Source organism: Lutjanus erythropterus, chromosome 7 (genome assembly GCF_056507025.1).
Source record: "Lutjanus erythropterus isolate fLutEry1 chromosome 7, fLutEry1.hap2, whole genome shotgun sequence".
In the NCBI taxonomy this organism is placed as follows: Eukaryota; Metazoa; Chordata; class Actinopteri; order Lutjaniformes; family Lutjanidae; genus Lutjanus; species Lutjanus erythropterus.
This window is the reverse complement of record NC_139323.1, coordinates 5,941,776-6,085,954: the sequence shown is the minus strand read 5'-3', so window position 1 is coordinate 6,085,954 and position 144,179 is coordinate 5,941,776. Positions and strand designations below refer to the sequence as shown.

At 39.3% G+C, this 144,179-nt stretch overlaps 1 protein-coding gene and 2 pseudogenes across 1 annotated transcript; 2 read left to right on the top strand and 1 right to left on the bottom strand.

Annotated features, from left to right (window-relative positions):
• Nucleotides 1–39,797: 39,797 nt before the first annotated feature.
• LOC146323479 (uncharacterized) lies at nucleotides 39,798–57,454 on the bottom strand (annotated as a pseudogene).
• A 10,102-nt stretch (nucleotides 57,455–67,556) lies between these two features.
• Nucleotides 67,557–105,767, top strand: LOC146323478 (uncharacterized; annotated as a pseudogene).
• A 433-nt stretch (nucleotides 105,768–106,200) lies between these two features.
• On the top strand, nucleotides 106,201–134,987 carry LOC146323477 (SUN domain-containing protein 2-like). The gene is made up of 9 exons (XM_084723119.1): nucleotides 106,201–106,215; nucleotides 109,785–109,864; nucleotides 133,088–133,278; nucleotides 133,391–133,467; nucleotides 133,782–133,917; nucleotides 134,107–134,222; nucleotides 134,335–134,508; nucleotides 134,614–134,703; nucleotides 134,874–134,987. The coding sequence occupies exons 1-9, from the start codon at nucleotides 106,201–106,203 to the stop codon at nucleotides 134,985–134,987; spliced, it is 993 nt and encodes a 330-aa protein (XP_084579245.1).
• The last annotated feature ends 9,192 nt before the right edge of the window (nucleotides 134,988–144,179 follow it).

The window sequence follows — 144,179 nt, the reverse complement described above, 5'->3', positions numbered from 1 at the left end:
GAGTTGTGTTGTACTGACTCCACATGTGCTCCCTTAGATTTTTTTTTTTTTTTTTTCTTACCAGAATCTGCATTTATTCAGTCAGTATTTAGAGTTTTTCATAATTCTTCATCAGTACTATATTAAGATTCAACATTTCCTTGTACAAATTCATTATATTTTGTATTATCTTTCTAAACCATTGTACAAAGTAAGACATTGATCCTCTATATTTTAATATATTTTAGATGAATTCTAACAACCATGTACAGTTATTACATTATTGCACAGCCTGTTTATATGTGTTAAACCGGTGTACCACAGTATTATCTATATTTTTTTAATTTAATTTTATGTCACTCTTATTTTAGCTTCTGCACTTTCATTTTTATGTATTCCATATTAGGATAATGATTGTTGGAAGGAGCCTGAGAGCTATAAATTTCATTGCAAACGTTTGCCTCACGTCACCGTTGTGCATACGACAATGAAGAAGGTGGATTGTTGGGCTTGCATTATCCCACTGAGCTCTCTTCAACTGGATCTCAGCGAACCGGGATAATCCTGTGAATTATGTACCAGGCGATGTGAAATTTAGAGCGTGTGTGTGTATGTGTGTGTGTGTGTGTGTGTGTGTGCACGAAGATGAAAGAAGCCAGGAATCCAGCACTCGGTGACATTAAGGCTGCGCAATGATGCAGCTGTTGCATGCAAATTGTACGATGTTGTCTAAAGCAATCAGGCGTCCTATCAGGTGGCGAGGCAGCGTCCTGGAGGCAGCAGAATACTGATGAGCTGTCTGAGGGAAGAGAAGCCACTGATAACTCCGGCTCAAGTGATGAGGATGGGGGAGTGTGTAAGTGCATTGGCAGTCATTACATATTTACTTGTAAAGGGAACTTGCTAGGAGATGGCAGGCTAAACACACACACACGCACACACACACACAGTCACACTTCCTATCACAGTGACACTGGCTGTGCACTGTTTCCTTCCAGCTGTCAAGTAATTTTATGCTGAGTTATTAAATGTCACAAAAATTAAACACTTCTGACATTCACATGTACTGACTAATGATAGATGGGGGCTGTTAAATGTGGATGAAAAGGCAACGCAATCAACACGGGGTGAAGGCAATTTTTTTTGTTGTTTGTGTTCTTTAAAGCATTAAAAATTATATTAATAGTTTTGACTATAATTTCTATGGGGGATGATAATATTTTAGTCACCAGGGCAGGTGCTGCGGTCCAGGGATAAAATAATTCATCTAGTATTTTGTTGATTATAAAGAACAGTCATAATCAAGGTTTCTACACCCTTTCAAGCACCTGTCAAGCATTTTCAAGGTTTTCCAGCACCTTACAGCTGTGGTAAATAATATATTTATATAAATACACATGCTCAAAATGTTTAAAGCAGATGTTTTTGTGCCATTAACAATCAAAATTATGACAGAATTCTTTAGAGGAGAAACAAATTGAAAGAAAACAAAACAGTTTCATGTTTCAAAATGTGGCACCTGCCTGTAAGTAGACTTGGCATCATATTAGAGCGGTAACAATCAATTAATCCATTATCAGTTGATTATTAAATTATTCTTCAACTATTCTGATAATCGATTACTCGCTCTGACTTATTTTTTATTGAAAAAAGGTCAAAATTCTTTGATTTCAGATTCTTTAATGCAAATATTTTCTGGTTTCTTTACTCCTCTCTGACAGTAAACTGAACAACTTTGAGCTGAGGACAAATCAAGACATTTCAGGGCGTCACCTTGGACTTTATGAAACACTGATCAACATTTTTCACTATTTTATAGACCAAACAGCCAGTCAATGAATGAAGAAAATAATCAACATTGATAATGAAAGTAATCATTACAAGAACGACTTGAAAAATATTTTTAAGTGGAAAGATTGTGACAGGATTAATTGACTGATTCATCTTTGTGAGTCATTCTTTAATAATAAAAAAGTCCAAATTCTCTGATTGCAGCTTCTTAAATGTGAACATCTTCTGGTTTCTTTACTCCTCTAACTAATTGACAGATTAATCATCAATGAAAATAATTATTAGTTGCAGCCTTACATGCTGAGCCAGTATAAAACAATCACACAAACAATTACTGGACAAGTAACTTCAATTTTTGTTGAAACACCCTTTTTTTTAAAAAAAAAAAAGTATTATTATTTCTCAAGCCAACACTCATTAAAACAGCAACCTCCCGGCAGGTTGTGACTGTTGAGATGCAGACGAGGCTGTGTGTCTTCTTTTTGTGCAAAGAGCAAAAGAAATCCATCTCTCCGACTTATTTGATATCTTTATCTAAAGTGCGAACTATTCAGTCAACAGTGATTTGTTGTTAAAGTAATGTGATTACAATTTCAAGCAGTTTCAAGTACCACTTTTCAAAGCTTGAAAACTCTACATTAAAATTCAAGTGTTTTCAAGGTTTTCCAGCACCTGTAAGAAGACAGCATAATCACCAAGTCACTAGTTGTGGGCCAAGCTGTGTACCTGTGCCCATGTGCAGTTTGAAACGCAGGCTTTTTAGTTAAAAATGAGTTTTCTGTGTCCTCGCCAACAAGCTACTCAAGTAACAGCCTTCTTGCTGGAAACACATGGTGATGGGGAACAACTTTGTGTTTCTTACATACAGCTTAATAAAAAGTAAAAAGACAAAAGGGTGTGTTCTGAGTTTGTCACACCACAGAAACATGTTATTAATCACCCAGCCATATTTGAATGATCCAAAAAAAAAAAAAAAAAAAAAATCAAACATGAAAACGACCTGAAACATGGCGGCTACGACATGTTCACAGACCTACAGACCTGTCACTTGTGTGTCGGTTTAGTGTTGGGGGGCCATGGCTGCTTTTCATTACGTTGAATCTTGCCTCCTCGTCTCCTCTCTCCTTTGTCGACCCGGAAATTGTTTCCCCTCCGCCATGATGAAGGATTTTCCAATTGCTTAAATGCAGCTGGAGGAGACGAGGAGAGAGGAGAGAGGAGGCTTCTGGAGGAGGATACACCAGTGTATCCTACGCAGAAATCTTTTATCAGTTAAGGGGCGTGCCTTATAAATGACGCACTGCACGTTATCCTGAACAAAGAAATCATTTTAATCATTTACTCAATAAGCCCCCAAAACACTACAATGTTGTCAAAATCAGCCAAACGGGTTGAAATATTGTCTATATATACATATATGTCATGCTAATTATTGCTGTGCAAACATATGCAAGTTAGCATCTGGCAGTTTCATAGTGCTGGGGACCAATACTTTACATTTCTGGGATCACATTGCTGACAAGTAGACTATTCTGCAGACCATACCTCTGAGCCAGTTTCAGTCACTGATTATGTAATGAGCTGCTGCCTTGGTAAATTATGTGCTAATTACACCCAGATTGCAAATTCATTTATTGAGAGCTTTCCTGTATGTCAATCCTGCCCTGAAGGCATCCCTGATTGGCACGACAAAGGAAAGAAAGAAGCTGTCAAGTTTCCAAAGTGTTTGTGTCGGTGTGTAGTTTTGGTTGTTTGTTGTGTTGCAACACAAAGCAGTTTAATGCTGTTCATCACAAAGGTGGGAGAAGAAAAGTTTACCTGTTTATCTTTGTTAACTTGATTTCTTACTGTAAATGACCTAATTTCATCATAGTTAAAATAGTTGGAATCTTATTTTGAAGTGTATTGTTGTACTCATGTTGCCACTTCCGGTGAAAGGGGAAGTTTTTATTTTGAAGGGTCGCTGAAGGCGCGTAGCATTACGACAGTAAAAAAGACGGTAAATAGTGACAGACAAACAAGCATGGAAGGAAAAGGTTTTAAACTTGAAACGAGAGTAAGCTGTTAAAAGGAGATTAGCTCCAGTCGAGAGTGGCAACAAGGTAAGCTTAGTACTTTTATTTGTGTTTAAGTTATGAATTCATTACTTCATATTTTTAAAAGAGTATTGTATTATCTGTTAAGCAAGCTAATGTGCTTTTGTCTTGTGCTTAACTTCTGTTCAGCTCTTACGTTGGTCTATGAAGACAATTATTATTAAAAGACACTAGACCATCAGTCCTGGCTACAACTCATTTCGACTGGTACGCTACAGTAAGAGCTTGACCATCCCCCGCCGCCATGCTACACAACATGGTTCAACGGTCTCAAGGTGCATACTCACAACGGACAGCAGGTGGCAGAAGCTGGTCAGGAAACTGAAACGGTAAAGGAAAAGGGAAAGCTACACTCAAAATGGAGGGAGCAACGGCCTCTTCTGTGAACCCAGAGGACATTAATGAACAAATTGCTTGTTTGCTAAAGGAAATTAAGGATTATAAAGGCTTGCTCCAAAATGCAAGTGAAAATACACGGCAAGAAATAAAGGACACAATCAAATGCAAAGAAAAAATGTTGGCTGACTTACAGTGCAAAGTCCAGAGCACTATGGATGAACCTCGCCGCTCTGAACGTACCAAAACACCAACAGAAAAAATGCTTGCTTATCAAAAGGAAGAAGTAAGTAAAAAAGAAAAGGCACTTATCAGATTATATGAACAATGGAAAATCCAAGTGCGCGATGCAAGACAAAAACTAAAGTCAGATATAAGTGACGCACACCTGTCATCTCTTGTAGACATTTTAGAGAAAGGAAGAGATGACATCATGAAACTCTACATTGAAATAAGAGCTCATGTAGCACCAACAGCTGATTTAAGGCGAAAAATTGATGCATGTGAAGCAGTAACTCATGACATTATCAAAATCATATATGAAAGACTCTCAAGTGTTGATGGAGAATTTGACGCAGAACATGAAAAATGTCGTCTGCGTGAGTTACTAGATCATGATTATGCACCATCCATTTATGGTTCCACTGCTGTGCAGTCAAGTGTCACCCTCTCTTCATACATCGCATCAAAACGAGCCGATGCAGCGGCAGAGTTGGCTGCAAAAGAGGCAGAATACAAGATAGTACAAGAAGAAAGGAAGCAAAAGGAAAGGATTAAAGCTCTAGAGGAGCAACACAAGAAGCAACTGGAAATTGAAAAATCAGCGCTGGAGCGTTTGCAGGCTGAAAGGGATGTGGAAGCAGCTCGAGCCAGACTTGAAGCCTATGACAGAGAAATACAAATGAATGACGTTCAGTCAGTAAAGAGTGAGCAGGTGAGCCCAAATTCTGTGTCTCAGCCCCCTGCACCACACCCATCTAACACAGCCATGTTGCCCCCTGGTGTTGCTCAGCTAGCACAAGCTGTGCAAGACAGCATAACAATGAACAGACTTCCCATACCAGAGCCAACAGTGTTCAGTGGTGAGCCAATTCACTTCATTGAATGGAAAGCCTCCTTCATGTCACTGATAGACCAAAAGGGCATCTCTGCTGCAGATAAACTGTATTACTTAAAGAAATATGTCAGTGGTCCAGCTCGCAAATGTCTAGAAGGCACCTTTTTCAGAAATGATGAAGCAGCCTACCAAGACGCCTGGAAAAAACTCAATCAGCGATACGGCCAGGCATTTGTTATCCAAAGAGCCTTTAGAGAAAAGCTATCAAGCTGGCCAAAAATACAGTCTAAAGATGCAGAAGGACTAAGAAACTTTGCCGACTTCACAAATGCTTGTTTACTAGCTATGCCTCATGTAAAGGGCCTGGAAATATTGAATGACTGTGAAGAAAATCAAAGACTGACACAGAAACTGCCAGACTGGGCAGCCGCCAGATGGAATCGTCAGGTGACAAAGGCCCTGATGGAAGGTAAAGATTTTCCCAGTTTTGAGGACTTTGCTGCATTTCTGCTGCTAGAAGCAGAAGTTGCCTGCAACCCAGTCACCTCCATCCATGCTCTTCGCTCTTCTGAGGTATGCAGCGACAAAAGAAACCTAAAGGACATTAAAAGAAACAAGGCAAGTGTCTTCAGTACAAAGACAGTGGAACAGTGTGACCAGCAAACTCCTGTTAGAGCACATGTAGGATCTTCATGCACGCTTTGCCAAAACACACATCAGCTCCACAAGTGTCCAAGCCTCATGAAAATGTCCCTGGAAGAAAGAAGGACATTCATCAAAGACAATAAACTATGTTATGGGTGTTTAAAACAAGGGCATAATGCAAAGGACTGTAGACACCGCCTCACCTGTGGCATTTGCATGAAAAGGCACCCTACCTGTCTTCACGATGAGAACTACAGTAAAGATGTTAAAGGAGAAAGACATGTGAGTATGGAAAATGCAACACAAAACAGCACAACAGAGGCAGCAGCTGTTATGTCACTTAATGTTGCCAGAGAAGGACATACTGCCAGCACTTCAATGATTGTTCCAGTTTGGGTGTCATCTGCTGCAAACCCACACAAAGAAAGGCTTGTCTATGCTTTATTAGACACTCAAAGTGACACCACATTCATTAACCAAGATGTGTGTCATGAACTGCAAGTCAACGCTTGTCCAGTGAAACTAAAACTAACCACCATGATAGGGGAGAATACAGTTGTAAATAGTGAAAAGGTGTCAGGCCTCCATGTGAGGGGTTACAGCTCTGCAACACACATCCTCCTCCCTCCTACATACACAAAGGACTATATTCCTGCAAACCCTGAACACATACCAACCTGTGAAACAGCCAAACGCTGGAGTCACCTACTATCAATCAAAGATGAAGTCCCACCACTCCTGGGTTGTGAAGTAGGTCTCTTGATCGGTTACAACTGTTCCAGAGCCTTAGCACCTAAACAAGTGATACTAGGCAAAAACGATGAGCCTTATGCTGTTCAGACAGAGTTAGGGTGGAGCATAATTGGCAGTTCAGCACCTTGCCTTGAAACAGGTAGGATGGACAGCCTTTGTCATCGTGTTTCTGTAAAAGAGGTCCCCCCAGTAACTCCCATTGATGCAATTCGTGCACTAGAAAGTGACTTCAAAGAAGTGAGTGGAAATGACAAAACAGTGTCTCAAGAAGATCTCATCTTCCTTGACAAACTTAAAGCAGACATAAGGAAAAACGAACAAGGACATTATGAAATGCCATTGCCCTTTAAGGAAAGGCCATACATGCCTGATAACAGACAGCTTGCAGAGGTCAGACTTAACCACCTGAAAAGGAAGTTCTCCAAAGATGAGAGATACAAGGAAGACTATGATAAGTACATGAGTGACATCATCAAAAGAGGTGATGTAGAGGAAGTCCAGGATGATGGAGTCCCTGGTGAGAAATGGTACTTACCACATCATGGCATCTATCACCCAAAGAAACCAGAGAAACTACGTGTTGTCTACGACTGCTCAGCCAAGCATAAAGGAACCAGCCTTAATGAACACCTTCTGTCTGGACCAGACATGATGAACAATCTTACTGGTGTCCTTGTACGTTTCCGACAGCATCCAATAGCTCTGATGTGTGACATAGAAAAAATGTTTCATCAGTTTAAAGTTGCAAAGGGTGATCGTGACTACCTCCGCTTCTTATGGTGGAAAAATGGAGATTTAAGTGCACAACTACAAGAGTACAGGATGACAGTACATCTCTTTGGTGCTGTGTCCTCCCCCGGATGTGCAAACTACGGATTAAATCATCTGGCCAAAGAGAACAGCCTTGCATATCCATTAGGTGCACAGTTCATCGCCAGAGACTTTTATGTGGATGATGGTGTTGTGAGCACAGAGACAGTGGAGAAAGGCATACAGCTGGCACGAGAAGCACGAGAACTATGTGCTAAAGGTGGTCTGCGTCTCCATAAGTTTGTGTCAAACAACAGTGATGTTCTAAACAGTATACCAGCATCTGAACATGCAACAGACGTCACAACAAAGAGCCTTGCTCTCTGTGATAAGCAAATAGAGAGAGCATTAGGTATTCATTGGAACACCGAAAGAGACTGTTTCACATTCAACATCACACTGAAAGACCAACCTCTAACACGGCGTGGAATATTGTCCACAGTTGCATCTATATATGACCCCCTTGGCTTTGTTGCCCCCTACCTTCTCAGTGGGAAAAGAATCCTGCAAGAAATGTGTCATCATGGTACTGGTTGGGATGACCCACTGCCTGAACACCTTAGGCCAAGGTGGGAGCGATGGAGAAGAGATCTCATCAACCTTGAGAAAATACAGATCACCAGATGTTATTTGCCTGTCAACTTTGGAGAGGTGGTAAAAAGAGAACTGCATCATTTCTCAGATGCGAGCACCACTGGGTATGGACAGTGTACTTATCTAAGACTCATGAACAGAAATGGAGATGTTCACTGCGCTTTCATCATGGGAAAGTCCCGCGTGTCCCCTATAAAGGTAACCACTATCCCCAGGCTAGAACTGACGGCAGCAACAGTCTCAGTAACAGTGAGCAATATGCTCAGAGAAGAGCTAGTCTATGGTGATCTGAAAGAGTTCTTTTGGACAGACTCCAAAGTTGTCCTGGGATACCTAAATAATGAAGCAAGACGTTTTCACACATTCGTTGCAAACAGGGTGCAAAGGATTCGCAACAGCACAACACCCCAGCAATGGTTTTATGTCTCCACCAACAACAACCCTGCAGACAAGGCGTCGAGGGGAACAACAGTGGATGAGCTGCTGTCATCCAGTTGGCTGGAGGGTCCAAAGTTCCTGTGGGAAAAGGAAATACATCCCCCAGCAAATGAGTTTCTGGAGCTGCCAGTCGGAGATCCAGAAGTGAAAAGGGCTCAAACATTGCAAACAATGACAAGTCAAGTGAGTCTTTCTGACCGCCTGGTGAAGTTTTCGTCCTGGTCTCAGACTGTCAGTGCTGTAGCACGCCTTAGACGGCGAGTCCTAAAAGATAAATCAAACGCACACTCTACTGTGAGTGAACGACAAAACACAGAGCTTGTGATCATCAAAGACCTGCAGAGACAAGCATATCAGGAAGAAATCAAAACATTAAACAAAGGAAATCAGCTGCCAAGGAACAACAAGTTGTATCATCTTGATGTCTTTCTAGACAAAGATGGTGTGCTCAAAGTGGGAGGAAGACTACGTTGTTCAAGCCTTCCTAGTGCATTCAAACACCCGACAGTCATCCCCAGAGAGCATCATATCACAAAACTGATAATTGCACACTGCCATGAAAGGGTTAAACACCAAGGAAAGGGCTTTACCATTAATGAAATCCGATCCAGTGGCTATTGGATCCCAGGTTTAAGTCGGTGTGTTATATCTTACATTCGCCAATGTGTGATCTGTCGGAGACTAAGGAGACCAGTGGAAGGACAAAAAATGAGTGATCTCCCTAGAGAACGAATGGAACCCTCTCCACCTTTCACATACTGTGGCATGGATTGCTTTGGCCCCTTCCTGACTAAACAAGGACGAAAGGAACACAAAAGATACGGACTGCTCTTCACATGTTTTTATTCTCGTGCCATCCATGTTGAGATGCTAGAGGATCTGTCAACTGATACCTTCATAAATGGCCTGCGCTGCTTTATTGCATTAAGAGGCTCTGTCAGACAAATTAAATGTGACCAGGGCACCAATTTTGTAGGTGCCAAAAATGAACTGAACGCAGCATTACAGGAAGTTGATGCAGAGAGACTGGCAACCTTCCTTGCAGAAAAACAGTGTGATTTTGTCTTTAATGCACCTCATGCAAGTCACGCTGGTGGAGTGTGGGAGCGACAGATAAGGACTGTAAGAAATGTTCTGAACTCTACACTCTCACTCGCTCCTGGTAGAATCAATGACGTCTCCCTACGGACTCTATTATATGAGGTTGCAGCAATTGTGAACAGCCGCCCTCTTACAACAGACAACCTGAATGATCCAAATAGTTTGGAACCACTCACTCCTAATCACCTCATCACCATGAAGCCCACCACTGCACTACCTCCCCCAGGCAGGTTTGAGAGAGAGGACTTATATGGACAAAAAAGATGGCGCCAAGTGCAGTATTTGGCAGAACAGTTCTGGAGCCGTTGGAGAAAGGAGTACCTCCATAACATCACAGCCAGACAAAGATGGCATACGCCTAAGAGAAACATTCAAGTGGGTGACATAGTGATGGACATAGATGAAACGCAACCAAGATCTGTGTGGAGACTTGGAAGAGTCTCAGAGACTGTACAGGACGAAGATGGACTCGTTAGGAGAGTCAAGTTATTTCTTGGAGATAAGAATCTGAACAAAAGGGGAGAACGCATAGGCAAAGCATCTGTTGTAGAACGTCCAGTTCATAAGTTAGTTCTCCTATTAGAGGCTTCTTAAGCAGAGGTGGAATGTAAAGCTAAGGACTGAAATGTACATGTGTTTATGAAGGGTCATTTCATGTTCAGAAATTATTTGTGTTTTAAGTTGTAGTGTATGTAAAACACATCATAATTTGGTGGGAGTGTAAATGACCTAATTTCATCATAGTTAAAATAGTTGGAATCTTATTTTGAAGTGTATTGTTGTACTCATGTTGCCACTTCCGGTGAAAGGGGAAGTTTTTATTTTGAAGGGTCGCTGAAGGCGCGTAGCATTACGACAGTAAAAAAGACGGTAAATAGTGACAGACAAACAAGCATGGAAGGAAAAGCTTTTAAACTTGAAACGAGAGTAAGCTGTTAAAAGGAGATTAGCTCCAGTCGAGAGTGGCAACAAGGTAAGCTTAGTACTTTTATTTGTGTTTAAGTTATGAATTCATTACTTCATATTTTTAAAAGAGTATTGTATTATCTGTTAAGCAAGCTAATGTGCTTTTGTCTTGTGCTTAACTTCTGTTCAGCTCTTACGTTGGTCTATGAAGACAATTATTATTAAAAGACACTAGACCATCAGTCCTGGCTACAACTCATTTCGACTGGTACGCTACACTTACATTGCCTTTCCAGAAACTGAATGAGTGGATGAGTCGCAGGTGTAAATACACATTAAAATGTTCTGCATAATTAAATGGACAGCTGCACTACATGTGGTGAAATGGGTTTTGTAATTATCCAAAAAAAAGAAAAAACAAACAACCAAATAATAAATGATGAGATGAAACATGTAAACTTCAGACCTGCAACGCATGAGAGGTGAAAAAGATGACACGTTCATAAACCAGTCCTCTGTAGGGGTCTGGGGTCGTCTTCATCATCATGAGAAACATTTTGTGACTTTAGCCTGTGAACAAAACATTCTGGTGCATCTTCTGTTTGTCTTTTCTGTTGATTTAACTACTTTTACTTTTACCTTAGTACTTAAGTACTAATGTAAAAATAAAGTAAAAGTACTAAGTAAGGTACCACACTAAAAGTAAAGTTACTTTTACTTCTGAGTACTTTTTCCATCACTGCAGGTCACAGAATCTGATGGGTCACCAAATACGGTGTGACACCATCACTAGTACCACAGCTTATTTTGCCGAGTCACCACTGATGGTGACTCATTAAACCAGAACACAGGTGGGTCTTATTTCATTACGTCTGTTTTTTAAAATAGGATAAGGATACAGAAAATGATTCTGAACTGTAACATTTAGGTTGTAATTTAAAACAATTCACTTTAGTTAACGTTAGCTGATGTGCTAACAAGCTGGTATACTTTCGATTATTAACAGGTTGGGAAAGATTTGATATGCTATGTTAGGACGCCCTTCAACTTTATTTGGCAGGTTAATGTTACTTTAGCAACTGCCTAGCTAACATAACATTAGTTAAACAGCATGTTGTGCTGTCGGCAGCAAATTACACACTACTCTCTTCTGTGGCTCTGCTTAAAACTAGCATCCATCATACACGTCCATGTTGAAGAGGGAAAAGAAGATGATGCAGTTATCTTGATTGCAACTGGCCAAAAGACTGGTGATGTCTCACTGAAGATTGTGGAGAAGAAACAGTTCCTGTTCTCACTCCAGTTTGTGGGAAATTGTCCTGCCCGCCCCCAAACACCTGAAGAAAATGAGCTGTTAAGCTCTGTTGTTTTTCTTGACCAGAAAGCAAGATTCTGGCAAAGGCCTTGATCATTTCCATGTAGATTTATTCACAAAGCGAGAGATGAGGTTTCAAGGCCTGGATCTGGGGTTCACGGCGGAGCAGGGCAGGTAGAATGAGCGGGTCTGATGGCTGGAAAACAGACCGGGGAGGCGGCGGATGAGACACGCAGACAGAGATCACAAAAGGGTAATGAACCTCTGGCGGAGGTAAACACAGGTTTAGACTGGATTGAGCAAAACATGAGAAAATACTGAACTGAGCCGTGAACTTGGCTGTAGTGTTAGTGTAACTTTTGGGAGTGAAGAGTCGGGGTGTTTATCCTGCAGACGCTTGATGATGAGTGGATGAGTCGCAGGTGTGCAGGTTAATTGGCAGCAGGAGTGAGACGGCGCTCCATGACACACACACACACATACACACACACACACACACACACACACACAGAGGACAAACAGGGGAACAACAAGAGAGCATGATGGGTGCTTTTCATTCGGTCAATTTGTCTCCTCATCTCCTCCACTTGCTTCCTCTCCTTGCGTCTTAGCCCCACCCAGCTGGGACATGAGAGAGAGATGTGAGGAAGGGACGTGAGGACGGAGGAGACGAAGCTGTGAAGTGAAAAATCCTCTGTTCCTTTTAGCGCCGGTCTGAAGCGACAACGGTTACTGATGACAAGCTGATAACAGCTGTATCAGCTGTCAGACTGACTGGTACAGTACAAATGTCCACACAAACACACATTCAAGAACAATTTTAACACCTGACAGTATTCATTTAGATCTGTAAACTGTTTAAAATCAACATCAGCAAGAATATTACTATAATCTTCAAATTTGCATAGGCTACAGTGCTATTCGTTTTACTGAGGCTATTAATTAACTTTATTATTGTTTGTTATTGTTTATTATTGTCTGCACAATAACACACCACTAAGCTTTGTAAGAACGTGCATCGATTTTATCGTGAACTAAAAAAAAGACAAACTGCTGCTCTGTGTGATGCCACAACTCTCTGGAATGAAATTAAGTTATTATAGTGTTAGACGCCGACACATGACGACACATTATATCCCATCTCATCATGTAACTGTGTTTTATTTTATTATCTGTAGATCCCTGTACAACACTACGTAGTAAGGATGCCACAGCAGGTATTTTCCCTGATTAGTTCATTAAAAAGTGAGTGACAGTGATTCCAAAGTAATAATCTCTGACTCATCACTGTACCAGACGCCTTTTTTCATCCTGTTTGTGTCATTTTTCAGAACATGCAGCAGTTTTCAGTCTAATAATACTAATAATGCTTATGATCAGTTATTTCTTCAAGAGCTCTTTGTGACACTGAAGGAAATAAATATTCAATCAGAATTATTAAAGTGCTGCAGAAACGTCTGTCAGTCAGAATTTGATTTCCCTGCATCAGTCCTGATGATGCGGGATGAAAGTTGCCGAACTGTCTTGATAAAAGACTTCCGTGTAGGGATACACCAGTGTGTCCTCGCTCTGAGCTCCTCCAGAAGCCTCCTCTCTCCTCGTCTCCTCCAGGTGCATTCAAGAAATTGGAAGATCCTTTATCATGGCAGAGGGGAAACGACTTCCAGATTGACGGAGGGGAGAGGAGACGAGGAGGCAAAACTGCAACGTAATGAAAAGCACCCACTGACAATAAGGGAGAGGCATGTTTTGATCAAGAGAAATTGATAATATGATAACCAATAATCTGGCAAATAGCTTGTTCATAGCAAACATGCTTGAAGTCCAAAACCTCACTAGGGCAGCTAACTTTATCTTCAGTGAACTGTGTATTAACTTACAAGGTTAATGTTACAGTTTAGAATCATTTTTTGGCATTTTGGAGGATGTCTGACTCTCCTGTATCTGTTTTGTTTTTCTACCCTATTCTAGCAGTCAGTATCCACACATCATTTGATTCAAGAGAAGCTCAAGTTTCACTCTGGCTCATTTAAGTTACCTTTGCTTTGTCTGGATTTACCAGAATATTTTAAAAAATGGCAGATTTTTTTTTTTTTTTTTGGACTGATAACTCAAACAGATCCTCAGGAAGGTATTTTTTTTTAATTATGCACTTAGGTCTTTTAGACTTCCAAATGTATTTTTGTTCAGATCTAAACTTTCTTACGCTAGTTACAGCCATTTATTATAATATTATCCTAGGCATTTTCAGTGAGAAAACTGGCGTCTATAAGTATATTATATTTACTGACAGAGAAAAATTTGATAGTGCAAATGATTTGCACAAACTTACATTTTATTACAATCAGACTGGGTTCAGTCAGTCAGGACAGTCATGGGTTTTGTTTTGTTGCAACCTTGTGACCCTGGCTGAAGCAGTTTCTGTGGGCCACAAGACAATGAGGAACTTCCCTTATCCCTCCTCTTCCTCCTCATCCACCACAGGCCAGTGACTCAGGTAAGCACTGTGCCCCTGTGGGTGGCACGACGCTGCCTTCTGGGACTTGGCACAGCTCTGCAGACAACCCCTCCATGAACTGTCGGTGAGACATGGGCACTGATCCTGATGACAGGCACATGGTTGCAGCTATGTTGATGAAGTGGTAAAGCAGTGTTCTGGTGTTCTGTACCACCTGTTGGACCTTTCATGCACAGAGTAATACTGAAGGAGCTGGTCAGGAAGTCCTCCTTTGCTCTTCTTTCAATGAATAATCTACACTAACCTCTTCAGGAGCCGCTGTTGTTTGTTCGAGACACGTCATTTCTATGGATGACTCTCACTGTCAGCACACCTCAAACCACACCCATCGCTGCCAGTAGTTAATTTGAGGATGGTGATTGGTGCACACCACCTCTGGTGCAGACATAAACACATAGCTCGCAGCCTGGCAAGGTAAAATTCCTGGTGACGGTGTTTCCATGAAAGGCTTGGTGTATGGTAGAGCACACTGACACATTTCTTGTGTCCATCCTCTTCATGAACAACAGTTCTTGCTCTCTGATCTATTGGATTGAGCCCCTTGGATTGTCTATGTCAGCACATTTGTTCATGTTTTATGTACATGACTGCGTGATCACGAAACGTACCACATGCCACAAACCCCTGAGCATACAAGTCACCGAAAAGCTTTGGGCTGGTGTAGAAACTGTCAATAATGGATCCATGAGGCTGCAGAAAACATCATGTGAGAGACCCTGGCCTGAAATGAAAATGCTCTTTCCAATTTCCAACAGGAAAATCAAGTCTGCAAGCACAAGAAGCTTCATATCCCACTTAGTTGGCTTGTCCTTCACGTACTGTCTCAGTCCAATTTTGGCTTTGTAGCCACCGTTCTTTTATTAATGGCAATTTGCTTCCCAGGCTGCCACAGTTCCTTGCATACACGCTTCATGGTGGTGTAAAGGGGCTGGACGTGGTTGAGAGGATCATAGTCTGGGGTGCCCTTTTTCCTGTCATTGCCAATGTCATGATCCGGGTTGCTCAGGTGTATGGTTCTGCTAATTGCCATGAAGCAGTTTCTAGTCATGACAGAAACAGGAAAGTGTACACTCCAGTAGTCTCTTGGCAGTTTAAGCAGTGCCGTATAAATCATAAGGCCCACATACATCAGGAATTTGACAGACTTCAGCTCTTCCCAAACAAACTTCTTCCCCGTAGCATGCATTGATCTGCATTTATGCTGATGTTGTCACTGATTGTTTTGTCAGTTAATTAGATTTTATTTTGCACAAAAAATATACACACATAAAAAAGCAAAGATGACAAACAGTATACAGTGCAGGGGGAGAGGCAGATAGCCCAGTGGAAAGTTTAAAATTGACCTCTACAAGTGAGAAATTTAGGAGGTTGAAGATCTGATGAATAACAAGTTGAATATGAATGTACCTGTGAATTAGCTTTAAAATAAGTCTTGAACGGCTCAGGAATATTCCCTTTACCTGAAAGTATTTTCTAAGTAAAATCACATATTTGAATAATATTAATGTCATAACTAAGAATCTGAAGTCTCTGAAATAGAAATGTGTGACTGATCTGGTTGCAATCCTAACATTTCTGAGGAGGACCACAATTTCGTGAAGAGTAGTCAGAAAACTACTTGCCCAAACTGTATTACAATATGAAGTGTAGAGATAAATCAGACCTTAATAAAGAGTTAGATCACAGTTTATAGTAAGAAGAAGACCAACCCTTCTTATTATACCAATGGATTTATGAATTTTTCTACTCACCCAGTCAGTTTGTTCTCTCAAATTCAAACTCTCATGAACAAAAACATGCCAAAACTTTGTACTGGACACTTGAGGCATCTCAGCACACTCAATTACAATTTTGGATAATCTTTAGAGTATGTTTTTTGCCACTGAGAATAATATGGTTAGATTGTTTTATATTCAAAGATAATTTATTTGATCTGAACCACATAGCTTGGTGAAATTTGAACAAGAGAGAATTAGGGTTGTGTCATCTGCACACATTATTGGAGAAAGGATATTTGTGACATTAGACAAATTATTTATATAGATAAAGAAAAACAATTGTCCAAGAATGGACCCCTGAGGGACCCTGCAGAGTGATCAAGCTTTGTTGGAACAGCAGCCCTTAACACAAACTGACTTATACTCACTAAACAACATGGATCATCTGCTTTAAACAGAGGTATAAAACAGCTTTGTTACTTGACAGCTTTATCGCCAAAAACTGCCTGAAGATGTGTGCAGAGTGTTGGTCACAACTGTTTAAACCCTGTGATCCAGGGAGGTCTTTTGGGGAAAAAGTGTGGAAGATGATGGACAGCGTCAGTTACCTTCATTCCACCCAGACCCTGGCTCCTCTGGGACCTGCGGTGTCTCCCGGCCCCCTTTCTGCTCCGCAGCCTCCTCCCCTCAGTCTCCTTCTCCTGGTCAGGGGAGCTGATATGGAGGGGGTGTGTGGTGTGTAGCCTTATGTCTCCTTGGCCGGTGGTCCCGACTTTCCTGAACACACCCCTCAGCCTCAGTGTCTGCAGGAGACATGCTGATGGGGACGTACGCCACTGCATCTCCTCTCTCATTCTCTGGACTAAAATGAAAAGGGAAGAAAATATAGAGATAAATGTGTCCAATTTTCTTTTCATTTCTTTGTTGCTTTTATTCCTCCAGTGGGTTTGTCATCCTACCTCATATTCACACAGGCAGAATTCTAAACTTTTGAATCAGATTAGATAAGATTCAACCTTGTCACTGCACAGAGTACAAGTACTGAGACAATAAAACATGTTACACATCTAACCAGAAGTGCAAAAAAGCAGTAAAGTGCAGAGGATCTGACACACTATATAATCTGATAATGAATGGAAAATAAACAAACTTATAACTAACTACGAAAAGGGCAAGCCTGATGAAGCAATAAGCATTGCTTGCCTTGTTTTTTATTGAAAATAGATATGCATTGATCGAGTGCGTCTTGAGCTTCGTGTGCAGCAAGACTACAACACTCCAAGGACAAATTATGTCCATGTTGAACAGAAATAGTAAGCAATAAATGATACACTAACTGCACACACAAAAAAGAAACATTAATCACTTATCATCTTAAAACATCGATCCCCTGGCTGTACTCTTCCTCACTGCACCAGTATTGGCATCAGTCCACCGTGATGTCACCAGGCAACTCATTGGCTTCTTCATTTGTGTACCTTCATTTAGCCATCTAGTGTTGTTTTTTTATGCTCGTTTTCATGTAACATGTTGCACACCTCCGTCTCATCTTCCTTTCACTTCTGTCTGTTGTGGGTTAGGGTTATTCAAAGTTCCAAAACCAATGTTGATTGGTCGAGTAGATGATATCCTGGACACATGTTTAAATGGTCAGTGAATTAAGTCACAGGGGGTGGGATTAAGGGTCTACAACCATTGCCAGCTGACTCGGAGGGAGGAAGTACGTGCGCTTCATTGACGAATCAAGGCTGCAGAATGCAATGATGTACACACATTTACTACAGAGCGAATGTGATACCGTTGAAAAGCTAAGAATCTCAAAGCATATGACCAGTAATTCAAAAATTAACATTTTTATTAACACTTTAGAGCAATAACTATTTTTGCCTGCCTATCTTGTTCTTTCAGGGTTAAAGTCTTAGATAAAGTGCAAAGTACGTACCACAAATTACAACTTTCTTGACTTATTAATTTATCTTTTAAATTGACAAACATCATGTATGTAATTCATGGCACAATTCAAATGGGATAAAAACATTATTTGTCTCTTGCCGTAGCCTATGGTTCATATTTTTCCTTGAGTTAGGTCCACCTGAAGGGGCTGACTTTGCCTCTATATTTTAACTTTATGATCTGCCATGTGGGTTAGGTTTCTCAGTTTTTTATTTATTTTGTTATATTCAAGTCTTCAGTGTTGAAGGTTTATTTATCTGATCTTTATCTATTCACTGGTTTGACAGAAGGCAGACCAGAAGAACTTCCAGTTCAAGCGAGAAAAATAAAATAAGTCCAATTGATTATGGATCTGCACCCCGCAGAAGTAAGAACAGACCTTGGCCTATGCACTGCTCCCTTTTTAAAAGGTTAAAATCATGATCTTTCTACGCAGATTGAAGAGACCCGGTTGCTAAAGCACATGCATGCACACCGCAGTGCAAGTTGTAGTCCTGTTATGCTGCACAAGAAAAATGGTTTGTATCCAGACGCAGAACATCTCTAAACGGTTTGTCCTCATTGACGTCTGTGTTACAGCAGAAATAATAGACGTGTTACATCCTTATAAATGGTTTCTTGCTTCTCTGCTGTGCACACATACAGTATTTCTGGATCTGTTTGTGAATGCTAAGTAAGTGTGTGTGTGTGTCCTCCACTGACAATATAAAGTTTTCCCTGGGATGTAATTAATTAGTAGCGGGTATTGTAATAATGTCAACATCTAAGTGCTTTATTCCATGCATTATAATCAGCTTTATTATCCAAGCTCTATTCCCAATTCAATTTTACTCCTGGCTTCCCCCATCAGCAGCTCAGGGCCCCACACAACGGCAGGATAAACGATTCTGCTTTGTGTGCCGCCACTTCCTCATCAGGCGATAAGATTGCGCTGATTAAAGAGATTACTTCTGCCTGACATGTCAATAAATCAGCTTTATGGTTTGTGTTGAGACTGCGGCGCAGAGCAGAGATCTCTGAGTGATGCTATTGTTCGGTTGTTGCTGTTTTCGGGGCCTCGTGCAAACTTTATGAGGCAGGGAACTACCACCGTGTGAGGACGACTATGTTGGTGTCGGACCTGAGGAGTAGTGCTTACTCACTCTCGCCGTCTGTTTGCCTCCACCTACACTCAACGCCCTCTTTCTTCTAACTGTCTCTATGTGCTTTTACTCTTTTTGTGTGTGGGCCATAGACTTAAGAATTAGGGGGGGTCTGTGGGGGCTGCAGCCCTCCCAGGCCTGCTAGTCAGAATTTATCATAGTGGAAATACCCTCTTAAATAATTCAAACACTTTCTGTTCAAGTGCTTTTGGATGCATTATTCTGTTGTGGTTTAAGTATGAAAAATATGGTAAGTTTGAAAGATAAACATGGTGCCCTACTTCATTATCCTGCCTTCATCATACTCCTGCCGAATTTTCACCTTTCCTGCCATGATCAGGATTGTCCAGTTTATATTTTACACCGGTGTCCTCAGGAACAAAACAGTGGTTTTGAAAAATGTATTTCTGGATCATTACCAGGATCTTGTTTATGTGGCAATATGAAGACTAAAAAGTCAACAACTTCAATTTCGATTGCAATCAAACTTTTCCTATTTTACTTTCTTTTAACTGCAGATAGTTATTGTTTGGATAACTGTGATGAGAAATAAAACAGCACTATCACGCACCGAAACAATGGGGGGGAGAAATGGTAAATATGAGATTTTCAACATGTCCTGAAAAAAATTATTCAATTTAAAAGATAGCTTGGGAGGATAGCTGAGCTGCTGTTTTAATATTCAAACCTCTGCATGCAACAGACGATACATTTTACTGGGGAAAACTCTACAGGATTCCCAAACTGTCAGCGCGTCATGATGGAGAGCCCTGTGTTTATAGAGGGTGAAAGTCATGCATATGATTTGCAGTATGCGTCACAGCCTAACCCACCCACCTATACTTTTTTAATTTCCACACAGGTTTCAGACTTAACTGTATGTGACCAGACATCTTTTGGTTGTTTATTCAGTAATACATGCAATCAGTCATCTGTTATGTGGTCATAAAACTTCATCCGAGGTGTTTTAGTCTCAAACATGTTGTTATCTGAAGATAGGTGCGCTCTCTGCAGCAATAAACAAGCAACAAACCAGGAAGTTACATTGGTAAGGCTGAAGAAGGTCCTCAAAAACAATAGAAGTTGAATTAACAGTGTTACAGTTTGAGTCTGTTTAAATTGGCATGTACCAGAATGAAGTACATTTACTTGAGTACTGTATTTAAGTACATTTTATTTTAATGGATTATAATGATGCTGAATTGACAAGAATACAGTTGACATGCAGTATGACGCCTTTTAGCTTATGTTTCTAGAGTTCTGTGTTTTTACAGACAGTTAATGTCATATTTCTTCAAGGGAGTGTGGCATTTGGTTAGTATTTCAAACTACTGAGTATGTTTTTTAATGTTTTGTCATGACCACAGAAAGATTTTGTAACTGCTAAAGTAAGATAAGATTGTCTGATGTTGACTGCTGTTAGTAACAGGATCTGACAGATCACTTCCAAAATACCAATGCTTCTGATGTCTGGCGTCTATAGGACTGATACCAAAAAGGGATCTGTTTCAGTTTCCTTTCACTAAGTTATGTCATTGTATTTCATCAAGGAGAAGAACTGTCTGTGCAAACAACCTTCAGTTGTTTAGCGTGTGTGGTCTTTGCTTCTCCGCCGCTGTTATCTTTTGTGTGCACTCAAACAACATGCGTCACACACACCGCACCGCGCTGCTCACCCTGACTAGTTTAATCTGACACATAGTGATGGCTGAATGAAAGAGGAGCTTTGTTTGGAAGTGTTTCACGGCTGTGAAAGAAACCATGTGTAGTAGGAAGGCTGTTCACTACAAATTTGTTCAAACACGTAACAAAACACCGCGAGAAAGAGAACCTGGAGCTGCAAACAGAAAGGGAAGAGAGGAGGAGGAGGCCTCAGCATCCAGAACCTGACACAGACATGAAGCTCAGCGTAAGTTCAATCAGGAAGACCTTCTATTACACTGCCTTCATTCATAACTTTCCTTTACTCCATCTCTCTCCTCCTATTCCCTCTAATCAGCTGTTTGTGGGCGTTCACCTTCCTCTTTACTATCCAATCAGATTTTGCCACGGTCGCGATAGCCAGTAAATTTGCTGCTGCCAAAACTTTAGTCTCTGTCTTCGCTCCATCAGTTGTCATTCAGTCAGTCGTGTGACCCTCCTCCATCCCTCTCTCTCCTCCAGTCATTGGACCCAGGCAGCAGAAGATGTTCACCTCGATCCTCCCCGACGTCCTCTCCTCCAGTCTTCAGGTCCAGGCAGCAGAAGATGTTCACCTCGATCCTCCCTGACGTCCTCTCCTCCAGTCTTCAGGTCCAGGCAGCAGGAGTCCAGAGCCACAAGATGTTCACCTCGATCCTCCCTGACGTCCTCTCCTCCAGTCTTCAGGTCCAGGTAGCAGAAGATGTTCACCTCGATCCTCCCTGATGTCCTCTCCTCCAGTCTTCAGGTCCAGGCAGCAGAAGATGTTCACCTCGATCCTCCCTGACGTCCTCTCCTCCAGTCTTCAGGTCCAGGCAGCAGGAGTCCAGAGCCACTTCACCTCACCAGTCTCTGCTTTGCACCTCTTCACCACCACCACCAGTGTCTAGACCCCAGGGGGTTTCTCTTCACTACAGCTTCATCACCCCCATTTATATATGTGCATATTGTTTCACCACAATGGGGTCTAACCGCCAAAGACTTTTCATGTTTCATATCTCATGCACGTGTCAATAAACCATTTCTCGTTTACTCTTAGTCTCTCCTGATTGAAACAGAGTTGACTGTTTCAGGCAGGAATATCTGCTCTCCCTGACATAGAAGTACAAAAGTTTTTAATAATAAAAAGTACTAGTATTGGTGCTGAAATTCTGGCCCTGAATTACTTGGTATTTGATCAAAATCAAACCTATGGCATCACCCACCCCTAGTTTTTTTTTTGTTTGTTTTTTTTTTATTAATAGTTTAATAGTATTAATTAGTGATGGTGGCTGATTAAGCTAATTATCAGCTAACTGGACTCTAATGGCAGTATGTAGTCAATGGCTTTGTGCGTCTTTATCTGTCAATCACTGCTAAAAGTATAGAACACGATGGAAAATGTAATATTTTTATAACATGCAATATAAACTGAGCTTTATAGTTAAAGAGCAGCTTTACTGCTCATGACTGAAGACTCCTCATTGCAGGAAATGTCACTTTCAGGTATTAATTAAATGGAACATTTTCTGCCAAACCAATATGACTGCAGAGACTAATGCCACTACATTCAGAAGCTATAAAGGTGCTGCAGACTACAGTAGCCCCAGTGCTCTCTGTGGTGAAGCCATGCGTGCATGTTTCACTACTCAGCAGGTCTGAGATCGGACTTTTTCCAGGATGAACAAGTGAACAATGGTCCTCATCACGGTATGACAACCAGGACAGGACAACAGCACAGCATGTCAATATGACGACCACAGGGCCCACGAGATATGCAGTTGTTCATGTCCAGGATATCGCCCCAAGATCCTACATGTTCATCACGCCAGCCATCGAAAAAAATCATCCTGGGCATGACAAATTAGGAGGGTTTCTGTAAATATGGAGACAGCTGGATGGATGGAGATTAACATAGGGTAGCTAATCTTAGCAGGTTTTTACACTCCCGAGGTGAGGCTACTTCTAGCGTAGGATGCAGAGAGTGGAAGGGCGATTTTCTGTGCCAAGATACCACTGAAAGTCTTTCAAACTTTCTCAAGAATGCTAGGAGACAACTACATTACTAAAATATTACTCAATTACAAGTAAAAGTACTAGTGCTAGAAAAAGTAAAAGTACAACGTATTCTTCTAAAAGACTTATTTTATCAATAGCTGCATTCGATCAAAGGGTGTACCTCCTATGAATTTGGTATTCATAAGATTCTTATGAACTTTCTGAAGAGGAAGATCATCAGCATGGTTAGGACAGTTAGAAAGCAAGCCTGAGCTCCACCCCACACTCCTTACAACAAGACATTAAAGTTTGCCTTCACCCACACCACCACTCTAGTTTCTTACCTCCCAAAAAGAGCACACTGTACACACCAGCTGAGATCAGCGATCATGAGGACAGGAAGCTGGCCATCGTCCTGGACTACAACCACAATGAAAGACACGTGGATAATGTAAATGCTTACACTGCAGTTTTCTTGGCTGATCTCGATTTTAGCCAAATCCAGTACAGAACAGGATATGTGACAGTGACCGGCTGGTCTCCGGTCAGTGCTGGTCATGCTGAAACCCTCTGCGGTCTGGCCAGTCGATCAGTACATCCCTAGTGGATAACATGGACGAGGTGATCAGAACTTCAAGCTGCAGGAGGATGTCTGCCTGCTGGCCCCTGGTCATCAGACAATGCCTTTCTGATATGGAAAAAGATCAACCCTACCTGGAATCCTGATGAGCAGAACAAGAGAACATTGTTCCTGTAGCAGCTGAGAAGGGCACTGGTCCCCTGCACAGCAGCCTCTGCAGCGCTTGTAAAAGCTGTTCAGAGGGGTTGGATCTTGTCCTGATCCATCTGAGGCTGCAGCTTTTTTTTGTATTGTATATATACATTTTTATGTTTATTGTTGTTGTCCGTACACTTTGTGCATGGGAGCATTGTATTTTGTGGTTCCCAATTGTTCACCAATATATATCACTGTTGCCAGAAAAATTCCAGAGTTCAAATTCAAGTTTGCGAGTGCCTTCAAAAAATGTATTCAAAATGAATTTCTGAACATTTTTGCAAATTGCTTAGACTATACAAGTACTATCTCTTGCTAAAAAAAATAAAAAAATAAAAAAATAAATATAAAATAAATATAAAATAATAATAATAATAATAATAATAATAAAAATAATAATAATAAACCTCTACTTTTGTAAATAAATCATTTGTGACAGGTTCGTTGTCATAAAAATGAGTACATTTTTAAGTCTGTACTTTTATTCGTACTTAAGCATGCATTACACTGTGTAACATAATTTTAAAATCATAAATGAGTACTGAGTACTTAATCTGCATTTTTGCAGATCATTAATCAATTAATCACCATTAAGAATTTAACCAATTAAAAATGTAATCACGGATATTTAATCAATAGTCTAGAAATTGTGGTCTGGTGGAGCCATTTGTTTACTAAGGAAATTAAAAAGAAAAAAAGAGAAAAACCCAGAAAGAAATGAAATAGAGAAAAAAGAAGTGCTTTGTACCTTATAATTACTATTGTTAGCATGTTCAGTTATTGTTAAGGAAAAGTAACTAAGACTGAGTATTTTCTGAGACAAAAACTTTGTTCTTTTTTTCCACCGTGAAGAGGAAAAACTCAGATAGTCACAAAGTTTTTGATGGATGACAAGTTGTTTCTTCATGCTAAATAGATCTGGGGTTGAAATGATGAATAATCTAGAACATGCAGCTAAATAATAATTAAATCATGCTTAAATTCATTAACACTGACCTGTCATATATACATATATATATATATATATATATATATATATATATATATATATATATATATATATATAAACTATCCAATAAATATGCTACCAAAAAAAAAAAGAAAAAATGTCTTACTAAGGTATTCCACTAAACAAACAAACTTCTCCTTAGGCCAGTTGGGTACAGAACAGAACCAGTGAAACTCTGAATAAACACACACAACATGGTGTGCACCTTTGTGTGTGTGCATGTGTGTGTGTACACTTGCTTATCTGTGAGTCAACACTAAATACAAAATGTGACTCAACTGTAAACATGAGCTGTCTTGGTCTATAGAAATTGTATTACAGCTACACTGAATCATCACCTCAAATACTGTGGTGGCTCCATTCTTGAGGCTCAGGAATACACACACACACACACACACACACACACGCACAAACACCTAACCCCCTCAATATTTTGCAGTTCTTACACACCCTGCTGCTAAACCCAATCTCCAGTCACTAACAGCAGACAGCCAAAGAACATTAGTGCATATCAGAATACATCACGCGCAGACAGGGTTTAAACCACTAAATAAAAAATATCAGCAGCTTTCACCAATAAAGGTGTCTCATCTAGGCAGAAAAACTTTGGTACGTTGTGGATATTTGGGTGATTTGGGATACACTGAGCCGAGTCACGCATAGCTTGAAAGGCTGCTGATTTATGAGGCGTTCACAGGTCTAATCTGGTCACTGATAAGAGCTGCGGGGAAATATTTATATCAGACAAGTTGGTGAAAGACATAAAAAACATCTTCAATACAGACCGTTATAGCCTGCATGGATTTTCATACCAAATATTAAAAGTAAATACAGGGAGGTTCCAATAAAGATGGTGTTGGTGCTTTTTAGACTTTAAAACGGGTCAAGTGGCCGGCATGATTTCCCATAGACTGGAGTGAGACCAGAGACCATCCTTTTTGCAATAAAACATGTTTGGTGAGAGTCTTTTGGCCAATCACAATCTAGATAACTGCACTGTCTTCTTTTCCCATGGATGCTAGTTTTGAGCAGAACCATAGAAAAGTGGTAAGTCTTGTTTACTGTAGATTTCATAATTTGCTGTTTAACTAACTTAACGTTAGCTAACTAGTTGCTAAAGTAATGTTAACCTGCTAAATCAAGTTGATGGGTGTCCTTGTGGCGTGTTCCTGGTCTGCAGTGATCAGTATCTATCAAAAGTGGTCCAAGGAAGGAACAGTGGTGAACTGATGACAGGGTCATGGGCGGCTAAGGCTCACTGATGTACATGGGGAGTGAAGGCTGGTCCGTGTGGTCCGATCCAACACATGAGCTACTGTTGCTCAAACTGCTGAAGAAGTTAATGCTGGTTCAGATAGAAAGGTGTCAGAATGCACAGCTGCAGACCAGTCAGGGTGTCCATGCTGACCCCTGTGCACCGCCAACAATGGACACGTGAGCATCAGAACTGGACCACGGAGCAATGGAAGAAGGTGGCCTGGTCTGATGAATCACATTTTCTTTTACATCACATGGATGGCCGGGTGCGTGAGCATCACTTGGGGAACACATGGCACCAGGATGCACTATGGTGAAGAAGGCAAGCTGGCAGAGGCAGTGTGATGCTTTGGGCAATGTTCTGCTGGGAAACCTTGGGACCTGCCATCCACATGGATGTTACTTTGATACGTACCACCTACCTAAGCATTGCTGCAGACCATGTACACCCTTTCATGGAAACGGTTTTCCCTGATGGCTGTGGCCTCTTTCAGCAGGATAATGCACCGTGCCACAAAGCAAAAATGGTTCAGGAATGATTTGAGGAGCACAACAACGAGTTTGAGGTGTTGACTTGGGGCCCAAATTCCCCAGATTTCAATCCAATCAAGCATCTGTGGGATGTGCTGGACAAACAAGTCTGATCCATGGAAGCCCCACCTCACAACTTACAGAACTTAAAGGATCTGCTGCTAACACTTTGGTGCCAGATACCACAGCACACCTTCAGGGGTCTAGTGGAGTCCTGCGAATCCTTGGAGGGAATGACTTTGAATATGGCAAAGGACTGTTTTTACCACCAGTGAAATTAGAGGAGCTACTTTCACCTAAAGCAGTGGGGGCATGGATGCAAGGGTCATTTTTTGTGTTCCATTTTTTGGAATCATTGTTGTTTTTGATTGTGTATTTTAAAAAAGGCGATTGGTCACTGAGCACTGTGCCGGCTGACTGATGTGCTGACTGAAAGAGTGTGTTACTGGCAGGCTGACTGATTGACAGGTTGCTTTTAGCCGTCTTCAGCTAGCCAGGCTGAATATTTTTTTACATTAAATGTTTTAGTCTACACACACACACACACACACACACACACACACACACACACACACACACACACTTTTTTCCTTTCTCTATTGAGTGAGATTGATGTGCAGGTTGTCTTTGTCTGACATGTTGGCTCCAGTCAGACGCTGGCTGACTGACTCCGGGAATGTGTGTGTGTTTTTCAAGTTTATTTATACTTCTGAGGACCTAATCTTGACAGCCACTGTTGTTTGAAGGATATTTTTGCCGTTTTGGGTTTAGAATTGGCACAGTTAATGTGAGGATCAGGGTAAGGTTCAGTGTATAGCGAGCAGTGACGTACACAGACATTTTGGGGGCAGGTGCTTGAGTGAAAAAAAGGCCCCTCTCATCATTAAAAATAAAAGAAAAAAGTTACATACAGTAACACATCATTTACTTAATTAGACATTTACGTATCCTTAAGGGCTTCAAGTAATGATTATTTTCAGTGTCAATTATTCGATTACTCGATTAATAAATCCTGGCACAATCAAAAAGTTTGAAAATCAGGTCCAAAAAAACTGACATTTATGATATATAAGTAATTCCTGTAATTATTATTTTCATTATTGATCTGTTGATCATTTTCTTCACTAATCAATAGTTGTTTGGTTCATAAAATGGTGAAAAATATTGAATAGTGATTACCCAAATACATCATTCATTATTTATACATTTATCACAAGAGCAGTCAACAACAAATACAACGATGCCACATTGTGCCTTGTGGTCAACAAAATAACTGTTCAAAAGTCAACAACTTTTTAAAAGGCTGTTCTCCGAATAAAAAAAATATTCTCCAGATGGCCTGTGTTCAGCTGCAATAATTAGGCTAAATGACCTCTCCTCGCCTTATTGTATTCTCCTTCCCTTTGCTCTTCTCTCCTCAACTCTCTACTGCTTCTCTTCTCCCCTCCTCAGTTTGTATGTCAGATAAAAGTAAAACAGTCACAGGAGACATTTTTCTGCACTGAGTACTTTTAACAGAGTATTTTTTTACAGTGTGGCATTAATACTTTAATACTAATTACTTCAGCACAAGAACTGAATACTCCCCCCACCACCACTGTTCAAATCTGACCTGATCGCAGCTGCTGCTCTCGCTCCTATCTTTCATATATAAACATGCAAATACCTGCCTCAAATGTGACAGACACAGTCAAACACTACCTTCAGTGGACACACGCTACAGTTGCTCTCTGTCCAGGTGAAGTTTTCAAATGTCCAAATATGACTGCAAATGCTACTGACCACGTTCCTGAACCTCTGCCTCTGGTGGTTCAACCATGTCCAATAAAGCTGCTAGACAGAGCGTCCATGTTTCAGGACGTGCTGGTGTGTGGTGTTGAGACGGTGGAGTGGACGCGCCCCCTGGCGTTTCAGAGCAGAGAAAACTGCTAATTATTTCATTTTGATCTGGAGACCTAATTTCAATATATTTGACAATATTTTTTAATCATTTAGCTGGTTGGGTAATAAACGTTTCTGTGGTGTGACAGAACATACATTTATTGTTTTACAACATCTTGGAGGGAAGTCCAAGATGGAGGGGCAGGTAGAAGTTTGTGCTGCCTCCTGGAATTAACTCAAATGCAGCTGTGGTCATTTTAATTAAGAATTGACGCCATGGGCTGAATTTAAAAACTAAAATATAAAACTTTAAAAAAAAAGTCGCACAAAAAGGGCACTTATTTCATCAGAAGCCAAAAAGGCAGGTGTAAGTGCACCACCTTGGGTCAATCTGAGCATGTGGACTGCTATATGAAGGTAGTGGGTGTGAATTCGAATCGATACATTGTCCTCACAACTATATAAATGGAGTGTGTGTGATAGTGTGGCCATTACTCATGATGTTCATGCCTCAGTGGGAATAAGTGCAGCACAAGCAGAGCTGAGGAAGAGTGCTCGGCTCTGTGTCCACCACTGACTGATGGTTGGCCTTAAACAGACTCTCTCCCCCTCATTATCTCCCGCTCTTTCTTTCCCTCTCTCTTTCTCTTAATAAGGCAATAGTTGTGTTCTTGAAGCAGGAAAGTTTGGCGAAGGGACTTTTAGGCAGCGGTGTCGTGGCTGTGCCTGCTACACATGTAATTGTGTCAAATGTTCCTCTGTTTATTAAGGATGAGGTTTCGGCAGGCTCTCATTTTGTTTTTGAGTGGCTTTAAGCCGACCTCTCTGAGGTGTGGGAGCCTGGATCTGAAGCATGATTAGCCTCTTAGGAGATGGGTGTCGATGTATCTCAAAACTCCCGAGCAGACAATGTGAGTTTCTGTGTGTGAAACGTAGTGAAAGGACCTTCAGAGAGCTGGTGGTGCTTTGAGTGGTGAGGCTCGTTAGAAACGGAAGGCCAGCCCAAGGAGGAGACTTTACAGCCACCAAAGATAGTTAGACTGCAGGTCGGGTTTCTAACAGATCTGGAGAGACCTGTAATAGTTTGTAATGGCTGAAAATCTGGGTTGTCTGGTGGAGTAAGTGAAGACTCTAGGGGAAGATGGGTGAACTGTGTGGTAGGTAGCTGAGTATTTGTACCATCATTTTAACAGCAAGCAGCTTGTAGAGCAGTGACCCAGTCTGGGGCTTTTATTTTGATGGGTAAGAACATACTTCCATATAAAGCCATGTAAAGATGACTGTGCCTCCCTGTTATATGGTGCACATGGCATAGTTTTGCTATTTGGTGTAATACTGTGGCCCCTTCATAGGTTGTTTCTGTATGTACAATATTTTTTGTTAAAATACGATCATTTTAAAGTGTCATTACAGTATTGCTGGATTTTTGCATTTGGCAACACTGGCAGGAGTGTAAAAGCCTGGATATACTTGAAATGGGCATGTAAAATCACTGCTGTCCCATCTCGCTCCCACAAATATACTCCTGTCCCGATCTGTCATATCCGGATCCTGGAAGAATAATTCCCATCTCACCCTGTTCCCATCGGTCCACAGCAGGGCTGCAACCAATGATTATTTTCATAACTTTAATGTTAATCTGTTGAATATTTTCTTGATTAATCGATTAATTAATTCTGTCACAATCTTAACATCCTGTATGTGCCTAGTGTCACAACAATTTTCATTATCAATTAGTCTGTCAATCTTTTTTTTTTTTTTTTTTTTGATTAATTGATAGGTTGTTTGGTCCAAAAAAATTTCAAAAACAACAATGCCATAGACAAGCCAGGGACAAGTCTGACTACACTAGAGCTGCAACTAATGATTTTTTTTCATTATCCATCAATATGATGATTATTTTCCATCTCAGATTAATTATCTAGCTTATCATCTAAAATGTCAAACAAAGCTACTATTTTTTGTCATTGTTGGGCCAGATACAGCCAGATTGGTGACTCATGAGAACTTTAAATTACTATATGTTGGTGTTACTTGAAGCAGTAGTTGTATATTACTTATTATCCTCCTGGTAGAACCTATATTCAAGATACTGGTGTATTACATTGCCATCTAAGCCTCTCCATTTTAACTAGTGCTGTATGCTTAACATAAAACATGCAAGTGGAAGCTGTTATCATGGATTTGTGAGTAGCAGGGATATGCTGTTGGCAATGTGTGGCACCATAAGTGTTGCACTCATTCTCTCTGAACATGTGCGCAGATATTTCTTTTTTTGTCATCTCCGTAGAACATTACACCTTTTAAACATTTTAATTGGAGCTCAGAAGATGTTTTCATGATAACACTTTCTAACGCGCCCATGAAGCATTTTTCTGAAGTGTATAAACAACAGCGGCGGTGTCAGCAGAATGTTTAATCAGTCTGACAGGCAGTGGTTACGAGTGACAGCCTGCACCTCATATTTCTTCATGTCATGGAAAATGAGCACAGAGGGGGCTCATACTGCAGCTCGGAGTTTTATAAGACACAGGGAACAGGTGTTCATTACCACTGTGTCCCATCAGCAGGGCACTCAGTGATTGTGCCACTGAAAAGGGAATTACTTTGTGTTGCACTGATTCAGGGTGTGTAATGACCACTTCATCGACTCCAGGCTTTAGAGCCAAGATAGAAATCAAAGTGCAGTCAAACTCATATCCTGACGCCACATGCTGGGCCATCTGTCTTCCATTTTTCATGGTTCATTTTTTGGAACGCCGATTCACCAGAGACGAAGATGAGCAGCACTAGATGCAAACAGAATGTGTTGGGGAGTGGTGCGCACGTAATAACACCTTATTATCCTTTCAGTGTCCCAACTCCTCAAGTTTTACAACAGCTTGTACTCTCCTAACACCTCTGAGCAGCTGCTTAGCTCCCCAACTTGCTGCTAACCCTCGTCCTGACCTTCACTGTGCACTCACGCTGACTGCTGCTAATGATACATCGCTTTTCCTGTGACACCACAACAACATCTTGGCTGTGGTTCTGTAACAAGCCACACCCTCTGCTCTGCCACGCCGCTCCTCTCACACCCTCCTCGTACCAAATCTCTGTTTGCACGCTTACGTGAAGGGTCCACTGCATCCGGTGTCATCAATTTGGCGAATTTGTCATCAGATTTAGTGATTTTTCATACCCTCTTACAGACTTCACTTCCAGAGGGTCTCTGTCAGGTATAGATCTGCAACTATTAATCAATTAATTGATTATTAAATTAACCGGAAACTATTTTAATAATTGGTCAATCGTTTTGAGTTATTTTTTAACAAAAATGTCCAAATTCTCTGGATTTCCACTTCTCAAATGAATATTTTTTGGTTTCTTTCCTCTTCTTATAAAAGTAAACTGAATATGTTTAAGTTTTGGATATAAGAATTATTTGAGGACGTCAACTTGGTTTGGACTTGATCAGCCTTTTTCATCACCTGACATTTTACAGACCAAACCACTAATCAATTGATAATCAGTTAATGGGGAAAATAGTCATTGGATTAATTGATGATGAAACTAATCATTAGTTGCCCTCATCAGGTATAAAGACATCTGCTATTGTAAAACATCACTCAGGCAAGGAGTTATGCTGAAAAAAATTAGCAGTCTCTAAAAAAACAAAAACACTTAATACACTTTATCTCATTATTCAGCTTAGAACAAATCTCTCTCAGTGCTCTCACATATACAGCATGAGAGCCCGCCTTGCCAGTTCAAACTGGCCTATCAGGTCAGCTCTACAGGAAGGAGGGTTGACAAGATTAACCACAAATATACATTGTTCTTCTTAGCTTGCTCATACCAACAACGCCTCATTTCATTCTTCAATGTGTTATCATAAATACCACAAATCCAAAATAAGCAAATCATTAGAGTATCACACAGTATTTGTCTTAATTGCCTGTCATTTCATCACTCATCCTTTGGTCAATCAAATCAAAGGATCCGCTTACTCCTGCAGCACATAAAAAGGATATTGTTCAGGCAACACCAGCACAAGATGGCCTCCACAAGGACTCAAAGTCTGACAGGTTATGGCTTTGATTACAGCATGATTTCAATATGAAAGAATCTGTCCACCTTGCTTAAGAAAACAAAAACAAAAAAAACAACGGTTCAGAAAATACTGAGGGAGTTTAGGCTTCCTCACAGTTGCTATAACCAATATTTTAACAATGCTTGAAATGACAATGTGAAGAGACACTGGCAATGCAGAAAGTGATGAACCTACAGAGGATTATCAGCTGAATCTGCAGCCGCCCCCCCTCTACCTTTATGGAGATTCATAGTGAGTCATAGGTTACTGTTTATATGGGATGTTCAGGGGGGAATTCATTTTCACAATTCAAAAACAATAAAAGTCTATGTCTTTATCGTTTTTTGGATCGTTGTTAAGGTACTGTCAGTGAAACTCAAGACCTCCTGCACAAGAAAAGTCTTCCTTCCCTTTTGTGGTATGCTTTTAATGTGAAAAATCTGCTGGGAATTGCATTGGCTGTAACTTTAATTAAAAATGGCCATGGCTCCACCTTGCTATTCAGACTGGTGTACTCATTTTTGCTCCACAACGAGTCACATTCCTTGGGTCAAGCAGTGAACTTCAGCTCAAATCACACTCCTGGACCACGAGGGAAGCTCACCTCATACTGTGGTCAAACAGCAGCGGGACGGGGTGACACAAGGATGTAGTTCGACCACCTCTATTGCTATGGATTCACACACACACACTCTGCCTGGGCGACCACCTGTATGGTTGGAGACTCACGCACTCTCTGCCTGGCTGATTCAGGCTGTCACTGTGACAACAGGATTACCTGTGACAGAGGCCACCTGAGTGGAACTCCGATGGGTCAGCCACCTGGAGTAGTTTTTGTGTGTGTGTGTGTGTGTGTGTGTGTGTGTGCGCTTGCATGTCTAGATTCTTTGTAGCATGAAAGCTACCATTTCAAGCTAGATTTTCCATCAAGGAAGAGCGTAGTCAAGATGTCTGAGGAGAGGAGGAGCTCTTCCTTCTGCTGTTTAGAAACAGACTCATTCTCCTTTTGTACTTGTTGACTTATTTAAGGTATGATTCTTGGGCTCTTGGAAGATTATCTAATGAGATTAGAGAGATCTGAATAAATCAAATCAAGGTTTGAATGAGTGCTGGGTTTTTTAGGCTTTTCTGGTCTGCATCCTGGGGGCTACAGTCATTTGACAGGCTGTGGGAGGGGAGACATTAAGTCGGTGAACTTTCTAGAGCACCTAAGGTCACACCCCTTCCTGTGTGCTCCATGGGATCTAAATAGACTTGAAAAATTATCTTTTCAACTGACAAACATCATATGTGTAATTATAATTTGGTTGTCAATTTCCCGACATTAAAATACAAATAATGAATTAATTTGACTCAATTAACAATATAGTAGGGGAGACCAGGGATGGCTGTAACACTTTGTCTCAGCAACTTTAACTTGCTAAATTTTTGTGTTAAAGCTCTGGAAACAAAGCATGTTACTCATTACACACAGCAATATTTCCAGCTGTTTCTGTTTTTATTTTGCTACTCGTGTCCAGTCTTTTTCCATAGGCTATGATTATATTTTGTGATGGTTCTAGGTGGAAATTTGTTATTATTAATGTTAAAATAACATGTTTATAAGCTTATAAATACACTGAACTGTTTCTCGCTCTGCAGTCATTACTATTTACTATACGTGATGACATGCATGCTGATAAATATATAAATAAATGTTACAAATTGTACATCTTGGTGCTATTTCATTTTTTAAAAGATAAATTACTGGAATAAATACATTAATCTCTTAATCATGAAAGACTGACCACTTAAGGCCTTTCTAGTAGCCATGGTAATCTGGCTCTTCAAGTATTAACAGATATTGTAATTTTAGTCATTTTGTCAACATGCTGCAAAATAAAATCTATTTCTCTCAGCTCAGCTAGTGGGCAGACTTACCTGAAGTCTCCGTATGATTCCAACTCCTCTCTGAATGGCGGCGGCATTAGGAGGTTGGAGGGACTCTGCGTAAGGTGTGGGGGCGTCTGAGGGGTCCGAAAGCAGGACGTCACGCCTGATGAGCGCACAGCAAGCCATGACGATGTGGCAGACTTTTGCAGGATGATGTTGCAGTGCTCCTGCCGTGCATTATATGCACTGCCGTCAATCTTTCAGCAGGCTCAATGGTGGCTCTAGAGCACATGTGGGGTCCGTTATTATTCTGCTCCTGCAGGGTCGTTGGGTTGGTTATGGTAGTTATGAGCCATGGCTTCACTGGATAACCCTGATCACCTACAGCTGAGATACATTTCAATAACTGTATTCACCTCAGCAATACCATTTTAAACATTTTGCAACACCCAACAATGAGCCATCCATCTTCAACAGCTCCTCCCTGGAGATGCACACCCACAGAGCTGTTCTGCACAATGAAGGAGTCTTGCGTTCCTGCAAGCGACCAGGCAACAGCATTTAACAGGGCCAAATGTGCATCACAAATTATCTGTACATTAATGGAATGGAACCCCTTTCTGTTGACGTAATTGAATTCATTGTGTGATGGTGTTTTTATTGCTATGTGGGTGCAGTCTGTTGCATTATATTTGGAAATCCAGCGATGGCATGAAATCTCTGTTTGATCTTGGCTTGTTGTGGATTCATCCAAGGGAACTGGATGTAGTTGGGGTCCATGGCATCCAACACTGATGGCACTATCCTGGTCGTTGAGGGTTGGGATGATGCCCAAACAATCTCCAATCTCAGGCTCGAACGTGACGGTGGCCAAAAACAGCAGGGTGTACAGGACTTGGATGTGCACAGGAATGGCTTTTGTGTGCTTAATGCCCCAAATCATGGCATAAATAATTTTTAATTTGTAATGCAAAGTTGACATTGTTTGAGATGTCTTTGTCATGACGACTTAAAATTGTTTTTATGTCTTAATATTACATCACATCACATGTGGTTAGCTTGGACACTGGCTGACCATTATAACTATCTCATGAATATTTTCCTTGACATCAACTACAGGCTTTTGGACATTAAGGTTTAAACCCAACAAGGTGATGCAGGAATTAATTTGGTATATTCACATTAACCTTTAAAACACCAGAAACACACAAATCATTCAAGGCTACAGCAACTCCTGTGTTCTGCAAGGTAAAATCATTGATTTTGGTCAGAGCTTTCCCATCAGAAAAGTCTGTCTGATGGCAAGATAAAGCTGAGAAAACATTCTAATTATAGTGTACACTCAATCTGATACTGAATTATTTTTCAGATTTTCTTGGCTAAAACATGTTCTGTGGCTGACCCTGTCCACAGTTGTACATTGCTTAGCTTCCATGCTGGTACTCCTGTGATTCTCCAAACTGGGAGTATGCTGACCACCATCATCTGTAGGTAATACACTGGCTATCAATCAGTACCTCATATAACCCTGCTTCAAATAATCTGAACTATCCCTTTAGTGTCACAGAAGAGAACTGTTTAGAATGCAGAACAGCTAAGCTGTAACTGACACTTTGAACCTGATGTCTTCATTTGCATTTGGGGGTATTTTTACACTCGTTTGATTAAATGCTGATCACACATTTTCCAACACCTCACGCCTGAAATCTAAACATAATATCAAGTGACTGATGTTAATTATATCCAGGAAAATACTTTTCAAAAAATCTACAGTGTTTGAAATGTTTAAACTATAATATTGACTCTTCTACTACTGCCAACGCTGAATCTATCTGACAGCATAATGCAGTTGCCCTTCCTCCCAAATCTCGCTCTTTCACTCTCCATCATAACACATTTTGCGAAAAACACAAAGTCTTTGCAACTCTACATACACCTCATGTAGCACTGTGTGAAGTTAAAATGACAAGATCATTTGCGACTGATAAAAACACTAGTGGGAAAATACAGTATCTGGACCACCTCAACATTCGCAGGAACATGTCTATACCCAAATCTACACCTACACTTGTAGTTGTCAGAGGTTGTTTTGTTCTACTGTAATAATGAGATACTGAATGATACTGAAGTCTACCTTATGAGCTCTTTTTATATTTTATGGTTGGGTTTTTACCAATACAAGTAGTTTTTGTCAATGAACCCTCATGATTCAGTTTTTCTACAATAGTTTCTAGTTAGTTAGTCAGTTATTCACATTCCAGTAATTACTTGATAGTAAATTATTGTATTTTTAACCTGCCTAAATGCTTTGATGTATCCCAATAGGGCAAAATTATTTGGACACCAAATGACTGAACATTTAGGCCAGTACATACGTGACTGGCAAAGATCTTTCTGGGCCACCACATCATTGCACACACAAAAAAATAGTTGATAGGAGAAGATGGGGGAAATGGCATGCAGAAAACCCCAACTCAAAAGCTTTGCTGACCTGTAATCTTTAGTTAATTTATTTTTCTACTTTAGATAAACGTGAATCTGCGAGTTTTAGAAACTCAAAAAGAAATGTGTTTCAGAAACTAGTCACAGTGAGCTGTGAACCATATTTGCCATTATTGGTACCTGATATCCGATACCTGGAAATTAAAGGGTTTTAATTGAAAATATTAAAATTTTAACCGTCATTCACTTTCACTTCAATTTTTTTAATACATTTTTTTCTAAAACTCAATGATTCAACTAGTTGTAGTAGCAGTAGTTGGCAAAACTTTTTCAAAACTTAAGAAGAATTTGAATTGGGCTCAGAAATCTATTGCAGTACGTGCCTTGAAATTTAACATTTTCTCAACTTTTTTACTTTTACAGTGCACTGCCCAGCGCTGCATGCTGGGAGCTGGGAAGTGTCCTTGCTACTTACAGACACAATATCATGACCACCTGTACAACCTCATACAATCCAACAGAGCAGCTCCCTAAAACATTTAGATGTAGTGGTACAAATAAATGATCATTGTGTTGTTTATATGAAGAAATGAGGCAGGAGAAGGATTATAGGTTTATATTAATTTATTGATTAAAATTTTGAATGGTGGGGGAAACCGGAGCACCCGGAGGAAACCCCACCTAAAGGCCCTGGCTCGGCTAGGAATCAAATCCCAGGACCATCTTTTTGTGAGGCGACAGTGCTAACCACTGATGCCCCCATGCTATCAATCTGATTAATTAACTCTTAACCCAGCCTAAGCTCTCTAATAAGTCAAGTAAAGCCAATTATAATCATATAGTGCCAAATCAACTATATCAGGGAACTTTTCATATACAGACCAAATTAAACCAAATTCTTTATAATGTAAGTTGATGGGTGAACACAACAGTAGCTGTGTACCTATTATAGCCAATAGCTAATGTTCCCTGATATTAAGAAAGAGAGTCCCACCATGAGCAAGCACTTGGCGACAGTGGCGAGGAAAAACTTCCTTTTAAAAGGCAGAAACCTCGAGCAGAACCAGGCTCTGTGGTGGGCAGCCTTCTGCCGTGACTGGTTGGGTTGACAGAGAAAGACAGAGGGAGAAAGGGGAGGGGGTTCTGGGATTCCATCAGCAAGCACGGTGGCAATGGCGAGGAATGAGGGATGAGGGGAGGGGTTGACAGGGATGAGGGGAGGGGTTACAGGGATGTGGGGAGGGGTTGAAGGAATGAGGGGAGGGGCTGGCAGGGATGAGGGGAGGGGTTGACAGGTGTGAGGGGAGGGGTTACAGGGATGTGGGGAGGGGTTGGCAGGGATGAAGGGATGGGTTGACAGGGATGAGGGGAGGGGTTGACAGGGATGAGGGGAGGGGTTGGCAGGAGGATTATTATAGGTTTATATTAATTTACTGATTAAAAGTAAACTTTGAACTCTGGGGAAAACCGGAGCACCTGGAGGAAACCCCACCTAAAGGCCCTGGCTCGGCTAGGAATCAAACCCAGGACCATCTTTTTGTGAGGCGACAGTGCTAACCACTGATGCCCCCATGGTATCAATCTGATTAACACACAGAATGAAAACAGAAGGCTCTGGTAAGTCAACCGAGAGATGGCGAGGAAAGAGGGATGAGGGGAGGGGTTGACAGGGAGGAGGGGAGGAGTTACAGGGATGTGGGTAGGGGCTGGCAGGGATGAAGGGAGGGGTTAAAAGGATAAGGGGAGGGGTTGACAGGGATGAGGGGAGGGGTGGGCAGGAGAAGGTTTATTATAGGTTTATATTAATTTACTGATTAAAAGTAAATTTTGAATGGTGGGGAAAACCGGAGCACCTGGAGAAAACCCCACCTAAAGGCCCTGGCTGGGCTAGGAATCAAACCCAGGACCATCTTTTTGTGAGGCGACAGTGCTAACCACTGATGCCCCCATGCTATCAATGTGATTAACACAGAATGAAAACAGAAGGCTCTGGTAAGTCAACTGAGAGATGGCGAGCAAAGAAGGATGAGGGGAGGGGTTGACAGGGAGGAGGGGAGGGGTTGGCAGGAGAAGGATTATTATAGGTTAATATTAATTTACTGATTAAAAGTAAATTTTGAATGGTGGGGAAAACCGGAGCACCTGGAGAAAACCCCACCTAAAGGCCCTGGCTCGGAATCAAACCCAGGACCATCTTTTTGTGAGGCGACAGTGCTAACCACTGATGCCCCCATGCTATCAATGTGATTAACACAGAATGAAAACAGAAGGCTCTGGTAAGTCAACCGAGAGATGGCGAGGAAAGAGGGATGAGGGGAGGGGGTGACAGGGATGAGGGGAGGGGCTGAAGGGATGAGGGGAGGGGTTGACAGGGAGGGGAGGGGACAGAGGGGGTGGGTGGGGCTGTGTCTGTGTTGAGGTCGCCAACTGAGCTACATCAGCTGCAGGCTTCTGCACCGCCGTTCAGAGGTTTCCATAGATGGGATGGAGAGCTGGAGATCCGTGTGTGGTCCTGGGAAGTTCCTGGGAGGTTTGTTGCCCGAAGTCATACCTGTCTGTCGCTGTCCCCCCTGCCCCCCATAGGCTTGAGTGGTATAATTGTTTTATGGTGTATCAAGGTCTTAAGAAATTCCGACGGTATGATTTTCAATAGCATCATAAATCAGTCATCTTGCTCTTAAACCGGAGATGAACTTATAGGACTAACTATTAAAAAATAAGTAAAATACCTCTGCCCCTGTTTGGGAGTATTTTGGATTTAGTCCAATGATAAATGCAAGCCAGCTGCAGACTACTGATTGGTCAGAGTAGCATATCGTAATGAGTTGGTAAATTTAATGAGTGTGAGAAAGGGCGAGTGTCAGACTGATATAGAACTGCAACAATTAATCAATTGGTAACCGATTATTAAATTAATCATCAACTATTTTGATGAATTAACCAGTTTGAGTAATTTTTTTTAAGAAAAAAAGTCAAAATTCTCTGTTTCCAGCTTGTTAAATGTGATTTTTTTTGTTTCTTTACTCCTTGTTAAATGTGATTTTTTTGTTTCTTTACTCCTTAAGATACCAAATAAAATAGATACCACCCAAGCCTACAAGGAAAGGTGTCTTTAAAAGTCTATCGTGGTCCTGGAGGTCCATTCTGCATTACATCAGCCATGGGTGGTTCTTAAGTTCCTCCAGGGTGGATCGGGCCTCTGGTGCCTTAACCAGACAACTCTGTAGAAAGCCTTGGCAGTCTGTATGGATAAACAAGAATTGCTTTTTAAGACACTTTGTTCTGTGTGTGTTTCTGCCTGTGTTTGATTCCACTGTGGGTGTGTGTGTCTGTATGTATGTGTTCATGACTCACCTAAGGAAAGCGATTCGCTGATGTCAGGGTTCTTATAGACCATCTCAAATGTGTTATCAAAGGGTAAATAACTGTGCAATGCTCCAAACAGGGTTACACCGAGCTGCCACACAGTTGCTGGCTCAGCTCTGTACCACCCATTGGTGAACCACTCAGGGGAGGTGTATAAATAGGTCCCTATGGTACACACAACCACAAAGAGACTGCGTTTAATGGTGAGGGACAGAGGCAGAGGACAGAGACAGAAAAGACGTCGGCACAGAGAACAGGACAATAAGAAAGATGGCCTACCTTGTTCTTCAGTAAATATCTCACTGGACAGAAATTCGCCACAGCCAAAGTCGATAATCCAGATTCGTGGCACCTCACAGCCGGTTTCAATAAGAATGTTGTCCAACTTCATGTCCCCATGGAACACACCTTTGGAGTGGATCTCAATTAAAACATCTACTAACTGTCTGGCGATGTTCTGAGGGAGACAGAAAGAAACATATAGATTATGCAACATGGGGGACATGGGCACACACAGAGAAACATGGAAACACAACTTACTTTAACTTCTATCTCAGGCAGGGTGGAACATCTAGATCTGACATAGTCTATCAGGTCCGTGCAGGGGATTGGTCTCTCAAGGACGAGAATCAGTTTGGAGTCCAGGTCATACCAGTCAAGTAGGGCCACAACTGCACTGGTCTCTCCTGCTTCTGGTTTGAGTCTCAGCAGGAGTGCCACCTCCAGAGGAACATCTTTTTGTAAATGTCCATCTATATACTGAAGAGAAAAAAGAAAGAAATAATGAAACCTCCATGTGCATATATACACAGATACAAAAGTAAAAACTATTTTAACTGTTTAATTGTATGAGTTACAAGAGGAATGTGCATATACACCCTTTGTACTCAGTATAAAGAGATGATTTAAATAGAAGAGTGCACCCAGTGGGGCACAGATCTCTGCCAGGCAACAGAAAAAGAATATCTGGACAGTACCCCTTAGTAGGAATGTCCAAATCCGATGGGAAATCAGGGCCGATCACGTGATTTTCAAATGATCGGAATCGGGTGGAAATTATCGGATTTAACCTTACAAAACAACAAGCATGGCCATGTTCACGTTTTAAATTCATCCTGAGGTACAAAGAGATTGTCAAATGGAATGACGATGGCTTAGTTTTAATTTTAATAAGTTCCACAACATCAATATTCATTGTTGCACAGACGGAAACAACACTGTAAACGTCAAAATTTACGGCAGGCGGGGAATTCAGACAACATAATAGTAGTGAGCTGGTAGTTAGTAGGCTAACGCAGGGCAAACGTGTCACCTCGGGACAATGTCTGCAGTTTGTATTTTAAACTGGACAGCGAAGGCAGTGCAACAGCCACTTGTAATGTGTACAAATTTCGCGTGGTGGAAATGTGGATGTGTTCTCTTTTTTTCTTCTTATTATTAATGCATTGCTGAAGTATCGGATCGGGACTCGGTATCGGCAGATACTCAAAATCAAATCATCATTCATTAATCATCATATATTCATCGACATGGATTTGAACATGTTTTCTGAATCTCTGATGACATGTGGTCATTTTATGATTTATTACACTAAATACGTTCCATATTTCTTCTTTAACCATAGAGTCACTGAGAAAGTAAGTAAGTTTGAGTGAAGTACTCAAACCCAGTACTTGAGTCAAAGTAAAGATAGTTCTAGTTCTAGTACTTGCTTTTAAAAACACACAAGTATTCAAAAGTAGAAATTACAAAGTACATGTTCTAATATCAATACATTGCTGTCACAGTGCATTTATAGAACCTTGTAACTCTCTGAAACCATCTAATGATGCACTGATGCTTGTTGAACCACTCTGCTACACAAAGCCTATAGAAACATCTATAAAAACTTCAACAGAGTAATGCAGTCAAAAACAAAAAGGACAGCTGTTGTTTTTTCCGACATAACTGCATTAAGATCACTGCATAAAATTAGATTGAAGCCAACTGTAAGGAGTTCTCCAATTTTGTTGAATATTTAAGATTTCTTTCTGTCTTCAAGGGCAGTATATACATTAATTATGTGGTATTTTTCACTACCCCAAAAATATCCAACATTAAAAGCCCACCTGGAATTATTTCTCTTTTTCTAATTATAATAACATCTTGAGATTTAATTTTCTCTTTCTCCTGCTGTTACCAAGTTTTGTTTGAATGAAAGAGGGAGAGGGATCTCTATTTCTTTTTCGTTTGTTCATAATTTTCATTTTCTCTGGGTTTGTGTAAGATTTTACACTTATTGAGGTACGTTTTGCTCACTCTAGTCTTTTATCATAACAAATTGTAGTATAAAATGTAATCGTCATAAAGAATTTGCGCTAATTGAAGTACCTTAACGGATCTTAACTAAGCAACTTAACAAAGTTTCATTTTAACAAATGCTCAGAAAATACACATAAAGATATGGAGTTTTCAGTACAGTCCCACCTGGAGAAAAAGTAATCTGCACAAACACACACACGCAAGTGATAGCATGATCCCCTCCAGGTGTATACTTGACAGAGATAATAACATCAATACTTGTGGCATTAAGAAAAGACATAAATCACTTACCACTGATACACGGTCAACTGCGAACTGAGGCAAACATTTTATGGCCACCTACAGAACAGATACACAAACATTTGGTTAGCTTATAGTACATACATAGTGGATACATGAATCATAGATTGTGTGTGCATGTGTGTGTGTATGTGTGTGTGTCTTACAGGCAGGTTGTCTTCTTTGCGGTGGCCAGCGTAGATAATCCCAAATCCTCCTGAACCCAGAATGTCGTCTTTATCTTCCTGATACTTGTCCTCAAAGGCAGCTGCAGCAATAAAATATGAACAAACACAGTTTGAATTTCCTTGGTCACATTTCATTGATTACACTTGATTACATGGTCCAAATGTACCAAAATCATCCCACCAAGGCCAACAACCACCTTAGCTAAGCTAAGTTCTAAATAGCTGCTTGATGTAGCCTTACATTGAACAGATATGAGCACACTATCACTTGTCTTATTTAATCTCAAAGCAAGAAAGCAAATTCACATTTTAAGGGTACATGGGAGAGGTTAATCTGCAAATCCTTCTGCAAGAAAGGGATCTCTAACATGAGGTTAACGGACTTTTTCAACCCAACCCATGATCCATTCAAAACCTCACCAAATACTTTAGTTGTCTATACCTAAGCAACAAGTGCAATAAAACAGACTGATACTAATGGATACAGCAGAGGCACAGATATCCAGAAATTTGGTCCCAAGTATAGGTCAACCTTCAAAACCACTGGATCCTATACTTCCCATAATGCAACTTAGTAGCAACTTTCATTTCATTTCAGTTCAGGTTCAGTTTCATTTGACTCTGCACTTCCTAAAGGCTCACTTCTTTTGTTATTTGTCAATCAAGCGCAGTAAACAGGTCATTATTGCAAAATAGATGAGTGATCAGAACTAAGTCCATAGCAACAGTGTGTTATTCTTAACAACGGTCTGTTACTCCAGAGATTTTATAAGTTTCAACAAGTTGAATTTAAGACTTTCATGGACCTTTTTAGGATAATTATGAATGCAATTTAAGACATACTAAGATATTTCAGGATATTTTAAGGACCAAAATTCAGATTATTGGATTTTAGATGTTTTTAAGGGCTTACAGGAACCCTCTACACAGAATAGTATCACTGACCAATCAGACGTGAGTATTTAACAAAGTCGTGTTATAAGATGAACTGTACTTCTTATGAAAAGTAATCCGATCTTACCTCTGCTGTGACGAGGGAAAGAATTTGGGGATGACGAGGTACTAGGCTGGTCAACGGATGGGGCGTCAGGGGTGTTCTGGCAGCTGGGTCCTGCGTCAGAGGAAGGGAGGTCCTTGGCAGGACTGGGGGTCCTTCTGCTCCTCTTCTTCGGCTGCTCTTCATTCTCCTCATCAGTAGACGACCTCTTACTGCTGGTCTTTTTCTCCACAGTACCAGACGCAGCTTTGTCTCTGGGTCCTGGAAGGCTCTGGTATTCTGTGTGTCATTAACAAAGGTACAATTTGGGATGCATTCAAGGTACACATACACATACACACACATTCCATTAAGAATGCCTACACAGCAGTAGGTCATGGATAGTGTTGTTAACCTATGTAAGTCATATAGAAACATCAATATTAAACTGAGACTGTTTCATAACAAGTTAAAAACTCAGAACTAATGATTTTAGACAACTAATAAACTTCATTGTGTGTAAACAACTATTCTTCTAAATCAAAAAGGTTCTAAAGTTACAACCTATATCTATGAAAAATAAAACACTGGATTTTATCTATAGACATGGTTGGGAGTTTTACTTGGAAAATGTATTCCAATACAGTTATTAATTACCTTACACTTTAACTGAAACTTAGTCCAAGTATCACAGTATTACAGTAATGTAACTTCATTATTTTCCAGTACTTTACTTGAATATAAAATATGGTAAAATTGGTTGGCCTAATATAGTGTTTTAGGGCTGCAACTAATGTTTATTTTCATCATCGATTACTTGGTCAGTTATTTTCTCAAATAAATGATTAGTTATTTGGTCCATGAAATGTCAAAAAATCATGAAAGTGTTAAACACTGACGTCCCCAAATGTCTTGTTTTGTCCACAACTGAAAACATATTCAGTTTACTGTCAGAGAGGAGTAAAGAAACCAGAAAATATTCACATTTAAGAAGCTGAAACTGACTTTTTTTTTCATTAAAAAACTCAAAATGATTAATTGGTTATCAAAATAGATGCACATTAATTTAATAGTCAAGTCGATTAATAATAGATAGACTGTTGCAGCTCTAAGTGTTTTATTTTTGTTGTTAGGTTTATTAGTTTGTCCAGCTGTTCTTTCCTTTGTTGACTGATTGATTTAAAGACAAAAAATTGTGAAATTTCCTCTCAGTGAAGCATTTTTTTCCAAGAGGTCATTGTCAGCTGTGTGTGCACTGTACATGGTAGTGTATTGTTATTTATTTTGAAATTAAAATCCTACTAATAATAAAACCTTTAGTGAATGTATAAGAAATATGATCACATCTTTTTTTTATATCTGCAAGTAATGGAATAGTTACCTTTTTTGTATCCAGATTATGAAATTCTGTTACATGTAATCTATTACTCACAAAGCCTGCCTACAGAAATGATGAGATCATTAATGAAGAATTTAAATCCTTATAAGAGTCTCTATACATCAGACCCTCTTCCTTATCTGAAGATCTCTCAGACCGATATGGATTCAATGTTTTTTGAGATTTGACTGAACGTCCCTTTTAGTTTTGCTGTCACTTATTTTGACATAATGAATGTTTCTTTAGGCCTGGGTGATAGAGCTGAAAATCAATCACACATCACAACAGAGATGTTTCATACCGGTCGATAATTACTGATCATATAGATTGTGACTGACGAAATGTTGAGTGCCAAAGGGTGGAAGACGCAAAAGTGATAAATTAAGTAGAGCTGCAATGATTAACTGAATAATTGATTATTAATCAAATATTGAATTAATCAGTTTTAGTATCTTTTAAAGACAAAATAAGTCAAAAATTTCTGATCCTAGTTTCTTAAGTGTGAATATTTCCTGTTTTTTTTTTGGTTTCTGAGGATATCATCTTCTTTGATCAACAGTTTACACCATTTTTTAAAATTTTGTGGACCAAACAACTAATCTATTGATCAAGTAAATGATCGTCAGGTTATCTGACAGTGGAAAATAACAGTTACAGGAAAGACACACATCCGTGTGCTCCACATGACAAGACTGTGACAAGATGAATTGAGAAAATACTCAACAGATTAATCTGCAATGGAGATAACTGATAGCTGCAGCCCTAAAATGAAGTTTGTTTTTATTGCTGGGCGATATAGACAAAATTAAATATCACAAATTTTTTGACCAAATACCTCGATATCAGTATTTTGCAACAATATTTTAGGTATGACTATTGGTGCTTTGACCATAATAACACTAGGGTTGCAAATCTTTGTACATTTTCATAAACTGATACCTGAAAATACTAACACTTAATCAATCAGTAATCATTCAGAAAATAATTTATTCATTTTTTTCTCAATTTTATTTTATTCTCTTATTCCCGAACCCTAATTTTAAGTTTGAATGACCTGACCTGGCCATGTCAAATTAGGTGCAATAACTTTCATTTCTAGATTAATAATTTATTATCAATGAATATGTTTTAAACTTAATGCAATTAATTAATCATTAAAATCCCTAATTAATATAATGAGATTTTTGATGAATAATCATCAATAATGTGGACTTAGAGACTAAAATATACTAACCTAATGGCTAAAACAGTCTAATAAGTTCAGAAAAATTAAATCACTTTACTGTGATTCTACCTTTAACATCAGGAAATAACAACACCTAATGCCATATCATGACGTAAAAATACCCAAAATGTAACACAATATCTAGCTTCATATCACGGTACACTGTAATATCAATATATCGCCCAGCCCTACATTTCTGTATTTTCCATTTCAACTCACCTGTGTTGTCAGGTGCTGTGGTATAACTGTCATTTGATGCAGGTCTACTGAGTGCCTGGCTGAAATGCCCTTCGGGACTTTGACTTGTTCTGCTCCTCTTGCTGCATCCTTCAAGACTGTCCTCAGAGCTTCTCTTGGAGACTGTCTTTCTGCCATCTAATCCATAGGTACCAGGATCACTGTGGCGCCCTGCGAGAACACAATAAGATCATTTTATGTGCTGCTTGTGCTGAACGTAATGCACAACATTATCTACTGTTTGAACAAGCCGTCAGATTGGGGCGGCAGTGATTTTTACTCGAGTTATGCTGGAAAAATATATTTTAAATATTATTTTGTAATAGGCCAGCCTCCTAGTGATTAATTTACTTTATCTATTATTGTTACGGCCATGGCTGTTCTCACACTGCTAGCCTGACTGACATTAATCATTTCATCTGATTTTAAGGAGAATCTGACCTAGTGAAGGCATTCAGAACAACTAGACAGAAATAGAGGATCCTCTCGCTGATAGTCTTGTTTGCTTCAAGTGATATTATTATTATTATTATTATTATTATTATTATTATTATTATTATTATTATTATTATCATTATTATTATTATTATCATTATTATTATAGCAATAACAATAACATTTATGTATACAGCATTTTTCAAAATAGCAGTTACAAATTGCTTCACAGTGAATAAAGAAAGTATGATACTTCACAAAAAAACAACATAACAGTGGAATTACACAGAAATACATAGTAGTACCAGTATAAAACAACATGTAAAAAGTGCAATTTATAAAAATAGACACAGATATTCTATAATACAAACAGTGTAACAGTAAAAACATAATTAAAAGACAGATAAACCAGTCTGTAGCAGCCTACAGAAGTGTGTTTTTAAAAAGCAGCAAAGACTGAGCTGACCTGACAGTGAATTATTAAAATGCTAGTTATTAGTTAGTAGTTATGTAGTTATTCACATAGTTATTAGTTAGCTGGTTTTGAGATTGAGGCAGTTTCATAACCATTTCAAAACTTCTTGTAGCAGTTGAAAAAACAGCATTAGTAATCACTTGTCTACCAGTTAAATCATTTGGATTAACAAGTCAGAGAGATGGCAGTTTTTCCTAGGATCTTGGCTTCACGACTCACCCAGCTGTTTCCTGGAGCTCCAGTACTGAAAACTTGATGGCCACGATTTTGAATCCATGAGTCTCGATCTGTAGTGATTCATTGTTAAAATAACTAAAACCTGCAACTGTACTGGAGATATGTCTCTCTCCTGTCTTATCAAAAGCTGGTGCTTGGAATGTTGTGACCTCACAACAGTGACCTCATAATATTCCACTGTGTGTCGAGTTCTACTCATTAGAATATTAACTGACAGAATGTTAACAGAAATCTGAACCAATAAACACATTTAAACAAAAACATAAACATAATATTTGATGGTTTTATGGTGCTTAAAACAGACACAGCAGTTCAACAGTAGAATCACTCCATGTGCAAGGATGTTTCCTGACCTGTTAATTTACATCCAATGTGACTTTTCTCTGAGGTCATTTACCCTAAAGTTTTCATTATAGCAGCTACTGAAAAAAATACTCATTAGGTGGAAATTTCGCCATATTTTGTCTTTAAATCAAATCAATCAATAAACTGCACACAACAAAGGGAGGAACAAACTAATAAACCTAACAACGAACATAAAACACTGACAGCTGCAATGATTAAATTCTTTTTCATCTAATATTTATCAACTTTTAAATAAGTCTCTATTTTGCAAATTGATTAATCAATTGAGTGTTGTCCAAATTTGCTGATTTCAGCTACTTAAATGTGAATATTTTCTGGTTTCTTTACTCCTCTCTGACAGTAAACTGAATACCTTTAGTTTGTGGACAAAAACAAGACTTTTTAGGACATCATCTTGGGATTTGATCAGATTAATCCATCATCAAAATAATCATTACAGGGAAGACTTAAGATGTAGATCCATGTGTTTGGATCCATTTTTCAAGTTTGTGACTATGTATTCATGAAATATGACAATGTTCACTTTTTGCAGATTTTGGACCCTGCATTGGAGGAAGGCCCACTTTGGCAGTAATTTAGTCAGCTTTAGCGGCTGTAATAGAACTGCAGGATTGAGCCCTAAAACACAAAAGTTATCATATTAGCACTTCTGGTTTCCTTGGTTTTTTTGTTATTTTCCTGGAATACAGCCTTAGCTTTTTACCCTGTGTTGATTTTTTGACATGGAACTTTATTGTTTATCCAGATGAGAAACTTTAAGTTGACTTGTGTGGGGGTTATATAGGATCTGATGCAAAGCAGCACAGATGGACACAGTTCATTTGGCACATATCCTGCTTTCATGGATGACTTGAACAAGACAAACAGGACTCCAAGGACATGCAGGGAGACAATACAGCATGTATCAACTCCAGGCTTTTTCCAAACTTTTAATTAGGACAACCTTTTTAAGACAGGAACACAACTAATAAACAAATAAGGAAGGTAATTAGCCAATGACAGATCGAGTGCCAGTGAAGCCATCCAGCTAATGAGAGGAAGTTTGAGCGTGGGGGCAGGTCTAGGTCCTGACCACCCAATAAAAGCACAGTGTGAATTACACTGACAAACCAACAGCTGTGGAAGTCACCTTGATGAACAGGTGGAACAGATTCTTGTCGTGTGTATTTGTGTGAGTGTGTGTATGTTGTTGTGAGGTTTATAGGACTGGACTCTTCAACGCTACTGAGAAGATTTTTGTTATTTTGAGTCACTTTGCTTCCATTATTCAGTGTAACATTCAGGGTTGGGGGTGTTAGATTAAAAATGTATTCCAATATAATTACTAATTACCTGTTAAAAATTACATCAGTAACAATTAATCTGAATATTTTTGAGTTGTGGACAAAACAAGAGATTTCAGGATGTCATTTTGAGCTTTGATCCATACAGTTGAGGACAAAACTTTAAAAAGGTTTTTTCAAAATTTTCCCAAGTGTTTTTTTAACAGAGCAAGGAGTTTTCAACATAGTATTTCATAGCAATTTTCTTCAGAAAGCATAAATTATAGGGATGCACCAATTGCCCGACCAGAGACCGGAACTGGACGGTTTTCAGCATGACCGGCCCTTACCGGTGACATGCCAGTCAGCGTCACATATCCAATTCTGTGCCCGTCATTGTCACACACAAGTTCTGTATATCACACCCACCACAGCGCTAATCACAGCTACACACACTCAGACACATGCTTGCATGAAACTGGTGTCTGATTACAAGAACAGAATAAAGAGAAGACAGACGGTCTACAACGAGACAAAGTAGCTGACAATGTAGCAGAACAGCTGTAAACTTTGTAGCTCTTCAGGCTAATGTTAGCCAGCAGGAGACTGCTGTCCACAGAGGGACAGTTAAAATCTGACTTCCTGTTCTGGCTGAAGAATAAACAACCTGTGTTGATGTGTCTCCTAAAACATCATCCAGACTCGTTTAACTTCTGCATCTGTTTCTCACTGCAAAGTTTTACTGCAGCAAACTGTTGCACCACGTCTGTCTGTGGTTTGTTTACATCTGCTTTCACAGGAGATCACGTAAAAACATGTCCTGCAAAACCCCGCGAGATGATCTTGCTTTCTCTCTATTCATAATCTTAATATACAGCTATAATAAGGCCTGGCTGTAACCTGGAGGACTTTGGAGAAAATGTAAAATAGCACTTGATGAATATTTAATAGTCTGTGTTTTATTATTCATTCATTCATTCATTCATTCATTCATTCATTTTCTGTAACCGCTTATTCCCGAAGGGTCGCGGGGGGCTGGAGCCTATCCCAGCTGACATTAGGCAAGAAGGCAGGGTTCACCCTGGACAAGTCACCAGTTCATTGCAGGGCTGACACACAGAGACAGACAACCACTCACACTCACATTTATACCTACAGGCAAGCATGTCTTTGGACTGTGGGAAGCTGGAGAACCCAGAGAGAACCCAGGCAAACACGAGGAGAACATGCAAACTATGCACGGAAAGGCCCTGCCCCAGCCAGCTGGGGGATACGAACTCCTTCTTGCTGTGAGGTAGTGTTTTATTATGAACATCAAATTTATTTTTTTAAAAGAAAAGTTGAAAAAATGTTTGTGAATGCTGTCCATTATAGTTCTTATAAAGACTGGAATTGACCAAAATCGGAACTGGCAGGTCTGACCCCTTAAAAAAATCAGAATCTGCCAAGAAAATTGAAATCAGTGCATCTCTAATAAATACAATAGCAGAATTATTTCAGAAAAAAATCACCAGGGTCAATATTATTAGCCCCCTTAAAAATTGACCTTTTTATTGAGTCACAGCACAAACCACTGTTGTGCAAAAAGCATCATGCCAAAAAACAAAAGAAATCAGTTTAGACTTGAGAAAAAGAACTGTTGATGCTGACAAAGCAGGAGAAGGACACAAAGTTATCACAGCATTTCCAAGTGTCAAGAACTGGAGTGAGAAGTATAATGAAGAAATTCAAAGAAAGTCACCAGTACAGAACAAGCCTGGCAGAGGTAGGAAGCCAAAGATTTCAGAGACTCTGGAAATAAAACTAGTGAGAGATGTGTCTAAAGACCCCAGAACAACTGCAAAGACACTAGAGAATGACTTAGCCAAGTCAGGAATTGTAGTCTCAAAGAAGACAATTACTAGAACCCTGCACAGGAAGGGACTGCAAGGTTGCAGACCAAGAAAAACTCCACTTCTGCAGAAGAGACACCTTCAAGCCAAATTGAAGTATGCTAAGGACAACCTGGAGAAAGATTATGCATACTGGAGGCGTGTCCTTTGGTCAGATGACACCAAACTAGAGCACTTTGGCCATAGAGACTAGGGATGCGTGCGATTAGTCGACCATACGATTAAATGTCCCCATCCATGCCAGTCAGCACCAGAAATACTAGTCGTTTAAAATATTTATCAATATTTTATTCATGCATGATGCCAGTTATCTGTTGCCTCTAAGCCACCTGCCACTAGTTGGGGCTGCAGCACTGTCAGACGGCAGCCCCTCTCACCCAGCGTGCATGCCCTGATCGCCCTGGCAACCCCGGATGTTTATATTAGCAAAGTCAGACAGGTAAATGTAGACTGTGACAGAATAAGCTGATATATATTCACTTGACTCGAGAAATATGCCCACATTAAGCACAGACACAGACATAAACCTGCAAGCGGAACTGCTGCTGCTGCTAGCACTGCTAACGTTACCCACTCTGTGTGTCAGACTGGCAGCCAACGTTAGCTCTGGGTCCTTGTTATGTCCCGGTCTAGGGGAACCCTGGACACAACAGATAATGTGCTCCCTCCGTCTACCCACACCAAAGAAGGCCAGCAACCACGTTTACAGGTTCAAAAAAAAGGAGCAGTTTTTATTTTGCTTCAGGGGGAAACACAGGCCAAAACAATAAACAAAACAATCTAAGAAAAACCCTAAGCTTACCTAACGAAGAAAACAAAAGGGAAAAGAATGACAAAACACTAACCTGATCTCCTAACAAAAACATAAACAGGAGAAAACAGGTTCACCAAAATAAAGGCTGCTCCCCCCTACTAAACTGCCCTGCTATTTACACGTATTTACAAAAGGTTTCAAGGGTTCGAGGCTTACCCGAAAAATGCTTGGAGTGCTATCAACAAGTTACTCGAAGCTACTACAGTCATCTACTGATCTACAAAGGTTACCAAAACTGAACAACTCGTAACACCGTGCTGGCGGTTCTTTGCGGTGGGGAGGCTGGAGGAGGAGGGAGAATGCAGGCCGTCGGCGCTCATGTAGGCCTAGGGCTCCGCCCCATGACCAATCGCGCGGCAGCAATCGTCGTCATCATCATCATCCAGCGCCACCTGTTCCCAATTCACACTGGAGCAGCAACACACACACACACACACACACACACACACACACTAGGGAGAGGAGACACTATAGCAAAAGGAAAAAACAAGAACAAATTCACAAATGACCCACAGGGTCATAACAGTCCTTTACCCGCAGACACTGTGACCCACTTTGGTCTGAAAAGGTGAAGTGTTTAGTGAGTTGTCATGTTTTGTACATTAATGTATAAAGCTTGTATTGCAAAGCGCAAAGTAGCATGCATTTCAGTGGCATTTAAAGTACGATTTGGGGATTGTAGACTGTGATTAATGGCTTCAAACAGCTCTTAATACACACAGTATTTTTTTCAGACAGTGTTTAACATTCTAAAAAAAAAAAAAATCTAAATTTTAACTGCTTTCTGAGTGTTTTCTTAGTGTTAGACTAGTCGACTAGTCTAAATTAAATTTTAAATTTAATCAACAGGGAAATTAGTCGCCAGGAACAAGCCTAATAGAGACGTTGCTTATGTTTGGAGAAAGAAAGTAGAGGCATATAACCTAAAGAACACTGTCCCCACAGTGAAACACGGTGGTGGGAGCATTATGCTGTGGGGATGCTTCAGTGCACCTGGAACTGGGAATCTCGTCTATGTGGAAGGCATCATGAAGAAAGAAGGTGAAGATTTTGAAATAAAACCTCAAGCAGTCACAAGCAAAACTGAGTTTGGGTTGTCACTTTGTCTTTCAGCACTACAATGATCCAAAACGTACATCGCTCCTGGTGAAGAAGTACCTCCAGAAGACCAAAGTGAAAGTTATTGACTGGCCTGCACAAAGCCCTGACTTCAATCCCATTAAAAATCTGTGGGGTGAACTGAAGACCAAGGTCCATGCCAGAAAACAAAGACATCAAATCTGGAGGAGCTTGAGAGATTCACCAAAGAAGAACGGGCTGGGATTCCTCAGGAGACGTGTCTGAGACTTGTTGAAAACTACAGCAAATGACTGCAGGCTGTTATCCAGCAAAAAGGATACACAATTGACTATTAGCATCGGGGGACTAATAATTTTGACCCTGGTAGTTTTTGGTTTTTGTGAAATAATTTTGTTTCTGTGTGCAAAGTAAAAAAAGTAAGCATGCAAAATAAAACTAGGATGTTTGGAAAAGCTGTGTTAAAAATCCCTTGCTCTGTTTAACAGCACTTGGGAAATACTTAAAAAAAAAAAAAGAAAGAAAAAAAGAAAAAAAAAATCATGGGGGGGCTAATAATTTCATCCTCATGTGTATGTACACTGAAAGATTTGCTGTAATGATTTCTCCTGTCCATACTGGCCCGGTAGAGACCCCCTTTAAATCTGATTCCAGTGGAAGTGATGAGGGACAAAGTCCACAGTCTTTGTTCTGCACAGAGATGCATTTTAAGGTTCAGTTGAAGCCAATTTGTGGCTCATCAAATAGATATCTCCCAAATGTAGTCTTTCGCCTCTGTGCTTCCACAGACAGTTTTTCTGAATTGTGTCAGAGGGATTATAACACAAAGAGGGTATTTCATAATACATAAAAAGACAGTAACTTTCCACACTTGATTTGCCATCCCATTCATTTTAACTTTAGCTGAACTTGAGAGGTGATTTTTGCAAAGAACGAGGACAGCAGATTTTGTCTTCATCAGTTCCATTGAAATTCAGCTAGAAAGTGACCTAAGTCCTTGTCTTTCTATTTCCAGTGGGTACTGCAACTTTGTAGCATTGCAACAATAATTATTTAGGCAATATTACACGAGGGGATGTGCTTTAACGTGATTATAACTACAGCAGTGGCTCACCCTTATGAAAGGAAAATATATTTACCAATATATTACTTGAAATATATTCTAATATATTCTAATATATTATTTTTCCATTACATTTTTCAATATATTATATATCAGAAATATATGGAATAATATATTGATGATACATATATTATACAATATATTACATATTCATGTAATATATTGCAATATATTGCAGAATATACAAAAAATTGCTGCTTTCAATATATTGAAATATATTAAACCTCAATATATAATATGTGTGTTTATATATCCCAAAATATTTGCAATTTTATATTTATAAATATCCACTGTATTGTACTGTATGTAATGTATTCAGATTTATATGGGAAAATGTATTAACAATATATGTAAAGATATAGTGTCACATGTATGTTTAATATATGGTAGAATATATTTTAAATATATGTAAAATTATATGGAGACATATGAAATATATGTACAGCTACGTGTTCAATATATTGTGGAATACATTTTATATATGTAAAATTATATGGAAACAAAAACATGAAATATATGTACTGATATGTGTTCAATATATTGCGAAATATATTTTATATGTATATATATATATATATATATATATATATATATATATATAGTAAAATGTATGCACAATATATGTATACATATATGAAAACATGCACATACAATGTATGTAAATATATGGTGATATATACATTATGTACATGTAACATCTAAAATATATGAATACTTAATAAATATGCAACCTGCAATATGTGCGCAAACCTTTATACCACATATTAACACAGGCTGGGTAATCTATCAAAAGCCACCTTTATTTTCTTTTAATCAGGCACAGATACCGAACCCAACAGTGCAACATTTTTAAAGAATGCCATTGAACAGAAAATATACAAAATATAAATTATAAATTAAAGCAATTCGAATGACCAATGTCTGTTTCAAACTTTCAGCAGTGCTGTTATAAAATATAAATAAAATATCTATAAACAAAATGCACAAATAATAATGTACAAACTTTCAAAGACCTTTTGGAACTGTGGAAAAGCAAAGAAATAAATTGCCAAAAGAACAGTCCGTTATCCTGGTTAGGAGTCCATCTTGGTTCTTCACTGATTTAAACGACTTAAATCAACCATGGTTCTGCGCTTTACCTGGTGTCTTAGCTCACAGATTCTACTGTTGATAGATTTTCTGACATCAGCCTCCTTGGCCGTCGGAAATTGGTTTACAACAGCATCTGTGGAACAGAACAACAATGATGATTAGGCTACTCTCCTCCTCCTCACTCCTCCTGCTGCCCCTCTGGTTCGCGAAAACCGACCCCCTTCCCCCGCCTGGCTAGAGATGCAATCAAAACTGGAAAAAACTTGCTCTGATATGGGGGTAGAATTGTCTCAAAAAAATGTATATATATCCAAATGAAATGTACAAATATTCATACATTTATAAATATACAAATACAAATATACAAATATAAAAACATGACATACAAATAAATAAATGTATTTGTATAAATAAACGTATATTTGTAAATGTATTGTGGTTGAAGTTGAAGTTGGTGTTTCTGGTTCTTCCATCTCCAAACAAACTAACAAAAGCAGCTGAAGTGTCAATGCAGGCAGGCAGCAGCAGGGTTTTTATATTTGTATATTTGTATTTGTATATTTAATTAATCTTCTTGAGACAATTTTACCCCCATACTCTGAAAACTATTTATCTTGTAAAGCTTGAATTTTCCTTGGGTCGAGAACCTGCCGACGCTCAGCAGAGGGATCCAGCTTGCTGACCCCTCCTTTCAGGTTGGACTTGAGGAGGACATCCTCACTGAAGAGCCCTATCAGTAGTACCCGTGCCATCCCATTGGGGGTGGTACAAGCTTTTGCAGTCTCCCAACAATGTGACGAGACAGTGACGGTTCCATCATTCCCGATTTTCACCTTATGTAAACAAAAAAATAAGAGCATAAGCAAAGAAATAAACAAAGATTATTGCCACAAGCAACAGAATGCCAAAAAAGCTTAAGTTTTAATGTTTGTTCAAAATTTACCAATTAATAAATACTTACTTGTGAAGGTCTGCGAGGTGTGCAAAGTGACATTTCACCTGGGCTTTTACTCTCAGCATCAGGGTCAACATCTTTGGAGGGGCGACCGTCAACATCTTTGTTGGTGGTGTAGATGGAGACAAGCTTTCTCACGTCCACCAACAACGCTGGAATTTCTAAGAAAAAAAGTGCTACAAGATTATACAGACAGCAACCATAGAAGCCATAGAATATGTGTCTGAAAACCACATCTCCAGTTTTCAAATATTAACCCCATTTAGAGGTTAACTTGTCCAAGAAGCTACAAATCAATTGACTTATCATTGAAATAAACACATCGAAACAGGAACAAGTTTTCCTGCTTATGACAAATATGTTTCTTCAAGGGTCATCCTTGACCACTGACATTTTCAAAACACACTTTTTTGGACTTGCTTTCCCCTCCTAATTTTAATTCTTGGTCTTTTTAATTCCAGTGATTTTTGCTCATTAAGTTCTTAGTCTTTTAAATAGTTATTTCTTAATAAAGTTGTTTGTTTCTTTGAATTCCTTTTGTACAGCGCTATATAAATCTCAGGTATTATCATTTTTTAAATTCTTCAAACATGCTCTGAAAATGCATGTGGCCAACCGATCTGACCACATAGGTGGGCAGCGAATGCTTTGCAGATTTAGAAAACATCTTTAGAATCACCTTCAGGTCTAAATGGATTAATACCATTTGATAGAGAGTAATATTTGATGATGTAATACTCAATACTTGCCTTTAACTACCATGTTCCGCAGTTTGATGTTTTCTTTCTGTAAGGCCTTGATCTGGCTCTGCAGGTCTCTGGTAAAGTTGTTGTTTCCCTGGCTTAACAATTCTGCTGGATCAGAGCTGAACTGACTGTCCTCTGACAGTAGTTCCTCCTCCGCCTGTCTTTGTGCAGCAAACTTGGCTTTTTTCTATAGGGCAAAGATGTTCATTTTTAATATTTAATCATGGATAATACAATACACAAATGATCCCTAATGTGATATCAATATCTGCTGTTTAATTACCTGTTTTGGATTTCCAGAGCCAGAGGCTTTGTTGCCAGTACTGGTATCTTCATCACCAAAGTCCAGGCGTTTTGCTTTTCTCACCCTCTTGCCCGACATGTTATCTGGATAGAGTTCCCACTCAGCAGCTCTGAGTGTAGCCTCTTTTTCTACATTCATGTAGAAGGATAGATTTTCTGAATGCCAAAAATCAACACCATTACAGTGAATAATAAATACTACCAAATAAATAAAAAATAACTGTGTCCCATGGGACACTGAATTTTTGTCACGTAACAAGACTGACTATAAGCTTATGCATTGTAATAATTTAGTTCTTGGTTTAAAGATCTTGTAAAGCAACAGTAAATGTGTGTTCTGAGTTTGTCATACCACAGAAACGTGTTTTTAACCACCAAATTTGAACTATTAAAAGAGTTTATCAAATTAAGTCTCAAAATCCTGAAAAAATGAGCAGTTTTCTATGCTCTGAAACAAGGGTGTGCCCGCTCTGCTGTATCAGTGTCAAATATGACCTGAAAACAATATGAAACTGTGTCAGGTTGTTGGAACTGAAGTGAGTGTCAGGTTGTTGGAACTGAAGTGGGCTGAAGTGAACTGCTGGACTGAGAGAGTCACTGAAGATACATTTGTGACTGACCGTTGGGAGGAAGAGACAATACCATTCGTTTGTTGGGTTTATGGGGCTTATATAGTGTTGGAGGACCATGGCTCCAGCACATCACCGAGCCATGTTTCAGGTCTGCCCAAAAAATCCTGAACAGAGAAATCGTTAACAACAGTTTAACGTTCTAACTCTACAAATTAGCACTACATAGTTCTCAGTGTTTTCATGTTTTCAGCAACTGTTTTCTAACATGTATAACATGTTTAGAAGTAAAAGTGATGCAGCTAATATTAGCTAGCTATGTCTAATCAAACAAGCTAGTTCACTAGCTAGGTTATCAGAGCTACCTAACAAGCTAAAAGCTAGCAAACATTAGCCTGACAGGAACAGATGTCCAATACTGATGAATTGCATGAAAGTAATAACTGAAAGCAGTGTATCTAGTCACCTATGTATCACATGGGATCTCCAATGGCTCAGAGGTCAGACAGCCAGATCCAACTTTGCTGTAGGGCTGGGCACTATGACAAAATTTTCATATCATGTTTTTTTTTTTTTAAATCATATCGGTTTCACGGTATTTGACGGTATTTTTTTTTTTTTTTCATGCAACAGTGTTCTTACCCACATTTTCTTCTACTGAGAACAGAATTACTGCAGGTGATTGTCTTTAAACAGCCCATTTTACTGTCATAAGGATTGTATCATGTTTTTTTCATGTCCACACACAGGTAAAAGCATGACCCCTTCAAAGTATGGTTACCATCACATGGACGACTATACAATTAAACATCCCCACCCACGCTAGTCGGCACCAGAAATACTAGTCGTTTAAAATATTTAAAAATGAAATATTTGTCAATATTTCATTCATGCATGATGCCAGTTATCTGTTGCCACACGGTACTAGTCGGGGCTGCGGCTCTGTCAGACGGCAGCCTCTCTCACCCAGCGCCGAGAACCGATCGCCGTGGCAACACTAGATGTTTACATCAGCGAAGTCAGACAGATGAATGTAGACTGTGACAGAATAAGCTGATATGTATTCCCTCAACTGGAGAAACATGCCCACATTAAGCACATACACAGACATAAACCTGCAGGCAGAGATGCTGCTGCTGCTGCTACTACTAGCTGCTAAAGTTAGCCACACTGTGTGTCAGGCTGGAAGCTAACGTTAGCTCTGGGTCCTTTACCTGCAGACACTGTGACCCTCTTCAGTCTGAAAAAGTGAAGCGGAAGCGTGTAAGGTTTGTATTGCACAGCGTGAAGTAGCGCGCATTTCAGCGGCATTTCAAGTACAATTTGGTGATTGTAGACTGTGACTAACACCTTCAAATTGCTCTTAATACACAGAGTATTTTTTTTCGGACAGTGTTTAACATTATAAATTAATAAATTCTGCCTTGTGTTTTCTTAGTGACTATTCTAAATTAAATTTTGCGTTTAATCAACAGAGAAAGTAGTTGCCAGGAACATCTCTATTACACACACACACACCTGTGGTGTTGGTGTGCAGCAGTGAAATGGGTCCCCGCTGAAAAACTTTCCTGCCGTGCACGTTCCGGACGTTGTTTGGGCTATTCACCAGTATGGCGGTATATGAAAAATTCATATCATAACGAAAATAAAGACCGGTTTTCGGTACGAACCGGTATACCGCCCAGCTCTACTTTGCTGGCAGCAGCTGAGCCTGAGGTCACAACGCTTGTGGTCTGTGAAGATGACGGCTCAGTTTTAAAGCTCTGGATTTAACCTAGTAGATTTTCTCAGTGATTTCTTGTGTTTTGCCCTTCCCTGTTTCCTGGGGCTTGTTAACGTAATTACAGTGCATCTGGTGAGAGAACAACTAGCAATAGAAAAGGCTCGGTTGAAACAGGAATGGCTGAAATTCAAATTCATGCAGGAACATCAACCAAGACAGAAAGCTAGAGGGTGTGACAATTTTAATTTCCAATGTATTGTTAAAAGCTGAAATAAAACGTTTGTGGTGGGCATTGCATTGCACAGGTTAATGAATCAATTTATTCTTCACTGGTTGAAACAGACACATTTTCTCCCCTCTGTCATATGAACATGATTAATATGTGTCTCTGATCTAAAGCAGCAGTCCTCACCTCTTTGGGGCTGCAAAACATTGCACTGTCTATAAATGGAACACCAGTCACACATACAAAGAAGGGACAAAATGTGGTGTGATTATATATCGACGCGAGGAGCCAAAGGGGCGTGTGAGTATTGTATATCAAATAAAGCTCTTGTTGAATTTTTTTTCAGTGCCTAAGGACACAACTGAAATGATGACCAGCAGGTTGTAATTAATAGAAAACTGAAAGACAAGACAGTAAACATGGAGTTTTGGTCGGTACCAAAAGGATGCAAGTGAGTTTGCACTTTTTCAGCACTTAAAAAAGCAGTGTGGGTAGATAATTTAACAACACTTGATTCAAAACGGCTGAGAGGAACGCAGGGGCAAACATTAAAAATAAAAATAAATATTTAACAGCAGTTAAGTTAAGCAGTTAAGTTAGTGGAAAATGAGCCAGATAAAATAGATAATCTTTGTATCAACTTTGAGCTAAAAGATAAATTCTTTCATACTTTTCTCTCATGTGATTAGCATGCTAACAGCTTGGACTAGCAAGGAACATGATCACATTATTTTCATTAGTCAATCAAGTCTAATTATATAGCCTGGTAATTACAACTTTACATAAATATTAAATGGATGAAAACAGCTTAGATAGAAAGTTTAAACTGTGAGATGACATAAAGCATTTTTTTTATCTTATTTGACATTTTATTTCATAATCCTACCTTTTTATCTCAAAATTTTAACTTTTTGTAACATAATTATGACTTTTTATCTCATATCGACTTATCTCATAATGTCAACATTTTATCCCATCATTTCTATTTTTTATCTCATAATGTTGACTTTTAATCCCATATTTCCAAAGGTAATGTTTCAATGAACATTTATTAATGTACTTGTGACATTTCAGGCACGGCCCCCTCAGACGTGAAGCAAATTCAGAGACACATCTTACAAGATAAAACACAGCTCTTGTCTGCCATCATGCTTCTTATGAGCCACATTATACTTCCTCTCTACCTCTGTCTGCTCATTTCTGACATTTATCAGCAGATAGTGTTTCAGATGGTATCCTGAATCCCCGTAAAACCATCCAACACCCTCACTTAACAAAGTGTTGATGTCACTGAAAACATGGTAACACAAAAAGCATTTGGCTCTGCAAGTGAAGACTTTGGAGTTCATGCAGCTGTAACCCAATCCTGGGTATAAACGTTTTCTCTAGGCTCAGGAGAATCTAAGTATGAGTGTAAAAACCATAACATGACTCAAATGAGTTATGACTTATTTGCAGGTTTGTAAGTTTGTATATGAATAACACTAACAATAACAATATACATTAAATTTACATGAATATGAAAAAAAAACAATTGCACCCTTTAAAATAAAAATTCAAGTTCAAGTATTTCCAAGTTAGTATCTGTTGACCATGGAGGTAAATCAGTCAAAGTCAAGTTCAAGCTCAAATCAGGTAGAGACCTGGGGGCTGTACTACGAAGCAAGCTCAACACAGCCAGGCTTTCTTTGCATGATCTGGATCGACAAAGTCTAAAACCTCAATCAGAGATTACGGGTATCACGATGGTGGTTATCAACTCACTTTGTTAATCCAGGCTTTCGTCTTCAGACGCTCACATAAAAAGGGGCGTTTGTTGCATCATTTGACTCTTCTTCCACATGAAATGAAGCGATCGCGAGCCACTTACTTAAGTCAAAATCATGAAGTTGTTATAATTACGAGCTGTGGAAAACATACAAATACATTACGGCAAAAAGCAACAGTGTTGCTGCAAATAAAGCAGGAGAAGAAGAATGATGTCAGAAAATTACTGATGGACTAAATGTGGTCTTAATGCTGCGGTTTATTCTAACATGAAAACTGCACATTAAACAATAAAACTCCATACAGCAGATTTAAACATGACGAAGTCTGTCTGACACTGTCCTATGATGACAGAGACGTGGACATCACTGAAGTTTTTGACCAAACCAACGTAAAATGAGTGTAACTGATTTAAGACTGTCTGTGATAAATGATGATAAATGTTCTAATCAGTGATCTGAGCTGCAATATCACCAAGACAAAAGAGATGACAGTAAAAAGTATCCAAAGTCTCTGTAGTTGTTTCATCATTATTTTAGTGTGTGGATTATATACCATGTAAATGTAAAGTGTTAATATGATCTGGAGCAAACGGGAAAAATGACTCTGCATCACCAAACGGAGGTTACCATCATGACAGCGCGATGTATACCGTTTGTGCTGCTGTTTCATTTTCACATTATATGGATTCGTTCGGTGATATTACGAACATATAGCTCAGCAATTTTTCATTGTTAACCTCCTCCCTCAGTTTAAAAGCTATATCACTCATAAACAATCTTGTTAGGACAATAATTTGTTAAAGAACGGCGCTTTTTACAGACGATTTAATCATAAACTCTGAACATAACCTGCTCCCGACCAGGCTATGCGTTTAGTATAAGTTACCATGGTGATTGAGCCAGGTTAAAAGAGAGCCACATTCGTGACACTGAAAATCCTGGCTTTAGACTCAACATAGCTCGCTAACACATTAATCTCGCTTCGTAGTTACACTCCTCTGACCTATCAGAGTCAGCTGAGTCAGAGTGCACTCTCAGTATAGTGTCCAAGTTGGTATCAGTCCAGGTGACTGACACGATCCTACCATAGATAGTTCATCTGGCTGTTGCAGTGGAAATGCAGATCCGGTTCCTGGGAATCAAGGTGGGAGGCTCGCAGTCTACTGGGATCATTGTATACACCTCATTGGATCGTCTCACGTACTGGATCTTCACACTCAAATAAAGTCCTGACCTGCATTTACAAAGAGGATTATAGTCTCTGTTCTGCTTTTATTTATACTTCATCTTATGTTTCTCTTGTGTTGTACACAAAACATCAGACTGCATCACCTTGACCAACATCAAGGTCTGTACTAACTAGGTATGCTCTAGTTCAACTTTAGCGCTCTGAAACAATATTAGAATTACTTTGTTTTAACAAAATACACTTATATACTTATACAGCATATATTAACACAGTACAAATATCACACATGAAAACTAAGAATTAAACTGTTTCAGCTCAACCAGTATTGAGTAAACGCACAACCAGTATTTGAGTAAACACACAATAAACATTATTATTTATTTTTATTATTTTACACAGTAAACATTAAACCTATAAACTCACTTTCTCAGTGAAAGGATTTTTTTCTGTGAAAACAGCACTTGTTTCACCAATTAAATAAATACAAAAGCTTGATAAGTGCTTAGCAGCAATAAGAAAGCTAAAGATCTTGGCTTAATATTTTCTTCTCAAACATGCTGCTCAGAAACCACTTAGCTTAATTATCTCTCACAACATGAGCAGTTACTGATAAAGGACTCCATACTAAACGAAATTTGTCTTTTTCCTTGTTAGTAATATGATGAATATTACTGTGAAATACATCTTATGCATTAAAAAATTGTTCCCTTTAAATACTTGAAATGCACAAATAATTGTAAAATCATGCTGTAATGAGTCTTATATGGAGATAACTTTGCGGCTAACACACCTCAAACCAGTAAAATGAGGATTAAATTAGTTTACCAAGGCCTGTAAGGTTCAACTAATTAAAGAGAAAAATGGCACTTCTGCAGGAAACTCTTTCACTCTCATCTGACAGCTGCTTCACTTAAGCTAAGTAACTGTCTGGCCCGGTTTTTATTATATTTTTTGTTAAACTCGACGGTGTTGCACGGAGGAACTTGCAGCTCAACATGGCGTCTCTCTCTGCGTCTCGCGGATGCCGGCTCCTTGCTGCACGCCTGTGGTTAGTTCGAGTGACGGTGGAAAATTGGAAAAAATACTATTCTTACTAAATTATCACAAGTATAGCATTTAGTAACCAATAAAAACATGAACTTAAAACTTAACATGGCTTCATGAATGAAATGTATGAATGAACTGCATGACAATAAAGAACCTATTGCAAATAACTATACCTAACTTCATGTTCTATACAATCTTCACACTTTTAACTACCCAACTACACTTTAAACTCTGTCATTAACTTACATCATTATTAATCATATCATTATGTAAATTGTTACACACCCACATTATATCATGTATTCTTTTAATACACGTGCTCCAATGGAAAAAACAGAAAATGCTCATACCTTTCACCTTGTTTAAACTTTATAATAATCCATTAATAAACTACCATTTACTGTTACTGAATGTCATTTGCTTCGTTTAAAGTTCTTTCAAATCTTAATACTAGAAGGTGGTCATTTTCACTTTTTTCAATTTTATATGTACAATAACTTTGTTAAATTATGAAAAAAAATGCTGCTGGTATCTGTGTCTGTATTTTCATTTAAAATGTCATTTATATCATTTACACTAAAGGTAAAGAAAATGTGATAATTTTTAAAATCTATTTCAGTCATAGATAGACATGGAAATTGCCACTGTTATGATTTTAAAGATCCATCTTGGTTGCTTAGCAACAATCAGTGTCTCTGTCAATAAAACTTAACAAGCGGTCACGATTTCCAATTTCCCAACATTAAAATACAAACAATTTATTATTTGGGCTCAATTAAAAATGAAATAGGGGAGACCAGAGACGGTTGTAACACTTTTTGTCTCAGCACCTGTAACTCACTGAATTTTTGTGTTAAAGCTCTCAAATGTTGAAACAATGTACACTGACTTATTACAAATAGCAATGCTTCCTTCTTTTTTGTGTTTTATTTTTGTACTTGTTTCCAGCCCTTTTCCATAGGCTATGATTATTTTTTGTGATGGTTCTAGGTGAATCAGATCAGTGATGGTTATTATCCTACAGAAGAATCCTGCTGTGAATATATGCAATCATTACAGTTTACTACACGCAATGGTGTGTTGATAAATATATAATAAAATTTTGAAAAAGATAAACTAACAGACTAACATTTTTACTGCCATTTTTTGTCTTAATCTTATCTTTAATAAATGTATTTAGGCTGAGTGAGCAGATTATCTCATTGTTTTTACAATGAGAAATCAATGCAGGACATTTCAGCCTGTTATCATAAATGAGACAAAAAGTGCATTTAGGCAGAACTAACAAGTTCTAGTTTTTTCCACTTACCAGTAAAGCAATAACAATCCCTTGGGATCACAACAATTAACAAGAATTCAACCAACCAATCATGAATTCTGCACGACCTTGAAATTTTGTCCAATTCCTGCAACTTTTCCAAAAATTCGACCAATCATTTGCAAGTTCTACCAATCATAGCAGTCCCCCGCACAAATGCCAAATAAGTGCATTTCAGTGAACCGACTTAACATTTTATTCTATCATTTTTCTCTCTTTTTTTTGTCATGGGTACTGATAAGAACTCAAGGTTTGTCATTGAGATGTTGCTACCCCCCAGATGTACTTCTTCATTTACAAATAAATCAGATTTGGTGAAAAAAATGCAACACATTAATTTAAAAGCTGCAGATACAAATCTTAAATTTGCAGAATTCAGAAATTTAGCAACACAAGTAAAATTTTCTCAACAATTGTGCCCAACAACCTCCCTTTGATTGACTTCTTTTCAGTTGTATGCAGTTACAAAATAAACCGCTTGAAGTCTGAGGCTATGCCCCTTTCGAGACTCTGTCAAACTAGTGTTAGGCAGGGGTGGCAACCATCAGGCCTAACGTATTTGGCTAAAAAGCTCATGCCATGGCTGGACGACATTATGACAAACAACCTCATAACACCTCCCCATAATTCAGAAAATAGAGCTTATTTTACAGAACTGGACCTAATTGGGATTGTCCTTCCTGGGGAAAACTAATATTTTAAAGATGGAAATCATCCCTAAAGTTAATTATAAAAGTTACATGTTACCATTAAGCTCACTGCTCAATGTATTATTGAAATACAGTGAAGCTATATACAATGTTTTCTTGGCTGGTCTCTATGTTGCCATAGAGGACAGAGGACTGGCCTCCCTGATATAACGTGGTATCATTATGCTTTCTGTCTCAAACAATTATCTAACTAACTAACTATATATGGCAGCAGAGCAAGCTCCGGTGTGGTTGTCTATAGAGAAAGACCACATACATCCTCAACCTGTCCAGGCCTTTATTACTCAAACCGGTAGCTTGATCCCTCACAATAATCCTGCCCTCAACTTCTCAGAGGAGATGTGGGGAACCTCAGATCATGGGCGCAAATTCCAATTTTACACATACAACATCAATGTGGCACAATACAAACCTTTAAAATACATTTGAAAAAAACAAAACAAAACATTTTACCTTGCTGGATGGGTGAAACTGCAATTTCAGTTGTAATTGCATAATTACTTGCAATTATGGTGTTGCATTTTGGAACAACTTATACCCAGAAGAGAAATACAGGAAAGACTGGAACAGGACTCACACTTCAAAAGAAAAAACATCATGTTTTTATAACCTCTTGAGGGGCTCTCAGCCACCCAGTTCTGAAGGCCTTAAGAGATGCTGGGAGAGGGACATCAGGGAAGAGATAACTAGTGGAAACATGGGTGGGGGATAATTGGATTGCGGTTTAAAGTATCAAGAGAAATGCAGACACGTCTTAATAATTAGAAAATTATCAGCAGGATTTATTGGACCCCAAGTAAAAAGGCATGGTTAGGACCAAGAAACTTTGACTTGTGCTGGAGATGTGACACCTTCGTACATATGTTGTAGTCATGCCCCATGATAGATCTTTTATGGTCTAGGATTATCTCCTTCATCAACACAGCGTTGTCCTCTGCTCTCATACAGAAACCAGAGCTTTGTCTACTAGGTGTGCTGCTGAAAGGAAATGGTCTTAATCCTCACCAGATCTCATTTAGTAGGATAGCACTTATTACTGGATGAAGGGTAGTGCTGCGACATTGGAAAACTAAAGGACGTATATTGCTGAAGATGCGGTTTGACCAAATGGATAAAATTTCCTCATATTAAAGACTGTGTTACAAGAGGATAGATAGACATCTACATGAAAATATGGGGCCCTTACTGCAACCTGATATACTAATGAGTTGCATCCTTTCTTATAATCTCAGGTGTTTTTGGAGGTAAAAACCACTTGCACCCTAGACCAGCAAAACGTGGTCAAAGCGCCAAGTCTGTGGCACAGTAGGTACAAGATAGCAACCAACGTGTTTGGCCGATGCGCACACATGTCTCCACAATCACAAAACCCATTCATTTATGTTTATGTTTTCTTTTTTAGTTAAGTGTCCTTTGAACATATTTCCTATCAAAAATAAAGTGCAAATATTAATATTAACTGCGAGCGCGCGTGTGTGTGTGTCTTGTGCTTGGCTGAGGTGCACATGCACATCTCCACAATCACAAAACACCTTTCATTCTTGTTAAACAGCCATGCGTGTGTCTCTAAAGTTATTCTCATTAATTAATTGTAGCTGTCCATGTGTAATCTTGGAGCAGAGGAGTAAGGATGAGGAGAAAAAAGAGAAGGAAGGAGAAGAAAGAGGAGCTGCTCCAGGTGGAGCTTCGTGGCCAGACGGCGTCGGCGCGCCTCTCCCCTCAACCACACCGTCGCTCTTTTTGCAGGTGTTGATGTAAACTAACCAATTTAAACTTCTCAAACCAGGAGATCTGTCTCCTCACTTGTAAATCTCTTCTCTTTGTTTCCTCCCAAATCTGTCATCATGCTGCCACCACTTGTGCTGCTGGCGCACCTGCCTCTTAGAGGCGATGAGAGGCGACTTTCTGATCGTTTTCTTGCATGCTTCGCCGAAACTCACTCATGAATTAATCAGGGCACTAAGGTACAGCTGATAGGTGTATCCTGCTGTGCTCTGCTGGTGCAAGGGCCAGAACAGGACAGGAAACCCCAACGCCCCTGGTGTGGTGAATTTGGATTTGGACACACCTTGAATACATTAAATCCATTGTGCTTCTCACTTTACACTTTTGCTTTAGATCAGCGTAAGATAGGGCCCTTAGTCTTGTTATGGTTTGATGCATTGGGCCCTGATATCAGTCTGTTGTTAGCAGAACCTGTAGAGGAGCCAAAAGTGTCAAGAGAGAGACTCTGTCACACTATCTGACCAAGACTTCACTCCACAATTAAAGCAGACTTTACTATGCTTTATAAAGCTGGTAGTGAAGATCAGGAAGCAAATCGACTGAGCAGAGCCAGCAGCTCAGGTGTCACGCTGACATACAAGTTAAAATAACACCACGGACTGGAGTACAAAACACTGGCAGCAGCATTTGACCAGTTCATCCCAGTTCTCACATAGGCTTCCAAAGGTTTTTTTTTTTTTCTATCGGCCTGCTTTTCATCAGCATCTCTTCATCTCTGAAGTGGTCTCACAGGTGAGATCTGTGCAGCGCTCTCACTAGAGTGGCTTTCAAAGGGTTGACCTGGTCAAGAAACAACATAAAGCACCTGGAATAGTTCTTTCAGTTTACATGCTTTACACCCAGATGGAGGCATGTCGGGTGCAGCTGCCTGTCCGTGCTGTGATTGAATTTACTCTTTATAAATTGATTTGCTTTTCAGAAGTTCTCTCTCTCTCTGATTCATTTGAGTTTTTCCCTCCTGAAAATCTCTATAAAAGCAGAAATGAAAGAGAGATAACATTTTATTTCAAAGAACTCAACTTGTTGTTTTTAATGGCGTGAGAGAATGACAGAACAGAGGGGAAGTTGGCGGAGATAGGGAGGAAAATAACAGGTATGATAGCAGCTGTCAATCATATTGCATGCTCGGTGTTTATCGCACTGCCAGAGTCACGCCACAAACCTGATGTCTGTAGGAGACAGCGGGCGGAATTGGAAAAAAAACACACACACACACACACACACACACACACACACACAAACACACACACACACACCAGCCTATAGACAAACACACACACACCTCTTTTATTAAACACAATACAAACACAGGTTCCCTTCTTTCTTTCACAGCAGGACGCACCCCGGCACTCATACACAAGAGCACTCATGCACAGGCTTTATTGTTGTATAACCACTCTTCCTCCATCTGTCCAACCTGTGATGGAGCTTCAGTATCCACTTAACACAAAGTGCAAGTCAGGACTGAAAGCTTTAATTATCCACTAATTATCAAGACGAGCAGCTCAGCGTGTCCATGTGTGTCTATGCATCTGTAACGTCTTCTGCTGAATACAGAGTGTGTTCAGAGACACTGGAGAACGGCAGGATGACAACTCAAAACTGATTTTTAACCCAAATGATTTAACTGCTGAGGGTCTTGGTTGTGTAATAATCTCCTGCGATTGTTTTCCAGCTCACTGTGTCTCTATCTTAATGTTCTGGCAACATGATCTCGTGGGATGGCATTTAAACATTTCCCAGAAATTACATTTGTATACACAGTGGCGAAGTCACGCCCCCTTCCAGCGGGCCACCACTGGAACTTACTCTGGAAAAAAGAGATGAACTGTTTTCAATGGCGAGAGACAATTTTTTTTTTTTAAATCTCGTTTGAATTATAAATGTCAATGCATGGGTTCACATCCATAAAATTTAAATAGTAAAAGGAAAATATTAAGGGCTGGGTATAAGTTGGAATATACACTGATCAGGCATAACATTATGACCACTGACAGATGAAGTGAATAACACTGATTATCTCTTCATCATGGCACCTGTTAGTGGGTGGGATATATCAGGCAGCAAGTGAACATTTTGTCCTCAAAGTTGATGTGTTAGAAGCAGAAAAAATGGTCAAGCATAAGGATTTGAGCGAGTTTGACAAGAGCCAAATTGTGATGGCTAGACGACTGGGTCAGAGCATCTCCCAAAACTGCAGCTCTTGTGGCGTGTTCCTGGTCTGCAGTGATCAGTATCTATCAAAAGTGGTCCAAGGAAGGAACAGTGGAGAACTGGTGACAGGGTCATGAGCAGCCAAGGCTCATGTGGGGAGCGAAGGTTGGCCTGTGTGGTCCGATCCAACACACGAGCTACTGTTGCTCAAAGTGCTGAAGAAGTTAATGCTGGTTCAGATAGAAAGGTGTCAGAATACACAGTGCACCGCAGTTTGTTGCGTATGGGGCTGCAGACCAGTCAGGGTGTCCATGCTGACCCCTGTGTACCTTCGAAAGCGCCAACAATGGGCACATGAGCATCAGAACTGGACCACAGAGCAATGGAAGAAGGTGGCCTGGTCTGATGAATCATGCTTTCTTTTACATCACATGGATGGTCAGGTGCGTGTGTGTCGCTTACCTGGGGAACACATGGCACCAGGATGCACTATGGGAAGAAGGCAAGCTGGCGGAGGCAGTGTGATGCTTTGGGCAATGTTCTGCTGGGAAACCTTGGGACCTGCCATCCACATGGATGTTACTTTGATACGTACCACCTACCTAAGCATTGCTGCAGACCATGTACACCCTTTCATGGAACATTAACATCATAACATGGTTATCAATGTGTCATGACAGCCCTTCAAATAAAATGTTACAGACTCCCCTCCCCCGTCATATTTGGCTCAGGAGTGTAGTCAGTATGAGTCATTATATCATTACATTATAACATGAACCTCAGCCAATGACTGATGAGTTTGTGACTGTCATGCATCATGTTATTATGAAAAGTCTGTCAGCAGCACTGAGCAGCACAGACTCAGACAGTTGACAGACAAGTTCATGAACTGATATAAAAATAAATACGAGGTGACGTGTTTGAGCTGGTTGAACTGCAGGTTAATGTTTGAACGTTGCTGCGTCTCTGTCATGAAGCAACATTTTATCACCTGCATAAAAGTCACTTATCCAAATCTTCAGTTTAGTTCACTTCTGACGTTTTAGTTCAAGTACAAAAAAACCAAAAAAAAACCAAAAGAGTACAAAGACACAAGAACAGAGTTCATTACGTACATCTATTATCCATTAAGTTTCTTGTACCATTTATTACAAAATTCTGTCAATGTACATTTTTAATTATCAGATTTAATTATTTTAGCTTCAGATTTTTTAAGCAACAATAAATGTGTGTTGTAAGTTTGTCACACCACAGACAAAATGATTAAATACAAATCACAGTGTACAACACTTGGTCTCAAAATCATGAAAAAAGGATGGGTCACCAAATATGGTGTAACACTGTCACTAGTACAACTTGTTTTGCTGAGTCACCACGGTCACTCATTAAACACAGCTGGGTCAATTGTACTGTCAACATTTTAAGTTCATACACAATTCAATGAAGTTAATGTTAGCTGGTGTGCTAACAAGCTGGCACACTTTCCATTATAAACACGGGAAAGATTTGATAGTTTACGTTAGGACACCCTTCAACTTTACTTTAGGGGGTAGTTAGCTAATGTTAAGTTAGTTAAAGAACATGTTACATTGTCCACAGCAAACAAGACTTAACTCTTTTCTATGACTTCTCGAAACTAGCATCCATCGTACACATCCATGTTTAAGAGGGAAAACAAGACAAAGCAGTTATCTCAATTCTGATTCACCAAAGATGTTTTAAGCAAAGACGATGCCCTTATAAATCTATAATCTCCAAGTTCGTTGTATATTAAATTGTATTGTGATCAAGCTATTAATTAAATTATGCTATTAAACATGTCATGTCTCATTATTGTTAAAAAAAAATTAAAGTGATGGGCAATATTGGATTATGATAACATTTACACTACATATACTGAAAATGTCATCTCATACAGCAAGCGACCGTTTTGTGCAGCAGGCTGACAACACATTTAAACATGTTATCCAGCTCTTGCTCCTATGGAGTTTGAATGCATTTATTGTAAATCACCTTGCACAAAAGCACATTTCAAAGTTATATGATCAGATACAAAAATAAGTTCATGTGAAGTATTTTTTGTTCAGAGAAAAATTGAACATTGAGTTGTCCTATGCAGCTTTAAAACAGTCCTCTCCCCTGGCAGCCTCCTCGCTCAGACAGGGACATCCTGCAGGGTGTCTTTGAGGCTGTTGGTCTTTTATGGAGAGAGACAGGCACAGATGGATGCTTCATCACTCTGCTGTGTGGAGGTACCTGAGCCAGGCTGTGCAGCCTCCTCTTCCTCCACACAAACGAGCTGCGACTAATCCACAGGCAGCCTCTGCCATCGTAGGCCACATGTCGTGAAGGGTTTAACCCGACTCATGAGTCCATTAGTGCAGGACGCAGTGCAGGCTGCCCCTGATGGCTTCAAGTGGCAGCTGGGACGTGTCTCACAAGGAACGGACTTCTGACGGCTGCTGGAAATCCTTGAAAATGCTTGGATTTTGGATAAAATGCTTGAAACCGTTCAATACTGTAATTGCATTATTTTCACAATAAATTGCTGTCTGACTCAATAAGTGTTGGCTTAAAAATGAAAAGAAAAAACAAAAAAGACAAGGATTTTATTGAAATTTAAGTTAGATGTCTTGTAATTGTTAAATATTGGCTAACCAAATTATATAATAGGGCGTGGAGCTGCAATTTACTGATAATTTTAATTGTCGATTAATCTGATGATTGTTTTCTCAATTAATCAATTAGCTGTTTGGTCCATAAAATGTCAGAAAAGTTCAAGATGATGTCCTCAAATGTCTTGTTTTATCCACAATTTAAAGATATTCAGTTTAATATCAGAGAGGAGTAAAGAAACCAGGAAAAAAAAATCACATTTAAGAAGCTGAAATCAGAGAATCTAGTTTTTTTCAAATAAAAAAAAATAGTAATGATTAATTGATTAATTAATCCTGTCACAATCTCATAACTTGATAAATAAGTCCAAACACATGGAGCACACAGATATATGTTTCCTGCTATGATTGCTTTTGTGATTGATTATTCTGTTGATAACTTTCTCGATCAATCGATTAGTTGTTTGGTCCATAAAATGTCGGAAAATCCCGAAAAACTTTGGCCAATGTTTGTTGAAGACCAAGATGACGTCTTCATACGTCTTGTTTTTTTCACAACTCAAAGATTTTCAGTTTACTGTCGGAGAGGAGTAAAGACACTAGAAAATATTTACAGTTAAAAAGCTGAGATCAGGGAAGTCTGACTTTAAAAAAAAAAAAAAAAAGACTAAAACTGACAAATCAATTATGAAAACAGTTTATAGCAGCTCTAATAGGATGCCAAGTCTAATTACAAATGGGTGTCACATTTTGAAACGTGAAACTTTGTTATGTTTTCCTTTAATTTGTCTCCCCTCTGTAGAATTCTGCACAAGACATAAATTTGGTTGTTCAAGTAAGATACAATCAACGAGTAGATGTACATTAAACTGTTTTAAGGCAAGACATGGAGGTGAAGAATCAAGTTGATTATCCTGCTCATACCGTGGTCATTTGCCAACAATATAAAATAAAAGCATTTGCAGATTCTTTTGGAGAAAGTTTTGCACTTAAAATCTAAAGTCACAAACCAAGAGCTTACCGTTGTCATGACAAGGGATAATTCTAGTCCCTGTGTAAACAACCTCAGCCGACTTGCTGCTAATTAGAAGTGATGTGAGCAAACAGCTGTCCACATGTACAAGTGACATCACAGCAGCGCAGTTGAGACTCCTCCCTCTGTAGATGACTAAATTATGTCTGAGCTACTAATTTATAAAAGTAATTTTCTTAAATCATACATCAGTTACATAGTTTGAGGACAGTTTACTTATTTTGAACTCCCAAAAGTTTCCTTTTTTCCTCCCAAACCCTGTCCTTCAAACAAACAATGCAGGTTAGGACATCCTCATTTTGGAAAATGCCTCCAATTAGGAAGTGGTGTCACGGCTGTGCTCTTTAACGTTGCTGTGGTTATGAGTTTAGTAGCGGATGAATTTTGAACTTTGGTTAAACTTGAGCTGAACTACGTGTGCATTAAACGGTTTTAACGCACACCTGCTGGCAAAGCCGTTCGGCCCTATATATGAGGTACGCAAAGGCCCGCTTCTCCCCCTCATGTCAAAGCAGGTGTCAGTGTTTACAACTTTGATGAGAGGATGAAGCAGAACTAAAGAGAAAATAGCATCCCAACAGTGAACAGAGTGAGCAGTAATCATGTAATCTGTCTGTATCGTGCCTACAGTCACATCCACAGCTGCTCTGTGACTTTGTGTCTGACAGAAGTGAGAATGAAATAAAACTATTTATCACGTTTGATGAGCGCCAACGTGAAACATTCTTTATCATCTGTAGCTCAGAGAGATAACTGCGTTGCTGCGTTCACATGCATGTGCCCAGTTTAATCTACAGCAATGCATCATGGTCTATAAAAAGTCAGAAAACAGCTTTTTTCAGCTTTGTGGATTAAAAAGTTAGGTATTTGCATCTGGGATGTGGTGTAGAAGCACAAAGTTGGATAAAATGGAACTCAAGTAAAGTACAAGTACAGTACTTGATCTAAATGTATTTAGTTACAGTGCACCACTGATTACAACGCTGAACTCATGCAAGATGGACTGAGATTAATTAAATATTAAACTTAAAATCAATAAACTGACCAATTACCAGCCATCAGACTCAAAGCTCGTCAAAGTAGATTGTTCTAAGGATGGAGGACAGTAGTGGGAGCAATGGGGTGTGACTGCGTGGCAAATGGTTTACATGGCTCACCGGTTGGTTAGGAGGGCCCCTTAACCAAATTTTGTTTAGGGCCCCATAGAGGTCAGGACCAGCTCTGCCTCCTGGCCAATCAAAAAAGAGTATTCACCCAGACCATGGTATACATTTGACTTAGGAGAAAATAAGCAAGAGCTACTTACAAATACAGTTTGCGATTCATTGGTAAATTGGTGTGACAGCACACCAGGTGGCTTCTTCCAGATGTGCCTTGCAAAAAACATCCCACAGAGGAGAAAGCAGCAACTCTGAAAACTCACAATCCTATTAGCAAAACTACTCTTTTTAATTAAAAGCTAAGGTTAACTGTGTGCCTGATTAACCAAAGACTCATAAACAACTTTCTTCACTGATTAGGAAGTTTTTTTTTTTTTCTTTGTGATCTGTTATTTTGCCATCTGTAACACAGACCTTAAAGCAGGCAAAGTTTCTGTTCTGGAAATGTGTTTGCGGGTCACAAAATCACAAAATGAAGTAACTAATTAACTGAAAATGAATGTGTTTATTAACACCAGGTACACAAACACGAACTGGGTTCTTCAAGTGCCAGTCTGCTTTCCGCCTGCACCAGTTTCCTCTAACCAAACCAGTCTCCGTTTATTTTTCATGTATTTGTTAACTCAGGTTTGATACCAGGGGCGGGCCACAACATTTGGTTTCAGTTCAAAACCAAGTAATTCAGGGCCAGAATCACAGATACTGATGCTGATACTTTTATTATTAAAAGCAGCTTATGTGCTTTGATGTAGGGGAGAGCAGTGTGGATGTTGGATTACTGAAATACCAAATGGTGAATTTGCTTCACCTAATAAAATGTCTGTTCATTGCTAGGTTTTTTTAATTCTTCGTCTAGGTATTTCTTTTGCTATTTCCTTTGTTATGCACAAATCACCATTTAGATTAATAGCCATAATCATGGATATTTAAATGTGCTTTAAGTATGTGATACACACTTCACACTCAAATTTGAAGTAAACGGTCATAAGTAGTAGTTGTAGTAGTTGATTGACTATTGACAGGTTAGCTAGCTTTAACAGAATTTCTGTGTAGCTGTAGTGGTCTGTGTAGCTAACGTTAGCAGTTCTGTGTTGCTTACACTTGCAGTTGGTCTGTGTAGGTAGCATTAGTGTCTATCCTGTGTAGCTAACATTAGAGGTTGGCCTGTGTAGCTAACATTAGTCCCAGACAGCACGCATACATCTCACTGATGTCGGCCTCAGATCGTGTGCCGTCTGAGAAGCATTGGCCCATAGCAGGGACATGGTTTGCCAGAGGGCAGGATTATGTGCTCTATTTCAAAGTCAGAGATAGGTCGGCTGTGGATCGGCCCATTGCATGTTATCCAATTGGCACCAATGGACCTGAGAGCAGGCATTGGAGACGGAGAGAGGGTTTAGCAACATAAGTTGCTAAGCCCTGACCGGGTATGCTAGCACAGGTGAAGAGCCTAGATGTCAACTCCTAACAGGCTAGCTAGCTAGCTTAGCAAATGTTAGTTGCTTATAAGTCACAGACCCGACCAGCAAACTGGCTAACTTAATTTAGGCATTGCTAGGTAGCCATAAGTATTTCCAGCACATGAACAATCTCCTGGACAACAAATCAGTGTTGAATTTGTGAAAAGGTCAGGTAACATTAGTTAGCGTTAGCTGTTGGTAGCTATATTGCCACATTCCTATCACATTTTAAGTAACTACATGTTAATTTGGACCATAGATAGCAAGATATTTGCTGATTTAATGATCTGACCTGAATAAATAAAGGTCATAGAAGCTGCAGAGGGGCCCCACTGTGCAGCTTTGATACATCATCCAAACATCATCTGGAGAGCATTTTTGACCAAATGCCAATGTCTCAGCATTCATATTCCCAATTAGCAAATGCTCTCCATGAGACGTTACTGAAACTTTATTCATTGTGCTGATGTCTGGAAGATGTGTGTGTGCTATCTGGGGTGATTATTCTGTTTAGCTAACTTTTGTGGTTGTTCTGTGTAGCTAACATTAGCGGTTGGCCTGTATAACTAACATTAGTGATTAATCTGTGTAGCTAACTTTAGCAGTTGTTCCTTGTAGCTAACATTAGCAGTTGGCCTATGTAGCTAACATTAGTGATTAATCTGTGCAGCTAACTTTAGCAGTTGTTCCTTGTAGCTAACATTAGCGGTTGGCCTATGTAGCTAACATTAGTGATTAATCCGTGTAGCTAACTTTAGCAGTTAGCCTGTGTCGCTAATATTAGTGATTAATCTGTGCAGCTAACATTAATGATTTTTTTAAATTTATTTTAGTGAATATATGCTGGTTTCCTACTCCTCTCTGACAGAAAATTGAATATTTCTGAGTTGTGCACAAAACAAGGCATTGTAGGACGTCATCTTGAGCTTTGATCCAACATTTAACAAATTATCAAATAATCAGTAGCTGTATTGGTATCCACTTTTAAAGTTACCCTCCCAACCCTGCTGAAAAACTGCTGCTGCTCTGGCTGTGGGAACTGTGCACCCTAATGAATCACTGGATGGTGCGTTTACGGGAAAATAACTGCAAACCATCAAAGTGGCCTGACAGCTGATCCTTGTTTCCTCTCTCCTTGCAGCTTTTCTTTCATCTCATCTTGTGTCTTCAGTGGGCCAAAATTCATGGAAAAGACAAGAGAGGCAAACATGGATGCAATTAAGGGAATTGAGATGCACCCAAGATGCACCTAAAGGCACACAAACAGGCAACCCTCAACGCAGCACACACAGCTCGACACTGAGACGTTTGTCTCTCAGTGAAGATGCATAACATCTAAATGAATAAAACATGTGTGACTCACTTTTTCTCCTGCTCTTATTATCACTATTGCTCTCGTTCTCACACCTACAAATATAAACCACAGCTGTGAAGGATTGGAGCTCACACACCGTGTTGTTGTTAACACGAAAATCAAGAAGTCACAAACTAAAGTACAAGAACAAACTTTGAAGTAAACTTTATATGCCAATAAACAGTCAAAATACCTAATGGAATTCATGGTTCTAACACTGAGGGAATATTTTAACAGGTATTTCCCTCCATAAGTCCTGTGATGCTTCCATCAGCTTACTCTAAACATAGTATACATGGTGTTCAGGTGTCCAGCATCAGGGTAAAGTGCTGCATTTAGAGCTTAGAAGTGCACTAAGTCAGCACTGTAGCATGTTGAGGGCACGGCCAATATCAGAGCACTGCAGCCTGCATGAGATACTGTATATGCTGAGGGAGGCAATGGGAAAGTTTTTCCTGATACTGCGTATTTGCTGCAGGACTGTGACTCAGATAACTAACTCCTCCACCCACAGCCACAATTTTCAACTTGATTCCAAACTTCTCTGTCAATTCCCCAACCCTCATCTGCACAGGACTGCAGCATATACACTGCTCATAGGTTTTATAGGTAATATAGGAAAGAAAGCCATAGAAAAGAGATATATTCAGGGTTGGGAGGGTTACTTTGAAAATGTATTCTGATACAGCTACTAATTACCTGTTAAAAATGTCATCATTAATGTAATCCAAGTATCATAATATTAAAGTAATGTAACATGATTACTTTCCATTATTTTTGGATTACCTCAATATAAAATATGGCAAAATTGTTTAGCCTAATATAGTGTCTTTTGGGCTTTGTGTTTTTTATTTTCTTAATTAATCAAATAGTTTGGTCCATAAAATGTTGATCAAAGCTCAAGATGACATCCTGAAATGTCTTGTTTTGTCAATGTTCACATTTAAGAAGCTAAAAAAAAAAAAAAAAAAAGATTAAAATCTATTATCAAAATGTTTGGCGATTAATTTGGATTTGTATCACTGATCTTGGCGACTCTCAGATGCTCAATGGCACAAATTCTTCAACTAATCATAACTTCTATACATATTTACTGTTTTCTATAGCTTCAAGTAAATGATGCATTGTATTAAAGGAGCAGTGTTTATCCATTGTGCAGGCAAAAATAAGTACAGCAGTCCAGATAGCAAGTTGGAGCCATAGACTGTATATTAAATAGTAACCTGCTTAATATATGACCTATGGCAGAGACAGACAGGCTGCAGGAGCTCTGCAGGAGCGTAGGGTGCATGCAACCCTCTAAACTGACAATAACAAGCGACAACGAATCCTACACTGTAAGTTGATCAACTGTTTATAATTTTTAGTTGTCTGTCAGTGTAAAGTTAAGTCTGTTATCCTGCAAACAAAAGTCCACTGCTCTGACAATACACACTAGACCCTGAGTTAACTGACAGCCTGTCTCACTGTCTGCCAAACTCCATTAACATTTTGGTCAATTTCAACAGCTATAAACATCTATGCCTTCTACAGGATTATTCATGATTTCTTCAAATTCATATACAGATACTCACTAATTCTGCAAAAATTCTGTGTTAATTTGAACTATGATTATTGTGAAATGGACATACAAAACAGTTAGTGTCAAGTGAAGCAATTATTTCCATGATCTCTGATGCTACATCGTCATCATTTTATGATTTATCCCATTTCTTCATAGCATGGATTGTGCTATCTTTCAGTCAATGTCACAGAAATGTTGCAATACGCTTCAGCAGTTTTTGTTTTTTTCTTTGGCCATTTTTGTACAGCATTATTCTAAGTGCACAAAATTAAACTGAAGAAATTCCTAAAGTGTGTTACTGAAGTAACACCAGCTGGCAGAGTGTTCTTTTCCTCAAGTGCTTTTGTTTTTTTTCTCTGTAACTAGCAGGCTTTTCGTGGTCCTCCAGATGTTGCCTTGATCTCAACAGTCCTCCCTGACTTCAGTTGAGATTACAAGCTGGTGGCATGTAGATGTACAGTACAACTGTAACTCAGAGAGAGAGAGAGATATCACAGGAACGAGGACTCAACTGCAGAGAGGCAGAAACGGAGGAGAAACCATCTTTATTTAGTTAATTTTTAAAATACAGTTGTTACAGGAAAGGCAGTCACGTTTTAGAGGACATGCACACATGCAAGCAGAGAAAACAAAAATGGATCGGCGTAAACAGCCTGTCAAAGAAGTGAGCGAGAGCTGAGAGCACGAACTGTTCAAGTATGTTGTGATAAACATGAACTTTCCTCAGCCAGTCAGCACAGGACCCACAAACATTGTGATATAAAAATAAAAAGAAAATACTTTTGATCAAACACATGTTGCCTTATCACAGAACGATGTGAACACAGCTATATAATGAGGATTTTTCTTCATCACAAGCACAGATCAGCACATTTTGTTCGGATAATACTTGTGCTCACAAACAGTACATCTTCTGTACCTGATATTCATTTCAGCTGAGAACTCACTGAACCCTAATTAACACATTATTATGTCTACTGTTGTCATGACCAGGCTCGGGGAAAAACAGATCACATGTAACAGGATTATGTACGTATGTACAGTATGTAATATAGAAGTAATGATTAGTTGTAGAATTGATACTATTTAGCATCTGAGAGTTGCCAGAATCCATTTATATTGATCACCAACCGTTTTGATAATAGATTAATCATTTTAGTCTTTTTGTTTAACCAAATTCTGTTTTTAGTGTCTGAAATGTGAATATTGAGCATTTTTAGGGTGTATTTTCAAAGTTTTCCAGCATTTTACAGCTGTGGTAAATGACATTTATATATGTATACATGCTCAAAATGTTCAAATCCAATGTTATTGTGCTAAAAACAAGCAAAGTTATGTTTTCTGACAGAATTCTACAGCAGGGAGACAAATTAAAGGAAAACACAACAAAATGTCATGTTTCAAAATGTGTCACCTGTCTCTAGGTAGACTTGGCATCCTATTGGAGCTATAACAGTTAATCAGATATTAATCAATTATTTAATTAATCACCAACAATTTTGCCATTTCATTAATCAGTAAAAAGTAAATCAGTATCATTTAAAAAAATGGAAACTGTGATTTCAGTTTTGCACCATTTTCTGTCATTTTATGGATCAAACAACTAATCGATTAATCGAGAAAATAATGAACATTATTACAGGAAATGTATTCATTACAGGAAACATACTGGTATCAAACATTTTTCAAGTTACAATTAATTAATTACTCAGTTTTTTCAAAAAAATATCAAAATTCTCTGATTTCAGCTTCTTAAATGTGAATATTTTCTGGTTTCTTCAGTCCTCTCTGACAGTAAAGTGAATATTTTTGGGTTCTGGACAAAACAAGACATTTGAGGACGTCATTTTGGGTTTTAGGAAATCTGATCAATTGATTCTCACCATTTTGTCACATTTTACAGACCAACCAATAATTGATAAATCAAGAAAATAATCAACAGATTAATCAGTTCCTACACATGAACATATATTGGCAGAACATGCACTGTAGTAGTGAGAATATGTGAATCATTATGGCTCAGATGTTTTGTGTGTGTGTGTGTGTGTGTGTGTGTGTGTGTGTGTGTGTGTGTGTGTGTGTGTGTGTGTGTGTGTGTGTGTGTGTGTTGCATCTAATAACAGCCGGGAGACAGACTCCTGTGGGCGCTGGTAGTTATTCCTGCTGTGATCTGATTGGAGGTCTGCTCCTCAGTGGATCGTACTGCTCCTTTGTTAATGTCAGCTCTTTACTATCTGATCAAAGCTCCTGCCATAATTACACAGCCGCATATAAACCATACTGTGTGCTGAAACTGATAGAGGGCAGGCTGGACACTGGTGTGCTGTTGGAAATTTATAATACTGCCTCTGTGGCCGTAGTTAAAACCTGCGAGCCGGAAGGACAAGCCTCTTTGTGTGTCCCCGAGACACAAGAATCTTATGAACTCCTTATTAATCTGCCATGTCTGAAATGTGTGGTTGGTGGTAGTAATGTTTACAAGGCAGCAGGTAGTTGTGCTAATGCTAGTTTTTGCTGCAGTCGCACTGGAAGATTTACTGTTCCATCTAGGTTTTCTTTGCAATTTAAAATCCTGGTGGAAGTAAACAAGTCAAAGGTTATTAATAATTAGTAGACTCATTTCTCTGGAAACTAAATAGGGTCAGATGTATTGCAGCTGTGTCTGACTGTGTCACAATATTTTGTATGAATACATTCAAAAGGGTGAATGTATCGTAAAATGAATTTGAATGTGAAAACGTGGTTTAATTCTTCATAATTGAACGGGATGGGAATTTAAGACCAGGACATGCAGGTTAACATCCTAAACTTTAGAAAGTTAGTGATCACCTAACTTGACTCATTTGAATCCCCTCCAAAAAAGTGATGCAACTCCTGAGTGCAGATTTATGGGAATTGTAGTTGTTTTGAAACAGAATTTCAGACAATAAAATTTAGAAATAGTAAGTAATTATAACGGTTCACATTGATATATATTTATAATTACACAGATTTTAACTTGATCAACAGAATAATAAAGACATGTTTCTATTTATTTATAAATATATTGCAAATGTGCTGAATTCAAAAGAGGACCTCAATCTATAATGAAAGCCTTTAGTAATGAAAAATTCATTTATTTGATGTGAAATATTAAGACTTACTTCACTGGGAAGTAAAAGTCTCCAGCAGCCAGGAATGACCCGCTCATTAAATGAATTCAAATATTTGAATGTGTAAAATAGGTTTTTGAATTTATGAGAAGCCCTGCAGCTGTACATGACATTTTGTTAACAAATGAAAAAGATTTGCAGAAATATTTTTCAATATGTTGGAGCATAATGAAGATTAGCACAAAGGTTTGCATCAACTGTCTGAGCACAGAGGAACAACCACAACCAGAGGCTTGTCAAGCTTTGCATTTCTCTCCATGTTGAGCTGCTGTTTGTAAGGGGGTCAAAGAAGAGCGATGCTCTTCTTGTGAGTTTGGAGGTGGTGTCTTTATTGTCGTCTTTCAAAATCTTAACACACAAGAGCAAACATGAGAGGAATGGATTAATCCTTGTCTTTATCTGCTTCAGTTAGCTTAATGTTAGCATGTCTGGTTTAAGCTGATATGATGCTTTCTGCATCTGTGATGGTCTGCGAGGGTCCGCTAGGGTCTTTGTGACGTAGGTATCGTCGTCAGAGGGTGTACGCATTCACTCTGTGAACTCAGATGCTGACCTACTGCCCCTGTGTGAGCGCTTCTTCCAAGTGGACTCCAGAAACTGGTATAAACTGAGCTGTACCTTTGGGTCTGCAGCTGTCTGTGTACATATCCATTTGGGACTATAATAGAGGCATTGCTAGCTTACTACCTAAAGTAATGTTACCTCCAGCTATATGTTAGATACCACTGCATTTGCCAAACTCATGGTTTACTCTCAGGGGTTAAATTTTACTTTGTTATGTGGGGGCTTTGAGGAGGAGGAGAAGGAGGATTTGGGTTGGTGGAGAATCAAAGTAGACCTGAGGCGATTCCAGTCCAGTTACTCCAGCTGGGTGACCGTCTCAAGGTCCGCTGCACGTAATCTAATCTTTGCATTTCCATTTCCCGCTTAAATGTACTTATGTCATCTATCAATACATGTCACATTTCACCATTTGCTGTAATGTAGCTTAACCGTCAGTCTTTTAGCATCAATGTTGTATCATGCACGCACCCTTTAAGTAACTATATTTAACACCCCTTTAAAGGGTTCTCATTTTAAAATGTGTCAGAGGAAGCTGACTCAGGAAGTTGAATATTAGCTTATGTTAGCTAGCTTTGACTAAAAAAAATCTGTTAGCAAGAGTCATTTTTGTTGAAAAAAAATCCATTGTTGCCATCTAGAAAAGATATGCCTGTTTTTGTATACCTCTCTATAGAATTGAAGACCAGTATAAGTAATGTCTTTGATACAGTCCAAAATCCTGGACTGCGAAAGTCTATGCGCTAATCAGACACCATATCATTTCTTATTTTCAAAACATGATTCTGATATTTGCTCAGCAGACGGTGTTGCACAGATGGCTGAGCTCCTTTATCTTGCCAACACTGAAATTCTGACAGCAAAGGACTCAAATTTAGGGCTGTGGTGGTATGGATCTTTTCTTACTGGGGTGACAAAACAGCATTTTACTGTGGGATGGCACTTTACGGCAACTGCCTTAATAATTACATTTCTTTGGACTTTTTTGAAGCAAACTGTCATTACCGTAGCCCCATGAAGGACGTATGTAAGTTTTCGCAGTGTACAAGTGAGGGAGAGTGAGCAGAAGGCAAGTGACGATGCTGCTTATAGTGGAAATTTAAACTGAATACTGAATTGTCAGTGTGACAGTAAATGTACAGTTCAGGTTACAGTGTGACAGTTAATAAACACTGCAGCTTCTCAACACCAAGAAAAGTCCTGTCTGTTGTTTCCCAACTGCTGAAACAGTGACGGGGTTTGCCCCAAAGTAAGCTAAGCAGGAAAGGCTAAAATTAAGCTAATGCTAATGCTGGCATTGTATCTTTACAACTTTGGCTCTTGTGTAATCGTATCCCTTTTAGAAGCTTTGTAATCCAGACTTGAAGTGCTGTGTCTTCTTGGAGACGTGGTCAAATAAATCTAACTCTGAATGTCTTCTGTAGTGATTTATCCATGTTGAAAACAGTTGTTGTTAGCATGTTGTTAGCCGCCCAAGATGCCTTGGGTCAAGTCTGTTGATGAAACAGAGGCTGCGTTCCTTACTTGAGCATCACAGTGCTAATCAATACATGTATTAATAGATCAATGCGCTGATCTCAACATGAGACTGACCCTTCAAAATAAAATTTGGAGTGATGACATAATGAACTCAACCCCATGGTAGGCATCACATGGCTGTGGTATTGCCAGAATCATCACAGCCCTACTTAAAAGACGGCCGAGTCATGTTTGTAATTAACCTACACCATTTGAGTTGCAGGGATAATGTTACTTTAGGACTTTATCCAAATTATCCTAACCTTGCTTTCATGGTCTCACAAAGAGTTTTGTTCATTTTAGCTCAAAGACAGCACAAAAAGCGCTTAGTCGATAACTTTAGTACATGCAAAAATGTCTAGTATGTTAAATTTCTCCTGTTTAATCTGAATGTGTTTTTATTTAAAAAAAAAAAAGGCAGAAATGTTTTTTGTTGTTTGTTGTGCTACCCAGATAAGTTGCTGCTGTCTCATAATTGTAGTTGTGCTCTGAAGGAACGCCAAGTAATACATGAAGAAAAGAAGAAAAATAAAACTGTCTCCAAGAAGCCGTTAGACTCCCTGGTCTCAGGGGATTCTGTGGACGATGAAGGTAAGAAAAAGCCTGGAGTCTGACAGCCTGCTTTGTAATTGTGGGAAAGTATTTGTGTTTTGCAGACGAGCATTCCAAGTACACAAGAAAAAAGTGAGAAAAAGCCTAATTAAATCCATTTAACTTAACTGAGACATGTGCCTTGTCTTTAGGGTTCATAAACAAATGGGGAATAGGTATGTAATCCTAAATTTACAAAATGTGGTCACAGCAAGATTCAAATATAATTGCTTGAATTGTGATTTTGTCACTCACATAACCTCCAGATACACTCCTGTCATCACTATTGACCAGACAAAATGCATTTGAAAAATAAAGTAACAAGTGGTTGTTTGTCTGTTGTTGTTGAAGGTGTTAGTGGACTTAACAATCCACCACAGCGAGTCCCTCAGGTACCAGCACTCACTGGACCTGCTGCAGTAACAAGACAGGAGGCTGTTCATCGAAAGCTCCAAAGTAAAAGAGATGAACTTTGTGTGGAGGTGATAAATATATTGAGGGCAGCACTAACCACATAGCTAGTTTTTTTTTTAGCTAATATTGCATATTAGGAAGGTGGCCTGGACGAATAAAGTGCTGGTATCAGCTCAGTAGTACTTGGTGTAACTGCCAGTACTATCTAATTTTGCCTTTCTGTGATAAAATTTGTCCTATGTAAAATTCAGAGACGGCAAAAGTTAACACATTCTTTACTGAAGTTGAAAGAAAGATACTGGTAAAAAAAAAAAAAAAAAAACTCTGGTATAAGTAGAAGTACTGACTCAACTTCTTTACTGGAGAAAAAGTAAAAAGTACAGGCTCTGAAATGTACTCAAAATACTGTTTTTCTGCTGATGACTGAACCTCACCTTTTATCCAAGGTCAAGTCTCAGTCTCTGTTTAATTTTATGTAGTTTTCATCTTATGTTATTTTTGTTGTTACGTTTTTTTTTTTTTCTTATTAAATTATTGTTGATTGTTAGGTCTTTTTCATCTTGTTACGTCTTTTACAGTTTTTCATTTCAGTCTTTTCATATTTTGTCTTCTTGTCATAATTGTCTTTTGTCTTCTTATGTAATTTTTGATTATTAGGTCTTTTTTGTCTTGTACAAAGAATTTCGTTTTCTTGTCTTTTTGTTGTTACAACTCTGTCTTGTTACATTGTTACATGATTTTGTCATGTTTTTCTTTTTCTTTTCTTTCTTTCCTTCCTTTTTTCATCTTTTTTGTCTTGTTATGGCTTTTTAAATCTTTTACATTTTCCTCTTGGATGGATATCTGTCATGCATGACATGCACTGACGGATACACCAAAGAATCATCTTTTCTATATCTCATTGTCCGTCCATTTACGCTGAAATCTGTCTTGATGTTGGGAGGGCAGCACAAAACAATGCAAAATAAAAATGATCAATAATGTGTGAAGTACAGATAGATGACAACATCTACATAAGTAGAGTAACAAAGTATTTAGTTTGGCCAAATTTCTTGTTTTCTTGTCTTGGAGACATCTTGCAATGCTACAGTGTGTTGTTCAGGTTCTTCCAAAAATGTTTTAAGTGGACCACTGAGTGCTTCAATATCAACCCAGCAACTATCTCCAACACTGCAGCAATAATTGCTACACCACTTCTTGCGTTTGTCAAAACATTTTTAGTGGACTGCCTGAAATGGACGTGACAACAGAAAAACAAGAGAACGGACAGACTACAACTCCGTTTGAGTTTTACATCTTCTAGTGTTGCTGTCGTTGGGCCAGGATAATATGTTAACATGACAATAATGTTAGAGGAAGAATTTCAGTTACTTATTTTATTGTTATATGTGCAGCTGGGTTACTGGTTTTAAAGGGTGTATCACAGTAAGGAGGATATAGGATGCAAAAGCAAAAGTAAGGTGTTTCCATCAACATATTATGTGTGCATATTGAAGTGTTGCCTTAGAACGTCTTTGCAGCCTGGTGGCTCTTTTAAGATGTCCTACATGTGCTGAGGCTGAGTCCTCTGCAGCTGCTGTGTGTTGATGCTGGCCTGCAGCCCTTTGCTGCATGTTTGTGCCCCCCCCCCCAACTCTCTTCCCCCGTCCTCCTCACTTAAACAGTCCTATCATTTCAAAACCCAAAAAAAGGTTTTTAAAATAAGGAAAGTGTGATGGAAGCAGCATTTTACATTAAGAACCATTATGATGTCCTTGAAGCTTCTTGTTGGCAGCTCACAGCTTATATAGTTCATATTTATGACATTTTATATGAAACACTAAATGTGTTGAAATCTTCCCGTCGACTAGTTATTAACTAGCAGTGAAATATGAATGTGAGGAATAACCTTCATATTAGGGCTGCACAATGAAGTGCAATATCATTGAAATCACACCATGGCCAAGTGCAATATACAAATTACATAAGCAGAACCAATTTGCAATTTTTTGCAAAAGAAAACATGAGAAAACACCATCATAATGAAGTACTGTGGTGCTGCATAGATGTCCTGGCCTAAAAATCCTGTTCTCAAGATAAAAGAAAACATGTTTGCTTGGTACAGACCCCGATAAATATCACATCATCACAGTTTTAATTGTTTTTCATAAGAGATTAAAATTGTAATGCAAAGATTTTCATTCCCACTGATAATACTGCCTGTGATGATCACAATTTCAGTTAAAATCATCACAATATGACTTTTTTCTCATATTGTGCAACCCTGCTGCATATAAATAAATATGATCTCTCTTTCAGCCTATAACTGAACAAATTATATACATTATCAGACAAATGTGTGTTTTGGTACAACCTGAATTAACCACAAAAACAGATCTTAGACATCCAGACCGACAATGGAAGAATAATAAAATTTGGTAAAAAATTTGTGGTACATTTTAATGGAAACACAGCTAAAGACAGTCAGGCCTCAGCGTTGCTTCACGTCAAGCAGTGCCGGCTGTAACAGTACCTTCTCCTGGTAGGAGAGGAGGAGGCTGAACCACACAAGAGGATGTGAGAAGGAGAGAGCAAAATATCGATACTCGCAAAAGGGGTGATATTACAGGAACAAGCACCTTCCACTCCAACCAAACCACAGGCTCCAGTGTCACAGATGACAACCTTCAGCATTAATATGGATGAGGAGGAGAGCGACTCTTCTGTAGGACCCACCAGAGTGAGGCCTCCCCTCCCCCCGGTCACCGTAGCAGCAGCATTGACAAACTTTCTTCTGTACCCACCAGTGCAACCGAATCAATCCACTCAGCTGAATACAAGGACTGTGTCTGGGTGTACATGTATTACTCAGCTTGTGGGGACATACCTCTGTTTACATACTGAAATTGTGGGGACTTGCTTTCTTTATGGAGACAAAACGCAGGTCCTCCCAATTTAAATTATTAAATTTTATGTTGAAGACTTGAGTTAAGGTTAGGGGTTAGAGTTCAGGGGGCTTTAACCTCAATCGGCCCTGGCTGCTACTCATCTTTTAGGACTTACCATTTGTTGTATTGCTCCCAAACTTATTTTCTGAGGGTGTTGGGGATCACTGAGTCGATTGCACGTGGTTCTGAATTGATTCGATCATCCTAAGAACTTTGAATTAGTATCGGTTCGAGGCCGAAATCTTTGGAACGGAAGGTCGTATCAACATGGGACCAAGACAGGCGTGTTCAGGGTCCCCCTAAAAACCCACCAAATGGATCATGGGTCAAAGTTTCTCTGACATTTGGTGGAGGAGATATTCAAAATTTGGAAGATCCCACATGTCTATGACCTGAAAAATTCAGTGTCAAGTGCAAAATCCTTTCCCCAGAAATTGCTTAGGAGCATGTTCTGGATTATTTTGAATTGACCACACTTGTAGTGTCATATTTGAAAAATTCTATCTCAGGAAGGGAATGTCTAAGAGCCTGGGGACCAACACTGGTGTGTTCAACATGGTCAAAAACCCCTTGACGTTAGGGTTAATGGTAATTGTTGGGTCCTTTGCAATGCAACCTAAGTTGTGAACTTAAAACCATTTGTATAATTGTATAGGATGTGATATATCATATCTCTGGAAAGGAAAGTTGGTTCTAGAAAACACCCTGGTAGACACCAGGTCCAAGTAAGTCTGAATGTAACCTGAAGCTATGAATTTACAAGCATGTGGCAAGAAGTCGGTCGGTCAAGAGTCGGAACCAAGACTAACATGTTCAAGCATCAGTGGTGGGCAGTAGTGAAGTACATTTACTTGAGTACTGTACTTAAGTACATTTTTTGAGTATCTGTACTTTACTTGAGTATTTGTTTTTTTGGAAACATATGACTTTCACTCCACTACATTTCAAAGACAACTATTGTACTTTTGACTCCACTACATTTCCAGGAAGGTTGTTGTTACTCGTTACTTTTAGGCTAAGCATAGCTTTGAAATCAACTGTTGCTATTTTCATTTTCTAAAATCCAATTGGTCACATGCTGTGTTCCTCACAGAAGGAAACCAATCACAGTACCCGCTCTCTACTGAGATTGATGTAAAAGCAGAAATACGTCATCCAGATGTGCTCTGTAACAAGAGCAAGCAAGCTCTCCCCTCTTTCATTCAAACTAAACTCAGTAATGGCAATGGCAGCAGAAAGTTTCTATAGGCTTTGTGAAGCAGAGTGGTTCTACAAACAAGTCAGTGCATCATTAGGTGGTTTCAGAGAGTTACAAGGTTCTGTAAATGCATCGTGAAAACAATACAACAGTGTACTGATATTAGAAAATATACTTTGTAATTTGTACTTTTGAATACTTAAGTATTTTTAAAAGCAAGTACTCTAGTACTTTAACTTGAGTAACATTTTGACTGATCAACTTTCACTTATAGTTGAGTAATATTTGACCAGGAGTATCTATACTTTGACTCAAGTACTGGGGTTGAGTACTTTGTCCACCACTGTCAAGCACAGACATCAAGTCTGACACAAGTTTTCCTCACAAAAAAAGTTATGATCTTATGATATTTCCCATACGAGTATAAGTGCATACCTCTGTGGCAGATGGTCCCAGGATCTTGAAATTTTTGGTCCAAGTGTCTATGACCTTGTATTGCAAAATTGTAGTCCAGAAGGGGGAGCTATCACATGGAATCAATAGCAAAGGTGATGGTGAGCAGCTTGCAAAAAACCCTGAAGCACCAAAGTGTCTATGATCTTCCTTCACAAAGGTATAAGCATTTATGTTTTTACCCTGCACCTTTACAAGGGTTAGGGTTAGGCAAGTAGTAGTTAAGGTTAGGGCAAGTCTCCAGGAAACTAATGTAAGTCAGTGTTATGTCCTGAAATGATGGAATCACGACTCTCTGTGTGTCTGTGATGCTGTCAGGGTTTTTCAATGAATCCTAGTTGCACAAAGTGAGAGCTTGGAACAAAGGCAGTTATTATCTGCCTACCTTGGATATGCGTTCAATACTGGCCAACTGCTTCAAAGTGAATGGAATCAATTACAGTTAAAATAAACTCTTGACAACCTTGAACCTGTTTCTTCGTACATTGTTATCAGCACTTACTGCTTCATGGCACAAGCATGTTGATTCATCAGACAGAGGGCTATGTAAGTGTTTGAGGTGGTATCTTATTTGCTGAACTGACATCTTAACTGTGAATGATTCTGTCACCTGAATACAGCAGCAGATGTGTGTGTGTGTGTGTGTGTTTGAGTGGGTGAAGTGTAAACCATTAAATAAAAATCCACTTCATTATGAACTCCTTTCCAATTTATATCTCTGTGACCTTCCTTTTTCCCGTCATTTATCTGCTTTGCCTCAGAAGTCAGGTTTCTCTCACTGTGGGACATTGTGCTTTTCTCTCGTGCTGTTTCACTGATTATTGGTCGCAGCCTATTCAGCCACAGTGGTGGAGGTCTCTGATTCTAACCCCAGTTACTTCGCTTTAATGTTCCACTTTCTAGAATGGAAGGTTTGAGAGTCGACATAAAGGCTGAAAGCCACAGGGTGATTTGTATTCACATCTCAGAGCACATGAAAAACTCTCATATCTGCTTGTTTACAGGTTAGATACCAAGTACATTCTGCATGTGTTACTAGCCAGTTTTAAAAAAAGATGATCAGGAAACACAGCATCTTTCAAATAATTCTGTCATTGGTACAAGGTCTTTTGAGTTGGAAAAAATAGTCTTTCAATCTATAATAGAGATTGTGTTTAGCTAATTGCTTAGCTATATTGTCTGCAGATTTTATTTCCCAGCATGAAGGTATAAATGTTTTTAAGCACTGAATAAAATTTGTTTGGACACGAGGGGTGGGCAATACAACAGAATTTGGTCTCGATCCAAAATCAAGTAATTCACAGCCTGACTAAAATATTGATTTAACAAATATATACCTGGTTATTCCTGCCAGAGCCTCTGATAAAGTCAGCTGTCAGCTCTCTGTGTGTCAGAGGTCTGGATGCTCAGACATTTCTCTCCTCCACAAAAGGCACAACATAGAAGAGAAGAACTAAAACAGATCCCTTTTTTGATATTGATCCTGTTGACGTCAGAGTCCATCCTCAATAATGAGATGCAGTATTGGAGGTATCGATATTTTGTGATTGATCCACCAATTCAAACAACACATCCTCATACCTTAATGATAGAATCAGTTGCCTGCCAATGACTTCCGAAATGACATGTATGACTGTTGGACAGTACTGGCAGCAAAAGCAGTACTGGACATTAACGTGGTAAAACAGTTGTGGTTCAGTCAAATTTAAGCACCCAAACTACTTGATTAGGTTTAGTAGAAGACCATAGTATTGGTTAAATATGTTATGTCATGACGTGTGTTATGTACATAATGACTCTTCAGTAACTCAAATTTTAAAGGAGAAATGTATAATATATTCATTGTAGTTACTCATAAAAGAACCATGATATGTCATATTATATAAATGAAACGTGCTAAGTTGAAACACTGGCTTCCATTCCAGTCTGGAAAGTCAGTTTTCGTGTTGGGCTGTGATTCCACATGCTGCCTATGTCACATTTATTTACTGTAGATGGAGCTAAAATGAATACCAAACCATGTTAAATGGGCACTGAATTAGTCGGTGTGTGTTTAAGAGTTGCAAGGGTCTGGAAGGTAGTGGGGCAGGCATTGACTGAGCTCAAACTCAAGAGTGAATATTTTCGGAGCAGTGGGCTTTTATTTTCAGGACAACAGGCTTAACTTTACACTGACAAACAAATGACAAAGTTATAAAAAACTGATCAACTTACAGCATTGGACTTGTCCTCAGTTGTCATTATCAGAGTATAATGTTCAGCTTGCCTTGCTTTTGTGTAGTTTCAGTGTCCATGCAGCCTGCAGGCAAACTGCCTGACCTTCGAGACTGGGGAATATTTTGAATTTGGACTGCAGTACCCATTTTTGAACACTAGGATGTTACATGTTTCACCTTTATAATAATTCAACGTTGATGTTCAGTTTCACACAGGACACAAACCTCTGCCTACTGGGTTTGTTAGACATATCCATCCACTGCAATGTCCCCCATATGCAGAGTTTGTTGCCCTTTACCTCACCTGACTTTCTCCTACGCTCCCATCATTAATACTACAACTAATAGAGGACGCTGCCTAACAATGAAGATAAATATGGGATAAGCAGCTTGCACAGTCGACCTGTACAGCCGTTTTGCTCCACAACCTTTATTCAGCAGCTATACTCACTAGTAACTATAAAATTTAGGATTCTTAAAGAACACATGGGAAGCTTATAAAATACAACACACTGTTAAGGGTTAAACCAGTGGGTCCAACCTTTTTGGTGTGTAGTTGTGTCTCCTTGTCACACTTAAGATGTCCCTGAGTTGTCAGCAGTTCCATCGTAGAGACATTTCCCCTCTCCTTCCCCTCTCACATATTCAACTACTGAAAATAGATTTGTGTATCAGTGTGTTTTTTTGTTTTTTTTTTTATTTTCCCATTAATCATCTAATGACCCCCCCAGATTTGTCTGGTGACTCACTGGAGAAAACAGTCATGTTGGGAACTACTGGACTATATCTTTTTTTTGTTTTTGTTTTTTAAGCTCCACTGGGTTATTTCTAGCCACCAAAGGACAGACAAAGTTCACTGGCCATCATGTGACAATGATATGGTCTCTCTAGTTGTTCTAGACATTTCTCCAGCAGACATTTTGACAGGTAAAGCACCGGTCTTGTTGGGTACATCATTAGGTAATGCCAGTGAGCAATCGTATAGGACATTGATATTGAACAATTATGCAAAATTCAAGATGTCTGTCTGGAATTCTATAACAACTGCACATGGAAAGTATGACATGGGTAAGGTAAAGGACAGATTGTTGTTTTAAGGTTTGGTAGGTAGAACTCTCCGGGTTATGGTTAGGGAAAGATTGTGGTCAAACAATTAATTGCAGGTCTGTGTGACAGTCAGCAGCTCTACTCACTCATCCACCATCCTGACCTCCACAGCCGCATGTTTTCATCTCACTACATAAAGACACACACTACACTTATTCCTGCAGTGGCACTGAATGCTGGCAGCGGACGTAAATCAAGATGCAAAATCATGCAATATAGACATAGCTCCAAGGGATGCTGGGCTGCAGTGAGCTAATGTGTGTTGTTATAAATTACACGTGTTCTGTGTTCCCCTGATTAATGCAAATCCAATATTCACTGACCTTTTATCTCGCTGCCACCAACTCCTGCGAAATATATCCAGCTCCAAGCGCCCCAGCTCTGTGTCCATAATATACAATACACCAGTGATTTCCAATGTGTGGACCGGGGCCCACTGGTGGGCCATGAAGGCCCTGCAGGCCAGCCTGGAGAGGTCATGAAAAACAAATAAAATATTTTTCAGTTACAATTTCATAAATTTGAAATTACCATAAAATATATCAGACCTAATAAAACAAAGCCAAGGGATTTAAATTATGTATTATTTTCCATTTATCTGACCTAGTTTAACGGGTGTTAAACCATATTTGGTGACCTCTCACATTAACACCAGAATGTATCTTTTATCTCTTCAACGGTGCGATTACACTATGGGCTCTATTTAGATTACCTATAGCGAATGGTCCAAAATGCATGGAGCAAGGGCAAGTGTATTTAGGGCGTGTCCAACATTAATTAATTAAATTTAGTGTCTCAGAGGTTTATAAAGTGTTAACGCCAAAATGCAACAAATGCTTCCATCGACACTTCAGTGGCTCACTGCAGGCTTCAGATTTAAAATTCCAATGCCACAGAATCAGCAGTATTTTAGCAAAAGATCACTATTCATATGTATATATTTATTTCTGTATTATTATTATTAATAATAATAGTTTCTTTCTTTGACAAATTATTTCCTCTGAGAGTAAAAATACTCAATATATCTACAGGTTGTCCACAAAGTCTCTTTACAATTTAAAAAAAAATTATTACAAAAGCAATAGATCAGATATGTTAATCAGATTTGTTCTATGTACTCAGTGGTTATCAGAGTTTTTAATCACATTCATGCTTCACACATGAAGCAAAGATACCATTGCCACCATTGATGAGGCTATGCTACAGTGAACATGGCAAAAAATCGAGTACTGTCTTGATGTGCTTCGTGCAACTAATGAGGCCCATATAGAGGTGAATTAAATGAGGCAAAAAAAAACCTTTCAATATCTACTTTTCATTTTGTAATATTTGCCACAGATTCATCTATTCATTTGCTTTTGTAATAAATTTGTTAAATTGTAAAGAGACTTTTTGGACACCCTGTATATAATGATTAAGTGGTACGCAATGTTTATTTGTTTTTGTATTAAGGCAGTAGGATAATTTAAATTAGTTTCATTTTGACAGTTTACATCAGTGAGGATGTTTTAGACCACAGCAGACATGTTTCATGGACCAGATGAGCATCTGTCTGTCAGTCTGTCACTATAATAGCGACTTTAGTCTGCAGTGTATAAGTCACAGAACTGTACAGTAACATCAGGATTTATCATCGAAACATGTTTTAATGTAAAGTTGACACTTCTCACACACGCTCCTCCCTCACAATGATTTATCAGCATGGAGTAATCAAGTATTTAAAAGTACATGAATCAGACTTGAAGCAAAAAAACAAACAAAAATAAAAAAAAAACACAGAACTGTATAGTAAAATTATGATTTATGATCATAAAGATGATTTTTATCAAGTTGACACATCTGCACAATCATATCCACCCACTTTCTCCCTCTGTCTCTCTTCTGTGGGTTGACCTTTTTTAATCTTTTACCTGGTTTCAGGTGGTGCTGCTGCTCCATCACACTCGCTCCTCGCATCCCTGCCTTTTTTTTTATTCCATTTAGCTTTCCCCAAACACATACTGCACCTGTAGGGAAAAAAAATGCTTATTATTATTCATGACACTCCAGAGTGGGAGCAACAAGGCAGTTTGACGCTCATCAAAATGCTTTCAGTGCATGTTCTGCCATTTAAAACAATGGACAATGGGTGTACTTAAAAACACAAGCATCAGACGCTTTTAGTACGCTTTGCCCTTTATAAATAAGTTGCATCATCACCATCTTTGTAACCACCATGATTACTATTATTATTACAACTACTACATTAAGAATTATGATATACTTCCAACCATTCAAACTGAGCCCTAAAGACAATAGTACAGCAGAACGCCATTTGTGTCTGCGTCAGGCGGCGCTACAGCTTGTACAGTGTACATCACCCTCTGGCCTTAGAGTGTCGATTTAGATGAGAAAAACTCCCGAAAGAATCCTTTTAAGAGGGAAAAAATGGAAGAATGCTCAAGAAGTGCAACAGAGGAGAGATCCCACTCTCATGAGGGACTGACAGGACATCGATTGCGTGTGTGCAGTAAAGACAAAAAAACAAACAAAATTACAGCATGGAGAGTCACGATGACAAAAACAGAACATTTTGTGCGAAAATGATTGGAGAGTTTTTCAATATGTAATTTGGACAATTCAGTCACATTATCCCAGAATACAAGACATGGTGTTTCTGAAGCTGCTCACATCCTTTGAATTTAATGTCTGTCTACTTAAATGACTCGAGAACAAAATACTATAAAAAGTAAAGCCACTGCTAAGACAATGAATGATACACGTAACATCAGGGTGGGCCGTCCACATTGGACAATGAATAACATAATGTAACCAGCTAAGATATGCATACAAAAGAAACTGTCAGTCACACTGGACAGATGACAGTACTGCATTCACGGTACATTAAAGTAATAAGCCCCATGATGCAGTGTAAATTATTGCTTTAAATCGTTTTTTATAGAGACATAGCAAGGTTTCATATGATAAACACACAGCAACAAAAAATACACAAATAATCTATTAAGTAACGTCGTTCTTCAGCCAAATTTAGCAGAATCTTTCGGCAGTAGAATCTACTAGCACTAATTTCTTGTCTACTAGAAAGAAAGTAGTCCTACATGAAAGTTATGTGGATTATCTTGACTAACCGGCTCGTGATTTTCTGGAAAGACACACGGGTTTGGAGGTTTTCAGATGTATTTTCAGGTGCTTTGGGCACTGCAAGCTGAGTGTCATGTAGTCCCATTATACTGGAGAGAAGGCTATGGACGGTATCTCCAAAAAATCTAGATGGATAAATAAATAGCACTACAGGTGAACCGACCCTTTAAATATTACATATATATCATTAACATTTATCTGGGCATTAATTTTGCAACTGTGTCACAGTGTTGAGTGACCAGGCTACACTGTGAATTTCATTGTGTCAGTTATACTGTCTCTTGCCAGCAATATATTTTTTCTCAAAGTTGTAAACAAACACAGAACATGAGGTGTGTAACAGATCACAGTTGACCCGTGTTCTGTACAGGTTGACCCCCACAGTTTGGCCCAGACATAACCTGTAGATTAAATGTAATTATTGTATGAAACACATTTTTACTGCCGTGGTTCATTTTTAACTTTATCAGATATATGTGATGAAGGGCTGGTGCCTGAAACGTCACATGTGGTGACACTATTAAATTTCCAAAAACAGCAGTTCCTGGTGTACGGACCTATTTTTGTATTTGTTCTTCTGTCCATCAACAAGTATTTATCGTTTTTGGATGTGCACACTGTTTTTTGAGCCTTTGATTTTTAACTGAACAACTCCTTCACCCTCGATTTGCGAGCAACTCATCGAGTTGCAGTGAAAATACGAAACAGATTCATGCTGAGCTCACTCGCATCGATTTTAGTTGGGAAGCAGTGTTAAAAAAAAGGAACGTGGATCTATAAGCCATCACTTTCACATCCACTGAGTGAAATTCAACCATGATTTGTTGCAGAAACACATCACAAGATTGTGATGTTTGTTGTAATTATTATTATTTTTCACCATTATTACAGTCAGAGAGAAGTGAAATATGATTTTAGACATTACAGAACGGGACCTGTCATCTGTAGAAATCTCACTGAGCTCACATGAACCATCATTTGTGTGAACCCCCGCCAAACCAGCCGCCACTTAGATTTTGATGCGCGTCTATTCGTGCTGTTACGGTAGCTCTGCCTCAGGGCCAAACAGGATGAAAGATTTCTCATTATATTAGACATCATTATTCAGTGAACTCTTGTTGAATGTCAAATCACCAAATAAGTCCTAATTTGATAAATCTGTTTCTATAATAGAAAATTAAAGGGAAAATCACACTGCCTATAATTAACTAGTGTATGTTTTTCGTCGATAAGTTGGCTTAATTTTTCACTCTTTTGGAGTTCAGGACGGCCCTGACTGTAAACATGTGAAACTTGGAATCATTTTACTGTTCAGTTTTAGAGAAATTTAAAAGTAGTATAATATCATTTGAGCCGACTTCCACTTTAATTTCCTCAAAAAGTAAAATAATTATAATAAAATGATTTCTCAGAATATGAATATTTTCTAGTGATTTGTTTCCTTTTTGACCAAGAAAAAAAAACACAGACGATTTCGATTTAAGTTTTTGTATTTTAAAATGAAACTCAAAAAACCACGTTTTTTGTTTTTTAATACTCGTTTCTGAAAGAAAAATCTAATAACGAAAAGATACTCTGACTCTGATGTTTCCAACTTTTACTGTTCAATTTCCTTTTTGTTGTTGTTGCTTCAGTGAGATTTATTTTCTCCCAAATTTTTATTTTTTGTTTGATATTTAAGAAGTTTTTTTTGAGTATATGGACACAAAACTGATTCCATAAGTTCTGTATAAAAAGTAGAAAATACAAGACGTATATGACTGACAGCAACAGGTTCCTGTTTTTTTTTTGTTTTTTTTGTGCTATTATTAGTGTTAACATATTTCCTTTCTGTGTGTGAGTCACACCACGACTCTTGCTTCCCCACATTGTCACTGCCATGATGATGCCACCACACACACACACACACACACACACACACACACACACTCCATTGTATGTCTGCACACGCTTTCAACTGTACAATCAGCACACACCAGTGTGTGAGGGGTGTCAGTGTTGACTGACACGCACGCTCACACTCACACACAGAGTGTTTGTGTGGTGTGTAAATGTGTCTCTCGCTGCAATCTTCTGCTGTCTTGACAACGATGACAGCAGCAGTGTGTGTCAGCCTCTGTTGGCCTGTCAGCTCGCTGCTGCCACAGCTGATCAAAGTGCGGGGAGATATATACACACGCACATGCATATGTAAGGACAACACACACACACTCCTGCACAGAGACAATAAAGACACTGGAGGAGACACATGCCGCACACATGTGCAGCACGCGCGTCATCTGAGGAGACAAAGACAGTGTGAGTCACCGTCACAACTGCATCTATATCCTGTGAACCACAGCAGAGAGGTGTCATATCAAGCTCGTTGGATTAAACTTCAAAGAATACTGCCATCATGTCAACTGACTATAGTCTGAATCTGTAAGTAAAAGAAAATATTATTCCAGATGCTGCTACTTCAAATCAGCTAAACGGCAGCAGATTGATACTGCATGCAGGGCTGGGAGGGTTACTTTAAAAATGTATCCCAATATAGTTACTAAATTCATTGTTAAAAATAGTAGTCAGCAATATAATCCAAGTATCACAATATTACAGTAATGTAACTTGATTACTTTCTGTTGCTTCTGGATTACCTCAGTGTAAAATATGGTGAAATTGTTTAGCTAAATATAGTGTTTTTAGGGCTGTAAACTAATGATTATTTTCATCATTTATGAAAGTATATTCTCAATTAATCAATTAATTGTTTGGTCCATGAAATGTCAGAAAATGGTGAAAAATGTCCTCAGATGTCTTGTTTTGTCCACAACTCAAAAATATTGAGTTTACTGTCAGAGAAAAGTAAAGAAACCAGAAAATATTCACATTTAAAGGTCCAGTGCAAAAGATGTACAGGGATTTATTGTAAGAATATGGCACAAACTGAATAAAATATTCATAAGTATGTTTTCATTAGTGTATAATAAGCACAAAATAAGAACTGCCACATTTCGGGCTGGGGTCGAACAAACCAAACCCTTGCTCTAGAATTACTTCTTGCATTTTTTCACAAGTTTCACAGCCATCATTGGTTCTCCTACACAGATGGAAGGTGATGTTAAGGCAAGGTATTTGCAGTCTTAAAGCTCACAACTAAATGCCACTAAATCCTACACACTGGTCCTTCAAGAAGCTGATGTCAGACAATTTTGACTTTTTCTTAATTAAAAAAATGACTGAAAACCATTAATCGATTGTCAAAATAGATGCGGATTAATAATAGATTAATCATTGCAGCTCTAAGTGTTTGTCCAGCTGTTTCTTCCTTTGTTGTGCACAATTTATTGATGTATTGATTGCAGTGGTGGACAGTAACAAAGTATATTTACTTGAGTACATTTTTTGAGTATCTGTACTTTACTTTAGTATTTTTTTTTTGGAAACTTATGACTTTCACTCCACTACATTTCAAAGACAAATGTACTTTTGACTCCACTACATTTCTAGGAAAATTGTTGTTACTCCTTACTTTTAGTCTAAGCACAGCTTTGAAGTCAGCTGTTGCTGTTTTCTCTTTTCTAAAATGCGATTGGCTGCATGCTGTGTTCCTTACAGAAGGAAACCAATCACAGTACCTGCTCTCACCTGGGATTGATGTAAAAGCAGAAATACATCATCCAGAGGTTCTGTAACAAGAACAAGCAAACTCTCCCTCTGTCATTCAAACTAAACTCAGTAATGGTGACGGCAGGAGAAAGAATAAATTAAATCTCAAGATGTTATTATAATTAGAAAAAGATAAATAATTCCAGGTCGGCTTTTAATGTTGGATTGTTTTTATGGGGTGAAAAATACTACATAATTCATGTATGTATACTGCCTCTGAAGACAGAAAGAAATCTCTGTTATTTAACAGACTTGAAGAAATCCTTACAGTTGATTCTAATTTTATATGGTGATTTTAATATAGTTACATCAGAAAATGACAACAGCTGTCCTTTTTGTTTTTGATTGTATTTCTATGCTGAAGTTTTTATAGGTGTTTCTATAAGCTTTGTGTAGCAGAGTGGTTCTACAAGCAGGTCAGTGCATCATTAGATGGTTTCAGAGAGTTACAAGCTTCTGTAAATGCATCATGAGAACAATACAGCATGTACTGATAATAGAAAATGTACTTTGTAATTTGTAGTTTTGAATTCTTAAGTATTTTTTAAAGCAAGTACTCTAGTACTTTAACTTGGGTAAAATTTTGACTGAGCAACTTTCACTTGTAGTTAAGTAATATTTGACCAGGAGTAACTATACTTTGACTCAAGTTGTGTTGAGTACTTTTTCAACCACTGACTGATTGATTTAAAGACAAAAAATTATGAAATTTCCACCCATTTAAGCATTTTGTCCACTAGAAGACATGATAATGAATTGAAAACAATGTACTACATTAGATTATATGTATGGTGCACTTCTGCCTTCAGTCATCATACTGTCATTGTCAAAGATGATATATTATATCAGGTTAAACATTTGTAACATATTTGGTATTGTAATCCCAGAGTAATCAAGTTGGATTACTTTAATATTGTAATTCTTGTATAAGGTTATTGATTACATTTTTATCAGGTAATCAGTAATTGTATTGGAATACATTTTTAAAGTAACCCTCTCAGCCCTGATCACAGGTACACACAACAAGTTTGGTTCAGAAAGAAAGAAAACATTTCTTCAGTATGACCAAATACAAAATCAATGGAAAGAAGCGAGTGGGCGTAAGTAGACATGAATTTGCTCGAGGCAGCACAAGCTCAGCAAAAAAATCTGCACGTATCCCGAGGCTTTATGAATTTACTTCATAAACATACAGATGAGAGGAAGAAGCAAAGAAAAGTAACAGACAGAAGTGTCAGTTTGAGCTGCTCATGAGTGGTTCGCTCTGACTGCCAGCACTGCAGACATGTTCATAGCTATCCGGCTACACTGTGGTTACAGTCAATCAGTGTCACCGTGTGCACACACCCCTCGTTTCCCTTTCAGACCTCTTCACAAAGCTGCTGAAAGCAACTTGTGCGGAGGAGAGGAGAGAACCTGGCTGAACAGGAGGTGTTTCAGTCCAGCTCACATACAGCTGATCAGTTCAGCAGTCGACACAGGCAGCGAAACGTGTGTTATATATGCAGAGGAGGGAAGCAAAAAGTACAAATGCTTTGTTACTGTACTATAGAAGAGTATTCTTGGTATTTATTGATTTACTTTTCACTTTTACTCCTGACATTTGAACTAATCAAATGTGAGAAATATCTGTTCTTTCTACTCAGGCTCATTGTTTTAATTTTACTGCATTTGAGGGCGATTTTTGGTTCTATTTATTTTATTTTATTTTGCATCATAGTGTGACGCAACAACAAAAAAATGACTGAGACAAAAACAACATAAAACTCTCAACAAGATGAAAACAACACAAAAGATGAAAAAGAGATAACAAGATGTGATGGGACAAAAAAGCAATGATATAAAGGCTGCAACAAGATGGAACAAAGACAGAAAAGACAAAAAATATGTAAAAGATGCAACAAGGCAAAAAGAACATAATAAGACAAAAAGGACATAAGAGACCTAACAAGATAAAAAAGACATAACAAGACAAAAAAGAAGTAACAAGCTAAAAAGGACGAGACAAGATAAAAAAAAAGAGGTAACAAGACAAAAAGTACACAACAAGACAAAAGAGGACGTTATAAGACAAAAAGAACGTAAAAAGACCAAAAAAAACATAACAGGACAAGAAGCATGTAACAAGATAAAAAGGACATAAAAGACATAACAAGGCAAAAGGGATGGAAAAGATGTAACAAGAAATAAGACAAAACAGACAGAGAGGGCTACTTTTTACTTTTATACTTATACATTTCAGAGCCTGTACTTTTTCCCCCTTGATTAAAGACACTGAAAACTTCTACTTCTGTGTATTTTTTTTATAGACAAATAATGTGTGTGTCTTATTTGTCCACATATAACAGTACAGTGATTGTGTGTTGGGCTCAAGTGTGGGTGACCTACACTAAAATAGTTCTTTGTCAGAATGTGTCCAGTGCAGTTCTGTTTTTATTTTTCTACATTTGCTGCCTTTTATAATACAAGTACAAAGTTCAAGGGTATCAGAGTTTGAAACATTCTTGTTATGGCTGCTGCCTCATTTTGTCCTTCCGAGCTCACTGAAAAGGACACGTTGCACTTCCTGTGACAAAAGGAGGAGAAGAACGCCGCCCTCGTTTTCACTACATTCCTATAGTTTCCATTATACTCTCACACATGCATTTATTTGCTCTAATCACAAGAAGAACCGCTCTCTCTCGCCACACACACACCACACAGAAGTAACACTTGCTGAGATTGTAGTGTTTTGACTTTCCCTCCTTCACCCTTTGTGTGCGTCTTCAGAACACCTTGGCACTTGAAAATTTAGCAAAGAAATCAAGTTGCTATCCTTAAATTTTTGTCCGTTGAATCGAGTCAAACACCGACTGTTAGCCATGCTGAGGGAAGACACTGACATTGATCTGCTCATCATTAGAATTATAATTTGTTTTGTTGTCGTGCCAGAGCCTCCTGCTGCGCTTCATGCTGAGTGTTGAATGAAACATTGTACATGACAGAGCTTCCACCTTCCTCTCTGCCATCTGTCTGTCTGGAGTTATTAAATGCTCCACAACCTGATGGAATTTGACCCAACGCTGGACTTTCTTCAGAGTTTAATAAAGATCATATCAACATTTTCCATGTACAGGTTAAAAAGATCAGAAAATTGCTACTCCTTATAAATAACTCCGGTGTGAGTATTCATTTCAAATTCTTGAGTGCAAGCTGGATTAGTCATCTCACTGAACACACGTGCCTCCATTTTATCAAACGCAACAATCCACATAGCTGACGGTCATTAAATGTTTTTTTCCAGCGGGAAGTGGAGAAAAAACGACAAATGACAGTCTTGTCATTGACTTCAAAGGGATATAGGATGTGGAGAGAACAGATGGAGAGAATGTCGCCCAGGCAATAGATAACATGATGAGAGGGGTCTGCGAGGAGGAGGTGTGGTGGGCCAAGTTGGTATCGTGTGCGACTGATGGTGCCGTGGTGATGGCAGGGGCTTGTAAAGGCATAGCAAGCAAGCTAAGATGAATCAACATACATGTCCTAGTCCAGGGGTCTGCAACCTTTACGATCAAAAGAGCCATTTTTGGCCAAAAAAAAAAAAAAAAAATCTGTTTGGAGCCGCAACTATTAAATTCTCTCTTTTCCTCAAAGACTTTTTTTTGGCAGCCATAGATTATGGAGACTCAAGAAGATGAGCCACCATCACAATTTAGAGGAAAAGACACAGAGCCATAGACACAGTGTTTGATATTTTAGTTGATGAAACACTTTTTTAAAATTTGGTGTACAACATACTGCAATAGATTTTTGAGTTTTGTGTCCAACTCAAACTTTTACAAACTTTCTGCTAACCTTTAGTTGAGATAATTTACTATTCTTCCTTACTATTTTGTTGCTTTAAATTTAAATGGTTTAAGCTATAATTTTTTTAAATACAACATTTTGGGGTCTCTAAAATTCAAATCTTTAAATTTATCTAAAGAAGAAAAGTAAATTATCTCAACAAAAGATCAGTAGTTGGTAAAACTTCACTTGGGCTCAGAACTGATGTACTCTGTATGTATTATGTTGGCTTGAAGTTTTGAGCTGTCTCAACTTTTTCATAGACCTACAACAATGAATCATGAAAAATATTTTTAAAATATAATGTTATTCATTTCCATATCATTTTTGTCAAAGTCACAGGAGAGGAGCTGAAGAGCTGCATGTGGCTCTGGAGCCTCAGGTTGCAGACCCCTGTCCTAGCCATTCTGTGTGGCTAGGACAGGGGAACTTACTTTAAAGTTCGTGGAACTTACTTTAAAGTGGAACTTACTTTAAAGTTCATTTAAAGCAACAGTAAATGTGTATTTCTGAGTTTGTCACACCACAGAAATGTGTTTTTCACCACCCAGCCAAATCTGAATGATTAAAAAATTACAAAGTATAGAAAATTAGATCTCAAAATCATGAAAAAATGATCAGTTTTCTCTGCTCTGAAATGCTCAGGGCGTGTTCAACAACCTACAACCTGCATCCCTGCAACCTGAAAATGAACTGAAACATGGACACTCTGTCTAGTGGCTTTGTAGGACATGTCCATTCATGTTTGAGCCACCAGAGCCGGAGGACGGTGACAGGGTGGTATTTTTTTCCTTCTGTGTTGGGTTGTTGGAACTGAAGTGAGCTGAAGTGAACTGCTGGGCTGATTTGGACTGAAAGAGTTGTGCAAGGTATGTTTGTAACTGACTGTTAGGGATTGTGAGAGGAAGGGGAGGTGGCACCGTTCGTGAGTAGGTTCATGGGACATATATAATGTTGGTGGACCATGGCTCCAGCACACCACCGCTCCATGTTTCAGGTCCGCCCAAAAAATCCAGAACACAGAAATCATGAAGTTTACTGGTCAAACTCCACAATTCAGTACTATATAGTTCTGTCTTTTCATATGTTTTCTTCAGCTATTTCCTAATATGTATACTGTGTTTAGAAGAACTCCCCTTTTCCTTTATATGATCTTTAAAGGATTCCATCAAGAGCTACTCTATGACAAAACAGCTTTAAGATATGCTGTTGGGGCTGCATTGTAAAAGCAGGCACAATTGGGAGAACCTAAAGCACAACTTCAGGATGAAGGGGCTCCTTGTACCAACTACAGCTGGAGGCAGCAGGTGGGTTTGTTACCTCCTCAGTGTCAATGAACATTTTCTGAAAGTCTACCAGGGACTTACCCAATGCCTAGAACATATAGGCTAAATGACAGTGTAGATTACTTCATTCAATTCAAAGTTCAATGAATTATATGTAACCTAACTTATTTGTCATACTCCTGTACTACTACTCCTGTTTGACTCATTTTGTATAAAGCTTCAGTCACCAGATGCTGAAGGGGTGAATCCAGTGCAGATGAGGAAAGCACGCCACTACTTCCAAACCTGCTGGGATCCAGCAGTTTTCATGTTCCACGACTTCATGCATGACTGCCTGACGCTCCTCGGCAGTTTCTCTCCAGCTCTTCAAACATCAGCTATCACAGTGGATGAAGTACACGGCTGCCTGAGAACAACCCAGACAGTGCTCACAAAATACAACACCAGGTGAGTGACTGGGAGAGAGCTGAAAAGTTGTGCATGGCTGCTTGAATATCTTGAATAATGTGGCATGTGCCACAGACCTGGGCCAAAGCTGAAAGCCTGTACGGACCAGCGTGAGAATGATGACAACACAATAAACTGTGTTATAAAGGCCAAGATCAAGCTGCTGACATCCTTGGAGGATGCAACTGAACTCATCACAGACCAGTGGACCATCCTCAGTACCAGACTATAAGAGAATTTAAAGACCTGGCCAGAGATCAGCAGGCCTTTGCAGCACACCAACATCCTCTGCCTGGTCAACCTCAACCTGAGACAGGCTTTACTCAAATCAAAACAGTCAAGAAGGACTGGGGGTCCCGTCTTACATTGGGATCGTGTAACTTTTTCCCAACCGTTTGGCAAGTCGTCTGTAGAAACTTTGTGGAAAACAGCAGGCACTTTCCAAAAACGTGTTATATATGCAGAGGTGGGAAGCAAAAAGTACACATGCTTTGTTAATGTACTATAGTAGAGTATTCTTGGTATTTATTTATTTACTTATGTATGCTTCTCGCTGTCGTCACACCTAAAATCACGCCTGTAGTTGCCAGTAGTCAATCTGAAGACGCTGATTGGCTGCACCACTTTTGGTGCAGACACAGACGGATAACATGAAGCCTGGCGAGATGGATTCTGGCAAGGTAAGCCATTACACACTATCAGTTAAAACAAGCAGCAGCTGGTAGATTTTGGAATCCAGCAGCCACAGCAGCAGGTAGAACAGTTCATTTCTGACCCTGGTGACGCCATAATGGAGTTTGGAGTCGGTCAGGACACAGTCAGACACAGTTTTCCATGTTCATAAGCTAATAATTGTTTAACATGCTAACATTTGCTAATAAGCACTCAACACAAACCACAGCTGAGGCTGATGAATGAAAATTGCTCACCATCCTCAGTGATGCCCCACATGGCTCGGAGACGATGTCTTTAAAACATTCTCTCTGCTCTGAGACACTTACTCAAATATTAAACTTTCATGGTTTATGCACAACACATAACTTACAATTCCTCCTGTGGGGGAGATGTCTGTACTGAAATATCATGAGAATCAATTTAATAGTTTGAAGACATTTCACTCTGAATCAAAAATGTCAACCTGCTGGTGGCACTCGATTAAAAGTCAGTAGATCACCAATGTCATAAGGATTTGTTCTCTGGGGGACAATAATGTCCATGTCTAAAAGTGAATGGCTTAAAATGTTAGTCAGGAGTGACGGACCAACTGACTCAGTCTCTGTGCATCACTGACCCCCTACAGAAACTGCTACAACACTGACATGAATTTCACCAGCAGTGTCTCAGAGTCCTCTACAAACAAAAACTTACTTTTCAACCATGTCATACAGTCTCATAAAGATTCTACACATAGGTGCTTTAACCTTTAGATTTACATTTTTAAAGGTCCTATACCACACGCAAACCTGAAAATATGGAGAATATCGCTGAATATCTAATCTTATTCTATTTTCATTATGACAGTTCCTCACCTCACCTCTGCTGTTATACACTGGGGCTTTTTAACTGCTCAAGTGCAGACATGTTTGTTCCATCTCACTTTTATATTTGGCATCTGCAGTGATCAGACATTTTTATGTGCTCTTATAAATTTACTTTTAATCATAAAAAAAATTAATATTCTACTAGATGGGTTATTTCTATAATCAGCACTGAGTGGAACATTAACATGATAAAACAAATAAACCTATTAACACTCAAGAATGTTTGTTCTCCTGAGACCTGGGAGAAAAAAGGTTTTAAGATTTAGATTTTTTTTTTACATAATTCAAGCAATTGGGATATAAGACATGATTCTTTGTCCAAATTGTTATTTGCTTATGTTTTATAACATGTCCCTTCTAGTGGACATCGGGTTAATATCAGAAAACACATCACAAGGCATACATATCTCAAACAATGGAAGTGAATGGTGACCAGAATAAAAACATAAAATGCCTCCATACTGCTGAAGTCTCCTAAAGCCCGAGCATGCCAGGTTGACTAAAGAAGTGTTATTTACACTTGGTGAACTATCTCTTTAAAAAGCAGTTATTGGTTTCCGAGAGACATGCTGCACTTAACATCTTCCCACTGCACCCCTCTGTCCTGCACCATTTCTGAATAAAGTGCATTGCTATCATTTGCAGGTCTCCCAGAGGTCCGGTGGTCTGAGCTGTACTGGATCAGCTGTTTTTAGCAGTCAGAGTAAAGACATGTAGAATGGTGCAGAGAGTCCACTTCTTTCTGCGACCTTAGATATCGGCTGATCATGTGGTCACACAGATCAATAACTCTTCTTCCCCCTCAGTGCTCCTGAGAAGAAAGTCCCTCTCTACCCAACAAAGGACATGGGCTAAAATGTGTATTTTGAAAGGCTTAAAATTGATGTCAACTTATAAAATGTTAATATAATACAGTTAGGACTATCATAAATAAAAACACGATGCTCATGATGGCAAGAATAACATATGTTTAGATATTTGATCACTTAACTTCCTTACTGCCAAAACATGCCTGGAATTCCTGCAAATTTGAAATGACCGAAGTTCTCTATTGACCACGCCCATGTGTACATCACTAGCAAGACCAGGATGAGGCTGCTGACTGCTGTCAAAGCGTCCTCATGTGCAAAGTGAGATGTGGAGTTGTGCAATCATTAATAAACAAGGGTAGCAAGAGGTATGTTGGCAGAACAGAATTCAGAGCAGACCTTACCATTTCCAAGTGGTAGTTGTGTGCGTCTCTGATGAGCCGTGAGTAAAATCAGTTATTTCTGACTTAACAGGAAATTAATTGAGCCTTTAACAGCATAGTGGTTTGCTGCTTTTTTCTGGTAAAGTCGTCAGATTTGGACAATCTTGGTCAAAGCGGAGTCAACATGATTTCTTTCTTGTGAGTATTTGTAACTGCTAAATATGATGGGGGGATTATAGTTCTTTGTTTTCTCTTTCCTTTCCTAAAAACTTGGGACTGATTTTCATTGAGGAGGAGTCTTTAACTCTTTCCCTGCTGGCGTCTTTTGATAAAGTTGCCAACCAGCAACAGCATTTTTGACAAAATTCACTGATTTTTCAACACCCACAGAATATTCACTTCTATGAATATGTTAATGTGGAACATATCAAAAGAAAGAACCGATCTTCTAGTTTCAGATGCAAAAATCTGTTTTGTTCTAGCTTCATTCATTCTTTTTTAAAGCACTTGAATGCTGGTTGGTTGCATTAGTCTACTTTTCAGGCAGAAAACAGTCAGCAGTTTTGGGATGTGCAGATCAGGATACACTGCAGCTTCACAGCCTCCCAGCTCATGGACTTTGAATCCATTCACCAGCATCCGAAACCAAACTCAAGTAACAAGACGGAGCTTGAAGCTCATGACAGCAGAAACTGTTGATGGCCAAGGGACCCGCTACCTGTTATTTTGCTGACTTGGTAAGCTAACCCACCAGGCGGGTGGGGCGAGCCCATGAGTGTGCAGTAAGAAACCAGAGGTGTGTGTGTTAGTGTCGAAAAGAAAAGGACAAAGGGGAAAAGCAAAAGGTGAGGAGATTAAAATGGTTTGACTAAACAGTAAAATAAAGTGTAGTAGTAAAATAAAAATGATATAACCTACTAGAAATAGGGTCATTATAAATTAATATATTTATTATATTATTTATAAAATCCTAGCACAGAACGTTCACAACAGTTTGGAGGTACAAATATCTGCACAGAGCCTTTTGTCATGCAGACTCCTGCACACTTGCAGATGCTGAAGTATTGTACTCATGCAGTATTGTATAGTTGCAAAATGTGTGCTGTTAAGATAAAGTCAGTACAGAGGAATTAACAAAATGCTGTGTGTTCTTACCTATATCTCAAGGTGAATGCACACAGTCCTTAGTAAATACCTCATACTGAGCTACCCATATGTCACATTAAAACACAGAAACAGGCCCAGTGTTAATCAATCTATTCCTGTCAATACTGCACTGATGTTAGCAATGCAAATCTGTTATAATCAGGGATATTTGAAATTCAAATGCGGGAGGCAGTGAAGCATTTGTGTGTGTGATGGTGTATCCAGGAAGCACTCCTCCTCCTCATCAGTCTCTGTCTGCACACACCGTCTTTATAGATACATCACGCCACTGACACTCCAAACACTGTGTCACAACATCGTGATTGTAGAGCCACGTTTTCTATCTGCTCTCTTTGTCCTGCCTTTTCAGATCCTGCTGCTCCCTCCTGGCCCTGCAGTAACTCCCGTGTTCATGCCTTTCGCTTATAACCTGACCCCCTCCACCCACATGTACACCTGTTCCCACCTCCCCATTACCTCCTCTTTTGGATGGAGCACCCCTTTTATTTTTGGTATAGTCCTCCAAGTACACGCCACATGGGGTGGTCATTCTAAACTGAAGGTGATGAGAGCGATTTTTTTTTTGTTGCAGCAATGTTGCATGTCCTCTATTCCATTCATTTTTGGATAACCCTTCGGTGACTTTCAGCATGGGACAAGACCATGTAAACTTCTTGGAAACAGATTATAGATCATAGATTATGTTAAAAAATAGTTGCTGAAAATATGAGAACAATTGTGGAGTTAGACCGTTAAACTGTTGTTCACAATTTCTGTGTTTATGATTTTTTGGGTAGACCTGAAACATGGCTTGGTATCGTACTGGAGCCATGGTCCTCCAACACTGTATAAGCCCCTGACACCGTCCCTCATGGTCAGTTACATTCGTACCTTCAGTGACTCTCTCAGTCCAAATCAGCCCAACAGTTCACTTCAGCTCACTTCAGTTCCGACAACCTGACACAGAAGAGAAAAACATACCATCCTGTCACCATCCTCTGGCTCCGGTGGCTCAAACATGTCTGGACATGTCCAATAAAGCTGCCAGACGGAGCGTCCATGTTTCAGGTCATTTTAAGGTCATAGTGGTGTTTGACACCGAGACAGCAGCGCCAACACACCAGCACAAAAATGACAATAAGGCTACCAACATGACATCCAGGCATGATAGGAAATGTGGGGTGTCACTTCCATTTTTTAGTGCAATGATGTGCTCCCATTTACATTGTTAAAGTTGGTACATTACACTGTTGATACTAACTCAAAAGCTCTCTAGTGTTGTGGTGGACAGTACAACTTCTTTATGATAATCAAATTTAATGTGTGTAATATGTCACTGCACCTACTACATTTGATTATTGTTTTGGTGTTCTTTTATAATGAAATAAAAACATTTGTTGTGTTCTTTATCAGCTTATAAATGTAGATTTGTGGCAAGTCTTTAAGTTTGAATCCCAGGAAGAAGTTTTGTGTCTTGGGCTGAAAAAGTTTGGGAACCCCTGGTCTATTGTGGTTGCTACTTAGGATTCCAGCCTTCATCTCTTCCTTCCTTTTGGATGTCTTCCCCTATGTCTGATCCCTAGCTAGATAAGTTTGCCTTTCTTCCAAGCCTGCCTGATATTGACCTTTGCCCGTTTCTTGACTGGTTTCTGAGTCCTGATTTTCAGTCCAAACCTGGCTCTACAGAGTCATTCCAGAGATCTGTTGCTGACACCGCCACCTCACAAATGGATTAACAACAGAAACAGCTGTTTGAAGCTTAGCTGTTAATTCTCTACAGTTGTTCATTACGACATCATACTGGCTCCGCAGTCCTCAGAGACAATGAAATACTCTCAGAACTGGATCCACCATCACAGCTGATGTCAAGTAATGAGATTCAAACCGTTAAGGGTGGCAGCAGGCTGGATACAAACCATCAAGAAGAGGAAGAGGAATAATCACTTTAAAGTCAGTACAAGACATTGTACTGTGGACTCACACACACTCATAATTCTGTCTGTGAGCTGCACCCATTTGCCACAGTTTTGCTGTCTTTCCTGAGAAGTTTCCTCGTTAAAACAGTCAAAAAACTCTTTTCCAAAAGTCAAACTTTAGCAGTTTGTGCAAGAACAGCATCTGTGTTCACATCTGAATGAAGAGTGGTCTGTGTCTCATACACTCATAGCTGCACACAATATAAGTGAGCAGTGCACTATTAGTTTAATTGAGTGGAGAGTCCAATATAATGTCTACAAGTCAAACTTATTCTTATTTGCCCTTGGCTGCTCAGGGTGCTGTATGGCAAATGGCCTTAGTCGGTGTTGATGGTTCAATGGACAGAAAACTCTCCTTAAATACTTCTCTGCTGCAACAGCGGCCAAAATGTATTTTTAACCCAATGAGTTGTGTGCTGTGAAAGATGTGGCAGACTACAGATGATATCTGGCCATTATGTTATTTTACTTTTTACCCTAGATCATCCAATCACTAGAAAATGAGGAGAATTTAGGGTGTGGAATACATCTTACTAGGCTTCAAGTTATCCATTTATGTTTGCACCAAAAGTAAAGCGGACAGTCAGTGTCCCAGGAGAGCCTACTGGCAGCTATGGGTGTGGCTTTAGGTGTGACGACAGTGAGAAGCATTCATTGAAGCAACTTGTCTTGAACAAACAATGGCGTCTCCTGAAGAGGTTAGTGTAGATCAGCATCCATTATATCAGAACTGGAGTATTTTTTCAGTGAAAAAAAGAGCAAAGAACAACACTGAAGGCTTTTCTCCATGGAAAAAGACCAACATCGGAAAGAGTTTGATTAACCATCTGGCACCGCTGGTTGATCTGATTGGTTGAGGGTAGGCTGTGTTAGACACAATAGACAGATGGTTCATCCAATCACCTGCCAAGTGTTTTTTGAAAATGCCTGCTCTTTTCCAAACTTTCTCTAAAGGGGACTTTACATGATAAGAAATTTGTCCTAGACTCACTGTAAAGTAAGGCCCAGCGAGGCAAAGCACAGCACTACAACCGCTCTGTCCTGTCTGTGTGGTATATCAACAGCTCTGGATTTATCTAAGTTTATAAACTATTTGATTCACAAATCTCCTAACCCGACTTGACTGTTCACATTTTGCCAGGCATTATGTTTACTAGTGAAATCGTTGTCTGCTTTTAATGTTGTGTTACAGAGTTTGGCGAACTCTGAAAAACTTTGGGTTCCCTTCGAGACTCGAACATCACTCTCTCCCTCCTCCCCTTGTGTCACTTCTACTGGTCTTTTCTGGCTGCGTTGTCACACGTAGCTGTTATCTCATTGGTTCTGCTTTGAAAGGTCAGTGGCAAGCAAGGTCACAATTCAAATAATTTGAGCTTTGAGCAAATTATTTGAACTTTGAGTGCAGCGGTCAGTGGGAGATCCGAGTGGTGTGCCACACAGAGGGCAGCGGTGCCACTTAGTCAGGTGCCACAGCTCTCTCCATAGGAAAACAATGGCACAACCAGCATTTTTACCACTGATCATGTGTTGGGGCTTTAAGGACAACTTCCCAACTTCCCACTTCTGTGTAACAAACCATCTGGCATTTCAGTTTAGAAAATATGACTGGACTGGATTTAGTGGACCTTGTAAAAGTAGTGTAAAAGCAGTGTTTGTGTTATTGATCTGTGAGGTTACTGTTGAGTTTTCAAATGTAGGTCACAGATACATTTTTGCATTTTTTAATAGTATACTTGTTTGTTTTTGGTGGTGATTGTACCTGCTGCCATGACTGTATGTGGCAATGGTCGCCATACATGGATACCACTTAAAACTTGGATGGCCTGTTGGCAGGCTGGTGATCTCTTTATATTACCAGCTTTAGTGGATTCTGTTGGGCCAGGCCACAATTGTTGCATGAACTGTGCTGCATCGTGGAACCTGTTGGTTTTTATTTGGACGCCCATATTAACAGGTTAGAGCAGCCACATATCTTGTGTGAGCAACGCAGCTCACGTGCGTGTCACATGTGGAAATGTTTTTTCTTCATGTATATTTAAAATGAATGTTTACTCCTGTATACACACTGCTCCGCACTTAGACAAGTTGTTTATGACCTCATGACCCCTTTAGAGATCCGTGTCTCTATATGCTGATCCTGTATGTGGAAAAGTGTGTGTGAGACAGAGTTCATCGGAGACAGTCTGTACCTTGTTCTAGAAACACAGAGTCTGGGTGCCAAAACAGCTGCACCCACTAACACATTCCACTCTTTACTTCAAGGTTACACAAAAAGAAGTGCTTGAGTGCTCAAGTCCAAAGTCCTAAAAAAACAGAGCCTTGACTTAACTTTGTGTAACTTCAAATGCTGAACACAGCTGTTTATCTGTAATTTTCGATCCACACATTTTGCATACTGCATTTTGATTATTGTTGACCACTGCATAGTTTTTATGCATTGAATTCTTTTTGGAAGAATTTTGGAGTTGAAGCAGAAATACAATTATTAATGTGGGAAAAAGAACCGCAGGGACACTACAAGTGCAGTGGATTTTGATACGATCACCCAGCCGGACCATGATCGCCCCATAAACAAAGCCAGGACAAGAGCTAAGCTAACCTGGCTTAAACCTAAGAGAACAAATCCGAGAGAGATGCGTTGTCATTGGTTCACTTTGATTTTGCACCAGCCCAAATCCTACTCCTCAAACCCCCCCACTCATCAAAAGCAAATATAGCAGTATCTAACAAGCTTGGCTGAAGGTAACATTGCTGCTGCTAGTAAACTAGCGTTAGTTATGCTAACATTCACAGCATTAAAGCAGATCAAGACAGTGTTTAATCTATTCCTGGCACACGCATTCTTGTGTTTCATATTGTTGAAAGACTACAAAAAAGACGACATTGTCCAATCTCATGAAACACAGAGTTTCACTAGTCTTAAAGCGTCTTGCACACCGCTTTATCATATAGACAAATGCAAAGCATGCCAGGCCTGTGACTCCCAAGCTATAGTTCCCACTTGGAAAAGGGTCAGTTGTCTTGTATTTTTGCAAGACTTGAAAAAGCATGAAAAACAACTGGTAGGGTCTGTCAAGATGATTTTTAAAGACCCTCTCTTGTGCAATTCAGGGTTTTAAACTTGTTAACATGTCCATGTGATGTTTTCCCCTGTTACAAGACATATCAGGAGTGAAATAAGCAGTAAACACCATGTGTGAGCATTTCTTGCTTTGAAACTGCAGTGAGCAAGGGTGGTCTCAAAAAAACAGATTCAGTCAGGCTGTGTGTATGACATCATAAACCTAAGGAACCAATCCCGTTAATCGAGGGGGTGGCACTATAGTTATTGTTAGCAGCAACGCCCAGCCCTCAGGAGAAGCTGAATGTAGCTAGTTACCATGATTAGCTAGCAAAACAGAGGAGAAGCCAGTTGCAGCTACTTAGTAAGGGTGGGAGTTGGGGTGTGTGGAGAGAGTGGGGGCTATTTACATATTCATGAAACCTTGAATACTAAATGAGGACAAGGTGTAGAGCTATATGGAAGCCATTTTAACAAGGTGTTTGGACTTATTTTGCAAAGAAACATACCATACACAATGTATTACTTCTTGCAGAGCATTTTATGTTGTTTAAAACATGACTGGGGGTGGACTTTAAGAAGCAGGGAACTATTGTCTGATGCCAGTGTGGGGTCAACTGTATGAAAACTGCATGTTTTTCCTTCCCGCGTTCACCCTGATCTGCATATACTGTATGTTTGTGTGTGAAGGAGAGCGTGGGTTTGTGAGCAGAGGCAAAAATCGTGCCACAGGATTAGCACATTTTTGTGCTGGAGGGTGAATTCCATGTCATTTGTAATGTGGTGTGTCCCCCCACCACCCCACCCCGAACACACACACACACACACACACACACACACACACACACACACACTCTCTCTCTCTCTCTCTGTTATACAAATCAGCATCAGTGAGGTAGCCCAGCGCTCTGCTTCTCTCAGTAAGACATGCTCCCTCCCAGAGATGATCAAAGCAGAATCACTGAGTCTCTGCTGTAAAACATGACAACACTGCATGCATCCGCTCACAGACATTTTTTTTCCATGTGTCATTTGATTTCCTTTGAACACACCAGGCCATGCAAACATTGTCTAACATGGAACAAACACAAAGAAACACATTTATATTCCAGTTTATGTACCAATAACTTCAAAATCTCACAAACATACATCTTTAATCTGTCAGAAACTTTGTGCACGGTCGCAGCGTTGCTTGGTTTAACTCTTTCACTACTTCTCCTTTAAATTTCATCCAACATGTTGGCATGACATGAAAGGAAAAGTTTTTATTTTATGGGTTTCCATCCTCTTTTATGCAGATTTTCAATTTATGCATGAGAAAACCCATGGAGTGGAAAACACCAGAAGGAAAAGCCAAAAAAAAAAAAAAAGAAAGAAAGAAAAAAACACACAAAAAAGATTTCTCTCTTGTCTTATAAAAGTTAGTGTGTGGGAGAAAACTAAATGAAAACAGACTTGAATGTGAATAAATGAGAGACTAAAACATCAGATCTGTGTGACACAATTAGGAGACTGTGACCTTCCTCACATTAATGCATGAAACAAACAGAAATGTCATATTTCTATGTTGTTCCAAGTATATTTGCCACATTTCAAATGGAGCTCTTCAATCACTTAATTTACTTATGACCGCTTCTTTTGATGATTTTCATTGCCCTCTCCCTATTTTCTTCCACGATCACAATTCTCCTGTATTTCCCCCAATGACAAATTTTCACAACTTGTTTTCCTTTTCATTATCACAACCCATTTCTGGCACTGCAGTGTGTGGAAGCTCTACAGCATCAAAAATCCACTGTTTCCACCTGGAGAACACAGCACACCAAACTAGACTAAGAAGAATTCCCATGTCTTAAGGAAACTTTTAAAGAAAAGGAGCATGTATTTTCTTAAACCTGCCACGTCAATGTTTTTTTCAGGACAGGGCAAAAAAAAATTAAATGCATGAAAGAAACCTGAGGGATTTATGCAAGTTCATGCTAGAGTGTCAAATTATTCCTTATTCTTCTCTCTCTCCTTTAAAAATTACAAGTCTCTTAAACTCAAATTTTTGGTTTAGAAATGGTTTCGAAATGTTTGAGGTCTCGAGGTTGGCAAGTATGCAGGCATAGTGGACCTTATGTTATGTGGCATAAATACGTGATCAACTTTTTAAAACCATCACAGTTTGGTTAGTTTTAGACACCAAAATTACTTTGTTGCTTAAAAAATATATCATGTTTGTATGAAAATAAGTACATAACATTATTTAAGTCATGTAGGTAATGCAGGTGATGTACATAAAGTTACGTAACTTACAGCTTTAAATACATCAGTGCTGATTTGTGCCTTCACACAGAATACAAACCTCAGTCTCCTGGGTGAAAGTCCTCGGTTTGTTTGACCTATCCATCCATCCATCCATCCCATCTCCCCCTCCAAATACAGACACCCTCACTCTTTATAGTGCTGTCCTGTCATAACTTCTATGGCCACTAGAGGTCGCCGCCTAACAATAAACTTAAACATGCATTGTAATTACTTGCTTGCACAGACGTAACCTGACACACCAGATGGTTTGCTACAAAGAACCAACTTGTCCTTAGAAACTGTTTGGAAAAGGGCACGCACTTTCCAAAAAAAAAAAAAAAAAAACACTTGGCAGGTGATTTGACAAATCATCTGTCTATGACGTCCAACACAGGATAACTTCAACCAATCAGATCAAACTGTTACCGAACCCATCAGGAGAAAACATCTTTTTCATTGAGAAAGCTGGACACTTTTCTCTGTCATCACACCTAAACCCACACCCAGAGCTGCCAGCAGTCTCTCTTAGGACACTGACTGGCTGCACCACTTTTGGTGTGGACACAAACAGATAACTTGAAGCCTGGCCAGATGAGTTCTCATGTGATCTCGTGAATCCAGCTGCCTTGCAAGGTAAGTACAACTTCCTATATGCCCATTATCCTAGTGAGAGCAGGCTGTATTTTTTGTACTTCAGGACATGGTGATATTTTCTTCACCTTTATTTTTACCACTACATTGCAGCGAAATACATATTTACTCTGATATACCACTGCTACCATGTATAAACATTTACTCTCAATACACCACAAACAGCTCAGTTTCTGATATACATCCAGAACAGCTTCTCTGAGCCATAAATATTGTATTACAGTGTGGATAAATAACCAGTGCTGCTCATATCTTTATTAGCCGCCAGCAGGATGAGGGACAGAGGGAGTGATAGTATGAGCCTTTTAATAGAGGAGTTATTTATATGGAAGAGAAGGAGACTTTGGTTATTTACATGGAGGAGGAGAGTGGAGGAGGAAGATGAGATTATTTCTATAGAAGGGAGGGAAGAGGAGCTGGGTTGTATAATAGTTGTTTATGAATGTGACGTCAATGTATGCTTACCTGGGTGTGTGTGTGTGTGTGTGTGTGTGTGTGTGTGTGTGTGTGTGCATTATAGTGCCAAGTGTAACACAGCACTGCTGCCCTCCTTTTACCTCTCCAGTCTTTTTAGAATATTTTCTGGCACCACAAAAATGAGTTTTAAATATATCTTTAAATTTTTATAAAGATGGTGATGTAATTACTTTACCTGCCAAATTTAAAGATCTTGTAAAGGAATAATGAATGATTTTTTTCTGAGTTTGGCAAACCATAGAAACAGACACATTTGAATTATTGATTTAAAAAAAAATCACTAAGTATATAAAATTAGGTCTCAAAATCATGGAAAAAATGAGAAGGTTTCTCTTCTCTGAAATGCTAAGAGTGTGTCCACTCTGCTGTCTCAGTGTCAAACACCACTACAACCTGAAAACAACCTGAAACATGGATGCTCTATCTAGCACCATCATTGGACATGTCCAGACATGTTTGAGCCACCAGAGCCAGAGGACAGTGACAGGGTGGTGTTGGTTTTTTCTTCAGTGTCAGGTTGTTGGAACTGAAATGAGCTGAAGTGAACTGCTGGGCTGATCTGGACTGCAAGACTCACTAAAAGCACGTTTGTAACTGACCATGAGGGAGGATGAGGGAACGGGGAGGTGGTGTCGTTCATGTGTCACTTCATGGGGCTTATATAGGGTCAGAGGATCATGGATCCAGCATGCCACGTTTCAGGTTTGCCCAAACAAAAAAAAATTTGAACACAGAAATCATGACAAATCGTGTAACGAACTAACTCTAGAATCCAGTACTACATATACAGTAGTTCTCAGTGACTTAACGTGTTTTCAGCACCTATGTTCTAACGTGTATGATGTGTTTAAAAGAAAAATTCTCCCTTTTTCCTTTACAGGAATTTTAAACTTTATTTAATTGGCTAGTCTTGTTGAGATTGAGAAATCTTTTCCAATTGGAGAACTACAAATATTCCACATAAGAAAACCACACATTTTTAGATACGAGGGTCATTAGGTGTTTCGGGTTTTAACATTGGACACTCTTGTTGGGCAACCCAGCTTGGTGTCATCAAGCCTTGACTTGTGTCCAGGTAGTAAAATACGCCATGAGTTGCCCCTTTTATGGTCCTTGAACTAACAATTGTAGCAAGTATGCTCCATTACGGGAAGGCATTGCATAATGTACAACAACCTCCAGAATATGACAGGTTCTCTTCAATTTGCACTACAGATCAAGGAAAACCTAGAAGATATTTTTTGTTCCAGCTGAGATCCAAGTTTTCTTATTTTGCAAGGCAGCTGGGTTCACTAGATCATGAGAGAATCCATCTTGCTAGGCTTTAAGTTATGCATTTGTGTCTGCACCAAAAGTGGTGCAGCCAATCAGCATCCTAGGAGGGACTACGAGAAGCTACAGTCATGGTTTTAGGTGTAGCGCCAGCAAGAAGCATGCAGGGAAGCGACTTGTCTTGAACAAACAAGGGCGGCTCTTGAAGAGTTTAGCGTAGATACTGCGATTGCATCATATACTGTAGATCAGAACTGAGTATTTCTTCATTGAAAGAAGAGCAAAGAACGGCACCAAAAAAGATGTTTTTGGCGACTGGCTTCAGCAGTCATTTGATCTGATTGGTTGAAGTTAGATGTGATAGACAGATGGGTCATCCAATCACTTGCCAAGTGTGTTTTTTGAAAGTGCGTGCCTATTTCCAAAGATTTTCTAAGGACACCTCCACTGACGGTTCTGTGTAACAAACCATCTGGCATGTCAGGTTACAAGTTTTCTGGTTCTGTACCAATTTTTGATTGAAATGACCAAAAATTTGGTTCGTGGACCAGAACAGAACCAGTTCCATATTGGTGGAAAAGGGCTATGAAAGCCAGCATGAAGCCTTAAGCAGCTCCCTAATGGCTCTTCTTTTTTGCAGCCCACATATCCCCAAGAATACCAAGACTTGGTGTGGAAACTGGCTTGTGAAGCCCTTGCAGCCCGCTTCAACCATTTCACAGTGGGCCTACCACCCGTTCCTTTGCCACTCAGCTCTGCATACACGGCTCGCTTCCTTTCTTGTGCCTCCTCCATCTGATCTTCCCAGGGGACAGTTATCTCAAGCTACCAACCTTGTTTTTCTCTCTAGGTTGACCGGCAACTGGCAGTCACTACTTGTTGCAAGCAGCCCACCCTGGGCCTTTGTCTGGGGCACAACCTGCATACTAAAACAACATAAGCCAGGACAGCCACGATGAACAAAGAATTGCTTAAACGACTACAAGAGCCATAGAAAACATCTGATAAAGATTGAAAATCTTCAAATAGCCAAATCATCAAACAGAATATGCGAAAAGATGTCGAAAAGGGATGATTCTTTCAGAAGAAAATAGTGATGGCTCAAAGTAGATCCTGACATGTAACACCCAAAAATTCTTCGATTTGATACATAAGTCTCTATCAGATGGAGATGTGCCTCTGCTGTTGAATGGATGCCGGGTTGCCCTGGGGCTGGATACTGCTGGGATCACTGTCACAGCAAATGACAAATAATCTAATATGTTATATTAATATCAACCACCTTACCTTGCCTGGCTCCTTCACCTCACTCACACACTTTAGGTAGAGCTGCCATCTCAATTTTCTTATCATAAAACGATCACCTTGCTAACCCCCAGAACAATCACATCACTTCATCATCAAGTGACAAGGAAGGGGAGGGCCGCCTTTATTCACAACATAAACCCAAACTGAGCTCATGTTAACACAGCATGTAGCAGCGTTGCAGGGTATTTTTTTGACATATTCAGATATTCACAGGTATATAATATATTGTAATGCTTTAGGTTTACATTAAAGTTAGTTGAAAGCTAACCTAACACGCCAGATGGTTTGTTAGACAGTCTGGAAAGTTGGCTTAAGAACCTGTTTGGGAAAGGGCAGGTACTTTCAAAAAACAATTTGCAGGTGGTTGGATGAACCATCTGTCTATCACGTCACACAGGCTTCAACCAATCAGATCAACCAGTGGAGCCAGTTGGTAAACTAAACTCTTGCTGAAGCTGGTCGCAAGAAGAGCAAAAACATCTTTTCAGTTGAGAAAAGCCTTCGGTGTCATTCTTTGTTCTTCTTTTAATGAAGAAATGCTCTCCAGTTCTGATGTAACTGATGCAGGAGCTGCCATCGTTTCTTTGAGGTGAGTCACTTCCATAAATGCTTCTCACTGGCATCACACCTAAAACCAGACCCGTAACCGCCAGTAGTCCCTTCTAGGAATCTGAATGGCTGCAACCCATTTGTGCAGACACAAACATATAACTTGAAGATGGATTTTCACGAATCCAACTCCCTCACAAGGTATGTTGCTACAAGATGTCTGTATGACACGCCGACAGCCATGACAAAATGGTCATGACGGTTTGGATTTTTACAACATGTATCTCAAGACTGCTTATATAGTCTTTCAGGACTTACATTTATTACATTTATTGAATGGCTTTTGAATGAGTAGTTTAAGTAGTAGTTTTTCCTTTTAACTGTTTAGATTGGCCACATCTTTAGCAAAATAAAATGCAGTCAAAATCAAATGTCCTCTTCATCATTTGATAAAATCAGTGGATGCCTAGCTTTTCTGCTTGTTATTGTCAGTCTTTGATCCCTTGTAACAGCTTGCATATGTCCATCAAAGAGTGACTTTCCCATCTGAACTTTCAGAGTGTTTCATTTGACAGCAGAGATTACAGCTAGAAAATTGGAAAAAATACTGTAGAGGAGAGTTTTGGTGAATTTCATGGACATGAACGAAACCAAGTGATGATGATGGAAGTTGACGTGAGCAGTGGCATGTGTGCTGGTGGAACAACAGAGACATACTGTTCATGCAGCACACAGCAGCTGCATATAAAAAGCCAGCAGCAACATATAAGCAGGAAATGTCACTGTTGTTCCACTGGCAGATGTCACTGTCCATCAACTTTATGTTTCACTGACACAGGTCATTCCATAAATAAACAAACAAATGTACATATGAATGACATTTTGTTATGAGGCCCATCGGCACAGTGGGGGAGTGGAAGGTGACTGTGGAAGTGGAGCGACATACAGTTTTCATGAGCCATCTGCTGGTCAAACAGCAGTGACATATAACTAGCCACAAGCCGCATTCCACTAAGAATTGTATTGTGTCGTAGTGCTTGTGAGAAGTGGTCTTTGCCAGTGAAATGGAAGTGATGAGCTGGACTGCTGAAAAATAAATCAATAATTTATACAAACAACAAACAACATAAAATGAAAAAGTTGTAATACAATGAAAAAATAACGTAACAAGACAAAAGACATAACAAGAAGCAAGAGATGAAATGAGACGCTAAACAACATGAAAGATGTAACAAGACGAAAAAGACATAACAAAAAGACCTTACGAGACAAAAAAGATGTAACAAGACAAAAAACAGTAAAAAAAAAAAAAAAAAAGGTAATGTAACAGAACAAAAAAGACATAACAAGATGAAAAAAGCATACAAGATGATAAAGACATAAGACGAAAAATATGTAAACACATGAAAAACAACATTTAAAAAAATGTAACAAGACAAATATGGCATAACAAGGTGAAAAAGATGCAAAAAGACAAAAAAAAAAGACTTAACAAGATGTAACCAGACAAAAGAAATTATGTAAAACTGAAAAGTAATGTTGCAGTAATGGCAAACCTTCATTTAATACTTTTTTTTAATTCTATGAAATTTTAAGACATAGAAATGTATTTTCACCAAAACACTGAAATAATAAAAAATGAGGGATTTCATGATTTTCTCGACTCAATAAGAAATTTTAGACAGCAACCTTAAATGTTAATTGTGCTCATACATACAAAAGAAAATATGTTGCTTTTTATGACAGATATTGCAGTTCTAAATGGAAATTGAAAAATAATGTTTGCAAATAAACATCATATTTACAACTAAAATAAAGCAGTAATGACATCTTGTGTTGGTGAGTACACAGTGTTAATGGTAAATGGTAAAAATGTAGCCTTTACCAATAATCTACTGTTTACATTATCTGGATTACATCGCGGTCTCACTCAATATTGGACAAATTTTCAAAATGACTTTCCCCAGTACAAACACACAAAAACATGAGAAATTAGGCTCCAGGTTGAAAAATACTGAAGTTACCATTTATTTGCTGTGAAATTATCTCTACAGCAGCACAAGCTCTTTACCCGCAACACCTACAACAAAAAACAACAAGACGTTGTAACTCTAAGCTTTTAAGACCCCCCCAGTGAAAATGAATCATGTTTTTAACATGTCCATGTGGTGTTTGTCATGTGTTAAAAGACATATCAGGAGTGAAATATGCAGTAACACCATGTCTGAGCTTTTCTTGCTTTGAAACTGCAGCAATCAGCAGTCTAAAAAAAATGGATTCAGTCAGGTTGGGTATATGACATAATAAACCTGAGGAACCAGTCCTGGTCATCGTGGGGATGGCGCTATACATGTCATTAGCAGAGAAGCCCCGCCCACAGGAGAAGTTGGATGTAGCTAATTACTGTGCAAAGGGGTAGGAGTGCGGGCTGGGGACGATTTCCACATTCATGAATCCTTAAACACTCAATGAAGGCAAGGTGTAGAGTTATTATATAAGACACAATTTATTACTTCTGGCAAAGCATTTTGTATTGTTTAAAACATGAGTGGAGGTGGACTTTTAATAAGTTGATGTTGATGTTTGGTTCCACACAGAACACAGGAGTTCTGTGAGACATCCACCCACCCCACCTCCTCCAAATATGGACCTTCTCACTCTTACTCACATACTGCTCCTGTCATAATGACTACAGCCTCTAGAGGTCACCGCCCAACAATAAATGTAAATATGGGTTGTAATAACCTGCTTGTAAAGACAACTTATAGGCTGTGCCCGCATTTCTGGTGAGGACTTGCTTGTAAAAATGGATTTACAGACTCGACATTTATGTTTGGCTATTTACTTGTGTGGAAAAAGTTGCAAAATTGTAAAACACCTTCCTCCATCAGCTCCCTGTCTCCTCTGACTGCACTAACTCTTCTCACAATGTGTGGGTGGCCAGTGATAAAAAGTCGGCTCCTCAGCTCTGCTGCATTCAAGATCTCATTCTGTGTGTGTGTGCGTGTGTGTGTGTGTGTGCGTTTCCCTTGAGATTAAGCAGTCATGAATCCGGAGCATTTATTAGCACAGGATGTGTAGAAATGTACGCCTATGTAATTGGATACGAGTGTGGTTTCTCAATCAGCAGACGTGGTAATATCAGGCTGAGCGTTATGAAGGGCATGCTAACATTTTCAACTGCCAATCACTAGCTTTGCTAATATTTCTCCTGTGAAGAATGAAGGCCATCAGGGATCACAGCTCTGCTGAATGCCAATACAAACCGTGAAGAAAATGACATGCCGGTTACTGATTATTTCTAATTGCATAATGATGCTTATTACGTGTATGTAATGTTGTTTATTTAGTGTGGGAAAAACATACATGAACGTATGTGAGGCACAGATTTAAGCATGTGCACACAAACATACACTCACAATTGTAAGAGGTTTAAAGTGAAGATGAAAGTGTGCAGATATTCCCACAGGCCATGTTTCAACATGCAAAGATTCCTGCCCACCCCCATATTTACATGCTTAATTTGCATATTTAAAGCCAGCTTTAATAGAAAACGGCGGGTAGAACACATACGTTTGAGCATTTTGCATATGTTTGCTTAATTCCCTGTAGCTCCTCTTATGGAAACGACGGACAGAGGGAGATGTTAGGGAAGAGGAGAGCGGGGCTGTGAGTTAAGGCGAAGAGGGACGGATGGCAGGGATCAGAGGGAGAGCCAGGGTGGGCTGTAATTGATGTGTTTGTGTCTCTGGAAGCAAAGGAATTCCACTGCAGTTGATCTCATTTGGCTCTCCTCCAGAGGACTGGAGATTCATACAAGGAGGGATTCAAAGGCCGCTTCTGCATATGATTCATACACATCCAGCACACAGTGCACACACACACGCTAAATGCAAAGACATAGGCATGCATACTGATAAACTCTCCTCCCACCATGCACTTATTCCCACACAAATCATCCATTAAAGTACCGCAATTCTGTTTTTAATGAGCTTAAATGCAAATGCACTATATTAATTTATACTTGTTGAAATTATAATCACGCTCCTCATGTAATTGAGAGAATTAAGAGCCCAGATGCAAGTGCTAAAAAGGGTTAAGAACCGAGATAAACGCTAAAAATGGGTAAGAACCAAGATGTAAGCACTACAAATGTTTGAGAACCCAGAAATCAACACTAAAATGGTTAAGAACCCAGATATCAACACTGAAAATGGCCAAGAAGTCAGATTTCAATGGTAAAAATGTTAAGAACCCATATATTAGCAGCAAAAATGGTTAAGACCCCAAATATCAAAGTTAAAAACAGCCAATCACAACATAGGTGGGTCCCGAACAACAAATCACAACACGTGTTTTTAAAACAAGAAACCACAACACACGTGAGTTTTAAAACAGCCAATCACAACACAGGTGAGTCTTTAAACAATCAGTCGCAACACAGGTGATTTTTAAAACAGGCAGTCACAACACAGGCAGGTTTTAATACAATGAATCACAACGCAGGTGGTTTTCAAACAGCCAATCACAACATAAGAGGGGTTCAGAAGAACGAAACACAACACAGGTGGTTTTTAAACAGCCAATCACAACATAAGAGGGGTTCAGAAGAACGAAACACAACACAGGTGATTTTTAAAACAGGCAGTCACAACACAGGCAGGTTTTAATACAATGAATCACAACACAGGTGGTTTTTAAAACAGCGAGTCACAGCACAGGTGGGTTTTAAACAACCAATCACAACATTAAGGGTGTAAAAAAACATTAAAACACTTGAGTATCGTGACAATATGTTTTGTGATTTTCAACAACACAGTCTTTGGATATTGTAATACCTGGAAAGATTTGTGGCAGTGGTTCATTTTGTGTTGTGCTTAAACCCCAACCTCTAGATAGCAGTGTTATCTATATCCACTATTCTGATTGCATAAAAAGTTAAAAAAAAAAAAAAAAAAAAGAAAAAAGACAGTTTCATGCATATTAGGATGTCTTTTTGAATTATGAAATTATCACCTTGCTTACAATATTGCAATTTATTGCAATATATTGAATCTTGACAACACACAGCCCTAGCTGCAGATAGTGTCCTCACACAGATTTCATGTACTACCGACTGCTGAAAGGTGGTGATGATGGACTGGTTACCTCACACAGAGATGACCCTATTTAATTAAAAATCTGTCTGTTGTTGTTGGGGGCATGTCAGGGAGTAATGAGGTGAAATGCATCACAGACTGCACCGAGTTCAAGGTCATTACTGCACCAATCAAACAGCCTATTAAAGTCATAAGATGAAGTTATGTGATTATAATCAGCTTCTTTTCTCCTATCATATTGTTTCACTGCAGCCCAGTAGCAAGTTTTTTTGTGGTCAGTAATAATATAATTGGACTCACCAAGTCATTTTCGGACATCTGGGACATCATTGTCATCATGTTCCCTGATCTCAGCAATTACATTGTAAGTATAATGGTATCATAATGGACAGAAATTAGGCCAAAATTATCCTCCTTGCACTGGCAAAAAGAAACGTGTTATTATTTGACCATGGAAAAGACAAGAAAAGAAAAGGACCAATGAAATCAATCTGTTGTGTTATGTTGTATATGACACAGGATAGCTTGTAGTCAAGTAGCCATGCACAGCTGCTATCAGACTCTCTGTGTCCAGGCTGCAAACGCAGTCACACAGCTTTGACATTATGAAGCACATGTATGACCTTTTGTTAAATTTGTGTGTGGTAACAACAATCATAAAACATATAGTTATAACAACATACAATAATAGGCAAGGAACTAATCAGACACAGGTGAAAACAAATGCTAATCAAAAAGGGCGGGAAAAGGACAAAGACAGGAAGTAAAGTCAAGACACACAAGGGAGGACCAGCACTACAAAATAATAATAATAATAATAAACTAGAACTGCAAGCAGTTATGAACGGGGGCCAAGCCTCCCCGCGCGATCCCGGTCCCCGCGGCCCTCGGAACCCGTCGCCGCGGGCTCCAAGGGACGCGGGGCTCGGGGCGATCGCGGGGACGCGCGCCGTCGTCCGAGCTGCGGTATTCATGACCAATCATTAGGTAACTTTGCGGTCGGCCTCAGGAGGGAACCCACATCATGCACAGCGAATTTAGGACGAATCTGAGCAACTTTTGGGAAACCTGATGTTTTTGGGTTTGTAGCGCCCCCTATTGGCCGATCTGCACCAAATTTGGCACAGAGTCTGTGGATGACCTCTGGAACGATCGTGTTAAGTTTGAAGTCAAACGACTTTAGTTTGACCGAAATATGACACAACATGCGTTTTTTGAGCTAGCCAAAAAATCCTTTGGTTATAATTAGCGCATTTTTTGGTGTGCAACAATTCTTTTGATAACTTTTCGTCAGACAGGTCTAGACATCGTATGTGCAAAGTTTGGCGCAGATGGCGCTTAAACTGTAGGAGGAGTTCGAAAAAGTAGGTTTCGGATATCTGGCAACTTAGCGACGGGAATTTTTGGCGAAAGTGGGCGTGGCCTACGTCAGAAAATCCAGCGGTTTTCAGGGAACACGGCAATATAAGATTTCACAATGTCTCATTTAAAATGTGGAAGTTATAGGCAAAAATGGAGGGAACCCACATCATGCACAGCGAATTTAATACAAATCTGAGCAACTTGATTTTTTTGGGTTTGTAGCGCCCCCTATCGGCCGATCCGTACCAAATTTGGCACAGAGTCTGCGGATGACCTCTGGAAAGAGCGTCTTAAGTTTGAAGTCAAAAGACTGCAGTTTGACCGAAATATGACACAACATGTGTTTTTTAAGCTAGCCAAAAAATTGTTCGGTTATAATTAGCGCATTTTTTGTCGTGCAACAATTCTTTTGATAACTTTAGATCAGACACGTCTACACATCGTATGTGCAAAGTTTGGCGTAGATGGCGCTTAAATTGTAGGAGGAGTTCCAAAAAGTAGGTTTCGGACATGTGGCGACTTAGCGACGGGAATTTTCGGCGAAAGTGGGCGTGGCCTATGTCAGAAAATCCAGCGCTATTCAGAGAATACGGGAATATAAGACTTTTCAACGTGTCATTTAAAATGTGGAAGTTATAGGCAAAAATGCGTTATAGCGCCACCTAGTGGAGCACAAACGCGATTTTCGGTAGGCGGGATCCGAGTCCTATTCTACATGTACCCATAAAATTTCAAAACCCTAAGTATTATACTTTGGCAGAAATTAATTTTTTTTGTTTATCTTGTAATAAGCCCCGCCCACATCGACCTGTCATGACCCCCTTGAAGATATGGCCTCAGGACTGGGCCTACATCGTACGGACCAAATTTCGTAGAAATCGGTGCAGCCGTTCTAGAGATATAAACTTCCCACACCTGTAGCGCCCCCTAGGTGCTGACATTCGCCAAATTCAGCTCATAGGCTCCCAGTCTCATGCCAACCAAGGATCTCTGATTTGGCGTCGATAGCATTTACTTTGACCGAGATATGCAACATTTTCCATTTTTACGGCTAGCTACGGAAATTTGTTCGTTAATAATTCGTGGAATTTTCAACCCAAAAAAAATCTTTTGATAACTTTAGCTCAGGAGCAGCAGAAGAGTGTCCGGGCCAATTTTCGTGCAGATCGAACAAAATCCCTAGGAGGAGTTCGAAAAAGCAGGTTTTCCAGTTTTCGCGATTTTGCGAAAAAATTATTTAGGCGGAAGTGGGCGTGGCCAATTACAAAGTGACTCAGACCCATTCAACGAATATGGGGATATAAGGTTTGTGAAAGTGCGACATACGGTGTGGGAGTTATAGGCCAAAAAGCGTTGTCCTTGGTTATAGCGCCCCCTGCAGGCGTACATGGGCAGTTTTTTGCGTCTGAGGTACGTGCCGGGGTGTGGGCCAGCCCTCCAAATTGCACCGCCCTACCTTGCACGGTTTAGCCTGCAGCATGACTTTTATTGGCGGAAGAATAAAAATAGAAAATAACTAGAACTGCAAGCAGTTATGAACGGGGGCCAAGCCTCCCCGCGCGAGCCGGTCCCCGCGGCCCTCGGAACCCGCCGCCGCGGGCCCCGAGGGACGTGGGGCTCGGGGCGATCGCGGGGACGCGCGCCGTCGTCCGAGCTGCGGTATTCATGACCAATCATTAGGTAACTTTGCGGTCGGCCTCAGGAGGGAACCCACATCATGCGCAGCGAATTTAGGACGACTCTGAGCAACTTTTGGGAAACCTGATGTTTTTGGGTTTGTAGCGCCCCCTATTGGCCGATCTGCACCAAATTTGGCACAGCGTCTGTGGATGACCTCTGGAACGAGCGTGTTAAGTTTGAAGTCAAAAGACTTTAGTTTGACCTAAATATGACACAACATGCGTTTTTTGAGCTAGCCAAAAAATCGTTCGGTTATAATTACCGCATTTTTTGGTCTGCAACAATTCTTTTGATAACTTTTCGTCAGACACGTCTAGACATCGTATGTGCAAAGGTTGGCGCAGATGGCGCTTAAACTGTAGGAGGAGTTCGAAAAAGTAGGTTTTGGACATGTGGCGACTTAGCGACGGCAATTTGCGGCAAAAGTGGGCGTGGCCTACGTCAGAAAATCCAGCGCTTTTCAGGGAACACGGCAATATGAGATTTTTCAACGTCTCATTTAAAATGTGGAAGTTATAGGCAAAAATGGAGGGATCCCACATCATGCACAGCGAATTTAATACAAATCTGAGCAACTTGATGTTTTTGGGTTTGTAGCGCCCCCTATCGGCCGATCCGTACCAAATTTGGCACAGAGTCTGCGGATGACCTCTGGAACGAGCGTCTTAAGTTTGAAGTCAAAAGACTGTAGTTTGACCGAAATATGACACAACATGTGTTTTTTAAGCTAGCCAAAAAATTGTTCGGTTATAATTAGCGCATTTTTTGTCGTGCAACAATTCTTTTGATAACTTTAGATCAGACACGTCTAGACATCGTATGTGCAAAGTTTGGCGCAGATAGCGCTTAAACTGTAGGAGGAGTTCGAAAAAGTAGGTTTCGGACACGCGGCGACTTAGCGACGGGAATTTTCGGCGAAAGTGGGCGGGGCCTACGTCAGAAAATCCAGCGCTATTCGGGGAATATGGCAATGTAAGATTTTTCAACGTGTCATTTAAAATGTGGAAGTTATAGGCCAAAATGCGTTATAGCGCCCCCTAGTGGAGCACAAACGCGATTTTCGGTAGGCGGGATCTGAGTCCTATTCTACATGTACCCATAAAATTTCAAAACCCTAAGTATTATACTTTGGCAGAAATTAATTTTTTTTGTTTATCTTGTAATAAGCCCCGCCCACATTGACCTGTCATGATCCCCTTGAAGTTATGGCCTCAGGGCTGGCCCTACATCGTACGGACCAAATTTGGTAGAAATCGGTGCAGCCGTTCTAGAGATATAAACTTCCCATATCTCTAGCGCCCCCTAGGCGCCGACATTCGCCAAATTCAGCTCATACGCTCCCAGTCTCATGCCAACCAAGGATCTCTGATTTGGTGTCGATAGCATTTACTTTGACCGAGATATGCAACATTTTCCATTTTTACGGCTAGCTACGGAAATTTGTTCGTTAATAATTCGCGGAATTTTCAACCCAAAAAAAATCTTTTGATAACTTTAGCTCATGAGGAGCAGAAGAGTGTCCGGGCCAATTTTCTTGCAGATCGAACAAAATCCCTAGGAGGAGTTCGAAAAAGAAGGTTTTGTAGTTTTCGCGATTTTGCGAAAAAATTATTTAGGCGGAAGTGGGCGTGGCCAATTACAAAGTGACTCAGCTCCATTCAAGGAATTGGGGGATATAAGGTTTTTGACTGTGTGACATACGGTGTGGGAGTTATAGGCCAAAACGCGTTGTCCTTGGTTATAGCGCCCCCTACAGGCGGATGTGTGCATTTTTTTGCGTCTGAGGTACGGGCGGGGGTGTGGGCCAGCCCTCCAAATTGCACCGCCCTACCTTGCACGGTTTAGCCTGCAGCATGACTTTTATTGGCGGAAGAATAAAAATAGAGAATAATAATAATAAGTAGTATAATAATAAAAATCCGAACAAAAACAATAGGGTTCCCAGCACCGCTGGTCCTGGGAACCGCGTATGCTTGCATTCGCGGTCCCCAGGCCCCGCGGGCTTGGCCCCCTAATAATAGGGATAATAAAAATCAGAACAATTACAATAGGGTTCCCAGCACCGCTGGTACTGGGAAACGCGTATGCTTGCATCCGCGTTCCCCAGTCCCCGCAGGCTTGGCCCCCTAATAATAATAATTCTTGCGATTTCAATAGGGTCCTCGCACCGGTTCGGTGCTCGGGCCCTAATAATAATTCCTTTGATTTCAATAGGGTCCTCGCACCGGTTCGGTGCTCGGGCCCTAATAATAATAATAATTTGTACACAGAAGTTATTATTTTGTGCAACAAGATTTTTGTCGGGACTTTAGGGGCTTAATTTACAACTTTATTCTTCTTGTGTGTTATAAGAAATGAAGATCTCACGTAATTAATCATTAACAGTGTATCATATTTAATGAGTTGATCATATGTTTTGTGTTCAAAGAAATGTAATGAAATAGGCTAAAAAGAACAATATTTCCCGCTGAAACGTTGTGAGGTATAGACCAGGCTAGGATAAACTAGATACACGAAAGTGAGGCGCATGTGTCTGAAAATGGGACTTGAGTACTTGAGTAAATGTATTTAGTTACTTCGCACCGTGATGGAACGTGGAACGTGGTCTTTGATGTTCTAGAGTTCTAGAGTTCTACATCATTGTGATGTGAACAGAATGTGACGGTCAACAGTTCCAGGATTTGATTCTGTGAGTCTCATTTCACTCCCAGAGGACACTGAAGACACGACCAACACACGAAAAAACTTCTGTCGCCTTTAAGGTAAGCCATTATTTATATCTTACATTCGTAAAACATTGTGTTTGTGTAATATGAAAAAAAAATATTCAAACAGTGCGAGATGTTTATATGTTGTCCAGTGTATCTTGACAAAATATTGTAAACCCCTTAAAACTTTAACGTACATTTAAACTCTAATCAAATGTAGCACATAGTGAATTAGATGTAGAGGTGCAAGAATTATTAATTAACTATTAAATCAATTAACAACCAATTAATCGTTTTGAGACATTTTTAATTTTTTAATAAAGAAAATGTCCAAATTCTCTGATTCCAGCTTCTCAAATGTGATTATTGTGTTTTTCTTAGTGCTCTATGACACTAAACTGAATATTTTTTGGCATGTGGACAAAACAATTGAGAACGTCTCAACATTTTTCACCATTTTCTGATCTTTTATGTACCAAACAAATAATTGATTAATGCATAAAACTTTAGGCTGATTTCTCAATAATGAAAATAATCGTTGTAGCCCTACAGTTATACTTATTCAAAAACTTGTCCATTTAATTATTTTGGTGTGAGTTTTGGAGATATCAGCCGTAGAGATGTCTGCCTTGTATTGAATATTATGGAACTAGATGGTGTCGAGCTGAAAGCACCAAAAAATACATTTGAAAAACTCAACATTAATGTCTCTTCGGAATTTATGACCTGGTTACCCAAGATAATCCACAGACCTACATTAAATTGCTCATAACAAAGTCTGTGGATTATTTTGAATAACAGGGACAGTGATGTTGATTTTGTCATATGTGTTTTTTGGTAAGCACCACAAACTAGACGCCATCTAGAAGTCTAGTAATTAGAAAAGTAACATTTAAAAGTGTATGACATGACTTGCCTTGTATCAGAGAGTGACTGACCCCCTCTGCTCTGTTGTTTAGTTTACATGACATGGCACGAAGAAGCGCCCGACTAGAATCCACAGGATATTACAATAGTGATGGAACACCATCCATTTCCTACAAGGAGCTCCTTTACAAGTAAGTGGACGTTAGCATTTTCATGCCACCATCATGTTATATGTGTACACATATTTGGCACACAGTTATGTGTTTAATGCAGTCATGTGTTTTTAACTATGCATCTTCAAAGCTCTCACTCTTTTATAATTTTCATCAATACAGGATTTTCAAAAGACGCCAGTACCATTCTGGATCTTTTAGAAGTAAGACCATCAACCCCAGGATCAATAACGACAGCCTCTTCAGTGACACGCACAGCATCGACAGCCACCTCAGTGACATTAATAGCCACAACGTTATGAGCCAAGGCAACAGCCACACCGACAGCAGGGGCCGCACCATGATCTTTCTTAAGATTTTTGTCTTTGTCTTCATGCTGCCTCTGTGTTTTGGTAAGTCATCTCTTCCATACACTCATAATATCTAGGACATAAGCTTGTGAGTTTTGTAGACTTGTCTGTCTTTTGTATAAAACATCTGACCTAGTTTCTCTCTATCCATTAGGACTTGTATACTTGAGGAGCATCATTTTAGTATCACGACCCACAGATTCGTCAGACTCACCTACCAGTTTAGATCAGGTATGACCCATATAAGCAGATTCTCATTAAAATAGAAATTACTTTTTATTCTTCCTGTGCACCCCAGAGATGTTCCAATACTATTTTTTCCTTCCCAATATAGATTCTGATCACATTTTAAATTGGAGTAAATTAATCCAGGTTTATACAAAAAACTAAACTGAGGTTTAAATGGAATATTTCTTAATTTTAAGCTAGTTTAAAATGCTGCAACAAAATTTAAAGTTAAACCATGATTTAATTGTTTTTTTTTTAAAAAAACAATCCTTGTTGGTGCAATCAAACCTAAAAGATGAATTTCTTCTCACTTACAGGACTTAAATGCAGGAGATAGAAACATAACAAAGCAGCTGCAAGAGCTTCAGGATGAGTTGCTCAAGTTAAAGAAAAAAATTAAGTACCTGCTTCCGGACGCAGACACTTGGCCCAACTTTGCACTGGAGTCACTGGGTGAGACATCTAAATCCATCTTTTTATTTTCAATGTTCAATTTTAACTCAAATAGCTTCATTGACATGAACAAAATATGTTGTTACCAAAGCAGTTTACATAGAATTCTTAATACATTATTCATAGATTGTAATTCACATAGTCTTAGGATTGCCTTATCACTTTCCTGTTGTGTTTTTTCGTGGGCAGGTGCCAAGGTTTTATTCCAACAGACTTCAAAACCATATCTGCCGAAAGACAAAGAAATAACAATTTTTGGCATACCGATCTGGGCATCCTTTGTAAGCCCAATGACTGTTATTCAGGTAGGAAATACACACAAAAACAAATAGTTATGTGGTATGGCTATATCCTATTATAGTTGGTACACTACATACAACACATGTATAAATTGTCTTTTTTATTTTCTCTCCTCAGGGACACACACCTCTGAGGCCAGGATGTTGCTGGGCCTTTGCAGGTGGGCGTGGGCATTTATCCATCGCCCTGTCCTACCCCGTCGCCATCAGCCATGTGACACTGGGTCACATCTCAAAGAGCTTGTCCCCAACTGGCGCTATTATGAGCGCCCCAAAAGAGTTTTCAGTCTATGTAAGTCACAATTTCAACGTTGTTACACTACAGACATCCTCAGTTTCACTGTCTCATACATGGAGGCCAAGTCTTCAACTGGACCTGTTGCTTTCTCTCTCACAGGGAATGGAAACTGTAGACGGCGAATGGACCAAACTTGGCACTTTTCTTTATGACCAGGACGGCGGCTCAGTGCAGACTTTCAAAATACCTGTAAGTATAATAGCATGCAATAAAACACACACACATTTCTTTTTTTTTTAATTTCATCCAAACGCTAAAATATTATGAGTTTGCAGTTTGCTTTCCCTTTTATCCCTTATTCCCCTTCCTCTCATTTTTGACCATCCAAACTAACTCTGCTCATTTCTCTTGTCTCTCAGGATCACAAAGCAGGTGTCTTCAGCTATGTGAAGCTGCAAGTCGAGAGCAACTGGGGACATCCGGACTACTCCTGTCTGTACAGCTTCAAGGTCCATGGGAACCTGGCAGACTGAAGACGGAAGAAGAGGAGGACCAGCGGACATCATCGACGGACAGCTGTCTCTGTATCTCTATTTCTCTGTTTGTTTGTCTCTGTATCTCTATTTCTCTGTTTGTTTGTCTCTGTATCTCTATTTCTCTGTTTGTCTCTCAACCTGTCTATTTTTCTCTGTCTGTGAAGGTGAATCAGACTCTGTGAATCAAAAGGTTTTGGCACGGTGGCGCAGTGGTTAGCACTGCCGCCTCACAGCAAGAAGGTCCTGAGTTCGATCTCCCGGCTTGCTCGGGCGGGGCCTTTCTGTGCGGAGTTCGCATGTTCTCCCCGTGTCTGCGTGGGTTCTCTCCAGGTGCTCCGGCTTCTTCCCACAGTCCAAAGACACGCACGTTAGGTTAATTGGTTACTCTAAATTGCCCGTAGGTGTGAATGTGAGTATGAGTGGTTGTCTGTCTATGTGTCACTCTGATTCACCTTCACTCTTTGGGCGGCACAGTAGCGCAGTGGTTAGCACTGTGGCAACACAGAGGAAGGACTGGCGGTCGGTTCCGGCTCTGGTTCTCTCTCTGTGTAGAGTTTGCATGTTCTCTCTGTGTCTGCGTGGGTTTTCTCCGGGTGCTCCGGTTTCCTCCCACACTCAAAAGACATGCACGTTAGGTTAATTGGCCCATCTGAGATTTTTTTTTCTGTGCACATTGGAACAATAAACACTAACTGATAACATATTTATTTGTTTCTGCATGTTTTTTTTTACTTTTGGTTATCTAAGAGCTCATGCTTTTTGTTGAAAAGTTTGATTCAGGGGTTATAAGTCCAATAACTGACACAACAAGGACACAGTGTATTTGTAAAATGCCTGTTTTAAAAATATGGTGAGTTTTAAACTTTTAAAGTCTACATGATCCAACATTTTTTATAAACATTTTTGTAAAAATATTTTATTTTTGGAAAAGTTCAACTGTATCATAACAAACTGTGACAACCATGAACTATTTCAACATTTGTGTTTGAGAAAAAAAATGCAGGTAAAACACTACTTGCTGAATGCAATGTGTATCTCAAAAAGTAAAGGCAATACTTTGGCTGCTTGGTGAAAGCGAGGGTGATACTGAAGAAAACTGCAGATTTACCTCTGTTCTGTTGAAACAAAGACAAAGAAATTATTTTATTTTATGCTGTTTTTGGGTGTTTCTGCTCTTAACACCTGGTAGACAGGTTCAAACTTACACTGTTCACTTTGACTAAAAATGTTTTACATGCTGTCAGTTACATTCTCTGTAACTGTAGGTGTTCAAACTCTAGTCTAACATTCATTTTGGTTGATGAGAATATTCTTGTACCACAGTCTTTTACTAAGTCACTGGCTTTGCAATTACAGTAGAGTGAAAAGGGATTTTTCCCTACATGCTCAGAACAGTCTCATAATATATGTAGATATGTAGCATCCAGGGGTCAAATCAAGTTCTGTACTACAAGGAGTTATTAACTGGTTATGACAGCCTCAGTTTATTACTGATGCCTCTATGTGACTTACATAAGCAAATGAAACCATCAGCAACATAACTGACACCTTGAGCCTGGAAACATGGATTCAGATACTGACATATTGCAGCAATGTCTTCATTTCCAATGCGACTTATGTGAAAGATGGGAAAAAAGAAACAGTTAAACGTGACAAAAGGTGGAGCCAAACGTTGATTCAGGTGTATGACCTCAGAGATGAGCTGGAGCAGCAGCGGAGGGGAGAACGTCAGCCCCAGCTGAACACACTGCTGCCGCCATGTTCGCAACAGCAGGAGGACGAGGAGGAGCAGGTGTCCTAATCCAGTGCCCACAGCCAACGGGCAGAGGCTGGAGCTCATTAACATTAAAATAAACTTACTCTGGAAGTCTGTGATGATATTTGACTTTAATCTTTTCTGTTAAACCTGATAATGAGGTAATTATGCAAATTACTCAAATTGTTTAATTAATTATAATATAAAGTCATGCTATAATGATGCCTTTTGTATTAAGACATTTTTTTTCAGTATCAATGATGTGCAAATAAACATAATTTAAATGAATCTGAAAACTTTATACAGACCCTTTGGAGTGCCACAGACCTCCATTTGTTCTTGGCGAAAAGCGTTATTTAGTTTTGGCAGTTTTTGGCACACTTTTATTGGGAACTGAATCCTAGTTTTGTCACCAGGGGGCGTCACCTCCCCAGTGAGATGGCTTCTTGTGACAGTCAGCAGCTGGGGTTTACAGATGAATCAAATATTTTACTGCATTTAATAACTGCAACTGCATTTTAATTGTAAATGCTTTGCCAACATTTGAAAATTTACATAACAAAGTATAGCTGGGATTTTGTCCATCATGCAAACGCTTAAATACTTGATTGAAGATCTGAGTTGGGCTTCATTTTCTCTGTCCTGATCCCGTCCTATCAGCCAGACTGCATGTGCAACAATGTACTGAAGCAATCATGAGTGAGCACAGACTGACAGACATCAGCTGTGTGTAATAAAGCAGAGACCTGAAAGTACAAACAATGCCAGAGGAGAGAAACTACATTTCAAAACACAGAAATTCAGTTAGAAACGAAAGGTACGGAGAGCCGAACATAAAGAGACTTTTAAAAACGTCTTTTTCACTGAGTATCACAATGCAGCTTGTTTGAGGGGGAGAAAAGACATGACCGCATCCCACTTGCAGGCGAGTTGGGCTCGCTTTGGCTCCTGCTCCAGCAGGTCCATCTCAGGTGCAACTCGGCACAATAAAGGCATGGTTTGACCAGTGAAAAAGCCCTTTATGTGTTTGTTTGTCACTGCTGACAGTGCTCACCTGAGTAGCTGATTCTTTCCTTTACATCCCTCCTCTGTTTACTCTCACAAAGTGTCTTTCAAATACATTTTCCCCTCTGGTCAGCGGTCAACGTGAACATAGAGACTAATTATCTTACTGTAAACAGGACAGTCAGCTCCTCTGTGGTAGCTGCTGCAAACAGGTTTACATGCAAACATGACGATAAATCCACTTTTTAAACCCAAAAGTTTAAAACCAAACACCACATGGATGCAGGAATAGATTTTAACTTGCACGAGCTTCAGTCAAATACAGGATAGATGAGTCAAGCAAACTAACATATTCAACTAAACAACCCCCCTGCCCCTACATCCACCTTCACCCTCCCTCAAATCAACAACGTGTTTTATGTTGTTAGTTTTTGCTAAACATAGTGCCCATCTGTCAGTTGGCAACTTGTTGTTTAAGTTACTAAAGCTGTAAGTAGCAGACCGAAAAACTTTGCAGAAAAGTGTATTTTCTTTCATTTGTATGTGCAGAATGACAGAACATGGACTATGAAAATGATTGTTTTTATTACAGAAATATGTTTTGTCAGGTTGGGCTGGGATTTCGTGACCTGGTAATGGCCTTAAGAAGAGAAGCGTAAAGTTGAGTGACAGAAGTCATCTTATTAATGTGAAAATTTTCTGGTTTATTTACTCCTTTATGACAGTAAACTGAATATCTTTTGGTTGTGGATGAAGACATAAAGACAAGACGTTTGAGGACATCATCTTGGGCTTTTGGAACAGTTTTCACCTTGATGGCGCTTAAACTGTAGGAGGAGTTCTAAAAAGTAGGTTTCGGACACGTGGCGACTTAGCGACGGGAATTTTCGGCGAAAGTGGGCGGGGCCTACGTCAGAAGATCCAGCGCTATTCGGGGAATACGGCAATATAAGATTTTTCAACGTGTCATTTAAAATGTGGAAGTTATAGGCAAAAATGCGTTATAGCGCCACCTAGTGGAGCACACGTGCGATTTTCGGTAGGCGGGATCTGAGTCCTATTCTACATGTACCCATAAAGTTTCAAAGCCCTAAGTGTTATACTTTGGCAGAAATTAATTTTTTTTGTTTATCTTGTAATAAGCCCCGCCCACATTGACCTGTCATGACCCCCTTAAAGATATGGCCTCAGGACCGGCCCTACATCGTACGGACCAAATTTCGTAGAAATCGGTGCAGCCGTTCTAGAGATATAAACTTCCCATATCTGTAGCGCCCCCTAGGAGCCAACATTTGCCAAATTCAGCTCATAGGCTCCCAGTCTCATGCCAACCAAGGATCTCTGATTTGGTGTCGATAGCATTTACTTTGACCGAGATATGCAACATTTTCCATTTTTACGGCTAGCTACGGAAATTTGTTCGTTAATAATTCGCGGAATTTTCAACCCAAAAAAAATCTTTTGATAACTTTAGGTCATGAGGAGCAGAAGAGTGTCCTGGCCAATTTTCGTGCAGATCGAACAAAATCCCTAGGAGGAGTTCGAAAAAGCAAGTTTGCCAGTTTTCGCGATTTTGCGAAAACATTATTTAGGCGGAAGTGGGCGTGGCCAATTACAAAGTGACTCAGCTCCATTCAAGGAATATGGGGATATAAGGTTTTTGAATGTGCGACATACGGTGTGGGAGTTATAGACCAAAACACGTTGTCCTTGGTTATAGCGCCCCCTGCAGGCGGACATGTGCAGTTTTTAGCGTCTGCCGTCCCTGCAGGGGTCTGGGCCAGCCCTCAAATTTTCATCGTCCAAACTTGCACGGTTTAGGCTGCAGCATGAGTTTTATCAACGGAAGAATAAAAATAGAGAAGAAGATGATGATGAATAATAATAATAAAAACCTGAACAAAAACAATAGGGTTCCCAGCACCGCTGGTACTGGGAAACGCGTATGCTTGCATCCGCGTTCCCCAGTCCCCGCGGGCTTGGCCCCCTAAAAAGCCCAAACCATGACAACCATGATCTTTTCCTAAACCTAACCAAGTGGGTTTCGTGTGTGTTCACATGACTTTCTGACAGTGCTGAAGGGACTTTGTGAATCAGTATGAGATACTGAGTGGCGTGACAAAAACTACAGTATTTTCTGATCTGGGATGAGGGCGAGGTTAGCCATAAAGAAAGTCCAAGACCAAAGGCCACAAGAGAACATTAAAACTGCATCCTCTTTACTCATATAGAAAGCTCCACCAATACCTCTGACAACACCACTACCCCAACACTAATCCATCTCCTTTCAAGCAGCATGAAAACACACACACACACACACAATACGCACCTGGCCCATTGTGGCTCTGCAGCATTAATTAATGTATGTGCCTCTCCTGCGAGACCTGTAACTGTGAAATCTATGCACCTGCTGTGTGTGTTAGTGTGTGTAGTACATGCTTATTCTGAACACACAGTGCAGGAGATGCAGGTTTACTGCTGGAAAACATGACTAAAAATTGTTTTTATTTCAATTTTAGAGCCAAGATTTAATCCTGAGTGATTCACTGTAAATAACATCTGATAATGGGTTTGTACGTCTTAATGGCTTAGACTGAAGCATTTCACAAAGCTTTTATTATCTATCATCTCTTGTATATGTATTGTGTTTCGCTTTATTTTCCTTGTTTGATTTGTTTTTTTATTGAGGCGTTTAAGTCTGCCATATGTTCTCACTTTTCTTTTGTTAAGTCTTGTCAAGTTTGTTTCCAATTCCTGTCTGAGGAGTTCCATGAAGCTGCCTGGTGTATTAATTATCCTAGAAATAAATTTGCTCTGACTTTGTGTTCTTAATTTTCATGCCAGTGAGGTGGACACTCTCTGAACTCACATTAAATCTGCTCAACTGCCCACACTTAAAGGACCAGTGTGTAGGATTTAATGGCATCTACCAGTGAGCTTGCAAATTGCAAACACCTTGTTTTATTCTCCCCTAACCTGTGAAAAGACATGTAAAACATTTAGAACTATGTAGTACTGAATTGTGGAGTCTGGGTAGACCTGAAACTGGTCTCAGATATGCTGGATCCATGGTCACACAACAATGATAATTTCCATCATTGATTAATTGGTCAATTATTTTCTCAAATAACTGATTAGCCCACAAGATTGCCCACAACTAAAAAATATTCAGTTTGTCCAATTGTTCCTTCCTTTGTTGTGTGCAATGTATTGATTGATTGATTGATTTAAAGACAAAAAAATGTTATTTAAAAAATATTTTAAAAATGTCATTCCTACTAATAATCTCCATTTTTACCAATATCATATAATGGAAAACAGTTACCTTTTTTGTATCCAGATTACATAATCCTGTTTCATGTAATCTGTTACTCTACTCACTATACAACTGTAGTGTAATTAAGATGGATGATAGAGGACACAGGCTGAATGGTGATTATACGTTCGTTCTGTCCTAAAATACAGCCTGTTTTTGGTTTTGACATAAATTGAAGTATTCAGTGCACAGCAGACATTAATTAGAGTGTATACCTACACAGAAACATATTTTTCTGCAGTACTTTCAACAAAACAAATAGTAAAGATCTCAGAACAAAACACAAGTGTGTATGTGAGACAGAGACGAGGGAAAAACTGTTTCTAAACTGTAAGAAAAGAGAGAAAAACATCAACATTCTGAGGCTTCACGCCTACCATCACGGCTGGGTCTCTTTGTTAGTTTGATTGGCATCAGAAGATGAAAAGATTTGTTTTTAACAGCACACTCTTATGTGTCGGTTGGCTCTGTTTCACAGAGAGACGCCGTCTCATTTATACAGACATAAACTGAGTTTTAGGACATAAACGGATTCTAATTTACAGCACTGATCCTATACAAATGTACACAATAATAATTCATATTTTAAGTCAGAGGTTTGCATTTGTTTTTGTTTGCTGTACAAGACGATTTCCAGTTGTCGTGCATACATCACATCCCCTGGTCTCCAGTAGTCCTCTGATCACTGCTCGAAGCTGGATGTCCCTGTAATATTTATAAGAAAATGCTGTTTATAAGCTGCCTCTTCACTGTCACTGTAGATCAGACCAGATTCATAAGAGATGAACAAGATGACAAGTTCATAAACCAATCACCTGGGGACATTCTCTCAGACATTACTACTTTTATTTTTACCTTAGAACAAAATGTACCAATAAAGGTACTAAAGTAAAAGTAAAGTAAAAAAAGTACCAAGAAAGGTACTAAAGTATAAGGAAAGTAAAAAGTACAAAGTAAAGTATTAAAGTACAAAGTTAGGTACCAAAGAAAAAGTAAAGTAAAAGGTTCTAAGTATTACGTGTTTGTTTTTATTTTCCCTCGTAATTTATGACAGTGATGGGCCTTAAAAGAGGATAACAATACAGATGCAGAGGGAGTTAGCATTAGCTTCGCAAAATGACTCTGAACTGTAACATTACTGTTGTACATTAATACACAATTCACTGAAGTTAGCATTAGCTGACATGCTAACAAGCTGGCACACAAACAGGTTGGGAAAGATTTGACAGTTTATGTTAGGACACTCATGTTAACATTACTTTAACAACTAGTTAGTTAACAGTAAGTTAGTTAAACAGCATGTTTACATAGTTGGCAGCAAACAAGACTTTTTTTCTAAGGCTCTGCTCAAAACTAGCATCCAAAGTATGTTTCAGAGAGAAAAGAAAACGATGCAGTAATGTTGATTATGATTGGTCAAAAGACTTGTGACATCTCACTGAAGATGTTTTATTGCCAAGAAGATCACAATATGACAACAGGTTTCTGAAGCAGCCTCTGATCTCAGACCAGTCCATGAGAAATTGGGCTGGCCACATGTTCCCCTCCTCCCCCCAAAAAACACAAGATCTACACAACATTTTGACTTAAAACAGCACATTTCACCAAAAAGCAACTAGTTTGCAAGTAAGGTAGATATTGTGCGTGTGCATGGTGTGGAAGCAGAGTTGTCGCCTCAACAATGTTTTACAGACAGCAGAGAATCAGAAACAAAGCGTGTGGTGCCAACGGGTTACAACCTGTGAGCAACATTTGCATTCATTCACAAACAAAAAGAACAAAACATCCAATCTGAGAGAAGCCCACGCAGCAGAGAACGCTGTTTTTTTTCCTTTGAGTCATACAGCAGGAAATCAGCTGGGAGTGGGAAGAGTCACAGAAACCATAATCTCAGTCACAGAGACTCCTGTGTGGGTTACACTCACACGTAGGTTAGTGTTAAACTGCTTCACAGGATAAAAAAAAAAATGCATTTTTGAGATTAATGGCCAGATTTAAGCAGGGAAATGTTTTTGTTTTCTAAAAGATAAAATTAAAGTTCAGCTTCAGAGGCAGAACCTGAGGCAAAAGCTGGATGAATGACAGGATAGGTTGATTGCAAATGTTGATTCCACACATACATGACTGGTGGAGAGTATCATTCAGGTAACAGGCATACCAGACCTTAAAGGGACAGTTCGCCCCATAAATACATATATTTCATGTACATATACATACATGTATTTCCCCTGGCCTGAAGTGCTACTTATCCCTGTAGATTTTTTTGGTGTGAGTTGCAGTTTTGGCGATATTGGCAATAGAGACATCTGCCTTCTCTCCAATATAATGGGACTACATGGCACTTGGCTTAAATAAAAATAAAATAAAATTTGGAAAAATTAAAAACCAGTGCCTCTCTCCAAAAAATCATGATGAGATTTGGGAGACTGATTTGAGAGAGATGAGAATGTGTTGGTGCTCTGCATGTTAACTAAACTGTAAAATTATCTTTACTAGGGGTGCTACTGTGGCTTGGTTGATGGAGTGTGCAGTCCTCTGCGGTGGTTGCTGGTTCGACTGCCGCCTGTGGCCCTTTGCTGCATGTCGCCCCCCTCTCTCTGCTCTTCAGCTGTCTGTATCCAGTCAGGGCACAAAAGCCCCAAAAAATAATCTTAGAAAAAAAAAATAATAATACTTACTCATTACTATTACAGATAATGTAATGTAATGTAATAATGTAAAAGACATTATAAGACAAAAAACATGTGAAAGACATAATGACAAAATATAAAATATATAATAAGATAAAACTTGGTAAAAGGTGTAGCAAGACAAAAACAACATAAAAAAAAATGTAACAGGACAAAAACATTGTAGAAGATGCAACAAGCCAAAAATGACATAAAATATGACCCGGAAGTTTTGTAATGAGCGTTAGCAAACATACGCTAGCTTGCTAGCCACAACCATAGACATATATACATAGACGCTGTATTGAGCACTGAATCATATGTGGCAAGAGCGAATGGGGAATATGCCTTATTCATTCATGCAGAGTGGCAACACACACACACACACACACACACACACACACACACACACACACACACACACACACACACACACAGACTGT

Bases quoted from the DNA above. Each gene is read 5' to 3' on its own strand.
- LOC146323477 (XM_084723119.1), top strand. The intron at 133,918-134,106 runs GTGAGACATCTA...TTTCGTGGGCAG, and splicing joins CTTTGCACTGGAGTCACTGG to GTGCCAAGGTTTTATTCCAA. The intron at 134,509-134,613 runs GTAAGTCACAAT...TCTCTCTCACAG, and splicing joins CAAAAGAGTTTTCAGTCTAT to GGAATGGAAACTGTAGACGG.